A 117,937-nucleotide genomic window follows, 5' to 3' on the forward strand; every position below is an offset into this window, starting at 1 on the left:
TTCGACATCCCAATGATCGCTCCCTCCGCCGCCGTGAACCGCGTCGTAAGTCTCTGACGTTCAGCGGTGCACCGAGAGGCCTTCGGGAGATATTGAGCGGAGGCCGAATCGGCGAGGCCGAAGCGAAGCGAAGACTCCTCCTGGGCAATGGTGGGAATCACCACCATGCAAGACCTGCCATCGGGACTGCATCGCCTGGCCTGTGGGCCTGTCGCATGGAAGACCTGGTCCGACTGGTCGGTCTACAGAGAGAGACTCTCAATGTGCTGGAGAAGAAGCTGGAGGCCTATGAGGCTGAGCTCCAGGCCTGGGCTGAAGGGCGAGGGGAGCGAGGTGGAGGGTTTATTGGTGACCCAGGTGGAGGAGGAGGGCTGATAGAGGAGATCCTGAGGTTGGAGAAGCATCTGAGGAAGAATGACGTGGAGATGGAGGAGGAGGAGTTTTGGGCCACTGAGCTGCAGATTGAGCTAGAGAGTGAGAGACAGCTGGAGGAAAGACTGCAGGAGCTAAGAGGACGCATGCAGGGCTGTGAAATGGAGATTGAAGAAAAGCTGTCAATGGTACAGGTGTGCTATGTGTGGGAGATATTGAACAAAACATCCTGTATTTTAGTAGCAACTTGTGGGGAATGATCAAATTATAGCTACGAATCAAAGAATAAGAATTTGGTTCTATTTCAACAGTCCTTCTAGTGATGTTTATACATTATAGTTAGTGTCTTGCCTCTTTTTCCATATCTGTGTCACTCTGCCCCATCAGAGTGTGGAGGCCGGCCTGGAAGAGGAGCGGCTGCAGAAGCAGCGGCAGGAGACCCAGTGGGTCAGTGAGGCAGAGGCTCGGTCCCAGGTGCTCAGGGCCAAGACCGAACTGAAAGCCCAGGAGAGGCAGGCTGTCCAGCTGGAGAGCAGCTGCAGAGCAGTGGACAGGTCACTTGGACAAGGCACCAAGAAACTGCAGGTAAGACATATGCACTCATTCAGGTACTTGTTTTTCAAATAAACTAAATAGTGCTGCAGTGTGATGGAGACCATCCATCAGTAACAATGCATTTAATCCTCTGTCCACCTGAATCGTCCCTCGCAGTGATGCTGAATCCCTGCCAGTATTTTTTACACTTCAAAGTCTGTTTACCGGTCTTGGGGAGTACTGTGATAAAAGTTATATAAAGCCATCTATGGCTACAGAGAGAGCTGTCTGAAATATTATAAATTCTCTCGAGCAATGTCACTTTGATGTCAATTTAACTGAGGTTGACAAAGTTTGTTCTTATGGTAACGTTTTATTGTTTCATCTATTATACTGTTTTATCAGGGTTTACATTTTACTTTAGCTTGTCTTGCTTTGTTGGGCCTCACTGTTGATCTTTTTGTTGCTTTATTGCCTTGCTTTGTCTCTCAAAGCACTTTGTAAGCTGAGTTTTTAAAGGTGCTATATAAATAAAGTTATATTATTATTAATATTATTATTATAAAGGACTTGGAGATTTAAAGTAATATTGCTAGCGTCTGGACATCCATATACTATAACGCACGCTCATACGTCTAATCTGTACCAGTAGATGTCAGTTGGAAGCAATTGGTAACGCTCACGCGTTTCCCTCTTCTCATGCTGTTTCTCTGAAGGATATGCAGCATGAGCTGGAACAGCTGACCAAGGAGCTGAGGCAGGTTAACCTGCAGCAGTTCATTAAGCAGACCGGCACCAAGGTCACAGTGCTGCCTGCCGAACCCAGTGAGGATGAAAGTACTCACAGCAGTCATGTTATAGGTAATGTCTCTTTCTTATAAACCTTGAATGGTTGTATTTTTGTTCTCTTGAGGAATATTGGAGTTAAAGATTTAACTCATGCCACAGGACATGCTTTAAATATAGTACAGTACATATCGTGTAATGTATTCCTAGGCATCTCTTGCTGTTGACTTAAATGGAGTAGGAAACTGACCTTGTAGTGTGTAGTCGGTGACATTGGGGTCAGATAAGCCTATGGTCAAATTCATACTTTGTTTGTCCATGTTTATGCGAGGGTCCACTCGGGGCCGCGGGACGTAAAATGTGTCATCAGAGGGTGTAGGTCTGTGCGGACATCCGCATACCGGTACTGTACTGTCACCACGCGGAGCTGTTCAGCCAGTGACGTCCGCAGTAGCCTGTGTACGCGTCTGTTAGGGTGTATAACCGAGGCTTAACTGATCTGAACTAGTCTGAACCAAGACGAGTATTACAACTTATTTGAATGGTAAAGTGCATGCTGTCTGAGGATAAATGCTGCCTTTTGGTTGCCTTTCAGACAGGCAAGACATGACTTATTTTTTGTTAAAGTGCACTTATTATTGTTCTACCCCGTGTCTTGACAGCCTGCTGAGAGAAAATGACTAAGCTTTAGTGTCCAAGTGTGAGTGTGTGAATGTGGGAGAGATTGTGAAAGAGAAAATCGGGAGGGGGTAGCGGAGAGAACAGTTTTAGCTTTTACCTACTCCAGTGGCAATTATAGTCTCCATGCCAACAGCTGCCTGGATACAGGCAGACCTGGCATCATTCATTCACCCTACTTTCTCTGTCTAACCCTCAATCCTTCTGTCCCGCTGTCACTCTGTCACATGCTCAGCAGTGTCCGTGATGGGCTCTTTGGACCAAAGCTCTGTCAACCTACATAAACTAAGAGCACTGAATAATGGGAGAGCACTCACATTAAAATAGAGATGATCCACATCAGCTGTCGGCCAGCTGGTTATTGAAAACTTCACAGTAATATAGTACCAATAACATAATTAGTGAGTAATAGTAATTAAGATTGACTTCCAGGAGCAAGTTAGAGGTCAGGCTAGAGCAGTGCATTATGTGTTGTTACCGGGGACACAACCATCAGCCTGGAATATTAGGCTTGAAACAAAAAGAGCTGCACATCCAACTTGCAAAACAAAGTTTATCTACAGACACTAAAATGTACAAACTTAAAAAATAAGACTACAACCTCCCACCATCCCTATGAATAATGTTGTATTCCACATGCCCAATGCCTTAAAATCTCATGTACATTTTTTTTACAGTTTTTTTTTACAGTTTACACCCACTTGATTTGATTTTGTTTCAAACACAATCTTAACTTGAATATGTCACCTCAACAAAGAGCCCATTTTTATTTTATTTTTCTGATTGCATGACATATACTTCATCATTGCATCATTTAGAGCAGTGGGTCTCGTTATTAAAGTTAGCAGTGATGGATTTCAATTGTGAAACATAATGAATTGAGTATTCATGTCCTTCCAGTAACCTTCCAATTCATGTGTGTGAAATCAGCCAGAGCCTTTTGTACCTAGCCATTAAATTCACTGCATCTGATGATTCTCTGCATGGCTCGGCACTGCCCCCTGGTGGCACCACAGCAGAGCTATCGCGTAGCATCCACAGGGCTTTGTTGTTGTTGTTTTTTAATCTGACTATATACTTTCTGCACCAAACCTTTGAAATAGACTTAAATAAGTTAAATTTTGAATTTTCTCTCTTTCATATGATTTCTTATTTCTCAGATTTAGTTCCCCTTACTGGCTCCCTGAAGCGTCCGGTGTCGTCGCACCATATGTCCAGTCACCTCCGGATCCTCCACAGCCCTCTCACTTCCGGCCTGAATCCAGAGGGGATCTACGTGTGAGACAGCTCTGCTACGAGGGAACACGTCATGTCTCCTTTCCAGAGGTCCTTTCACCTCGGAACACATTTGTAAGTGGATATCTTTGTACAGGATACCTCAGTAGCACACTACTACACACTGTTGTCTCAATTACCTGAAGGCAACCTCGGGTGTGAAGACTCAAAAAGTGACAGAACAATGTTGAACTTGAACTGGAAGTCGTGGAGCAGTTGGGTGGGAATGAAAGATGGTTGGAAGGAACGACGGAAAAAAACACACAGCAGCAGCACCAAGTCCAGTCCCTGGAGATATTAGGACGTTCTCAACATCAGGCTGTTGTGGACTTCCTTTATAAACATATCCACTTAATGTACTTTAGTAACTGCTGAATGATTTGTATTCTTTTCTCACTAGCATCATGATTCAAAACGATTGCCTTTTGAATATTATTCTTGAGAATCTTGGTATGTGAATTTAATAAATATATCTCTAAAATCATATGTAATTTCTGTAGTGAGTATGTTTTACCCAGCATAATGTCTGGTTCTTATATAAGTAATGAAGGATCCACTATAGTAAACCTGTCTAGATTCTATTCTTTTGCATATCAGAATGTATTCCTGTTGCTCTGACTCTGTTCATGTTACAACTATGCACAAAAGGTTAATAGTTTTGTTACTGACGAATGTTACTGTGTGTATGTACCAAAATGATTGCTTACTGTAAATGTTTTCTTACTTTTCAGCTTTATTTAGTGAATTACTATATTTTATTACAAAGCGGTGCATTCACAGTTACAAAAATGCAGTGCCCTCATTGGTGCAGTGATACCTGCATAATGAAACGGTGTAAATGACCCTCTTAAGCTTTTTGTTGTTAAGATTACTACACAGTATATTTTTGCCAAATGTATTATGCTTGTTTTTTTCTGTAAGGACTGATGGCCAAAGATTAGCAGGTCTTGTTGCATGATTGTGTTGTTAATATAGCCATATCTGGATGTGCAAAGCACCCACAGAACAGTAAATCACATAGTTGAATCTGGTGGCATGTAATAATACAATGGATAGCTACAGCTACAGTGTGTTTGAGCGTGAGAGTGAGTCTGTGATTAAAGAGATGTGTGTGTGTGCAGGGTCAGAATAGCCACGGTATCAAGCCCCTCTTAGGTCGTAGCTCAGCTGCTAATCACATCAAAGTGCCTTATATTCATTCCACAGTTCTTGTATTCAAATAATGTACAGTAAAGCTTTAGTAGACATATTGAAGCAATGATCCTAGTCAGTTTCGGTCAGCTGTTGCTAGATGTATTAGTGGCACATTGCTGCACAGAGAGAAATGGCACAGCATCAAAGAGGAAACAACGTTGTGTTTTATCTGTCAGTATTTTGTAGAAATGTCAATGGAAAGAACAATATTGAGAGTGCTTTCCACTCTGCTACTGTATTATTGTCACCATAATACTATATGCTGTAAAAGGCATTCACATTTAATCTGATTTATTCCATCATGCAACACACACTGTATACTTTATTCACCGGTTTATATCAGCACCGTCACCCAGGAATGAAAGCGTTGATGTGATACAGAAGAGAAGTCCACCCTGCAACATTCAGCATCTACAAAAACACAACACAATACATCATCACTACAGTTTGTCTCTCTCTTTGTCAGTTAACGGAGGTAACATTCTTAGTCTATGATAGTCTATATATTGGAGCGGATTTTCCCTTTAAGAAACCACTTGTGTGCTTTTTCCACCCGGGGATGAGACGTAGCTGTGGTCACTGTTTACAACCATGTCTGTTCTAGAAAACTCTTAAGATGTCGACTGTACATAACCTGTTTTTATTTGTCCCTGCCTTAATATACTGCAAAGCGTTGACAGATGTATGGCTGTAACTGGCTGCTGATATGACATGAATTGCATGATTCAATAAACCCTCTGACAAAATTAAATGTGTCACGACTGCCGCTCGTGGTAACTGTTTGCCAGTGGATGCAAATGAGGAGGAACTTGCACTGCTCTACATGTTTTTCAAGCTTTTCGCCAGTAGATGGAGACGTTTACTCAGTATTGTTAGAGACATGAGCACAACATGGCTGGCAGAGAATTAGGAGAGGAGCCTGAAATGATAAAGAAATGTTGTCAGCGTATAAAATGTATATTAATACAATTAAACAATGCTACTTGGTTTCACGGGAGGTTTAGTAGAGGATGGTGTATGGTTAAAAAAAGGCATAGATGCTTTTGCCTAAACCTTCAAAGTTGCACTCACTGGTTAGTGAAGATACTGACAGAACCTTAATATAATTCGTAAACAGAAAGAAAAAGTAAACCATAAAAGGAAATGGGGGGGGGGGGGGGGGGGGGCTTGTGGCATCATGCTTGTCTTTCTAAACCTTGAAATGCATTAGTTGGCAGTAATTGGACTTCATTGTTGCCAGGATCACTAGAAGGCATAGAGTCAGACACTTAAGTTTTAAAGCTGTTCAAATTATGCATAAAGATTAAAATAATATTGCTGTAAATTGGTTAATGGGAACAAAAAAGACTGGACCTGATCCTGCTTAAGGCCTCTTGACAAGTTGGGAGGAGGCCCCTTGTTTTTCTTCAGCCTGTACAGACTGAGTGTAATCTCACTTCATCATCACATGACATGTTTTTAAAGCCTTGGCTTACTGTACACTGTACATTCCTCGGCTGTGACCTGTCAGCTGATTAGAGGCTTAGTAACAATACATTTCATGTACTGAACTTTCAGTATTGTTAATTCACAAAAGTGTGAAATTTTTGTCTTGTGCATACATTACTTGGTGTCTTACAGTATGTATTGTTTCCCACGACCCAAATATTACATATAGGTATTAATTAAACAGTGTCAAACATACTCACTGAACTTCTCCTGCGTGTGCTAACCTGTGGGACTATGGGCACAAACATAATAATTGATAAACAAGAAGAAGCCTGCAGAGTTTAGTTTTGATATTTATTTTACAACTCATCAGCAATAATTTATAACAGCATATGTGTAAAGCATTAACGAAATGTGCAACAGTTGCTCAGGTAAATCTTTTAAAAAATCCATAGACTTCTACAACATTGACATAGACATGTATACTTTATGGTATATTCACAAAAGAATATTTACAGACACACATGCCACTTTATATAACAGTTGATAACAGATTTGAGGCAAAACCAGCTGAAGTAAACGACAAAAGCAATGTCATGTATGCAAAATACAATGAAAATCGTCTGTTTATTCGGTGACATGTGAAACTTAAAAAAGCTGAATATCACTATACTTTCAGGAATTAATCTCATAGAAAACAGGCCAAGATAAAGTTAAAAGTTCCTAAAACTTCAATGATCATAAGTGATGGTCACATGACCACAGCTTCTTTCCCACCTTTGTAAAATATTTGAAAAGCAAGATTTTAAATAATGATAGTGTATAACATAGAATCTTGGATAGTCCTGTGTGTCATGGGGTGCAGGGTTTTTCAAATCTGATTATGATTTGAATCATTTTGCTTTGAAAGAGACAGCAATGTTTTGTCAAATCTGGCAAATGACTTAATGACCACTTTACTGCATGAAATCATCACAAAGCATGTTGTAACGCTCTTTTTTTTCTTTTTAAATGAAATCTTTTTTTTATTATTTCAAGACAACTCAACACAATAAAAAGGTTCTAAGAGAACTACAGTGATTGACTCTCAAAGTTATGAGGTGACTGTTTGGGAGAGTAAGAGCAGAAAAAGTGCACTTTACATCTCAAAGAGTAAAGGTCATCCTACATACAAACTTTAACAGCTGGGAAAATACAGGTACATTCAATATCAAAGATCTATAAGGTGCTATCCTACAATGTTTCTTGGAGGTACAGGAGGTCACCGCATCTCGGTGCTGAAATGCCTCATTCAGGGGGCGTACAATATCAGGTCAAGCAGCCCCTTGTAAATGAAGGGTTTCTTCTTTCAATTATTCTGAATGATTTCTGGGATTGCTGTTTTTTTTTTTTCTTACCTCACAACAATAAACAAGTAAATGAAACCAGAGTAAACTCTGTAAATGTGTAAAATGAGTTGAGGGCAACCAGGGATAATACCTTTCATAATTCACCATTTATCATCTTAATTATGTTAAAGTAGCTGTTCTTTGTATGTATTGTTAATGATGGAAATACCAATCTTTTTTATCTTTAGGAGGGAGAGTCATATGCCTCCCAATCAGCCTACCCCATGCAAAGTTGGGAATGAGGTAGGCCTACTGTGGGCGTTCCACTTCCGGGGGCACTTATTTTATAGTCCATTTACATGTTAATGAATCAGTCTTCCAGGTAATAATATTTACAGTCAGAGTCAGCAAAGCTCTTAAATAACCTTGGCAGAGGGTCAGTTGCAACTTCATACATCCAAAGAGACATGCTGATTGGGATATTGCGCACTGTTGTAGTACTCAAAGTGTTGGCACCAATGCTGCCACTTCAAAATATTTTATCAAAGAGGATAAAAAACTAACTCCAGCACAACACAGCCGTGTATTAATTTCAATCATTGTCGATAATATTTTAGTTTGACTAATCTAGCATAAGTGCAAAAGGCACACTCAGTCACAACTGTCCCCTGTTTCGCCAATATATTGTACAAGAGAACCTCTTCTGTGAAACCTCGTTTTATAACTAGCCTAACTTTTAAAAAAGGAAATACATTAACTCCTCAGCAGAATGCACGGAAAGGTAACACAGACAACGAAATTAGCCCGTTTGACAAGCAGAAAACTGATCATGAGGACTGTCCTTGCTCTCTTGGGACGTTTCGGCTACGTCATCCTCCCCGTAGTCACTCGCGGGACTATCCTCGCGCTCCTCCGGCGAACCTAACTCAGCCTCGTGTGACTCGTCGCTGTCTGGACTATGGAAGTCCTTGGACTGATAAGAGGCTCCAACTTGCACAGACAAGCCGGGGAAAGCGGCAGCAGCAGCCGCGGCCGCCGCTGCTGACGCGTGTGCAGGGTACAGCCAGGGGAACGGGGATGCCAGGGCGGCCGCCGCTGGGTACATGTACTTTTCAATGTTGCTTTTGTCGAAAAAAGGCATATAACTCGCCGCGGCCGAGGGGTTGATGAAGTAGAAAGGCATGCAAATGGGTGTCTGCTGTCCCACACCGCTTATTCCCATCAGAGAGTTCATAAACGCCAGATCGGGCCTAGTGGGGTCTGTGCCCCCTAACCCGTTCCCAGGCCAGTTCATCTTTGGTTTTTTGGCAGCGCGATCATCTCCAAACTCTTGCTTGATCTTCACTGCCTTGGGTCCCTGCGCCTTATTGCGCTCACATTCTTTATCTTTGCCATCGCTCTTTTCAGCTTCGCCCCCGTATCCGCTGTCCGTGTCTGTGTCATTCTCGTTGAGCTCCCCGCCTTGGGTCCTCTGGATGACCGGGACACAATTAGCTTGGCTGTCGGCTTTGTGCCCATCCTGTGCGTCCCCGGCGGGTAGCTGGTGCTGGAGCGGCAGCGCGCCGGACTGGAACTGCGCCAGCACCTTGTGAAGGTGGTTGATGAGCTGCGCGCACCTCTGCTCTCGTGCCGTCCAGTTCTCAAACTGACTCAGGTACTGCAGGACCTCTTTGGCACAGGCCTGGAACCCGGAGTGGAACGCATCCAGATCTGCATGTATGGAAGATTTCATAGACCGGTCCCCTGCGAAACATGCAGTTTAAAGATCATTATATTGTAAATTGTAGCACATCACAAGCCAATGACCAGATAAAATGGGCGCGTGTCGATGGCACGTTTTAAAATACTGTTGTGGTATTCTCAAAATGCGCATTATCCTCTACGCCTTTGTTCCATGCACGTCCATGTTCTGCTACTGTAAAAACAGACTTTCTCTATTAAGGACTACAAAAAGTTTCGTGTAAACGTTTCTATAACTTCGGGTTTGTTCAGCTTACCATTCTGCAAAGCAATGATCTTCTCGTGTTGCTGCTCAGTGACAGCAGTCAGTGCGTTTAAATGTTTCAACGTTAACTCCAGGACAACCGCTTTCTCCAAATGCCCGAGCGTCTGTGGATAAAAACAAAGGTTCAGTTGGTTTACGACTTGTCATATCTTGTAAAACCAGGTTCGGTAAGCGCGTAACACGTTTTGTAGTGCCATGAACTCACCGACAGCTTCAGATGTTCGGGTAACAAATCCTTTAGCTGGCCAATACATTCGTTGATTCTGTCTCTCCTCTTCTTCTCTATTAACCGGTGTGGTAACTTGTATGCGTCCTGCTAGCAAAAACAAGTATTTGCATATTCTTATGAGTTTCATGCATACACAAATGTTGGTTAATTGTTGCCTTAGTATAATAAATCACACGCACCTTCCCACCATCCTCTCGTTTTATTCCTCTTTTGGATTTGCACATGTAGAGAGAGGGGTAATCCACCCTAAAGTAAAGAGAAAAGTGTCCGGTTATTCACCAGGTTGTCATAACAGTTTATCGGACAGAGTTTGACAGAGTTTGCCAAAAGCGACACTCACCCCAAGAATTCTGCGTGCTCCATAAACTGTCTGTCCTGTAAATGCGGTATTCTTTCATCCATCACTTCTCTGCTGCTCCTGAGCTTCTTTGGGGAATGGTTATTTCCACGACCCACACACGGACGGCTGAGGGAGATGATGCACAGTGCGTGTCTTCCAGTGGAGCTGCACGTTAGACTGATGTCTATAGTTCCCTGAGCTGCCACTTTGCAAAGCCGTCGGTGCTGTGGTTAGAGCGCACGCGCGCCTCCGGTAGGGAACAGCTTCCGACTCACGTGTAGCCTGCACCAGCACAAAGTCCGGTAATTAGACCCCCTCTGTGTTATAGCAGCTATCGCTGCTTTTCGTTTAGCGATGTAGTCTTAATACTTTTGGCCTGGGTGCTAAAACGTGATTCATGTGCAAAATGTAGAAGGGGAAATAGCGCACAGGCGCGAGGAGGGACAAAGAAAGCCATATAATCATCAGTTCACTAACGGTAGTGTTGATATATATATATATAATTTGGGTCTTAAACCTCGCACCTCGAGCTTGTCTTACTGAGAGTACAGGCGTTTAAGTGACTGAATAGGCTGTAAAGTCCAATGTGATCGACAATTAGACAGAAATCCTAAAACTATTTAGCACACATTCACACTTTAGAGGTCCCAAATGCTTCTCCGTCATTTAAAAACAAAAAAACATTGTATTTTTCTCCTGTTGTTAATTCTAAAAACAACACTTCAACAGGGGAATTCCTGATCTCACCATAACAGAATACAATGCATGCTAATACACTCAAAACATAGAGGTTCATTTGAAGTAAATACAGTCAGAGCGTAAACAAATACTCGAAATGTGCGCGTGCGCACCCCGTGCGCGTCCGTCACTCCATGTCGTTGCCCGGAGCAGGGCAAGGTAACCTATTCATACATCTCCAGCCGTTCAAAGCTGCGTTGCCAGTAACCATGGCACCGACCCAACTGTGTGCTCAAACACGTGCGTCGAGGTTCTTTATTAATCTCAGCATGGGTGCTGCTCTCCCACCTTCATCTGAGTGTCTTTGTATGATAATAAAATATTAATAATAATTTGACAAAGATCAGGGTGATCATTTCTAAATGAGGTTTTGTGACTTTGACTTTTTGATTTGTCTGATCTACATTTTCAAAGAATCCTCAAATATCTCAAATATAATTCAAAGTCACTCAATTTGTGTTGTTATTGCTATATTCACTAGTGATAAAAGTAAGCAAGGTTCAGAACCTTCCATCACAAATGCCTTTTTACAAATTATAAAAGTTGAATAAATGACTCCAGGAAGGTAATCTGATTGTCACTGACACCTGTTCCTCTCTTGAGAACATTTAAGTGCTCAAAAACACTCAAATCTGAGCCCCCCTAATGCCCTCACATGCCTTTTGATTACATTACTTCTTCCTGTAAGTCACGTGACTCTTTCTGGCTGGCAGCATATGGCTCTCTTGTGTAACACTGCTGACAAAGAATGATCCAATCACTTCGGCTCTCAAATGAAGTGTGACCTCCTCTGCGCTGGCTTTTCATTAACTCATACCTGCTGATTTGCTTCTGTATTCTCCCTTTCTTGCCTTTAATGTAAGTACAAGTGAAATCCTCTCACAGTCGTATGTTGGAATCCCCCTTTGTGACTTCCCGCCCCCCTTCCCTCCTCTTCCTTTCCTCCACAGTATGCTGCCTGCTCTATATGTGGCACTGAAATCCAGCCCAAATGTTTTCCATATTAGTTCAGAGCCTTCTCTGTTTCCAAATAGCAGCTAGGCTGGGCTATGGTGAGAGGAGGCCTTGGCAGGGAGGGGAAGGGTAGGAGAGAGAGAGAGACAGCAGGCAGGCTCATCCACCCCAAAACACTGCAACAGCAAAAGTCGAGAGTACAGAAAGGGAAAAGAGTGTAAAGTAAAGTGGAGAAATGGGGCAGGGGCAGAAAGGTTCCTCAGACAAGAAGGAGGGCAAGAAGAAGAGCGATGAAAGCCCAGCGCCAGAGGACGGACACAAATGCAGAGTCTGTCGCTTCCCTCTGCTCATCGCCCTGCTCCAGCTGCTGTTGGGGGTGGCCGTCACGGTTGTGGCCTTCCTTATGTTGGCCATCAGCCCCTCACTCCTGACCAGGGAGACGCCACACTGGGCTGGAATCATTGTAAGCTCCATCCTTATGCTCTAACATCAGCCACTACATTCACATGTTTGCATGGACCCTGATACTTCTGCATGACCCTCCATATTCCTCAATGTGTTGTCCAATCTCCACCACACTGCATGTCAACACTGGCCCTTACCACTTGCAGCCAGACAGTCATTGTAGGCATGGGAAATCACTGGTATTGTCATGTTCTAATAAGTTTCCATCTGTCACATTCACCTGGATGGATACACCTCAATCTACAATCCGTCTCAGTCACAATTGCCTGCTTGCACCTTCTGTTGTTTTTCTTTTATGTCCAACAAATGCTGAACATCTGGCCTGATGAGACAAACCAGTAAATCCCTGCATGTGAAATGTGATGTTCATTCTGTACTTTCTCACACCTCATCACCTCAAAATGTAAACTCTTTGCATGTGAATATTGTATGGAAGTTGCAGTTTAAGTTGATACATTTAAAGTAATGATTTAAAAGATTCTAATTTAACTCCTTCGACATATCGAAGAACAATATTAGACACAAATCGTCAGTCTACAGTAAAATGTTTGATGTCGCTGGAAATTGGAAATTCCGAGCCTAAACGCATCTTGACGCTATTAACGAGGGAAATGAAGTCTTTAGACTTTGTTGTCCCCATGGGTGCATTTCTATCCACAGCAATGTGCACATCAGACGAGATATACAATAGTGCAGCTGTACCAACATACAATGACAGACACCAGTACAGGTCTGGTTGTGCATGTGAGTTTGGCCCAGTTAGTAAGAGATGTCAAACTTCACATTGTACAGTCACACTGACATAATTGTATGTTCTTGCCAACATATCTCACCAAGGCATATGTTATTTTCGCCAAAAACAGCAGATTTCAGTTACTTCCAGTTCAACAGTACAGCCTGGTCTGCCAGGAAGTCGCAGTCAACCTCAGCCTTAGGGTGGAGTCAGCAGCCATTTTAGTCAAGTTTGACCGACTTGCACTGGTAGTAGTTACGTTTGTGGACACGTGTAACCAGTAAACATGGCCAAAACACGGAGACAGCCTCAGTATATCTACATAAATTATATTGTAACGGTTGTATTTACAGTCACAGTTGTAGCACTAAGTAGGAGAAGCCATTCAGATCATTCAGAGCATCATTATCCTCGGGATTTTGGTTTTAATGATGATAGGCCTTTGCCTTTGGAATTTTATTAAAGCCTATACTAGGCGAGGATAAAAAATGTTACTTTTTCCTTTATTGCATCTCTTTTTGCTCTGGAATGGTAATATAAATAAGTTTACTTACAATGGATTATATATATATATTCCTGAGCTTAATACCTTAAAAAGGAGACCAGCCATATGCAGCCTTATGGTTAAAGAGGTATTCCTGATTCATGTTATTTTTATTCATTTTTCTGAGGACTAGGGCATAAGAGGTTAAATAGCTGTCTGTTAAGTCATTATCTATCACTGAATGAGGTTACACAATGGTGATTAAACCTACGGCCCACTGACAGCCCTTGCATTTGTAGTATTACTTTGATTGATAAATAGAACTACAGGTAAGAGGAAAAATATGAATTTTTGATTTTGGGTTGAAGTCCCATTAAATTAATTATTGAGGAGTACGGGTGAAATCAGCTGAACTGTCAGCTGAAGTGTTAGAGAAGAGGTAAGCTCAAAGTAACTGAAATGTTAGTGGACATGTAAGCACTGAAAGCAGTTGAAGCGAAAAATAAGAAATGAGGACAGAAGAAGTTTCATTTTCATTTGGAGAGATGAATGTTTGGATGCCTGTAACCTATAAACGATGAAAGTAATTGAAATGTAGATGGAAATGCTAGAAAGATGAAGTGTGTTGGTAGATGACATGCAACATGCTAAAAGCAACTAGTGTCAGTTCAAGTAAGTTAATGATAGTGTTAAATGGTTCTTTGCTGTTTTAATTGTTTTTATATATTTTTAAGTGAACAATGATTAACTGTCTCTGTGAAATGTTTAATATAAAACAAGAAGAGCGTACATTTTACCTATCATCATAATTTGGAAGACCATCTAAGGTCACATTTTGGTTATAGAACAAAACGTGTTGGTCCTGTTTGGATCCTGTCCTAGCTTATCACAGACGCTATCTGCTCTCGAAAACATCCCTGGACACCAACATCCCGAGATAGATCCTCACGAGATTCAGCCAAGTGGAAAACACTGAGGTCATCAAGAACTTTCCAGAGAACCCTGAGAAAAACATCTAAATAAGATGCTGCACGCCAGTCACAAGACTCCAATTTCACTGAAGAGATAGAGCGTGAGCGTGTCTGTGTGAGAGAGAGGGAGAGAGAGAGAGAGAGATAGTAATCGGATGACTGCTTAGTGCTGAATCATGCAATATTAAGAGACACCCCTGAAAACCAGGCCAGAAAATACTTTCTAGAACAAGATGCTTGTTTCTATACTGTGTCTACCATAAATACTGTGCAACATACAGTAGATATATATAATAGCAACGAGGGGCAAGTGCTTGGGGTAATTGCCTTTTTGTTGATGTTGAAACAAGTATTATGTTGATAATTTCATTGTCCTGATATGAGTGAGTGAATCGAATCAAACTGTTTTCCGATGTGTTGTTGCAGCTGTGTTTGGTTTCCATCCTGGGCTTCATCCTGTACTGTATCACCTACGTCCCTGACGAGAGAACGTCTGGGCAATTCATTGGCAAGGTGGGTCCCACGCACCTTATTTTACACATTGTTTGCAGAAGTGAAAGTGTACAAATCAGTTTGTGAATGACAATCCGTCATGTCATGTGTGGAGTCAAATCAGGTTCCCCTATTAGTGCACAATATGTCTCTTTGAATTGAACAAATGGTATATAAAATCTTAGTTACAGTGAAGATATGATGAGATGGGTCAGTGTATTGTTGAGACCTTTGCAGAGGTGTAATGTTTTACTCACCAAGCTACTGCAATTGTTAGAGGACTGTTCTTAAGGAGCTGCAACTGCAAATGGCATCAAGAGAAAGGCATTTAACTGCATTCTTGTTAAGAGTTCTGTGGGGATTCCTACGAGTGAATGAATGCATTCATCAATCATACTTGATTGTATAGCTTAATTAGTAGCACGACAGATCACATGCAGTTGGAATTTCTCCATTGTTCGTTTCTTTCTGTATGGCTCGCGTGTGCATACCAGGTTCCATGCATACGCTGTGAAGATGGAGTTTCAAAACACTTCAATTGTATTTTGCCTTGAAGTGCAGCTAATTTGCAAAACGGTCTTTGCAGAAATGCATGACAGAAATAAAATTCCAACTGTGTGTGTGTTCTGTAGTTTTAAATATTACCAGACTGTCTCACTCACCAAAATAACAGGGATTTTCTTAATGTATTACTTAATATACAAAGCATATTTCTTTCTGGTTGAAACATGACAGTCAATCTGTTGCACTGCACTTTTCCTTACTTTCTAATCCATACGTACTGTTCTATCAAAAGATAAAGCCGAATAAAATACTTCTTTAGAAATATGTATGCTAGAGCAGCTTCAATTTGTCTGCAGTGTCTCTTTCTCTGGTCCTAAAAACAAATGCGCTTTAATTTATTAATGCCATTAATTCAAAAAGCTCAGTGATCAAATGGGTTTACTATATACGTATGTTTGCTGTTGCCTTTAATTTAACCAGATTTAAGGATATTATTTAATCAATTTCCTGCATTTCTGCATTTTACTAGTGTATTCTATATTTGTTAAACTACACTGCAACTTTTATTCTATTTTTTTTTAGCTTTTTTGTGTTTTAATGAATGTTCTTAATGTTTCAATCAATGTTCTTAATTGTTTTTAAATCTCCTTTTCTTTTGCCTTATGTTTTGATGTTTTTAATGGTTTTATGTGAAGCACTTTGAATTGCCTTGTTGTTGAAATGTGCTATACAAATACACTTGCCTTGCTTTGCCTTACATACATTTCCCTGCAACCAACCATACTCCAGATTTCACAGATGTTTCAAAATGAACATAAATGCCATTTGCCAAATGCCATCGAGCACCGCTCATCAGTTGCATAATGCCATAAGCAGCATGTTGCTAAGAGCAAAATACACCAGCGAATGATAGCTCCTGTTATATAAGCGAAGGATTAAGATAAAGGTTTAGTGTTATTGAGATTGGGCCATTGCATAAACAACATAAAGCCTCTGACACATTTTACAAGAGTATTTTTAGAGGTTCTCTGTTGTTCAACATACTCGCAGGTCGTGCACTAAAGGTGGGAAGCAGCTTTAGCTGTAGGGCATGTCTTGCATGTGTCTCCGTGTCTCCTCTGTGCTAAGAGCTGGGCTGCAACTCTAAGGGTCAGGCCTTGCCTTGTAGCATTGTGGGTAATCTCTTTGAATTCAACTTGCCATAGGCACTGAGCCAGCATGTCTGTCTCTAAGCTACAGTTTTGGCACTGGGTTAATCATGAGACAACGGACTAAAGCAGGAGCCAGACTTGTAGTATAAGAAACACAAGTTGAAGACAAGAAAAATGTTTTCTGATCAAAGCTTTCAAGGTAAAAGTGCTTGACATCTGACTTGTCCTCTGCCCTCTACAGATCCTGTACTTTGTCATGTGTACAATCGGCCTGGTCATATCAGTTCTGGCTATGTCGTTTGCTGGACACCACTATTCACAGACCAGTGGCTTCAGCTGTGAGCAGGTGGGAGTGGACTGTGTGTGCAAACTGGATCAAAATGACCCAATAGCCCGCACCTTCACCTACGAGGGCGCCAGCGACTGTGAGTGGATCACTGGGACGCTCCCACTCTACTTCCTGCTCCAGATCGTGCTGAACCTGGCCCAAGCACTGGTGTGTGCCGTCGGTGCCTTTATCATGTGGAAGCACCGTTACCAGGTCTTTTTCGCCGGCCTTCAGATTGTCTCTCCCTCTTCCCAGCAGTGGCAGAAGGTTTAACACGATGATGAAAGAGTTGATGGGATGAGTCTGATCACTCAGATCAGGTTGGAGGGTAATGCCAACAGTGTGATTACACTCCGGGGACATTTGCCTTCGTGGTGTGTGCCAAAGTGTCTTTTCTTTGATGTCAGTTTATATTAACCTTTTGTGGTAGTTGTTCTATAATGGCTTTTTGCACAAATTTTGTATACCATATATATACTTCCATTTTCAGACGTTATAAAATATAACTTGAATAGATGAATAAGAGCAAAATAACTGTTTTTTTGAAGAAAAAAATATTTGTGCAGCACGATAAGGAATTTTTCACAATGTTTCTAGTTGCAAATGGTGAAGGACACTGCCTCAAGCTTTGTTTTCATTTTTCACATAATAAAACATTTCAAAAATTGTCTAAATGCAGTAGCACATATTACTTTACAATTTAAACATTACATTGAAGTTTTTCTCTGTAATTTGCAGCTGCCTGCTAAACCTATTTTCAGTGTTTGACACACTAAAACCAACTAGGTAGATAAATTCCACGAGTTTGGTTTATTTTGCTATAATACAAAGTAATGCAGCTCTGTAAATATTGCATAACATCCTTGATGAAAAACAACAGTTAAGTATTTTTCAGGTGATAAAAGTAACCCCTGTAATACTCCAAACAGTCCAAAAATATACACTAAAAACAGCTCCTGACAGCAGTAACACAAGACGAGCAGGGTACACTTCATGAGACTGGATCCAGACTGAACTGGGCTGTGGCTTGTGAAGGTGGATGCCAGGCCAGTAGCCAGCATGACTCAAACAGCCTGTTAGGAGTCACAAAGGGAGGGGGGAAGGGGTCAGGGTGAGAAAAGGGGGACTCAGACAGGCAGCTGGATGGAGGTAACTAAATCATCTCACTGTGTTGCACACATTTCAGTTGTTTTCATTCAGATAGGAATGAGCAAAAGAGGTCAAATGAGTATTTTCAAAATGCTTTGCCCTGTGCACAGATCCAGCTTTATTTTATTCCTACTCTCATCTCAGCTGCTGACAGCAGTCTAGAGGCCTACATGCTGAGCAGCCAAAGGTAAACGTGAGGCAGTTTCTGCAGCAAATGAGATGAACCATGCACCCAGAGGGGAGGCTGTAATTAGTGTGCAATCTATTTTGTGAATGATGGGAAAAGGTTGATTGACCGGGGATGATGTAGAAATATTGTTTATTCTTTACAGAATGTGGCGTTTGGGAAAGGAACATTTCATTTGGATGAAAAACAGATGCCTGTCCTTCAAGTCGTACTGTTTTTGGTTACAAATACAAATCTTTGTGTCAGTTTCCTTTTTATTGTTGCGTCACCACACATATGCAGTAAATATATATCAACCAATTCAGACCAAAAGGTCAATCGCTACCAAATAAATTGATTTGCTTTTGTGTTTAACAACATTATGAGTGAAAACCGAGAATCAGTGAACATCTCTATCTATGCATCCTCCAAGTCATAACCATTTTGAATCTAAAGGTAAGGCCTGCATAACCAATGAATCTGCCATCCATATTAACAACTATATAGTTCTTAAAGTTATAGCAGAGTCCAAATGTATGACTAATCTGTAACATCACCAAGAGACAAGAGACGTCTGTCTGAGCCTGGCTGTGGCTTAGTGTGATCGTATCATATGAGTTAACTGTTAACTGCTCAAAGTGACTGACTGACGGTCCTCAAGGATCGCTCTCTCATGAAAACTCTTCTTTTTTTTTTAACTTGAGAAATATTATCACCATTTTTTTTTTCCCAGTGAGGATGGAGCTCAGTTGTATAACAATCAGCAGAGAATCACCAGGATATGTAAATACGTTATGTGTTATTGTGTGAATTATGTATTAATTCTATTTAATGCTGCATTTATCACACTGTAGAAGCTCACACTGTACATGTAGTTTGAGCTTCTACAGTGTGATAAACACTATGCATATACTGCATACATGTGATGTTGTTGATACATCATGTGACTACAAAAGGCTCAATCTTGCAGCCAGACACAGGAAGTCACATGCCAGTCATCACGGGGGCATGTTTATTTATAAAAAAATGACAGTGAGAAGGGACCTTCCACCCTCCTCCTGAGTAACTACTTTCTGTGTGGTCAATTGATCTTTCAAGGCAAAAACAAAACAAAACCCAGAACGATATCTGATTGTGGTGGCCACTGACGCTGCTGTGAGTTGTTAGAAATGACTGCAGAAGATAGAAGATCAATATGTGTATTAACGGAAAATACAACAACTTTCACAGCAACTTGAAAACAGAAAACTAAACTAAATAAAATACTGTATGTGAGATACAGTATTTTAATTATGCAGCAAACAACTTTAATTGTACATATTTTTGTTAAATATATAGTTTAGTTTAAATGTACATGAATTGTCCTGCTAGATGTCCTTTTGGTCTAGTCCTCTCAGTGCATCACAGTCAGATCGCCTGACTCACTCAGGGTAAAGCACTGCCTTCTGCCACAGAGGTGTTTAGGACATTGCCTTGTATTTATTGACCTTCTCCGGGTGCTTTCTCACTCTCACTTCTGAATACACACGGTGACGCACGTGACTCACGACTGTGGAATGCAAAGAGATAAAAAAAAAAAAAAAAGACCAAAATGTGTCAAAGGTTGCCCCCCCCCTCCCCCCCACCAGAGAACAAAGTTTAACATTTTGTCTCCATGATCAAAAGCATCAAAATATATCTCAGCTGATGAAATGGTCCGTTTAGGAAGCGATGCAGACCGAAGCAGTGCATGTTTGTTTAGTATCACATGATGGCAATAAGACTTTTGCCAGACAGTAATGATGGTCCTGGTATTACCCTCTCTTCCTTCTCCGAGTCCAATACATTGCAGTAATGCCCTTTACCCTCCTTGTCTACGCAGTGACAGCTGCTCACCATTATGGCACTGCGTGAGCTAATTTTAATGGCTGTCACAGGCAGCAGGAGAAAATACAGGCCTGCCAGCGTAAACAGTGAACTGAAGCCAGGAAGGATGGGCTTCTCTGTAGAGGGTAAATTACTGGACGGGATAAAAGACCGGTTGAGTCCTTTCTGTGATTCGTTTATCATCTCAAATATGTTCCACTAGCACAAACATACAATCAACCAGCCACAGCTTTGATTTATCCATTTCCACACAAGTACTGAAAGCTAAGTTACATACACTGTGTACGGATGTGCGGACGACAGGCCTTAATATAACCAATGTTCAACAACTAAAAAGGCAATTTCATTTCTTTAAGAGGTTACACACTGCATTGCAAAGGGAAGCCTTTTGGATAGACAGAAGCACTCAATGGCAGTAACTGCTAACATTTGCACATCTTCTAGAACAATTAAACAAGGTCCATTTAGTCAAATTTGCATTTGTACAACTACCACTTGTAGGGCAGAAGCTGGATGTTTCATTGAACTACCAATTATATTTAGCTGTCTATATAAAATCTAAATTCCATTCTGGTTTAGAATCTGTTAATTAGCTGGAATGAAATGTAAAGATGAGCATAAAAAAAAAAAATGAACAAAAGCAGCACAGTGACAGCAACTTTGAATTTAACATTAGATGACTACCCCTGCTGCATGAGTTGAAGTATGATCCTGTCTCCAGAGGACAGGTATTTTCCTTTGTCCTGCACTCCCTTCATGGAAGAGTACAAGTGAGTAAACTGAGTGTGGGTGGGTGCAGAGAGGGTCAGTTTGAGTGCTCATTCATCCCCAACAACAACAACAACAACAACAACAACAGGGACTGAGGCTCAACTCTGTTAGAAAGAGTCTTGTTACAAATTTATTACAACATCTGACCACATAAAACACAATGTATTATACACTTTGTTTAAACAGAAAGTGTCACAGGACAGTTAACATTGAGTGCATGCGCTTACAATCTGCCATTAGTTTGTGCAAGTTTAAAACACAAGGTCAGACTTAACAGTCAATTGCAGTCCAAGAGAGACTATGATTTACATATAAAATGAAAATTTAAGAAACAGTGGAAGATGAAGATGATATGAGCAGATACAGTAAATATTACAGTATTGGCATCTCTATAGTCATGATGTTCATATTGTAACAAATAACTGTAATCTTACCATCTTCTGTCTACTACATTATGTACCAATATACGATTTAGATTTAAAAGAAATTTCAAGTAAGTTCTGCACAGGTAATCATTATTTGTAATTCACATTTCTGTTATAGATATACTCTGTAGAAATATATTTTTTTAAAAACTGAAATGGTGCAGCGAATGCATTTTTAAACACAAAAATAATACCCCAACTAACCAATGTTTCCAGTTACAGGCTTACATTTTTGCACTTAAAAAAAAAGTGCACTTTCAGCAGTTGCAATGTACTGTTTAAAAAAGTTAATGAGTAAGGCAGCATGACACCAAAATACTACTCCAGCTAAGATTCGCACATTTTGTCATAAATACGATTAGAAATCTAAAAAGGTAAAAGGGGAGAATCTCCCCCCTGGAGGCCAAAAGCCCCCCCAACTTCTCAAACACAGCCAATCACAACCTCTGTGTCCGCTCTCCGACACATCAGTCAAGGAACGAGACGCGACCGTCCGCAGACTTGACAGCACTTGAACATTAACTTTACCTTAACATTTCCCCCGACCTCTGTCTGGCACACTAACACTACGCTGGCAGATGTGTGTCGTGCCTGGCCAATCATTCACAGGGCCGAGCTCCTCTGTAGGAGGGTGTGTTCAGGTGGTGAGTAAAGCATACTCCTAGTGGCCGAGAGAGCTCATAAGGCACAGTTTGAATCCCATAACGCAGTGATCGTGTCATAGAAAACGCACTATGTCAAACAAATTGTGTCAACCCTTGCTTTCCTCTTGCATTTTGACATCAGGAATTGAAAATATGCCCATGTATTGTTCTTAAGGCTGTAGTTTGTGTGTGTCTGCATTTGTAGCTTGTTTCTACTGCAGGCTGCAGCCGAGTTGCCCGTCACCGTGTCACGTTTGAGCCTTGAGCCCCTCAGTGGGCCGAGGTGAGATGGTTGGGCTGAGGAGGACCCAGGAACCCAAGCCTCTGCTTGTTCTTCCTCTGTTCTGTCATCTGTGGAGGACACAGAGAGGGAAAAAAAACATGAGACTGAGATCTTATAAAAGAGATATTTCCTCCCCACGGCTGTATGCACATCGCTTTGTTCAACCGCTGCTATGACTGTCCCATGGAAACTTCCTTAGAGGACCCTGTCATGTTTTGTGCAGAACGGTTACCTGCAGGTTGAATGTTGTAAAAGTGTGGTGGAGAAGTTTTATGAATCAGATTAGATGGTGAGACGGTTTCTCCACACCATTACATTTGCGGTGTTTTTAGTGTCATAAAGACGTCAGAAATGAAGGCCACGGGTTTTGTAAACCCATAAAATGTAAATGCAGGTTAAAGGAAATCAAGTATGCTGTGCAAAACTCTAAAAACCCCCACACACAAATAGCAGCACACACGAACACACTCTGAGCTGTGATAGTGTAAAGCGCCGAGGTCAGCAGAGGTGGTAATGAGGAAGGCGCTGCAGGAGCACTTTCCACCCAGTCAGAAACAGTTGAGTTGCGCTGGCGTGAGACCTGCAGGCCTCCCCTTGTGACTGCAGAGCTGTGGTTAGGCCTGCATAAACTCCCTCGCATCTCAAAGTTTCTGTTTATCATAAAGGTGGAGTGAAATCCTCGCTAACCCCATGACTCCATATTAGTCAGTGTAGACTACTAAAGCTATATTGTAGTTTTGGTCAACTGCAAGCCATGAATTATTTCAGATTCAGAGATAAGATGTCGGTGTCTTGTTCTTGGGCACTTCAACAGCACACAAACACAGCAGAGAGATGTTACAGACTGAACCGCTTAGTGCAGTCGAGAGAGGTGCTTTTTTTGTTTATTTCCCAGTAGGAGTTGTTTTCACACATCTGGCAGAAGAGGAACAAGGACAGGCCTGTGACTGGAATCACATGCAGGGGAGGCAGGTGATGAGAGTGATCAGTCACACTGCAGCAGCATAGCTAGTCATCCAAACAGCCAGAGGCACACTGGCGGCAATCAGTCGCGGTGATCGCTGATGCGATAGTCACCTAGCGTTCAGGAGCATCAAGGATCTAATAGAATTCATCTAGGTCACTGAACTGAAGTAAAGACACGGATAGAAAAATGAGACTCTTCCTTGTGACCACTTGGCCCTGTATATGTTTTGAGGTGAAAAGAGTCTCAAGGTCAGGTAGCACGTGAAGCTCACAGCCCATGTGATATAGTTGGCTGAACAGCATGCATTTAAACACGATGCTACTCAACTTTCTTTTTTTTTTTTTTTTTTCCTTCGCTTAGTCATCAGGCATTGAGTTCAGACTACCACAGTGCTCAGACCAGAGCTTTCCCCACCACAGCATGAAAAACGGCCTGAAGTGGCACTGTACCTGATCCTTGAGCTCAGCCAGCTGGCCAGACAGCTGAGACACCAGAGTGACAGTGCCGTCCAGTTTGTCCTGCAAAGAGCGCATCTCATTCTGCTCGTTGTCTCCCTCGCTGCTCACCAGCGACATGGCTCTCATGCGGGGGAACCACTCCAAGTTCTTCTCCTGGGAGGAGAGATGGGATGTGAGAGAAGCAGTGAGAAAGGTGAAAGGCACAAAAGGCTCAAATAAAGCTGACTCAGTAGGGCAGAGAGACGGCCGCAGCACTATGTTGGCACAAACAATGGCAAGGCGGATTTGCATAGACGTGCATGGAGCATTACAGAGCTAAAGCCAGACTGCAGGAGGAGAGTAAACAGAGACGGTATTGGTAATTGGAGAGAGGCGTGGAGGTTTAATATTAAACATTCAATCAGAATGGAAGCTGCTCTCTGTTTTGCACTTGACAGTGTAAAATGTTTTAAGCAGCACTGCTGTCTCTTGGATACTGTGGATAGCAATTATACACTAAATGAACAGTTACTGGCATTTCAATTCTCACCCACTCCATATAGGCACACTGTTGATGTGGGAATGAGTCACTGTCGTCTATCAAGAACACAACTGGGAGTATAGTGTTATTAATGTGTGTGTGTGTGTGTGTTTGTGTGCATGCTCTCATGCAAACTGAGACATTTAGTGTATCATGTGTTTTTCCAACAGCGCGGTGGACAGAGCAAACCATCTGCAATGAAGCCACGAGAGCACAGTGAGCAAGAGGAACCTATGGCATTATATAATGGACTTAAGTGCGTCTGTGTTTGTATACGCGTGGGTGTGTGTACTGTTGCCGTGCATCTGCATGGATATGTACATAGCAGACTGAGAGCAAGAGGGTGTGTGTTTTACAACACGCGTGCTCTTGAAAGGGAGGTAGGTTTCACAGAGACAGACTGCCATCAGCTGATCTTATGTAATATTCATTTGCCCGTTCTTCTGATGAAAGAAACGACTTAAAAAAGGTGGCGAGAGTGGGTTTTGACTGGCACCACATTAATTCCAGTGGGAGAAGTGAGGTATACTCCCACCTACTCTTATATAAGAATAGACTATAGGGAGTGTGTGAAATGCTGAGGACATGGGGTGGAGAGTGGAGAGGACAGCGGGGTGTGTGGCTTATTTGTTTTTGTTGCCTTAATTAACAAGTTTATCACACTTTGCTAAGTGCCACACCAATAGCCCTGGAATATCATGCAACTGATGCTACGAACCTAAACTCACCGTCTGTGAAATTCATGAACAGAACCAGGAAACTGAGCTAAAAATAAGTGTCTGCCACTTCTAACAATGTTACTGAATTGAAGAAAGTTTGTCAGTGGGGTCTATATACGTCGAAAGCTTATAGTCAGGATGCCATATTGGCCCTTTTATAGTGATCAAATGTAACCAAGTAAATGTACACGTGTATATTTGACTTTTATGTCTTAACTGCATTTGTATTTGGGTTGTTTTCAACACTTTGACTGCTTTTTACTTTTGATTAGAATACTTTTTCCATCCCTGACTACAGGGGAAGCAGTTAGACTGATTTAGTATGACTGCTGAGCTGCACAGTATGAATCGAGTCCTTCTATAAGAGCTTGCGTGAGAATCCTCGGGCTAATTTGGGCCTCGGGCATCAAGGGGCCAAAACATTCAAAAATAAAAAGAGTAGTTTCCTTTCTCACAGCATCAAAAACACAGCGAAGGCTCTGTGATTTCAAAGACAAAGCTTCAGCGTCACTGAAACTGAGGACTATCTGAAGCTTGTTTTATCAAGTCATCCAATAACTGATGGATTAAGTAACCGAAAATATTCAATAAAGAGACCTAAGAGACGTTATTAGGGGTGAACGCAATATCCTGTTTGAACGTACAGTCTCTCACGTTGGTTGAAGCTTCATCTATAGATCACCGATATAAAGTTAAGCAGTGACTGTACAGAATCTGAACTACCGCATTCACGTGTCGTTGCTGGTCATTAGACTGTACAGTAGTCCACTGTGTGCTGTGCTGCGCTGTCTGGATGAGTCAAGGCTTTAGTGTTGCTTCACTGATCCATTTAAACACCTCAGTGAGCATGAATCTACAGACATTCACATGCTTCTCACTCCACCGCTGTCGCCATACCGCTGGTGTGTTTCACCACGTACATGCACAGCCTGTGCACCGTCAACCACAGCAGTTAGGTTTGTGTTGTAAACACACTGTGGGGAATAAAACCTTAGATGTCACCAATGTCAAAAACTTGAGTCAAACTCCAGCAAGCCTGAAAAATGTGTGCTCCTGTTGTTATTTTCTGGAAAACGGTGAATTTAATGAATCCCATTTGATGGTCGCAATTTCTGAAATGTGAGGATTCGGTTTGTATTTAAATTTTCATATACATTTCCAAATTCAACACCTTTGGGTTTTTCACCGCGTCATAAAAAACAAGACATTTGAAGAGATTACAACGGGCTGCGAAAACATCACACTTTAAAAATGTTGGAGAAAGAATAAATAAATAAATTCATTATAAATTACCTGTAGCTATAGTGGCATCAATGTTATAGTTATGATATTCTCACCATACCTAACAAATTGTACAATGTTTATTGGGATTTTAATTAAACATCACTGTAGCTCTTTGCATTTTGGGCTGTGTCCAGAGTAATATACATTATTTACCTTACATGAAGTAATGCGCACTTTGGTCAGGAATTTAAGCTAAAAGTCGCGTGTCAAGAGATACAATGACACAGCACACAGTGAGTGCACCAGACGAGTCTGCAGATAGTATCACTTACACAGTCATCAGACACACACACAAGTTCTTCAGCTGAGCAGTTATTAAAGAGCAGCTTCTACTGCTATTAGTACCTTTTCCACTTAGATACTTTTGTTGCTGCTTTAGTTACAGACAACGTGTTATATGTGTGTTGTAAATTAGATGAAGGATTGAAGATGGCGACTCTGTGTCTGTGTTCGAGAGAGAGAAAGGGACAGGGGAGCACGTGCCAGGCAGGGCTGAGCTATTAGCAGGCCACTTGAGATGGGTTATGCAACAGCGTTGTGGCTGCTGCAATACCTGCTAAGCCTGCAGTCGCTGTCATGATTTTACACACAAACACCCGCACACTAATTCCCATCCACACGCACAACACACCAACAGAACAGACACTCAGTGTAACGCGATCCTACTCTTTCACCACATCACTCTATCCTACCCAACCAGATGCACTCATTATGACGGCCAGTGTGTGTGTGTGTGTGTGGTCATTACACATCAAGTCAAACTCTGGGCTACAGCGTTGAGAGGGCAGATGGAGCAGTCTCCTGCAGAGCCCAACATGATCACAGGCTCCTATACTGTCTAATTCATCTGTTTTTTCATTACAGCTTCTGTCAATGCACCACTGCTCTGTCTCTCATCCAGAGATGTACTGTGTGTGAGCAGATTATTCTCGACTTTATCCATAGAGTATTACACTTCCATAAAGTTGCTGAAATATTTTCTTCCTTTTGTCACTTTTCTTTTGCTGACAATAGAGTTAATACCATTGTCAAGACTGTTTTCCCTTTTTCATGAACCATGCAAGTTGTGCCAGAAACCCTCACTCTAACATCTGTCCTGCAACAGGACAGCCTCTTTCATTTTTTTATTTTAAAAGACTCTGGAAATAAATGTTCTCAAACAGCTGCTTCTTATAAGTTACAGGGCCGTAGATGATTAAAAAGCAAGTCTGCCTTTAATTGTTCCTTATTTGGACATGAATATTCAAAACTATTGAGAAAGACTCAAACTTTTCTGGGATTTTCAAAATGATTCCCTCATTTTATGAGAATCATAAAAGAATATTATAAAACACACGAGGGCTGCAGTGTGTTTTTCTGCTCTGCAGCATGTTAGGAGGCGTTAATATGAATTCCTGACTCATCATTACCTCATCACAGAGCAATACCATGGCCTCGCATCAGAGAGTCGACCTGTTGGAAGACCCGCTGATGCATATTAATTCAATGTCTGTCACCTGTTTATAATGCAAATTGTTCATTATAATGGCACCATTCTTATGCCCATCATGGCCAAATGTTAATCACAAAATGTGCCATTGCGCGCCGAGGCTTCATTTGAATCCATTAACCTAACGGCAACACCTTTAGTTGCCCTTACATCCTTCAACTTCTTGTCTGTGTGTCAGTGCAGCAAGTTGGTGCATTGATGATAATAGAGCTGGACTGGGTTTAATTACTGTTTAACCACACTGTGTCCCAGCAGGTTAGGAGCTCAGAATAGTGAAGACTACCTTGAGAACAGAGACCCATCTCTCTCCAGCAGCGAGGGGGAAGGAGAATAAATTGTAATGCCTGGCACAGGCCTAGAGGCTCAGTCTCATTTTTCGATCGCTCGTCTGCTGCAGAGTCTCACGCTTCTCTGGCACACTGTGCAAGTCTGCAAAGTAAGGAAGGCTACAAAACTTTAAGACTCCAACACTGAGACATCTGTATGCTGTCTGGTACGGCTCGCCAGCAAAATATGAATTAGGGGGTGAAATGAATGTGTTTGTTTGTCCACATGTTCATGGAAAAATAAACAAAATCTCTGTGGCTTTGGTTTGTCATCTCAAAATAAAGTGCATTGCCTTCCTTGATATACCTTTCAAACACAAAATGAAAGCGCTTCACTGTAACTGAAGCGACAGTATTTTTGATGATAGAGCAGCTTGTGTGATGCACTTTTTAGGTGCATAAAACTGCATTGCAAAAGGTACTGAGGGATTATTTCCTGTGTGTGTACAGTATGAATGTTTGGTCTACTGACCGCAATCATCTGGGCCACGTAGCTCTCAGGGCCGGTGTATTCGGTCGGATCCTTCACCCTCACCAGAACCAGGAAGAAGAGGTAATGCCACATGCTGTGCTCGTATTTGATGTGTTCCTCAAAGGACACTGTCTTGTTGTCAAATTTGTCCCTCTCCAACCCTGCAAGAGATTACCTTTAGTTAACATTAGCTCTTCTAAATATACTGATCTTTCATTTCGCTGTCATTTGCATACAGTATTAGGTGAACCACATAGCCATACACACCACAGATGAAACAGGTGGTTTTCAGGATCTCCTCCTTCCTTTGTTTCTCACTTCTCAAGTCAGCGAAGGTGTCGATGATAACACCAAAGATGAGGTTAAGAACGATGATGATAACGATGAAGAAGAACAGAAGGTCGTAAACCACTCGAGCCGCAAACAGAGGCTCCTGGATGGTCCAGTTACAGGGAAAATATGGAGAAAATGCATCATTTAACGTTAACCATTGTTAATTGTGAAACAGAAGTTAAAGCAGCACAAATTTAATATATTTATACTTTAAGTCATTACAAACAGACATTAAGTAAAACGAAACGCAGTAATAAGTGAATATAGCACAGTCTGACCTCTTTGGAGGGTCTCCTGAGAATGTCTCCCACACCTCCTCCATTACGTAGTCCCTGGTTCAAAACCGTGATTATACACATGAGCAGAGTGTCACACACCCGCTCCGTCCCATCATCTATAACCAGACACACATAGATCAAATGGGAAATGCATAAAACATAAGACAACAAGGTCAAATGCGCAGTATTGGCTTCTATCCAGTATCTACATTTGTGTTACAAAACATACAACACTTTTCATCACTCTTCTCATTTGAAGACTAAAGGATCGACTCAATTTATATAAAACTCACAACCCATACATCTAAATTGAACTGAACTGAATTAAAATAAATTGAGCTATGAGTGTGTGAAAGGTTTCAGGAACACCCAAGTTCAGAAAAAAACAATCCGACTTTCATAACTGGCTGAACATAAAACTCCTTTTCATGGGAACAGCCAATTATGGTGTGACTAAAGATCAAATGGATACCCTAAATTTGTCTCCTCAAATGTGAGAATAAAACAGAAAAAAATGTTATTCATGTCTGATCTGCAATGTACATATACTGTAAATAGATAGAGGAGGAAGAGGAGGTGAAGGATGTGGATGAGCTCACGTGTGTGCCCCTATAGTGCAGGTGATCGAAGGAGATGCACGGACACAAAGAGGAGTGTGAGTCACCCCCTCTGCCTCATCAAGCTTCTTTGTATGCACGCACGCACGCCTGTGTGTGTGTGTGTGTGTGTGTCAGTGTGTGTTTGTGTGTGCGTAACCTTTCAGAGACTGACTACTGCTGGAGAGGTAAACTATACACCTCGGTAGAACCACAGAATCTTAAAACATGTCCACCCAGCAGTTCATAATAGAAAATAAAATGTATTTATTTTGATCAAAACTTACCAGGAACATTTTTAGGTGTTGAAACAGGACAGCTATCTTTCATACACGAGTCAGCAACTCCATTGTTACTCAATAAATCCCCTTTTCCTTTTAAAGAAGAAGAAGAAAAAAAGAAAGAGTAAAAAGGGGAAATTATGTGAGATTGATTAATGATAACAGCACGATAATTTGCAAATGAAAGAAGATGATTAAATTGTGCTCCGACATTAAAACTCCTTCCCGCTAATTCTCATCAGCACCGGTAAAATCAGCAAGAAAAATGTAGTCAGACGTTATGTAAACTGAGGCAGCAGCTGCTGGGTGGGCGGTGAAGGGCTGCTGAAAGAACCTGAACAAATCATTTGCACATCGGTAAAGCCCTGAGCGGAAGAGGAGCTGCGCTTGAGTGTGATAGGCTCAGGCAGACAGGCAGAAGAAGAACTGTTCACCTGGGCCAGAGTGCCTCCAAAAGGGCCTCCGTCCCTGACAGGCTGGAGGACAGAGGGCAGGGCTGGGAGACAGGAGGCAGAGGAAGAAGAAGAAGAAGAGTGAAGGGGACAGGGGACAGGGGGGCTGAGGCGGGGCACAGGGGCCACAGCCCCGAGGCGGGGCACAGGGGCCACAGCCCCGAGGCAGCACAAGTGTGGTCAGAGTGCTCCTCAGCTCTGATGGAGTCCCGGTTGTGCCTCAGCAAACAGACAGACGGGCGTGAACCCAGCTGGTTACATAACCCACCACTGCTCTGCTGTGTCTGCCGAGCTCTATTCAGCAAAACACAGAATGGCACGGCCACCAGGTTATGCAACAGGTGCAGCAGGTTGTCTTCCTGACTGTCGGAGCTCATTAACACACCTACACTGTCCAGTGGTTCAAAACATGTGCCTGTATGTATATACAGTATATATCATACAAATGTTATGTGGAGATTGTGTATATACAAATATTGATTCTACATTTTTATCGAGAAAAAGTAGACTTTTTTCCTAACGTATCTTAGGCACAATTAATGCAGTATAGACCTGACAGGAAACAAGGGGGGAAAGATGGGAGATGACATGCAACAGAGGTTCATACCAGGACTCAAACCAGGGACATTGCAATTATACGTGCAGCGTCTTAGAGTGCTGAGACGCCTTGTGAACAATCAACAGGAGTCTACTTGTGTCCACTTTACGTTGTAGAAAGTGTTCCATATGCAGGGTCTCATCCCTTCACTTTGCATGGCGCAATGAAACAATGCAAGTGTTTTGACAGCTTTAGAAGTTCTGACCTGCTAAAGGAAGGCGGTCCACCTCCATTCGGAAGTCGTCCTTGAGGAAGAGGAAGCCAATGATGGAGAAGAAGTAAACAAGGAAGATGGCCAGAACAGCAGTCAGAATAATAGAGCGGCCATTTCTGGTCACGCTCTTTATCACGTTGAGCAACGTCTCCTCTCGGATCACCAGGTCAAACAGCTGTGGAGGGAGACCAACATCAGTGAGTCATCAGCAAATTGAACAACTGTTCGCACAATCAGGATGTTTATCTCTAAAGTGGTACGTTGATCAACTAGTCGCACTGTAATGGACCTGAAGTGTGCGAGAGATTTCTTACCAAAAAGCTGTAGAAGAACTCGTGCACAAAGAGGCCCAGGACGCAGATGATGGCATAGCCCAAATGGTAGATGAAGAGCATGTCCATAACAACTGCTTTGTAGCCTCGGGTGAACGTCCCCTGGTTGCCCATGAAACTTACAAGAAAGACTAACTTGTTGAAAAGCTGAAAGAGAAGGAAACAAGGTTCAGGGATAAAAAAAAAAAAGAAGTCAACAGCTCTGATGTGTGAAGAGGCAAGAGGGGACATGTGCCCCAATAACACTGGCTCAAATCTTCCATTACTTACATTGACAGCACCCAGCAACAACAGAGCAGGACCGAGGCCCATAGTGTAGATAGCACGTAGAATGAGGGAGACCAGGAAGAACAAGATGCCCAACGGCTTGGGCAAGACAGGAAGCAGTGCGGTGAACACTGCCAACGCCACCCACAGCGAGATATTCCAGAAGGGGGACAAGGTGCCTGGACAGAAGAATAAAGCTTAAATCAAGGTACCGCACGTCAGTGCTCTGAAACGTTGTGGCATTTCTCGAATGAATTATTCACATGAGCTAAAAGCGTCACTTAGCACAATCAGAGGCAAAATGACAAACATTAGTCCGTTGGGACCCTCAACTTCATCACTCAAACCAGCGTCTTCAGCTTGCACTGTAAACCCCACAACTGAAGCTCGCCATTCTTTAGGAAACTTCAGTGTCCTGATGATTTATTGATTAAAGAGGCTTTCAGTATAACAGTTTGAGTGTGTCACGAGTAAAGCAAAAAACAACAACATTTGATGACACTATGAAGAACAACAAAACTCATATAATATCACTGCTCCATCTCGGGCACAATAGATCTTATTATAATTACACGAGTGTGGAAGTCTGGGGTCATTCTTTTATGTGTAAGGAAACATCAGGCTTGACTTAAACATTGCTTTCCTAACAAAATGCAACACATAAATACATAGATATAAATGTATTGAATTGTTAGTTATTAAAATAATGGTATCCGATACCAGATCTTTCCATTATCACAGATACTCTATCCAGCTACTTGAGTCAGTATCAGACCAATATCTGATATCAGTATCAGTGCATCTCTAGCGTGATCAGGCAAATAAGTGAAAACATCTGTGTGGTGTGGACTACCTTTAAATAAACACAGCCTCAGGTGACATAGGAGGGCCATTTTTAAATGCGAACAGTGAAATAAAGTCTTGATAAACAATACGTCTTCTCACAGTGGATACTTGACTGGAGTTACTAATATCATTAACAATGTCTGTCCCAGTAAGACAGTGAGCTACCGACACCCTAAACCTGAAGCAGCTTTTTGAACTCTTAAAAAAAAAGAATAAATAAGGAATTCTCACCTTCATCTCCATCATCACCAAAGGGGTAGAATACAGCCACAGCGATGTTGAGCAGACAGGCCAAGTAGAAGGAGATGCTCCCCCAAACAGAGATGTGTCGTGAGAACCAGAACAGAGCCTTATTTCCTGCACAAACAAACCAGGAAGCATAAGCACGGGGACACAAACTCAGCACACAAGCACATAAAGATGCTACAGGCCTTTCAATTTATTCTGGAAACAACAATAACCAGACACTCTGGATGATCATCATGATTTACCATCCTGCAGCCCGCTTCTGCTGCCACCATCATTATTTCGCAAGCGCTGTATTCAGAGTGTAAAGACTTACTGCGGATCTTCTTCTGCCACCTCATCTCGTTGTAGAGGTTGTCAAACTGCTGGAAGAAGTCGTTAACCTTGCTGCCCTGGTCGTCTCTCTCCGTGGTGGTGAACACACGCACCTTGGACTCTTCCGTGAGGTACTCGCAGATGTTAGGGACCGGAAACACTATCTGCTCCATGGTGCGGTCGTGACGCACAATCTGGCAAATAGATGTCCAGTAAATCCTCATTACGGGTTTATAGTTATACATTTTTTTGTGGAGAGATAGGAAAAATGTGATGTGCTTGGTATTTAAAGTTTTAGAGATTCAGGATGAATGGATGAGGTTTACCTCTATCTGAGCTGTGTGATTGGCATAGTAATGGAGTGCGTCATCCTTCTCATTGTCGGGGTCCACCCCAGACCCCAAGCTCAACCCCAACCCTGGCCTCAGGCTCTGCTGCAGGACCTTATTGTGTCGGGCCAGCTATCCAAAAACAAAATGACTCAGTCATTGAATGTTTTACGTATATGGCATTGTCAAGACAAGATCTGTGTCAATAACAATAATAACACGATTGTGACACAATGCTTTAAATATGTACAAACTAGAAAACTTAATGGAGTAAAAACAAGAGGTTGCAACTTGGCATGGCAATTAAAAGACAGAAAATCAAAAAGCCAAATAATGGATTAATATACTCCCGAACAGGATAAACTAACAGTGTACATTTGCAGATATCGGGTCAAGGTAGAGGGAGTACATTACACTATAAAGACAATTTACATGAAGACAATTATGTTACTTATACATATCGCCATTCCTCCCAGTTCTACGTATATACTGCGGTGATATTGGTTGCTTAAACCTGCAATAACTGATTTTAAGGCCACTTGGGAGCAGCAGAAAAAAAGTGCGACACTGGCATACCACCAGTTTACTGTCTGCATTTCCTCAAAGTAACTGTTTATCATTCACTCTTTTTTTATTTACTTACTCACCTATATCACACACGGATTACAATGAATGGCAGCTGCCCCGAGGAGCAAATTCCAGATAATATCTTCAAAAAGATGTTTGATAAGATAATGTCTAAGTGTGTGTGGATCTCTGTGTGTGTGTTTTCACTTTCTGAGATAAAAAATAAATAAATAAAAAAAAGATAAGAAATATCAATAGTTGAACAGTCAAAAAAACCTTCCTTGTGATGATAAAACTAGTCTGCTGTTTGGACAAAAACAGCGTGTTTGACACTTTGCTCTACAGAGGCTGAAGTGAAAACCAGCTAGACTTGGTCTGCCCTCGCCAACTGACATAAACTGTAGAGAAAGGCAGACACAAGATCAAAGTACTTTCTCAGGGGCACAACACACCCGTCTCATTTCTTTACCGCTGGTACCCTCGACGAGCAAAAAGCACATTTGTTTAGTGATACAGTGACTACCGCCTGCTTCAGTGAACACAGTCTACCTGTCTGCACAAGCAGTGTCGCATCCTTTAAGCTAATTTTAGAAACTGGCAGAGGGTTTCATTCATAGACGAGCAGTCCTCCATCATTTAGTGCAGAGGACACACTCAAATAGGAGCATGCATTGTGGACACACACACACACACACACCCACCCACACACTCCAAGTGTGTGCACGGTTCTGAGGGAGACAGACAAAGAGAGAGGAAATGCAGTAATGCCACTGGCAGTTTTCCTTACCTGGTGGGCCAGGATGTAGATGTTGTGTCCGACGTCTCTGGGCTTTATCTGGTCTCCAACACTGTCCTCGCCCTCCTCGCTCTCCAGACCCTGGGCGTAGGCTTCCTTCATTACATCCACCTGATGCACAAAAGTTATGAACAGTTACTGCTACTTACAGATACTTGCAAACCAGTTTTACATGGGACCTAGTTATGTAGGCGTGTGGGTTTACATGCTGCCACACACACACACACACACTCACCAGTTCGGTGGGTCTCATCTTGTAGAGAATCTTCTCTGCGTTCTCGCTGTCGTGGCGACTCTCCATGATAGCCAATAGGAGTTTGGAGGCATTGTTCTATAACACAAAGCTCCACCAATGAGCTTTTACATTTTGATCAACTACAACCTAAAGAGGCAAGTAATACAGGAAGTTATGACTTGATGGATGCAATTTTTAGCAGAACCAAACCATTTGAATGTTGTCATTTTATTGTTGACTTGTAAGATTGCAAAGTTCAGCAGCCTAACAGCTAGATATAATGTGTAGCCAACAAACATAAGCCATCACACGGGAACTCTCTCTAAAGAATAAAATGGCTCCATTTATTCTCTAAAACATGTGCTTTTTGCCATATTGCTCTTTTAAACACCGGGGATTTGGTCAAACTACCTCCGGTCATGTTGCTCCCATTCTCTTGCACTATAAGGCAATTACTACTATAAAAGCAAACTATAAACGTTGCTACAGTAATGGCTTTCAATGCCTGTGTGTCATAGCGAGCAGCCTCTCAGAGCTCTTGGAGTCACCTGCTGCTTACCTTGAGCACCAGCACGAGGTCCAGCCGATGCTTCCCCAGGGGGTTGATGGAGTTGACAATCAGTGCTATAATTATGTCAATGCCATTAGACTCATGCTTGGCTATACAGCTCTGGAAAAATAAGAGGGGTATAGTTAAGAGTGAATGCACGTCAGATAAAAACTAAATACATCAGAAGAAGATGGGCTTGTGTTTAACAAACACACAGAGAGAGAAAAGAATAGTGTTCAATCAATGGTAAACCCAAACTGATAACGATATTGTATGTGGGAATACCAGCCAACATATTTGTGTTCAAAGATTTAAATCGTCAACTACAAACTAAACTATCCTCCACCCACCTGGTTTTCATGGCAGGGTCCTTGGGAGTACTCTGTGATGGTTTCCAGGGTTTGGCGAACCAAGTCCACATTACTCTCGTTAATGTAAAGGCCCAGTAGCCCGAGGCCTCCAGTGGTGCTTCCACAAATACAGTCCAAGAACTGGAGAGTCTCACACACCAGATTGTAGTTTGTCTTGTTGGACTGGTTGCGCAGAAAGTTCTGGATTCAGAGCAGAAAAACAGTCGATCAGCAGTCAATTTAAGAGCACTTGTACCTCAAGGTTCTTTCTCAAAAAAAGGGGGCCAGTACCTGCAGCTCTGTGTTGTGGTTCTCACAGAGCAGCTGAAGGTAACGTAGGATTGGTTTCATGATGGTGATGGCTTGGCTCATCTGAGTTTCTTCTAAAACCTCTTCTGTCCCAACTATCTCACTGTTCTGGCCGAGGCCTTCGAGGTCAGTATCCAGCTCCTTTCTGAAGGCGCAGAAGGCCTTCGAGGTGACTGAGGAGGCCTCCTTCAGCTGCCCTCGCATGTCCTGCCTCATATGAAGCCCCGAGTCGTTCCCTAGAGCACAGCATATAGGCATAAAAAGATATTTAAAAAAAACTTGACTAAGTGTTTAATTATTGGACAGGATAGTAACATTAAACAAGATATGTCTTTGGAAACAGATGGGCGAAAACAAGCAACATGCAAAAAGGTTACCATTTCAGAAAATGATCAATGGCAGCCTTCTCTATGATATTCTAGACATACTAGAAAGAGAAGTTGGCAACAATTGACTGTGTTTCTGTAGCATGAAAGTACCCGATGTTGATACAATGGCCTTTTGATAGGCTTGTGATGTGGGCCGTCACATGGCCCCTGACATGTGACTGCAGGAACTGGCAACAACAGTCAGTCAGCAGAGCAACAAAGATCATTCTGTATTTATACACCACTATTGTTGAAACTCAAGCTTGAGCTAAACTTGAGGACCACACATACTGTAAAAGCATTAAGGTTTTAAAATGTGTATTTGAGCCTATATTTTGGCTTTTCACCCAGTCACTTTTAAATGCGTATTTCTAGGTACATCTAGCATTATTATCCAGGTGGCGACCTTTATATGAACCGCACTGTCAGTTTCATTTTGACACATTGGTTTGTTGCATGTTCCAGACAGCAGAAGTGACAAATATGTGTTGGCCACACCTGAGAGTGAAGCCAAGGAGCCGTGGTGTGTTGGTTATAATTCAAAGGTTAAATCATTACTTGACTCTACCTTTCTTCAACCTGATGCTGCTGACGTCAGTGTCATCGTCCCTTTTTCTACAGCTGAGCTCAAACATGTTGACGGACACGGTGGCTCGGATCTCTTGCTGGGCCAAACGCATGCGGTCGTAGAAAACTTTGAAGAACCTCTCGGACTTCTTCTGCTTGTACAGTTGGTTGTAGAAGGAGTTCTGTGTGGGAAGCAGATAAGTAATCAACGTGAATTCTAAATCAGAATTTGTGAGTTTTTAAATGTGTTCTGGGTTTTAGCTGATTAATGTGGACGGAAATTAAATGATTTGAGTGTCTGCGTTACTCGCCTGTATCTGTGTGTTTCCGCCCTGGAGAAGGGCGATGCCCAACAGAATGCTCTCCTCAAACACCCGGTCATTCTTGGTGTTGACGATGAGATCAATCACCAGCTCTGATGCCCCAACGCTGTCCAAGAGACACTGGATCTCCACCACACTACTGCCTGGCTTGTCAGAGTCCAGCACGGGAGAACCTCCTGCAGAGATTAAATACCAACATTTAACAAATCTGTGCTCCCAACAGATATTATTGCACACATTGATAATTTTTTTTATTGTAATCGAACCTAATATTAATCTATATTCCACAGCTATTTAGACATATGTTATTCTATTATTTATCTCGCTATATATCTATCTCTCTCTCTCTCGATATATATATAGATTTGTCTTTTTATCTTTACATGGTTCTTTAGGAATTGCTTTAGCCAGATTCAAAGTCTGCCAGCATTTGTCAAGCAGCACTTCTCCTAAGAAGCTGTCAAGTTAGCTGCTGTTGTTTCCTCCGCAGTGAGCGGTTACGCAGTGTCTACTGGGTATATTTGGAGTTTCAGTACCTCCGGATGACGGCTTGACAAAGCCGCCAGATGAGCAGTTTCCACTCCCAAGCTCCGACTTGGAGAGAAGCTTTTGATTTCCAAAGTAGCGTGTGAGGAGGATCTTTCTTAACTCGTTTCCCTGTGGAGAGAGAAATCATGATGTTAAATCCATATCACAGTCTGAGAAGGTACCACCCTCAAACTAGGAAATTCACATTTTAGTCACATTTTGAAAAAGTAGCATTTCCGTTATCGAAATGAAGGACAAGGTTAGCGAATGTCTCATCCAAGAGAACATTTATGGTCTGGTGTATTCGCTGGCATGAAATCCACTCAATCATCCAAACAAGAGGGCTGAGCAGATTTCATCTTTCATCTAATAGGAATGATCACCGTCAGCCAATGATGCATTTCTTTCTTGATGGGAGCGATGGCTTCCAGGATGAAGAAATTGAAGCCTGACAACAATAGTGTTGTCCAATAACTCGATTCTAACTAAGCGTGTATGAAATATACTGGCAGTCAAGACAGGATGTGTGGTAACACTCTTTAGCCTACGGTTTGTTACAATTTGTGATAGTCTTTTCTGAAATCTTATATCAATGTTTTCTTTATCCTGAAGATTTGACATCAACATCTTTGTTTTGGAAATTGCACTCAGTGATTGGACAAAGAACAGATGGAAATATAAACTGACAAAATGAATACCAATTGAAAAAATACACAACATCACACACGCTTGTGGCTTGTGTGTGTGATGATGTTTCATCTGCATTATGCACATAAAACCATAACCAGCTTCCTTCTAGCTACATGTTTATTTAAGGGCTGTGTTTCTTTCTCTCACACACATCTTTGTGCATCTCTCGTGACATTTGACGCAGATAAGCAGAAATGAGATTAAAGGATTCATGGAGATAATCTCCCCGTGATGGTGGTTGTGTAATCGAAGAAGAGTGATTGACAGGTGGATGATATGCATTGTGCACGTCACCACCTATTTTTGTTGTGCAGGAAGCGATGGATGGATGGATGGATGGATGGCACATAAAGTAATGTATGGACACTAAGGGAGGTCAACAGTTTCTATGGGAACCTAACAACTCAAATGGCCTTGTTGTGATGACACCTCACCACCATCATCATCATCATTGATCAACAGACAGGAAGGATGGATGAATAGTTGGACAAAGGGATCGATTGATGGGTTGAGCAAAACGATGATTGGAGCCACCTGTGGTTTCCATGGAAACATGTTAGTCGGACAATCAACCCTGAGATACAGGCGGTGGACAAAATAACAGAAACACGTGAAATTATTAGAGCTTTGCAGTAAATACAGTTTTGATGGAAGGTCACACTCTGGTGGTACTGATGTGTTGATGCAAGTGATTAATCGTTTAATCGATTAGTTGTTTATCAAGTAAAAATGCAAAACACGTCGCCCACTCTCTCTCCATCTTCAGCTGTACTATAATAAAAAGCAAAAGAGCCTCCAAGAAATTATCTTTAAAAAAAACTAAGACAAAAAAAAAGAAAAACAGGCTCCAGCTAAAATAATTTGACTTTTTTTTCAAATATCTTCAGAAATCTGTCATCTTGAGAAACGGTTTTCTGACATTTTACACACTAAATGATTTATTGATTAATCAGAAAAATGGCTGGTCATTAAGTTTAAAACCCTTGTTCTTAATTGCATTACATCATTTTGCAGTGTTAGCGACGGACACACCAAACATCCAGGCACATCTGGCCTCTTTGTCCCTCTGCAAGTTCCCTTATTGTGATTGTCACACCTCTATTAAAGCTGACACATACTGCTAATTGGTATTCAGCCTAATATGACTCAATTTGTTAGCATTGTTTACAGTAGTTGCATGTGGATTGCAAACAGTGCGGAACTTTAATGTGGCACGGGGGGGGGGGGGGGGGGGGGAGTCTCTGCTTAACACTGAAACTGAATTATCACAAATAAATATTGGTCACTATTGATAGTATATTTTAAACAACACAACAAACTGCATGATGAGACAGTTGAGGCACCGCCATGCTTTTGCCACAAGCATGGCTTACAGTCCAGCTGAAGAGCCTCAAACTAAGTGCACTGAGGAGTGAAGGATTGTGGAGGAGCACGTGCGGCTGATGCTCCCTGTGTCAGTAAACACTCCATCTCATCTGCAGTCAGCAGAGACACTTGTCTGCCTGCACTGTCTGGCTGAGCTGTCTCATAAACACACACACAGACACTCGCACGCTTCTCGAGCTGAAGGTGAGGTTTCATTGAGCTAGCCTCTTTAATTTCCACACAGTAATGCACGGACACAATCTCAGTGCAACTACAAACTCTAGCACTACGCTCTGCAGGGCAGCGCATCCAAATGCACGCTCTTTGACTGATTGCAGATTGAATCATGTTTGACTTAACATTCCCCCTTTTCTGACAAAGGACGTGATGGTTTTGTGCCACACTCAAACACCAGTGAAAGAAACACTCCGTGGGGGAAGTTGAAACTAGAGTTCGGGTGACAGGATTTTGCTCTTGTTCGCCTCCCTTCTGGGCAATGCAGTCTGCTGGCTGGGGCTGCAGAGAGAGAGAGAGAGGAGAGGGGAGGGGAGGCAGGATGGTGGAAGAGGAGAGTCAGCCCAGCCTGACTCATCTGCTTGCTGCTGCATTGACGAGAAAAAACTCCAGTCAGGTGATGTAAGAGCCACGAGAGCGAAAGAAAGAGAGATAGAAATAGAGGTAGAAGAACTGACAGAAGTAAGAGGAGGAGGGAGGGGGGAGTGGGGGGTGAGGGAGAGGAGGAGAGGAACAAACAAAAACCCAGCAAGGAGCAGACAGTCGTGGTGTTTTAAAATGTGCACAGGCACGCCACACTGCGGCTCTGGTGTCCAAGCTGGAATGAGCTGCCGATCCCCACCTCGGGCATCCTCAAACACCCCTCTTCTCCCCTCCCTCCCCCAGCCAGCTCGCAGCTTTGCTGTCTGCAGATCTGTCTGACTCCGGAGAGATGCAATGAGAAAAAGACAAAGACAAAGCCTGCCCTATGCTTCTTTAGGGGATCTAATAACTATCACAGGCAGCGGAGGGCAGCACCAGCTGTGAACCAAGACAGGCACGGTCAGGAACGGGCGGGGGAGGCTTGAGCTGCTCAGGTCAGACAAGGTTGATTATAGCAGAGACTCAGGACACAGAGGAGGACAATGTTACCCAAACAATCGGGGTGGGGGGGGGCAATAGTTTTCTTTTCTCTGTTACTTTTTCTCACAACAGAAACCTGAGAGGACTCTGGGTGTGTGTCTTTTGTAAACAGTGGGGAGCACTGATCAAGTACACTGTCACACAGTGCAAGAACAGTTTCGCCGAAGGCCATGCGAGGACCGAGCAACATCCAACAACTTTACCATCAGGAAGCAACATTTGGGTCCCCCAGAATGTGCAGTGAACACACTTTGTTCAGTTTGGAGTTTCAAACTGAAACGCTATCGTCTATTGCTGTTGTAATTAGCACATGATACTTAAAATCAGACTGAAACGCTATCTGATTAAGCACAGTATTAAAGCATGTGTTGCACGTTATCTAACAAAGACTTCATCTGTCTCTAAGGAGTGAGCTCCTCCACAGCTTGGAACTGGAGAGAAAATGAAACGCTTAAAGTGGGAGCAGTCTGTAATATAATACATATCCATATCAATGTGGCTTTGCAAGGCTTTCTCACCAAGGGAGTTATTTCATGAATAGGACAAAAATCAGGAAATCAAGACACATACACATCCTGCTGTTTTAGCACAGGCACTTTGGGAACATGAAGAGAGAGAGGGTGAGGACACAGGCAGAGCTGTAGCTGCCATTGATGATAGTTAGGTCATGTCATCTGTATTTTTCTTGGAATTTTGAATTTTTTTTTGCAGAGTTGCTGGAGATGTTTCTGCAAAAATTTTTTTTTTTTATTTTGACTCATTTGATATTTTTCCACCAGAATTTCACACCTGACCTGATTATGGCCATGGTGAGTTATATGCTGCTACTGTTAATCACAAAGTGAATTATTCTTAATGCACTTTAATGCTGGTTGGTGCTAAGCTATGTTAAGCGATGCCGCTCAACTAAGTTCGAGTTAGGCAAACAGAATCATTTCACGTCTCTGCTCTTCCTCTATCCAATGATGTCCCTTTCTGCAGGATATGAAACGTTTCCTGGCCCACAGTCACTACAGGTAGCTCTGCAGCAAAAGGCTCTCGCATAAAACTCTGTCGGAGACACTCGTGCACGGAGACATGCATCATGTGCCTGCATAATTTCAAGCTGCAATTCCACAGCACAAACAAGCACATCAGGAAAAACAAATTAAGCCCACATGTGAGAGCAATTGGTGAGACTGGTTCAGGGAAATACAAGAACAGCAGCGTAAACAGCGATCATTGGACTGTTAGCTGGCGGGCTCACTATGGGAGTGTCACATGTGACTCACTAACATTGTTAAGTGCTGATCGTGTTGCTTGTTAAGAAGACTGTGATGCTGATAGATAGATTTCGTATGCTTCACTGGTACTCAAGCATGTATGCAAGGTGGACAAAATAAGAGAAACACCTTACAATAAAATAGCGCTGCTGTGTTAGCTGGCTTGGATTTTATCCACGCTGATGGCAATATTGTCCGTCTGTCAAGAGAGACAATACTTTGGTCCAGACTGAAATATAAGAACCAAAAAATGGATTGCCACAAAATGTTGTACAGACATTAATGTTCCCCAAAGTATGAAGGCTTTTCTTTCTCAATTTTTTTTACATTACATCACGTTAGTGATGCAACGTCAATTCAGTCAATCCCAAATAAATAAGTGAGTGAACAGATGATACAGATTTAAAGCTTTAATAGTGATGTCACTATTTTCATAAATGCGTTACCACGGCAACATAAAGGACCTTACAGAGGGACGCAAAGGCCAGATAATTGCTAGCTGACATGCCGGTGCATCAGTTACAAACATTTCTAAATCTTGTAATGTGGCAAAGGGAAAAGTCTCAAACTGATGATGATGTACATCAAATGTCAAAAGCAGGAGAACTGGCAAAGAGGAACAATAGTCACACGATGACACTGATGAATATTGACTGAAAGACATAATAATATAAAATGACACATTAAATTGGTATTTACTGCAGAGCTATATTCTGTTATTTTGTGCTTTAACAAAAGCCAGAAGCAATCCGTCCAAACAACAAGTTGCACATCACGTCATTCATCCTCTCCCTGTCCTCTCGTCATGTGCCTCCATGAGCACAAATGACCTAACTCACTTGCAATCATATTCAAATAACACACTATGAACTGTGTCAAAACACTGTTGACAATGACAACTAATCTCATTCATCGTGGCCCGCAGATGCACGAGGGCCGGAAGTCTCATGAGAGATAGTCAAGGACTATCACAATGTTACGGGTGTTTTTTTTTACAGGGCGTCTCTTTTCTCCGCGGCTTGTGTAGCTAAAAGGTTTAGGCAGGCAACGTGCTGCTGGTCTGAGGGCATTTCTACACTGGGTATACAGACTCCCCGTGCGCAGAAAACGGCCAGACCAGACAGACAAACAACATGTGCTAATCCCTCGTTGTCATGGAAACCAAAACATATTACTCAACTAACAGACACCTGACCGATGGACCGAAGGAAGCGAGGGCCAGAGGAAGGAAGGAAGGTGGAAAGGACCAGGCAGTAAAACATTCATGGCAAATAGATTGCCAATTTTCAAAATAGATATAATTATTATTATTATTGGCATTAGATAAATATTCATGAAAATGTAAGGCATGCAGGGTCCAGATCTAGATTACTTAACTCCAACTTTCTGACTTGACTCATGCTGTGTCAGCCTGAATCCAGTCAAAGGTCAAACCATAAGAGTATCCGTGAGCTTATCCAGCCCTCTGCCTGCCTGACCCGCTCCATGTGGATGAACCTAAGCCATGTTCCACTACTCCCACCAGTACACAGACAACACGGGAAAACCCTGCAGGATGAGCTCACGCAGGGACAGCCAGCGTGGCACTGCATGCCTGGGAGTGTGTGTGTGTGTGTGTGTGTGTCTGAGCGAGGCTTTCCATTTACATGCATCTGTGTGATGTGCTTAGTATCAAGAGGGTGGTAATCTGTAAATCTGCTTTGCCTTGGGCAGGTGGTGTGAAACTTGGCAAGCAAGACAGAAAGAGAGGGACGGGAAAGAGAAAGGACAGACAGACAGCGTGTAAATGACAGGGATGAGTGTGAAAGAGAGGGAGGAGAGTGTGAGAGTGATTTATATTACATAACTAGCTTTTTAAAATCATCTGTGAACAAGAAGACACTTGAATGCAGATACACACATGACAGCAAACCATGCATGCATGTGTTCTAAAATCTAAAATAAGAAAAAATAAACTTGTGCCATTGTATTAAAGGATAAGTCTACTGGTATTCTATATTTTCTCATTGTCAACAATAAGTACTATTACAAGTACTGTTAGTGTATCCAAACCCTCCTATAACTTATTCCTCTGTGCTATGGGCCGTCAATGTTGTCCGCATCAAACATGTATTAATCCACAGAGGAAAATCGGCCCCAATAAATGCATAATTCAGTCATGTTTGACTAACATTTGTGAAATACTACAGTGCCTATGCGATTTAAGAAAACACTTTTTTTTAGTACTATTACACTATTCTGTACATAGTACTAATGTACTGTGTATTTGTGACCCACTTTTAAAGATTTATGTCTTCAGTGGCAACAAATGTGCTTGCAGCCGAGTAGCACAGACAGGGTAGGGAAGTCAGAAAGTATTGAGACTAATAGTTGCATTATTGTTTTCTCATGAGATTTGACAATCAGACATCTATAGAGTAACACCAGCGTTATTCTTTAAGTGACAAATTGCATTGGATGAGATAATATTTAAAATGCAAGTCTACAATGGTACTTTATGCAGATTTTCTCCCATGTAAATAGTTATGGTACAGTATCATTCTTCAAGTCTTTTAGCCTGAAAAAACCTGTCACCAAAGACATCTGGAGGGCAAGTGGGAGCAAAAACATTTATGGAGCTGCCGTTATCTGACAGCCAATAAAGTGCAGTGCAGCAGTAAGAGCCAACACATCTCTATACTGTGACCGCTGTGGCTCTTCCCTCCGCTGCCCGACCAGCTCTCCTGGCATGACCCAGGCAAACAAAGAGCAGAGCCTGGGTGGGACTAGAGGGAAGAGAGATAGAAAATAACTCAGGCGGGCAGACAGAATGCGATGGACTGAGACAAAGCATGGAGGGGGCAAAAGCAGAGAGGCAGCAAGCGGACAGAAGAGGGAGAGTAAGGAGGGAGGGAGGTAGAACGTGATGGTCCACGTGACGCTGGCTCAGGCACTGCAGGCTGTTACGTAAGTGCACCCCCTGCCCTGTCTCCTCATGGACTGAGCAGACTCCGCTTCTCTCCAATCCCTCACCCTGCAGCCGCTGCCCACTTTTTTTTCCCTTCCACTCACATGGCTCCTCACATGGCTGCCTCCCTCCCTCCCTCCCTCCCTCCCTCATTCACGCTCCCTCCCTCCATCTCTTTCTCTCACTCTCCTCCACCCACTCACTGCACCCCAGGGGAGCCACCAACCTCTGCTGCCTATGCTGTCACTCTGTCTCTCTCTCTCTCCCTCTGTTTTTGTCTGTCTGCCTCTCCCTCTCTCATTATTTCCATCAATCGTTTTCTCCCACTCTCTCTCTCGCGCTCCCTCTCTCTCTCTCTCTCTCCTGTGCAGTGAGGCTGCAGCTCCACGCTCAGGGCTACAGGGATATGACAAAGAGAGGCCACAAATACATGCTTGAGCACACTCACACACACACCTACACAAACTGACATTTCACATATCGTTACCGCACTGTCTGGCTGCTCGAATGCGCTGAGCTGCTTTTAAAAAAAGTGATGTTTTTTCTACTTTAAATTCGTTTGTCTCATTCCACAAAACGGTTGAATCATTTGCCTTTTCGAAGAAAAAAAAAAAAAAAAAAACACCAGCTTGGCTGACTGACACAAGATGCAAACACAAAAAGGGAAAACAAAACTCTGACTCCTGTAAGTGACACTGGCTGCCATGCACTATATTGAGGAAGGTAGTCTTGACAGTATTGACAATGCAATTACAATGAAAGAGAAGGTAAAGGAACATACATGCATTATGTTCCAACAAGTGATGTTGTGGTGCAACAGTAACAGCCTTTAAGACAGCATTGTCAGCCAAATAATAATCATGTTGCATCAAATCCCACATGGTCAGAGGACAGCAACACACGCTTTCTCCCAGTTCACTTCAGGACAACGTTTAGTTCAATAAACTGAGTTGTGAGAAATTCTGAACAACAGTGTTTTTTTTGGGTTGTTGTCTTCTCACTTTAAAGTCCGGACTTGATCAGCTCATTTTGTGCCGTGTGAGTTGCACACTGTCACCTGCTGGAACAAACTTTTCTAAACCATCCAAAGGTGATTACATACCGGACTCTTTTGGCCCTCGCCCTCCACCCCCTTGGTGCACACAAGCAGACACACACAGCCACCTCCTTCAGTCTCCTCTATCAACTCTTGTCATTCATGTTCCATGCCTCTGGCTGAGTGGGGGTGCAGCAGCAGGATATGCTGCCCCCCCCCCCCCCCACCCCCATACTCGCTGCAGTATTGATTTGTTTGTTCCGTGCTTGCCCCCCCTCCTCTTACTCCTCCCCCTCCTCATTCCCTTACTTCCTCCCACCTATTCTCCTGCACAGTGTGAGTGTGTCCTCAAGTGCCTCCCTGTGTTATGTAACATAGAAAGACCCACAGCATACTGATGAAGGGGAGTCTGGGCTCGGGGCCGACAGACCTGGGAGAAAACAAAGACTACACCGCACTGCTGATGGGAGTACAGCATTGCTGGCACTTGAAGATAGGGCGTAATCCACAGAAAATGTTACATTTTTTATGTAACAGTGAGATTGTGAGAAACTAATACAATTTTCTTGGGAATTCTGAAGTTTTACTTTCTAAAAGTGAAGAATAACAATTAAAACCATGTTTCATGTGAAATTCTCCTCATTCAGAGTCAAGTACTCACAGCCTCTTGAAAGCATTCCTTCTTGTCCATCATCTCTCTGAGTGTTTGCAGGATCTTGATACACAGCTTTTCCTCTTTGTCCATAAGCTTCTTGGTGTGTTTGATCAGTCTGACAGAGAGAAAAGATAGATGCTGTATCACTTAGAATTGTGTCCTACTAGTCGAGTCAAATCAAAGAGATATTTTACTGATCACCACAGGGGAAATCTCCCTTTCTGCTCTCCGGGGAGGTCAGGCAGCAGCAGCAGAGTAACAGAACTCCTGGAGGTTTGATGTATCAAACTATATATTCTTTACATATCCAACATGTTAGTTTGAGTAATCCACTGACCACAGTTTGTTCTTTACATATTTACTATTGTTTACTTTAAAGCTACATCTTGGTCTTTGTAATGTTCCATTTATAATTTCAAATATATTTTTTGTGTAAATATTCTTGACTTTCAACTCTTTCCCAAAGCCCCCACAACTACTGAATACATACAGTATAATCGTTCCTAATTAGTGTAGGTTTTAGTCAATGCTACTTTTTGACCTGCCAACCTTTAACTTAGCAACAAAGTAAATATTAGCAATAATTAACAGCTATCGGCAACTTCTGTCAAAAATCCTAACCTAAACCTAAATGTCACCCATGCTGTCGCTCTTCTCTGTAGCTACACTAACACTTTTAAAAGAGTCCTCCATGCTTTGAAAAATTAGGAATTTGTTCTTTGTTCCTTACACAGGTTGTGTGACTTACTTGGACATGAAAGCTCCGCTCTCACAGCGCAACCGAGCAGCCTCTGGAAACAGCAGCTCTGGGCTGTGAAGAACATCCACTAGCACAGAAAACTCTGCCTGAACCTTCGGACTGAACTGCTCCTCCAGAAGGGACACGACCCCCTGTACATCAAAGACCGACACACATAAAGGCTCAATCAAATGCTCTCCTGTAGAGAATGATTTTGCTAAAAGCCTTTTAGAAAAGCCCACATAAACTTCTAAATTTAGACTCTGTATTTTATTCATTTAGCCACACTAGCAGCACGGCTCTAGGGATGGTAGTCCACCACTTTGGTCAACACTGAAATATCTCAACAAATGTTTGCTGGATTGCCATGAAATGTTGTGCACATAGCCTCGGTATCCAGAGGATGTGACCTAATAACTTGACTTTTTCCTCTATTGCCAGTATGAGGTTGACAATTTTGGTTGTTAAGTGAAATGTTATTTTTGGATGTATTGCCATAGAATTTGGTCATGACATCCATGCCCTCCTCAAGATGATTGTAATAACCTAATGATCCTGAACTTTACATCTAGCACCACCATGAGGTCAAAACTGAATTTGCCCAACACTTTAGCATTAAGCTCAAAGCTCTGCCATGCCTTCGTGCAGTGTGGCTGTAGACTATTAGTCCTGTTTGAAAGAAAAGTGCACCTGAAGCTTCTCAATGATGTTCTTGTAGTCAGGGCCACCCAGGTTCTCCTTGCGGGGTCGTGTGCGGGCAGATATCCTCCAGTCCTTGGCCGCTCGCTGCACCATGTAGCTATGGACCTTCAGAGACAAAGTGTTGACCTGACTGTCCAGGTCCACTGGGATGGCTATGGCCCGTGCCTTAGCTGGGGAAGAACACGAAGGGTTGGATGTCGGTGTGATTTTGTGTGCAAAATCAACACAATACATACATTTACGATTACATTTATTAGTGAGTTGCATTTTAATCAATATTTCAATGCCTCTATCTCTATCATTGGTCAAAGACTGGACAGTAGAGTAGCAACACTCACCAACGTCAGCCAGCGTTTTGATACAGCTCTCAATATTAGCCTTCTGAGCCGAGTTGATCCAGTTGCAGTTGTAGATCCTGAAAGAAGACTGAAGCAGCTTGATGAAGACAGACTGGTTTGCCTGTTTAATGGTGAGAGGGAGAGAGAGAGAGAGAGAGAGAGAGCGAGAGAGAGAAAAAGAGAGAGAGAGCAGGGAATATTGTTTTTTGAAAATGGCATAAGTGTAGAGAAAAACAGAGATAATCCTGACGGGAACACTTCAATATTGTGTCTGATGGCAGACATTAGTACAGACTTCTGCGTAAAACACCTCAAGCATCTGCTCGACGTATATAAATGTCTGCAATGAAACAACAAGGTCCCAGGTGATGGTGCAGTAAAAGCGGCAGTCTGCTATCAAATCATCTTACTGTACAGTAGCTAAAAGTTGGCAAAGGATTTGGACATGCCACGAGTGAGCCTCTCTCTGCGGGAACATTTCCCCTGCTTGTCAGAGGTGAAAAACAATACCTGCAGGTTGGAGTGGTTGACAGAGAAAGGTGAGCTGAAGAAACCCTTGACAATGGCCATCACTGTCTCTGTCACATACTTCTCCAGGGCCAAATCAGCATGGTTACGGTCTGTGGTAGTGTTGCACACCTTAAATGCAAAAACGAAAATGGAGTAAAACTTCTGAACAAGCTCCTCCCAACACCACACCGCAGTGAGTGAATGGATTTAGAAAATGAGTAAGCCTCAATGTATCTAGACACATCATTAGAAAAGTATCAGTCTGACAGAGTCTTACACTGGACATGTCCACCAGGAAGTTGTCAAAGAGCTTCCAGATATGATTGGAGGTGTAGATCTCCTTCATTTCAACCTCTGTGTCCACGTAGCAGTGATTCACAAAGTTCACATAAGCAGTTTTGACCTGGGGGATAAAGAAAAAGGATGCCTGGTTACTTTAAGATAAAAGACAGATGAAATTACACTAAATAATGTACCCAAGGATGCAAAAAAACTTGACAAAATGTGTATTTTTATCTATACCATAAACTTGTCCAGCCTTACCTCTGGTATACAGTGGACATCAGTGACAACTTTGACAATGTCGTCCAGCGGTAGCAGAGAGTTGCATTTCAGCTCAGTGTAGACGTTCTTGCCCTCGGTGCAGGCAGCCAGTAGCTCCACAAGCATGTTGTGGTAGGCCAGAGCTCCATCTTCATCTGTCCGCTCTCGCTCGGAGCCCATCATCTGCAGCAACACTGAGAACGAGGAGCGGTCGTTGTAGAACACCAGCACGTCTTCGCCTCCGTTCACCAGCTGGACAAAACAAACAAACAGAGACCCGAAGAAAGGTTTACAGTTATACTCGCTGATTAATAAACGTACAAACGTCTTCATTTGAAAACATTGGATCTCACCTCTGTCATGACTTTGTCCTGACATTTCTTCACATACTTCCCATCTGCTTTCACAATGGTTTGCAGGAACTTGAGGTACTGAACGTGTCGTCCGTGTGTTTCAATGCAGTGGACAAAATGATGGACCACACGGTCGCTGATCTCATTGCACAGCTGGTAGTTCATAAAGATGTGCCGCATTGTCTCAGCTTCAAGCAACTGGTGAAATATAGGAGATTTGATTTAGTCTTTTAGAGGAAGATCATCTTAATAACAGTGTGTTGAATTTGTATAACAGGAAAAGAAACAAAGACAACTTTTCTTGCTAATACAAAATTAGTACATATCACTTTCCTGCTGTCAGGCTGTTGTTGTATTTCTTTTTCATGATAGATAAATCCTGAGGATGCTACTGCATGCTCTACCAGAAAGGAAGACCTCGCTAAAAAGTAAGGCATGACAACAAATGAAATGTACAGCAAGGTGAATGTACCCCTGGAGTGAGGAAGAGGTTCAGGTGTTTATGTAGCAGAACTTGGTTCTGATGGTTCCCTCTGCAGAAATTCTGCAGAAACGCATGTGCCAGGGTCATGATTTCATTCATCTTCTCATCACTCTGTGCAAAGGCAGAACCAAGCAAATAAAAGGAAAGATTATAGGACAGAATTTAAGAAAGCGTGACATCAAGAAACAATGATGTGCAAAGATTTCATAGACAACATCAAGTACAACGAGTCATTCATTTTGGCTGTTACTCACATTCTCATAGGGGATCTGCAGCAGGTCCAGCACCACTGTATGGGCCCCCATGTTCTTCAGCAGCCTCTGCTCCTGCACACGACTCTTCTTACCAGGATAACATAGCTTACTGAGTCTCAGTAGGATCTAAATATCAGACACACACACACACACACACGTATTACAGACGCACTGCAGAACAAAAAGAGATGAGTAACCTGGAAATAAAGGCATGGAGCGCACCTCTTTGACGATGTTGTAGTTGTTTTCTTTGTTGCCGTCAATTTGAGGTTTATTATCTCCATCCTGTACTGGGCTCAGGACAACCTCCTGACAAGACACATACATGAAGAGAAGCTTTCAGTAAATACATTCAAGTAATAGTTAAGTAAAGCTCCACAATTCTTTTGTGTTTACTTCAAAAGGTTTATCTTTGGCTGCAACAACCATCACATCCTGTCTCTAATCACCAGTGGTGGGAAAAGTCCCTGCACAGATCATTATCATTGCCATCGCTGCAATATTATGACAATGTATGACGTAAACACACACACACTACATGTTACAGGCCTGACTAATAAAAAGTGATTTACAGCAGATTCCTTATTCCTTAGTACTGAGCCAACAAAACAGCTTTCCATCAGCTTTGAAGCCATTTACAGTGCAGCTGAATGACTGATGGGCTGTTTACGATAAATATAGGAACTTCCCGTGGAAAAATAAATGTCACACTAAAATCTGAAATGTGATTTTTTTTGCTTTTAGATGTGAGATAGCATTAATGGATGGTACAGCACCTCCATGTTCTGTTCTTTGACCTGCCTGACCCCCAGGTCTTCACTGCTGTAGACTCCACTTTTCTCCACCCACAGCTCTGACTTCTCAACTGTCAGACGCAGCTGGTCCAGGTCTTTCTTGATCTGCTTGTAGTTATCTACATCCTGCTCTGACACTAATAGCTGGACCTGGAAAACACACGGACACACACACACAAACACACTTGATGAGAAATTAACCAGACAAAGATATTAAAAGAACAACTGTGTGTGAGAGCATATTTCTGCCAAGAAGTCTCAGTGCGCCACTTTGGAAAGTCTGCGTATTGTTAAAATGCGAGCTAGATTCCAGCTGAGGAAGCTCTTAGTGAGACAGTTTAACTGCTGTGTCCCTACCTGTTTGAAGGCCTGCAGGACCTCTGCTCTCTGGCTGAAGTGTTTGAAGATGAGCTGCAGCGAGCCAGACACCAGTGGTGGGTAATCTTGCATGATGAGATGGATCAGAACCCTCAAAAACGTCCTGCCCCCCTCATCGTCCAGCTCCACTGCACTTAATTCGGAGCTGAAATCACAACAAAGCTTAGATAGGAGTTTTTAAGCAGATGCATCATTGCCAAAGAGACTAAGGAACAAGGTCTTTCAAAAACAATCAACTTATATATTTAATTAATTTCTCTGTGTGAATCGTCGGTTGTATTTAAGCACAGCTTCACCTACCTCCCTGCAAACATGCTCTCTGCATTGGTTGCAATCTCATCTATGTCCGGTTCAGAAGCTGGAGACAAAAGAAATTGAACAACAGGACAGTAAACACCTCATTTAGAACGTAAAAAGAAGATTTTAGCACTTGGATAAGGAGAGAAAATAAAGTCGTACGTGTCATTGGGATCAATTCAGTCACAGAGGAAGAGCTGTCAATCACGGCCTTGTCCCCAAACTCTTTCTTGTAGATGGACAACAAGTATGTGATCCTATAATCCAACCTCACACTCAGGATGAACTAATGGGAAAAGGAAAAATAGAATTAAACACTGAAATACTTTTTTTTATAATGCCAAATTTCAACAACAATAACTTAAAGTACATGCAGTGGGTGGCGCTTACTTGCAGGATCTCGATGATCTTCAGCTTGGTGTCCATCACCATGACATCCTCATTGTCTGGCAGGAAGTGTCCTCTCCCGTAGCGCAGGGATGGCGAGGTGTCAGGGAGGCTGTGCGGCACACCTCGACTCATCATAATCTGAGTCATCATTTCCCCAACTCCGTGGATCGTACGCAGGACATTGTTGCCTAAAGGAAACATTCATCTTCACACATTTTGCATTGTGTGTGTGTGTGTGTGTGTGTGTGTGTGTGTAAAGCCTATCGTTTACAGCTATTTACATAGTTGACATATTTCAGCTCAAGCCTGTGAAACTTTGACTGTGTTTATCATAAAGCTAAAACAAGTGCCCCGAGGACGTCGAATTGATGGCCCAGAACAAAATCAAATCTGCAGTTATTGTTTCCAGTCCATTAACCCTTACCACTCTCTTTATTTACCACTCTGTCCGCTTATATTTTTCACTTCGATTAGCAGATTTCTTCCTACTTTTTCTGATCTGCAGAAGTCGTAGACCTCAAATCTATAGGTCTCTATTTCTGTAACTTCATATTTCTGTTTCATATATATGTTTTATTTTACCCAAATTATGGAACTGCCTCCTCCCCCTTCAATTATCTTAGTCCCTTAACTAAATTCAGTTTTACTCATTATCTTTAAACTTTCTATCTATTGTTGAAAGTGCAACGTAGAAAAGTAAACTTTAGTTGACCAACTCTATGAAACAATACCCTTATGCTGCGTAACTGCACTGACCAGTCTCTGGGCTCCTGTCGAGCTTGTTCATGAAGGTCAGTGGGTGCTGGACAATATCCAGGATGGCCAGCAGAGTGCGTGTGAGACGCAGCAGCTCACTAAAGCTATAGAAACCAAAGTAAACCAGGTTGCGAGCCAGATTCACCACCTGGAAGACAGAAGTCAATCATCATAAGGATAAAAAATAAATAAACCCTTACAGTGGCACACAAAAACACATGCATGAAGTACAATTTCAGAGTGAAATAGCCTACTGTATGTGTTTATTTTACCTCTAGCGTGAGTTCATTCTTTTCTTTTTCTCCAAATGGAAAAGGCTGGCTGACCACATCCTTAAGATATTCTTCGACAAAATCCATGGTGTGAGCAAACTTTTTCTTCATCTCTTCTCTTGACGTGTCAGTGGAATCATACTCAAACCTGTGGGAAAGCACATTCACAATCTGCATGTGGTGACTTGCAAAATACACCCGTACATAACACAGATAATCTCGCAGATGGACACTCACTCATGGATGGTGATCTTGGAGGGGATCTCGGTCCAGAGGCGGGCATACCGTACGGGCACCACGGCCTCCTGTGGGTCACGGTCCACATGCATATGCAGCATGAGACGGCAGAAGGAGGCTCTGAGGTTGTAGGGCAGGCAGTCGTCAAACATGCAGCGCAGGATCAGATCCACAGGAAGCTGACAGGTGATCTGGTTGATGGCTAGGTACTGGCGGTCCAGACACATCTTAGCAAAGAGGTTCAACTGGTACCTACAGAGGAGGCAAGGGACATGTTTTTGTTTCTGCAGATTTGACATGGGAAGATGAAGGGGGCTTGTTTCAGATATTTTTGTGTTACTGAAATAAGGTGCAGCACATGGGGGAACTAAAACCAACAATGCCATCGTCACCTGTAATAGGTGATAATGTCTACATCCATCTTGTGGTTGCCCTTGGCATCCTGGGCCAGGTGGCGAATGGATTTGCCGTGAGGCTCCTTGTGGCTGTCGATCCAGTAGAGCCAAACCTCAGCCTCCTCCTCCACCTCCTCCTGCAGCAAGGAGGACTCCAGGGTGATCTCTGTGTTAGGGATTAGTCTGGGGGGGGGCGAGAGAGGGAGTGTGACAAATAGTAGTTACTGGAAAAATTGCCCACATTAAATTCTGACGTAGAACTGCGGCTGCTGAAAATATCGATTTCACAAGGAGGAAGCAGCACGTTCTTTAGAGCGTACTGAATGTGCGTGTTTGTACATGTTTAAAAATGAAGGAGTGAAATATGACAGGATCAACTTGGATGTTTTAAATATAGATACCACAGGGTGTGACTCACTTGGTCTGGATGAGGATATCTGCGTTGGTGGGGTTCAGCATAAATTTACAGATAAGCTCCTGTGTGACGGGGATTGCAGTCTTGTTGGACACGCAGAGATCAGACAGATAATCCAGGAACCTAGAAGAGTAGAGCAGACATGAATCACCACGTTTAACAAATGTTTTACACACAACGCTTCAGCAAAGGAACACATGAACTGAAGTTTGTGTGTGTTCCTGGCTGTACATAACATATTTTTCTTCCCCCTTTTTCCATGTAAAAATTTGCTTTATACGACAGATAATACTCTTACGGTACATACTCTGTTGTATTTTAACGTATAAAGCAGAGGGACACAATAACGGTAACACCTTTTAATATACCAATTAGCCACTCACCACAAAATATGGCGTCAAAGTGACCATATGGTAAAGGTTAGAAATTAATTTCTGATAAAAATGGAATTGAGAATTTCAGAAAAGTAGGGTTACGTAAGTAAGATTCACATATTGTATTTGATTGCATTATTCTGCATTATACTGTGTCAAAGTTCAGTCCCTGTGTTACAAAATTAACCATTTGCAACAAAAGTCTTAAGTAGGACTACAAATTCCCATGCACATGTCAGATTTGTCCTATATTCAATGTTATGAAATCGTTCCCCTGGGTCATCTAGTCTTCTGGAGGTGTACGTGTCTGACCTGGGCTCTCTGTTGCGCCTCAGCAGGCTGACGAAGGTCTCAATCTCTCTGGCTGTGATGTGTTTTTCCAGCAGCTTGCGGTTGTTGTGCAGCAGGGCAGTGATTGTGTCCTCAGCCAGGATCTCATAGCCAATCTGAGACTGCATGATTGTGAACTTTTTGGCTATATATTCCTATTTGGCACAAAATACATATGGTCATAACCACAAACCGTTAAGACACTGAGCAGCACAAAATTAATTCAATTTGTATGAAATCAAATCGGAAAAAAAGTGAGAAAATCTTTATAATTTCCAAAGGTGCAACTAGAAAATATTTGGCAATTTTACGAGATAATATTTCTTGAACACTTTTGCTCACTAAGGCCACAAGTGGTGGTCATGGCATAACAGCAAATTAAATGCCCCCGTTCATGGATTTTCTTCAGTTAGATGAATACATTTTTTTCAGCAGACAATTTGACTTGTTACAGTAGAAAAGCACAGGTGCCTCTAATATCATTTATGATGGCTGTTTGTTTTACTCTTGTAATAAAACTACATAAATGTGTATCTGTGACATGCTAAAATGCTGGACAGTAGACAAGAAGAGTCCTAAATCAGTTAAGTATTCAGTAGAATCAGTTATGCAGGAGTATCTAGCTAACTAACGTAGCTTGATTTGATAGCATCAGCCGCTGGTCAAAATCCATGAGTGTACTGAGCTGAGAGTGTGTGTGTTTTATTCCTTATAAATATTTGTCTTTCATAATTAGGGCCCGAGCACTGACGTAGTCGGAGCGGAGGACCTATTGTTATTTTATTTGTTATTTGAAATAATAAATGAGACCACACCACATGTTATGATTTTTTTCTGTCAATCCACAGAGCACTACTACTTTCTTGATGAAGGGCATCATTACAGCAGCTGTGGTCTGACAGTCTGGCAGAATCTAATTAACATGTTAATGAGCCTGAAACTCAATGAGTACTCAATATTAGACTGTAAAAGACGGAAACATGCCTGGTTCTTGCGATAGTCCTGTTGGGAGTGGCGTAGCACCCTGTAGCAGAGTCTCAACATGTACTTGAAGTGAGCATAGCGCTGGTCTCCCAAATCCTCCAACTTTAGCAACGGACCATCACCCTGATCTGTGAATGGAGCCTTCAGGATGCCAAAGATCTGGAGCAACAGAAACCCACATACAATGATGAAGAACCAACCGAGCATCTACGAACTATAGCAGGGAGATACTTTGATGAATACGCTTCTTGAGGCCAATCTGTGGTTACTGTAAAATATCACACCAATGGAAATACGACCCAATTTAAGATTTGCACTGGGCATCCTTGTCAGTCCTGGAGCCTTGTGTTAAAGTTCTGATCAGTCTGCATTCTACAAGGACAGAAGTGTGTGTTTGTGTGTGTGTGTGTGTGTACTCGTGCTGACCTGCGCAAGGATGTTCTGTTCCCTCATGAGTTTCTGCCTCTCTCGGTTGGGTGTGGAGGTGACCACAGACAAAACATCCTGGCCATTGTTTGGTACCACACATACAAAGAAAACAAGGTCCTCCAGGAGCTTAGTCACAAACCTGAAAAAAAATAATATATGAAGGCAAAAAATAACATAAAATCATAAAACATGCACACCACCTTGTGTCACCTATGTTGTCATGCTCAAGCATCTGTACCTCCTCTCATTCTGAGCGATGTTTCCGTACTGAAGCTTCCTCACAGTGGACTCCAGGACCTTGCTGGCATCATTGGCAAAGTCCAAGTCTCTGACCTCCGACAGGGGAACAGATACGATGGCGAAAGCTTCTTTGTCCTCTTTAGTCGGACAGGTGCCAATCTATTATGACAGCCAACATAAACGTCTAAATAATGCATCCATGTTTGTTTTACTCGTGTGTGTGTGTGCGTGTGTCTGTGTGTGTGTAGACCTTGAGCATCACCGGACGCTCCTCCTCTGCATCGATGGGGACGTTGGTGCTTTTCACCCAGGTGTTGGTGCACAGGTGCCTAAGTCTCACATAGGAGTTTCTAAGGAAGAATGGGACAAGGCATTTACATCTCATATGATCTTTAGTTGATTGTACGCTTGCTGCTGCTGTTGAACTAAATAGCATCCATCTTGGTGAATCAATTAGCTGTTAGCATAGCTAAAGTGATGGCAATTCGGCCTGTTGTGTAATTGTTAAATAGCAAGTATTACCAATGACACATTTTTGAAGAAAATTCATAAAAGTAGATAGTTTGGAGTCAAAATATATATTATATAGATATTATCTTAAACTGTTCTGCGCTGTGAACTCTAGTGAAAGAAGCCCACTGTGGATGCAACTAAAGCGGATGTAACTTGTTGTTGTTGCTCCCATGTGAGTGACTGACCTGGGCACGAGACAGTCGGCACGCTGGAGAGTGGTGGCATCCAGCTCAAACAGAGAGGCTATGTCATTCCCGTGGGAAACAGAAACCAGGGTGAAAGCAATCTTCTCTGCTGCTTGATGCTTCCTCTTGGAGAACAAAATATCCGTCTCATTCTGCAGCACACACACACACACACACACACACACACACACACAACCACGAGGATACACACAACCATGCACACAGAGGAAGTATAAATTAACGTCCGCAGTCTAAAAGCTCATATGGCACATAGTTAAGTTGTTTATCAATATTAACACATGGATTGTCTACTGTAGACAACAACAGTCCATATTCAAGTCTATAAAACAAAGATGCATGCAGAGGCGGTTCACAGGAGCGTGTTAACACTGTTGCAAGTGGATGAATGTTACTTTAAGCAGGTACGGGCTGCAACTAATCATTAGCAACTTTGATTATTGATCATTATTATTGATATTATCAATGACCATATTTGGATTTTGAATTGTTGGTTGGATGAAAGAAGCAATGATGTCACATTGGGCATGGGGAAATGTTGACCATTTTATAGACAAAATGATAGATCAGAGAAATAATCTGCAGAATAATAGATAATGATAGTAATTCAGAATAAATCAGTTTTTTAATAATAATAATAATAATATACTAATAATATAAAAAGGCAAATTCTCACATTGTTATAGCTGCTACCAGAAAAACATATTTGGTATATTACTTTAAATTATGACATCACACATGATGATAACTTCAATATCAATTATTTTTCTGTCCACTAATTAATTAATTGATTAATTGTTTATTGCTAAAGGCAGCGCACACAGCAGGACTTCCTCTTACCTTCATGTCCAAACTGCATGTATACAATGTATATTTATATATTAAAAAATTCTGCCTCATTTCACTGAACTTGTTTGGTGAGTATAACTATGGCTATGAGAAGCCGAGCATATACATGTTTTGTATCAAGTTGCCACGTAAGTACTGATAAAGTACTGATAAATGAGCCCAACAGTTGATAAGATCTATAATTGAGGATGGACGGATGTGAGCCAAACTATACTGTCACAGCTTCTTGCACTAATGAGGTATCAAATTACACAGAGATGTAGCCAGAGAGCCATGACTTCTCCGTGTGGTGTGTTAGACACTGCGGTACGTAGGCTGGTAGAGTATGCGCGGTGCAGATGCAGCACATAAAAAGGCGAGGGTTAATTTCTCCCACCGTTCACTGCATGTCAATGGGAAGCTCCCCAGAGCTGCCTCCACGCCTCAGCTTCTCAATCCTCCCACTCCTCCCCCCCTCCCTCTTCTGGTGACTCACCCCACCAGCTTAGCACAGGCGAGTGGAGCAGAGCAGACAGCACGTCTGCCTCCCCTCCATCCCCTCTCGCAGGGCACCCCCACACCCAGACGTTATGTAAGGAGCCCCCTGTGTGTCTGAAACTCAGCATGTGCATGAGAAAGTGTGAGGCTGAGAGAGTTGGTGTGCGTGCTCCTCGCACTACCAGAATACAAATGCGTAAGGTAGCTAAGAGCTGAAAGAAATGTCTAGATATAGATTCAGAGTTTGAATGCGACCGTTAGAGAACTGCCGGTATTGAATAACCAAAGGATGAGGAGACGGAAACGTGTCTGAAGACAATGTTTAGCTGCTGAGATAATCGTTGTTTCCACTAAAACACTTTTATAATCTTCTTTCTTGTTCACCGGCTCGTTCTCTCTTTCGGTCAATCTGACTCATCTATGGTGCAAAATGATATTTGCATTGCTGCTGTCTTGAATTATAAATATCAACTTAGTAGACACAATAATGTTAAAAATCAGTTGGTGGTGTGTGACTTTGCAGCTAAATGTGCTTGCTTGACTGACTCACCTCTCCTTTGGGCTCCACCGTGTTGTCTTTGAATTCAGGGTTCACCTGCAGAGAAACCGCGGGGTCACTCAGTGACCTCAAACGTAGGAAGCTCTGATGATCATCCTGTCATTATCATCCCCATCACTCCAAATGCAAACTGTTCAACAGCAGATGGGTGATGGATGCCATATCAATGGGAATACTGCCACCTACAGCACAACCACCTAAAAATCCCCTTCAACTGTGCTTATTCAGAAACTGGAAAGTAGATTATCTCAGTTTCCCGCAGCTACAAAATGATATGGATTAAAAAGAGTAAAACTCACCTCTGCTGCGAGGTAATTACCAGTCGCCAGGTGTTTGAAGCGGAAGAGACTGTTCCACTGGCCGGCTCCACCTCGACAGGGGTCATAGTGCACAACCTGGCATGGAAACACAAAATAAGGATACCTAGAAGCATCAGTTTTTGTCCCAGTATGTGTTTTAGTGTCAGTCTGTGCTGGTTTGATACAGTGCAGAGGGACATTTCAAACATTGTTCACAGTTTCTTCGTAACACGGCTCATTTAGTTTCTGGTTTTGTTTCGCAGACAGAACCGTTCCTGATAGGATAGGATTGGTTTAACAGCAGTCAGAGGATGATCTCTTCTATTTAGAGTGGTTATTCAAAGTGGTAATAATTCACAAACCAAATGAGTTCTAGTTCAGCCCATCACTGCGGTGTCAGAATGAGAGTCCATGTGCCAAGTACAACGGGAATTTTTGCGTTAGTCATACTGGTGCAACAACATGTCAACTGATATGGTAAGATAAATACATTCTGGTACACACAGCAGAGGGACAACAGGAACTTCCACTCAGTGCGAGCTGATAAAGAGGAACATACAGAAAGTGGATAACAAAGAACTAAAGGTTCAAATGGCCGACAGTGTGTATTATCAAACAGGGAATTATGGCCTAAATGTGTGAAAACGCTCCGTAATGATGACGAAAGTGTAAATTTAGGAACATAAAAAAAATTCATAATTTGCTGATTTATGTGTATTTAAACTAAGTTGGGCAAAGTTTATGATTCAATTGGCTTTAGAAGGGTCTTCATTTTGTTTATGTGTGGCTGGTTGTTAATCAAGGGACAGAAAACACATTTCAATTTGTCCATCAACTGCACTCAGACAAATGTCACCAGAGCAGTATAAATTAATGAATAAATTAGCATCAATGATGTTCTCAGAATTAAAGCGCGACGTTGTCAATTCCTGTGTGCGCTTTACCTCGATCTCCCAGAGAGCCTTGGAGCTGGTGGCGGAGGTGGCAGACTGCCGCAGTGTGGTCCTGAGAAAGACGTGCTGCTGCTTCTTGTACTCGTCACAGGTCAGGAACTTCTCCTGCTCAGCGTGAAACAGCCTCACCACGTCACCCTGACAGACCACACGAGCAAAACATGACACTGCTGCAAGATAACTGCATGCAGTTTTCTTCTGAAGACGTGCAAACTACATGCAGTTGCGCTAAAAGATGCACGGAGGAAACCCAGAAGCGATAAAACAACATACCCCCTTCAGCACATCTTCCCTGTAGTCGCTAAACTTCATGAACAGGGTGACCTTCCAGCTTGTGTTACAGTTAACAGCATTAACCTGCAGCATGAAGCAGAGAGTAAGGGGCAAACACATCATGAAGTTTAGATGATTATCATACAAAAGTCACATGAGGTCTGTTGAAATCCTTGTAAAACCATCAGTTTTTTTTTTTTAAATGTTTCAACCACAGTTAAAAGGACCAAGACAATAAAGCATTACATTAAAAACTCCGTACAAACCGTAAAACTACAGGTTTTTCTCTCGTTTTTCTTTCTTTATTTGACTAAAACTTTGTTTTTCAGCACAGACAGAAACAATATAGATGAACTAGTCCCACCTCTTTGCAGCCGGGGTTGTCTAGCAGCTCGATGTTACTGGCATGTAGAGGCTGCCCTGCATTCACTGGCATCAGCACCACCTTGTCTCCAACCACCACCTTGAACCCAATTACAGACAGTCATATGCCAACGCAGGTGAAGACGCAGGTTGGAAAACTTCCACAAGTGGTCAAATGGATGAAACAGGAAGTAAGACTGTGTCCATGCAAACATCCCCTTATTTTAAAAAAACAAAGAGGTGCTATGTGCAACAGCAACAAGCTGAGCTTCACATGAGAGAGTGATTGAGTTGGCAAACTAGTTTATTCATACCATGGTGAGCAAAACATGAATGCAGCATACAAATATAGTGACTGAAAGTACACTGCCTGTGGTCGTATCATCGCTTGCATAATACATGCTCTCTAACCCAACAATAGACACACAGTATCTCATGTTAACCAGCCACACACAAGCACACAGTGGTTTCACAAATGTGACGCTCATCACACTTATGGCACTGCTGTATTCAAAAACATTTTGAATATACATGAAACAGCATCAGTGACAAAAAGTAGATAGAAAGTAAGGACCGACTGGATGCTTTTTAAAGCTCAACCTAAAAGCCTAACATGCAATGGGAAGCCCGGTGGATCCATGCTTTTTACATGAGATTCTGTCTGACCTAATAATGCACAAACACCATGCACAATCAAGAGCAATACCTTTAACCATAGGATGCTAAAGCCAAAGGGGGAAGGACAAAATCAGAAATGTTACTGGGACAGGACGAACAATGAGAAAAAAGTCGGGCACCTGCTGTACTTGTAACAGAGAGGAATGTCAAACTGAACTTTATGTCTAAAGAAATGTCTGTGGCGCCAAGCGGAGGGAGACCTACATTATCTCCTTCGCTGCGGAGCTTCCAGAAAGGCTGAATGTAGAACCAGGAGCCTTCGTTCCCGGCCGGGTCCAAAGAAACCCGCATGGCATTCTTCTCAAGCAGAGCGGGGAGACGCTTGTTCACCGTCAGGTACTTATTGCTCTTAATGTGCAGGAGCTAAGAAAGAAGATTCAGAGTGTTTAAATACTGCAAGAGCAGATTCAGATACTTAAGTTTGTTTAAGTAAAAATACTTATACCAAACTCTGAAAATACTCCAATAAGACTAAAGTCCTGCATTGAAAATGTAACTTTAAGTAAAGGAAAATGGAAAAATCTGGAAAAAGTACTCGATGCAGTGAAATGGTCCTTGGGACTGTTACACTATTATATATTACTATTATTTATTAGATTATTATTGCTCATGCAATAATTAGTATTTATATAGGACTGCAATTAATGATTATTTTCCTTTTGGATTCATCTCTTGATTATTTCTTCAATTAATCGATTGCTTCTTTGGTTTGTAAAAATAAAAATCAAAAACATCCCATCACAATTAAGCCAAAAGTGACACCTTCACAATGCATGTTTTGTCCAACCTAAAAAAAGTATTGAAAGTAAATTAAATGAATTGTAGTAGAGTATAAATTATAAAGGGGCATTAAAGGTAAATACCTAAGTTTAGTGTGTCCCGGTAGTATTTAAGCACAGGACTTGAGTTATTGTACCTTGTTATTTCCCACCACTGTACAAGAGTAAGAGAAGATGAACCTTTTAGGAAAAAGCAGAGGTAGGTTTTGCCTCAAGGTAACTTCTTGTTTGATTTAAAAGAGTTGGTTCACTATTTTATTCAATGTGGCCTCATTTGAAGAAGTGTGTGTATTACCCCAAAACACGTTTCCCGATTCCAAAACAAGCGCTAAATTATGTTTTAAGTCAACACTAAGAAACTACTTATTGAAAAAGGCCTGCTTACTGAAGGAACAATGGAGACTTGCTTTGAACGCATTTTGCAGCAGCAGTTAAATATGCTTTTGCATTCCTCCATTCAACCCGTAAAGCAAGGGTTTCGCCATCAGTGAAACCCAAAACTACCATTGTGGACTTGTTCAAAATGGCCTAAGCTATCAGGTGGCAGCAACACAACCTCGGTAAACACAAAAAAACAAAACAAGCCTCTGGATTTAAGACAAACTGACACCGTGGGTGTTTGCTGAAGAGATGGGCTGTACCTGGATGACATTACTGTATTTCACAATTTCTCCAAGGAGCTTCTTGTTCTCCGACTCGTTCTGCTTCTGCTCCAGTTCTGCTGCATGCTGAGTAATGAGACAGAGATTTACTACAGCTTCGGGGCTCAAATGAATATGGAGATCTAGATGTAGACTGTGAAATTAAAAAAGCTCTACCTGTAACTTCTTAAACAGGTCTCCCTGAGTGTTGTTGTGTCCTTGTTTTCCTTGTTTTGCCTTCCAGAATTGTTTCTGGGCCGAGTATCTGTTCATGGGACACACCTTGAAGAGGCAATCTGGAGAGGAGGAGAGGCATTCAGGAACACAACACAAGTCAAGTGCCACTCAAGAGTCTTAATGTGGTGAAACAGCATTTTTGAGGTAAATGGTTATTTACCCACCAGTGGCCTGTGGAGTCACTTAAACACATAAAAGCTTCTCTAAAACCACAATGTTGTGTGAAACAACATTGAGCGGAAAGGGCCCAATCAGCCTTGGCACTGTGTGTGTGTGTGTGTGTGTGTGTGTGTGTGTGTGTGTAACCTCGAACCAGTGTGACTAGTATATTCCTACACACCTCTGAACTTTTTGGGTGGGTTGGCCAGGTTTCCAGCATCAGGCTGGACCACACACCTGTCATCGACAAGCCTGCAGAGGAGAGGACAAAATGATAAGAATTCAATCAGAACTATTTCCTCATATTTTAACCTTTTTTTCAATGAATGATTCGCCATAAGAAGAAGGGGGGGGGGGGGGGGGGGGGGGCGGGTCTGAGGTTGTATCTAGAAATACAAACCAGGCTAAAATGATATCCAGGTCTCTGTGGCTTTTACATACAGAGAGAAAATGGATGGGTAGAGAATTATCTAATTATACGTAACAAAAGATAGATATCCACCGACATCTACATGGAGTTTAAAATGAAGCTTTGCCAACATTGTTTTGGTTACTGAAGAGTGAGCTTCTCTTTTAGGTTTAGCATCAGTTACTAGAGCATGTACAGGCTGCTGCCACCAGAGGAAAACATGTGCTTTCTGTGCAGGGTTGATCAGAGGGCATTCCAGGGCTGTTATACACCTGATAACTGCCATATGTCCCACATATTCACCTTTTATGGGCTAGTTACACAGTGGAGATGTTTCACTGACAGGTGTAGTGATGCACAGCAGGTCAGTACAATTCACACATTAGACTGACGTTCAGTTGAATTGAGGAAGCTGAGATGTGTAAATGCAAGAGCTGACATGTCTGAATGAATGTTGCAAAAGAGCATTTAGTAAAAACCAAACGTGTTCATTCACATAGCCTAATTTACCACATCAAGCATTTGTTCACTTGTCACAACTGTCTGTCATCTTACATCTCATAACATGAAGGCTGTCTTGTCATTGGACTGTTTCCCAGGTCTTTGTCTAGACCAGTTTAACACTGATTTCTGAAAAAACGTTTCAATTTCAGCCACCTATGTTAGTAGTCAACACTGAGAAGACTGAGGGTGAAGGTGCTCATAAAAGCTGGAACGGCAGAGAGCACATTGTTTAGTGGAATTAGAGGAACGAAAGCAGGCAAAACAATGGAGACGGAACAAGAACGGGTTTATGAAGAGAATACCTGAAACACTAAAGTGATCAGTTCTTTACTTTCTGTCACTCAAATGTAGGTCTGGACTGCAGCAGTGAAATCCTCTGTTCTGCATTTGCTATGTACACGTGAGAACATGTAATTAATCCAAATGATTGAACACAGACTGGTTGTTCCTGTCAGTAGATGTGATGCTGTTGTACATTGATCTGAAGTTACACATGCCTTCATTTAGTCCCGGAGTTACTCTAATCCTCTTTCAGGAAATTGGTTTAAGTAAGAATGCAAATGTGAGATAATCTGGTGTAACAGTACACTTTAGTTGAGATCAGGGTTTAATATACGCGTGGAAAACCAGTTGTCTGCAGTCAAGGGTCCCACTGGTCACATTGTTTGAGGAAGGGTCCACGTGTGTTGTTTGGGACATTAAGTGTTTGTTGGTTGTTTGCAGTGGCTACATATCAGAGAAAAGCTCTAACTTCAATCTGCTGGAATATATTCTAGAACACCAGCCGTGAATTTCTATATCAAAGCCTCCATATCATCCCATTCCCTTTATCCCATTTGCACCAAACGCCGAGGTGCACAAGCACATCCATTCATCCTGTCCACTGAGGAGAAACATAATGCAATGCACCATTCCTCCAATTCATACAAAGCTGGCAGCCCTGCTGAAGGGAGCGGAGCCATTTCCTATTTATGCTGCGGCACTTGATCAGTGTCAATCCACAGGCCGTGTACTATTTCCTCCAAGTCTGTATCAGAGTTACATCTAAATGAGACACAATAGAGCCCAACAGGAAGCAGAATGAAGTGCTAAATGGCTAAACAGGAAGGCTCTCCGGAAAAGTCACTCAAGCTCATAAATAAGTAACTTTAAGTCGGCAGAGAGCCGGGCTCCAGTTCAAACAGCCAGCGCAACAGTTTGCTCTGTAACTGAGTTACACATGAACCAATGATAGCACGCTGGACACAGACGAGCTAAATTTAGCGCCATTGCTTGTGTTGAGTGGACTGAGACAACAACATAGGAACAAATACAGCATAATATAATGCAGAGCAGCAGGTCTGGTATGCTTGTTCTGTCAAGTGTTTTCTAATGAGAAAAAAAATAAATAAATAAAAAAAAAAAAAAAAAAAAAAAGAAGAAGTCAACCGAGGTATGACTCATCTGTAAGAAAACTATGAAAGACTCAACAACCAACGCCTGTTTTTGCACGTTTCAATGTGCTGATAAAGTCATGCACTCCCTCTTTAAATACATCCGAGATCATTTCACTTTTTATGGAACATATTAGAAATCAATGGGAAAATAATTATATAGAAAAACACTGAGTAGATAATGGACACAGCATCATTGTATCGTTGTCTTATAATTTATCTCTCATATATACACTACAGGTCCACAATGGAGTGAATTGATTGATTACTATGGAACCAACAAATCTCCAAAATCATCCTTTCTGATAATTAAAAATGTGAGAAAATTCAAGAGGTCAATGTCGCTAAAATGGTGCTGGACCAGTCAAATGACCGTATAAGGCATTTAAAGGTCATTCGGCGTTTGAAGTGTTTGCAATGTAAGGTGTGTGAAGAACTTGCAGATTCAATGTTATCCAAAGCAAACAAGTGCATGAGCAGCCTTGTGTAGCTGAGGTTTCATTGTGCTCACATCAGGAGCTGTGGCTCAGGGAGCTTCCTGCAGGGTCTGCCTCTCTCTCTCTCTCTCTCTCTCTCTCTGGGCCTTGGTGAGCTCTGGCACAGCCCTTCATGAAATACTCCTGTCGAACTACAAGAGTTATTGAAGCCCTGATAAGAGTTTCACTGCTTTGCTTCACCACAACAGGAGCTGTGAACAATCGCCGCTGTGCACTTTTGCCTTATGAAATTCACAGCCTGTGTGTGCTGTTGCTGACATTTGCATTGGCACACGCCTTTACAGTTAAGGGAGCCTTTCACAAAGAGAAAGTAGGTTGGATGTGTGTACACTCCTGCAGATAGCGAGGCAGGGAACATTGTTGCGTACAAACAGGTTGCAAGTCAAGGTGCCAACATGTTTCAGCTGTCATTTGCTGACCTTTGATTTGTTTTAATTCTCCACAGCTCAAAGCATTAAAGAAGAGGCTTTAATGTCAGAGAACGCCGGCTGTCGTGTGAAGTTATTGTTTGCAAGAGGGATTTAAGGGAGAAAAGGGAAAGAGAAAGAGTGAGAAACAGAGGGTGAGAAAAAGGGAGAGGAGGTGGGTGGGGCACACTCATTCCTCAGGGCCAGTCGATCTTTCCACGCTTGTTCCGCAGGCTCAGAGGCCAGAGTGCACCTGGAACCACCGAGGTATTTCACCTTCTGCTGAGGCTTTCAGCTCAGGAGGAACTACAAACCCCCAAAAAACACTGCTGATGGCATTTTCTTTGCACCGCTGTGTGAAGAATGACACCGTGAAAAGCAGTTTCCATCACGCCTACACACAGCCTCGAGTATGGAGTCAAACTGACAACTGCATCTGTATCAGATAAGACAAACTTAAAGAAAAACAAAGCAGTGGTTCCAAAACTATTTAAGGTTGAAATGACGCATGAAGTGTCTACTAGCCTCATGATGAATGGAATATGTTTATGAGCAGTCAGCAATCCCCAAAAAAGAAAACAGTAGTAAAAAGTCTGAAAATGTTAATATAAATGGTATGTTCTTTATTCTTTCCTGTCCCATTACTTATCTTGTGGGCCCCTCACATTTAAGTTATGACCCATTGAGGGAGTCCTGGGCCCCAGGTTGGTCACCAATGCTTTAAATGATGCCCGGGTGACTGAATCTGGCAGGAAACTCCAACTCCAAGTGTGGCTCAGATCTCTTCTAAACTTGGCTGTTGCACTATGCTATATTATGCAAAAAGGATGGACACAAAACACTCTCAACATAGAAATGGTTTACTCCTTTACTCAAGTCAGGTCACTGAACTCACATACAAATATCTGTAAATGTCTCCGGGGTGACGGTGAGGAGGAGTGCGCAGCATTCAAATTCATCAGAACTCCTTATCAGAACTTCCAATGATTGGAAACAAGTTTTTGGAAACATTATACATTATTCTGCCGAGGACCCTCCTGACACATCCTCACGTCGCCCCACGGGTCCCCGGACCCTGCTATGGAGACCACAGCAGTGAGTTCTGCTTGTCCACCTGGGGTAACGCGCTGCTTTGCATTCCGGTTACATTTGCGTAAACGTGAAGAGTTGGCCCTTGGCCTCAGCTCGCACTTTAACGTTGGACTGAAACGGTTTACAGTGAACGTGTGGCGATAGCGAGAGGCATACGTGGTGTCAGCCGCAAAGTGAAAGTATCGAAGCGGATTAATCCATGTGGACTCCCCAGTGAGCAGAGACTACGAGGCACACATGAGGAACTTACCCCAAAGTACTGATGAAGCCATTCACCGAGCCCTCCGCGTAAAGAGACACAATGTCTCCGATGTGAAGAAAACTGGACCTGTGCTCTGACATTTTCACTCAATAGACGTTTTAGAGATGTCCCGGTTTCTCCATTTAAAAAAAAAAAATACTGCTACTTCTTCTCTTCGGGGGAGGGGGGGGGGGGGGAAGTAATCCACACGTTACAGCGTCTCCAGTTCAGGTCTTCAGATTCACCTTCATTGTTCCAGCTCTACATTTCAGCAAGTCGATTGAGGAGGAGGGGGGGCGAAAGTGCAGGAAAAAAAGAAACTGGTGTCGTTTTGTTTTTTTTAAAAGACAGCGCTGTGTTTTGAGACTTATTCAACTTCTTCCTGTATGTCAGGCAGCTACCGGAGGCTCTTCTTCTCATCCACTTCAGGGGGAGGAGACTGCTGCTGTCAGCGCTTTGAGCGAATTCCGTTCAATGACATGTTTTTGTTTTTATCCTGAAAATGCATTCAGAAAATACAGCTGTACTGTGGGTAATGTTTAGGGCGATCAAAAAGTATCATAAAGTCTACCTCGGCCTACTTGTTGTTTCTATTGGAGTATTACTTGATGAGGCTCGTGAATATAAAGATTAGTGACTTCCCTTTTTCAAAAGTGTTCACACAGTCCGCAAAACAGAAGTCAATTTGGACTAAACTGTGGATCACTTTTCATTGCTTTGGCACACAATTTGCAATGTAGTGAACAAATCTTTCACAATTCCTAAACTGTTTTCTCCCTCAAACTCAACCACCAGCAAAGCTCTGTGTGTTGTCTCCATTTTGCACGTTTACATATAAAAAGGGTTACACACAACTGTAAACTGGGCTGCAATTTGCTACATTGTGCTACATCTGAAATAAATAAATACAATTGCATAAATTGCTAATTGGGACATACAACACTGAGAAGCTGTTTGAATTCATTGATGGCATATATATATCCATTTTAGGGGCAAATAATGATGGATGTCTAGACATAGACTGCCAGGGATGGACCAGGCATGCAAAAAGATTATTGCCCAGGTGTATTGCAAGAGAGGACGTAAGGTGTTGAGGACTTGTTGCCAAATGCAGAAGACAGGGTTAACTTGCACTGTTGCATTTCTATATGTATGCATAGTGTTGTCTTGTATCCCTGCAATTATTTTTATTCTGTGCACTCGGAATCAGCCTTCTCTCTGCAAAAATGGCAAACAAATAAAGCTTACTGAGATACGTTGCAGCATTTCTGATTCATTTCCGTGAAATACACTGTAATGTAGAACAATCTAATAAGAAAGTGCCCTTATTGTTGTCATGGAATCATGCTTTTTGTAAAATAAATGTTGCTGATGGGAAGCAATTGTTCCGTTGGGCAGGTGTGATTTGTGTTGAGTCGTTTCTTTGTGACGTGTCGGTGTGTTCTCTTTTTTTATAGTCACAGTAGTTTCTAGGCTGAAATACAAACGTACACACTACATTTACTCAGGTTCTGTTCATAAGTACAACTGTGAGGCACTTGCACTCTACTTGGGTATTTTATGATCATTTATACTTATACTCCTCTAAAGGTTTCAGAATATTGTAGTACATGGTACATTTTTAGGATTTTACATATAAAACTTTAGAGATGAGTGAGAAAAGACTAAACCAGTAGTTTCCAGCCTCTTTTGCATGTGGCCCCTCACAAAGAACAGAGCATTGTTCAATTAAACCAGTTACAAAACAGTAAAATGCTGCTTACATAAATATGTCAGTACTATAATGTCATATACAATGATAGGCCATAGCCTATTAGTCACAGGGGACATTTTTCAGCAGAATGAGTAGTTTTACTTTTGATATTTTATGTACATTTAGTCAAACGCCATGCTTTCTCACCCCTGCTTAAGTAAAAGTATTATCAGCTAATATATTTATATTGTTGTATTGGTACTTAAGCAGAAAGGTTCTGAATATTTTATTCTGTATTATAATGAAGGTGGTGATTAGTTTCTGTGGGAAATGTTATTATTTTTTTTAGCTGCCAAATTTATGATGATAGTCGCACATAGATGTATACATATCTGAAAGAAAGTGCCAAAACGATTCTCATTTTTGCTAATGTTTAAATGACTAGCAGTGTTTTTGTGACCGAGTGTTGGCTCTGGACATTTCCATGTATCCATGTTGACGCACCAGGGGCCGCTAGAGATCAAACCTCACCACGTACATACAGGCAGTCCCCATTAACTGACCTACACCGCCCTCTAGTGTTCACTTCACTAGATCAACAGGTAATTCTGCTGCTCTCCGAACTTTGAGTTTGTGTTAAATACAAACAAACGGACCAGAAAGGGTGATTTCATGTGCCAACGACAGGTCCCTCAGTCATATTCACAGTGACACATTTAAGTATATAAGGCCAAATCCACAGCACAAAAAAGCCCACCAATTATTGATAGATTTCAGAGAGATTATACTCTGTACAAAATAAACAAAAACTGATTCAAATTTACAAAATAGAAATTAAAAAAAATGAATCTTCAAACACTATTGGAATAGATATAGTGGCATAATGGTGGAAGGAAAATGCCCTGAGGGCTCTGAAAGAGTTGGTGATTTATAGCCTGCTCCTCCGTCACAGAATACTGCTGAACATGTATGCTGTAAAATGATTTAATGTTGGCACAAAAACTGGTATACTACTGCCTGGAAGTAGCATTAAATCATCGATGAGCGGAGTCATTTTCCACAATTCCTCTAACCAATAAATATTACTGTGTTGTACAGTCTCAATTTATTATTTCATATAGTGAGAGGAAAAAAAGGGCAATTAAAATGAGCTTTATTGGCATGACTGTAACGTGTTGTGGTAATGTACTGTAGACTGTAAACTGTTCAGAATTAAAGAAACAAATACAATGCATCTTCACATTACTCCACTATATTCACCTTGACACTTAAAGTATATTTTTTTGCTAATATTTTTATTTTCACACAAACATAAATTAAACAATAGAAAGCTATCAGTTGTCAGTCCTGAAGTGCATGGGTGTGCGCGCGCGCGCGCGTGTGTGTGTGTGTGTCAGTGTATGGCAATAACAGAAATATCAACCCAAAATCAGCACCTGCAACAGACAACCAAAAGACACAGGGACATCTAGTGCATGGGAGGAGGAGGGTCGCCTACAGAGAGGGGGGGGGGGGGGGAGAGAGGGAGAGGGAGAGGGAGAGGGAGAGAGAGAGAGAGAGAGAGAGAGAGAGAGAGAGAATTGATGTTCCCATGCAGCCAGTGTAGTCGCACCTTTCCACCAGCTCCGGACAATGAACCGCTCCCCTCCCTCCGCCGCTCCGCACTGCACAGACCTGTTTCCTCACTCTTGTGTTTTGTGAGAAAACTGAACACCGTCGGAGACTTTCTCCTTCTGAAATCTGCGATTTCGTCAGTTCCCTCCGACGTCTCTCTCTCTCTCTCTCCCCCCCCCCCCCCCCCCCCCCTCTCTCTCTCTCTCTCTCTCTCTCTCTCTCTGCCGGTCACACTTCACTTCACCGCCATTCGTTCAAGTCGTCGCGAGGCGCCGGTGGATGTAAGTAAACCTGACTTCTTAAATGTTAACGAGCTTCTTTCACACCGACGATATATTCAGCGCAGTTTAATACCGCTGTATACTTTATTCATACATTGTTTCTTTAAAAAAAATATATATCTTTGTTGCCTCGTGGATGTGCCGAGTTAACAGCTCGCGCGGCTTTGAATAAACAATGTCATTAGCCCAATATGGTGGGGGGGGGGGGGAAGTTAATAACACAGACAGTGTGGTATCTTCAGCTACTAAAAGAGTCCATAGTCTGAAATAAGGGGCATGGCTGCTTTCAGTTCTTTGTGTCTCACATCACATCATTAAGACTTAAATTGACACACTATGCTGAAACATGTGTTACATTGTTCCCCCATCGACGCTACCTGGTTCCACACGCTGTCAGACACACTCACATATAGATGTGTTAATGTTTACCGAACTATGTACTTTAACTTTTGAAGGATACTTTGCTGCCAACTGACCATTTTCAACCCAGTTCAAATCCCCTTACAGGAGATTAGGGGGCAAATTGGGCCCAGTCTGCCTCGTTTTGCTTGTGAGTATTGACACATGTTCTACTTCCCCCCCCCCCCCCCCCCAGAAGCTTGAGAGGTGAACGGTGCTGGAATGCAAGAGGATTATCATCTGACCTTAACTCAGACCACTAGATCACACGTTCTCTGCTGCACTACAATGCCTGTGAGGTTATAATGTCTTCGCTGCAGCACGTTATCCTACAGGAGAAGGACCAGGACGTTGAGAATAAACTGGGCTGGAGTTACATCCAGTGGGTTGAAAATGAAGTCGTCGCCACAGGTGTGGCCAATGCACAGACCCAAACGGACTGGGGGCCTTTTCAGCACAAGGAGTGTCAGACCAGCAGCCCGATCGTAATGCACATAGACCTCACACGGACAAACTCCAAGCTGAGACATTCGCCCCTGGGGCACACTTTCATCCAGTTTGACCGGCAGGCCCCAGCCCGCATCTCCACGTCTCCCACGTTGAGGAGAATGAGGAGCACCAGACGCCCTCTGATGGATCCTGTCATGATGGAGAGCACTCAGGAGGAGCCGTCCCCCATGAACCCCCTGTCCCCGGTACACAGAGTCAAGTCTCCTCTGGCAGCAAGCCCCCTCTCCGATGGAGAGATCTGTCACGACCACCAGCTCATTTCATCCTCCGGCCGACAGAGAACCAGATCAAACAGATCAAAGACTTTCGAAAACGGTATCGCTTCCACAAGACAAGAATGCCACAGTGCTCATCCTACGCTTATTAAAGATTTTGGATTCCCTGATAGCGGAGTACAGGTGAGCTTTTACCAGTTTTCTGTGTGATTTTTAATTGAAGCATTTGTAGTAATTTAATTCCCTAATCGTCACAAAAACCTCTCCCCACATTCACCTCGGGTCATGTGCTTTAGTCTGGCTGAAATGGTTACACATTCCTTCCTTGTGGAAATCTTCTCTCCCCTCGTTCTTCCTCGCCTCCTGCGGTGGTCACTCACAATGCGAGCTTTTGACAGCAAATGAATCAGCAGTTACATGCACTGACAGCTCTGACCAAGCCCACTGCCTGGAGAACCCTGGGAAGTGCTCTCCTTGGGCCCCTATTCGCCGCAGTCAGCAGTCACCCAATAATGGAGGGGTCAGTGAGCGATGGAAAAAGATAATGGGGACATCTATTCATCAGCTCGTGGTATTCAACCGAGCACATTCTCAATAGAGTCCCGGCATTCTCCTCCAGATATCAGAGGCCTTTGAATCCAAGCGACCACTTAAAACGCCGATTCAAATTTGAGCATCTTCGAAAGTGATCTAGCGGCGTCGTTAGCGGTGGGAGGTCGTCGCACCCTCTATTTGATGCCGAGTGCACGGTGCTCATGTGGCTTGTTAATAGCATAATGATTACAGCTTTGGAAACTTCAGAGCATGAAGATATGAAAATGTAAATGAGTGTGTAAAATGATCTGATCGGAGTGGTTTTGATAACACGCCGGAACTTCAAGAGCCGGTTAATTCTCAAGAAGTCCGTTCATCATCTCAGCACATTTGACTGTAGTTTATATGTTTTCTGCAAATTTTGATAGAATTGTCACAAATTCGAGTTTTCTGTTCACTGATGCAGTGTTTTCCTCTTTTTGCAGGAGACAGAGCGTTCTCACAATAGGTAGGTGTACCTTGGACTGTCTGTGTGCCCCCCGTCATCATGGCCCACAAACACCAAGACTTCACTCTCAAGTTTGTGAGAACAATCAGGAATGTGGTAAAAACATTTCCTGTAACTGATAAGCCGGACAACAGTTTTTTTTGTTAGACATCTCTAATTTCCATCTTTAACCACAGCGTCTTCTCTCGGGCCAAAACGGTGTCGAATCATTTTCTTGACATGTAAATTTGAGCGATTACATTCAGCGCCGTGAGTGCCATGCTTTCTGTGCTCTCAGGACACTCGTGAGCGAGGATGGTTGGACCTTCGGTTTAAGGAGCCCATTGTTCATTCATTATCACTCATGTCTTTGTTGATGGAGCATAAGCTTTGGTGGGTTCAAGTTTTGAGAGCTCCATGGTTATGTATGGGCCAGACAAACCCTCATTAAGGCTGTTTTCTCTCACTGCCACCCACACCCCTCCTAATGGGCTGCCGGGCTCTTCCCCTCACTGGATAATTAGGCAGCTATTGTCCCTGTAATTGCACCCTGGCACTGTGCCTCTTACAGTGACCCGGGCCCTGCGAGCCATTGGTTGGGACAGTTTTGTTTACGGGCATCATTATTTCTCTTGTTGTGCGGGGAACATGAACATCTATTTTCACAAGTGCTCTCAGTGGCAGAGAGGCTGGACACAGGGAAAGCTTTCTGAGCGGTCACAAAGCAACAAGATGTCATTGTGAGGATGCTGTGGAACCAACTGCAAGGAGGCACTGACCCGGTTCAGAGGAGTAATCGGGCCTTTCTTACTGTCCCATTACCCCCACGCATCCTGTACAGTGCTCAGGTGCTGCTGCTGACTGATTCAGCCCTGCCTGCCTATACATTGATCTGGAGAGGGAGTTGTATCGGTTTACCGGGGAGAGCAAGGAACAGTTGGTGCTTTCACAGTTCAACAAAAGTGTCCTGGAGGGGAAAAAAACGCACCAGTGTGCTCCTGTTTCTGTTGCAGACTAACTTACCCTCATAGTGTACAGGTGGGAGTCATGTGGTCTCGTTTGCTTCTTGTGCCGGCACAGCAGCCCAAATGCAGCTACTGTTTGAGGGGATATTATGAGCAATAAGAGGGAGATGTAAAGGATAACAATTCAGTCTTAACAGAGCAGATTTTACAGATAATAGTAGACAGAGACAAACCAGTACCGGCATTGTTCCCCTTGCTTGTACTTCTGCTCCACCTCATTGTATAAACAGGGTCATTAGCCCTCATCTGTATGCCCGGCGTCCTCCTGGTCCGATCATGTCCTGATAATGTGTTTGGAACCTACCAATGGATTCCATAACTCAGACTTTGTGTCATTATTTCTCCTTTGTCAGATCATTTCAAATCTACTTCTGAACTCTAGACAAAGGCAAGACCCTGAAAACAGTCAGAAGTGAAACGGCAGCATGCTGACGCAGGTCACTGACCAGCTGTCAATCAGTGTCAGTGGGCTGAAAGTGAACAGCTCCAAAAACCAGCTGGTCTGGTTGCCGTGCGTCTTATTTCTGCTGACTGCAGCCACGTCGAATGAGCGGAGACGTCTTGTTTAGCATCGGCACAGTTTGTATTGCGGTTGTCGGGAGTCAAGGCAGTCGGCAATCAAGTTTGACTACGTTTAGAATTGTTCTATTCGTGTAACAAATGTAGTCAAGCCCTTCCAAGGTATTTAGTGGCTACATTTAGGATCAGCCTCACCTTCATAACATATTTCAAATACGCTTTTAGAGTGTTAATTAAGTGTTTTTAATTTCAACACTCGAACGTTTGGTTTCCCTTTCGGTAATCGCTGAAGTTCAACAGCAGCGGATAAGTCGGACCGCTTGAGAACAGAGGCTGCTTGAGCTTTGCCTGAGGCTAAAGGGCAGCTCTGTGTTTTTCCAGACACCGCCATGCCTCAGTTGCTTACTGTGAAAAGGAAACCAAGAGGATTATAACTGGCACACACTTGACAGCTCGCCTCCTTCCACACAACAGCTATCCTCGCCATAAGCCAGACACACAACACTTATCCTTTATCATTTCTTGCTACTCGTGTTAATCGCCTATCTGCTGCACAATGCCGATGGTATTTCCCTGGTATTTCATCCATGTAAAATGACAAAAGGAATTCAGTTATTTCCTGTGGCTTTGCGCTAAGTCCATTCTCTTTGTGCTGTATAGCATTTACAACAGAATAATAGCGGTTCTTGTAGCAGTGAATGTCAAAGGTCCAATGAAGCTGTTTTTGAAAATGTGGAACATTACTCCCAGTTTTACCCTTAGTGTGTTTGTCAGCCAAAGACCAACAGCTGTTTACTGTTCCCTCAGGCTTCAGGAAAGGAGACGCAGCTCCGTGGTGGTCAGCTTGCCCGGCTTGGACGTTTCACCGGGAGACCTTTTTGTGTCCAATGGAGCAGCTGACATATTAAACGGTTCAAACTTCTCTGGTAGAAGTCTTTATTGTATTACATTATATTATATATATATATATGTGTGTGTGTTTCAATGGCATCGTTTCTGGCTTTGTGAATCAAGCGGCTGATTTAACCCCGTCACTTAATTGACGCCCCCTCATGTACCGATCGGTGTATCTTGCCGTCGGTCAGCGTGTAAATGGACCTCGGTCCTGAAGAGCAGAATGAGCTGTGATGCTTGGCAGTGACCCGTCCTTGCATGTTGTCACGGCAATCCAAGCAACATGTGAGCATCAAAGTTTGGCTTAGCTTCTCGTTCTCCATTAATGAAGGAAGTGGAAGTTCACCAAAGAGTTCCCTTTGTTATTTATTGCTTATGGTGCTTTTGTAAACTTCTCACCGTCCAGGTGTCGAGTCAGGAGGATTAGTAACCTGGTTTATAACTCTATAATGAAATTCCATGCTAGACTTCGGAATTTGAATAAATTGCATATTCTGTGTGTGTCGGTGCTTCAAAGGATGCACATTAACCAGTGTGTCTGTTTTTGATGCAAAGCCACATATCATGCACAACACATACAATATGTGTTCTGTGGCTTTGTGAGTAATTCAACCTCTCATTTTGGCAAAAAAAAAAGTCCACCACAGTTGTAACCCCAACACACTGTTTTGTTTGTTTGATTCCAATCCCATCTGTTGCACAGCACACATTCTTACTTGATCTTTTGTTCATAATCCCTTTTTTTTTTTACGTTTCTTTGCACAGATACTAAGAAGTCAAAGTGGCACTTTAGGCGTAGTACGGTAGGTGTTTGTCTGTCAGTTGTTGTTGTCGTGTGTGGCTGGTGCCAACGATGTGCTTGTGGTTTTGTTTTGATGCACTCTGTTTTAGCAGTGGGCAGTTGGTTTGGACATTGTTCTCTGACCCACTTCCCAAAGCAGATTAATGTGGTTCCTTTTATCCCTTCTGCCCCGCACAGCTTTTGTAATTGTTCCACATTTTAAATGCAGAAGCAAACTTGTCCGTTTTCGAACGTCGTTTTTCAACATCGCCATATGCAGAGATAATAGAACGGCTATGCAAACATGTCCTATTCTTTGATCAACACGCATCAATAACTGAAAGACCTTCTATTCAAAATGTGCTCAATATAATAACTGTGTGTCTTCTCCCTTCACCTTTCAGACTAAAGGGAAGTCGCAGACAGGCACAGCATCAGACATTGAAAAATATCTCTCGTCATCACAGATTCAAGACTGGAGAAACGCTGATCTTCAGAAGTACAAGGTGAGAAATGAGCACCGTCAGCAGTAAAGCCCTTAAGCATCCAGACTGTTTGTTATGTAAATCAGCATGTTGACACTGTGCAGTGACTTCTAATGCTGACAAAGCCAGAGTTTGAACAAAGAGATACAGATTTGCTGTCCAAATAGACAAGCGACTTAGAAGCAACAGGATGGCAGTTTGAGGGAAGCTCCTGCACCATTCACGTTGCGCAAGAACCAGAATTTCTAGGCAGCTACCAGTTAGTGTGACCCGGGTATGCGGTTTATTAATAACAAATGTCTCATCTTCCAGTTGAAGTCTTTCTTAATATTTTTTTTTTTAAAGCCAAAGCATGGATTCGTATCTCTGTCTGTGTGCAGGACTTCTCTCTGGCGGAGTTTCTGCAGGACCAGTCTTCTCAGGTCAGCGCTGCCTCCGACCCTCAGGGCTTCAAGAGACAAGAGGCCATCTGGGAACTCTTCACCAGCGAGTGTGTTTACTTCCTGGATCAGCTCATGGTTCTCAAAGAGGTGACCGTCCAAACAAAGCCTCAGAATGCACACTCACACAAACAAACACACACAACTAATCGACCAAACCCAAATGAAACCCAACGCCTGCTGCTTTGTGTGTTTTGTCTTGTCGCCGCATTCCTGTCGGCGAGGTTCATGTCAGAGTCTCTTTACAGAGTGAATTAGAAATTCAATGCCAGCACAACAGATGAGCGTATTCTCTGTCTGACTGCTCTTTTGTTGCTTTCAGGTGTTTTTGGCGACACTCACGAACCTGCAGATGAGGAGCTGCCTGGCTGATATCGACTCCTGGAGGCTGTTTGCGAACCTCACTGAGCTTTGCCTGGTGAGACATGATGCAAATGAACAGCATGTGGCCTGTTATTTTTAGGTGTGTTATGCAAAAAATGACAAACAGCAGCACCCTTCATCGCATTATAATACCTCTTGTTTGTTGTGCAGCATCAAAAGGTGGAATACAGCACCTTGAAAAAAGAAGCTCTAAATAAAAAGATGTATTATTTATGTATGAAAGCTTTATCTAATCAGGAAAGCCTCTTGTTCAAGAGGCACCGAGTGAGAGACAAACAACACAAGACAGAGAACACAAGAGACAGTATGTGATACAATCAGAATCAAACAGAAAAATCATGAATGACATGTTGTACAACAGCCTAAATAAAACAACGGGACAACCTAGCAGCTGTCTTAAACAACGTCTTCATGCGTGACATGCATAGTGTTCTTATTGTTGGCAGATGGAACCGGGGCAGATGATTCATTCACCATGTCAGTTACAGTGTGTCTCAGACACTTAATAGAGTGTTTTAATGGGGAATCAACTCACTTTTGTTTGTTTCCTTTAATTGACAAAACTGAAGCGCTTTGCACCTTGTGCCACAGCATTCTCACGGTTACACTGCAGTTACTGGTGAAGACCTGTGTGTTTCTTTGTGTCAGAGCTGCGTTGTTTTATCTGTAAGAAACAGAAGGCGTGGTACTTGAACGTGACCGAGGTACGACGGCTGTGCGGTGATACGTGACACTGAGTGTTTTTCCGCTGCAGGTGAGCTTTGGTTTCCTGAACAACCTCCTCTGCGTCATCAAGGACACGTTGGAGATTACGCAGGGTGGCGGGCCCACCCTGCTGGAGCTGCTGAGCAAAGCAAGTGTCACTCACAAACATGCTGACTCTGCCTGCAGTCATTCGCTCAGTTGTAAAACTCCACTGATAAGACGATGAAGACAAACTTGTCTAAATGTATGCTGGATACGTGTGCACTATATTCAGGAGTGCAAGAATGTGACGCACCACAATATGTTATATTTAACAAACGCATATAACATATTAATATATTTCAGAATACAATATCAATAATAGGAAATCACATTTGCGGCTTGCCCGGTTCAGTTTCCTTTAAAGAGCTCACACTTCTTCTGACACACAGAGAAAAGAAAAAGATTTACACAACAATCCAGATCAGCAATCCTCGTTTCATATTTTGTTCTTTGTTAATGAATCATTTTGCTCCAAAGATCAAGGAAACAAATAGAAACCTCTTCATCTCACTGTTAAATAATGCATCACGAGAAGCAGCAGGAGAATATATTTCACACACAATGTCATTTTTGTAAATCTTGTACTTCTTTTTATGATCTGTTTATCAGCTTGTTGGCTGATGTGACCAGACAGTCTGCATCCTGGTGTTTTTATAACCCTCCTATCTGTTTGGCAGGCTTTCCAGCAGAGCTTATGTCACTGCCTGCAGAAGTACTGCCTCAACTACTCCACAGCTCTGCTTTATCTGGACAGCCTGAAGCCCAGAGAGGACTTTGGATCTTACGTGAAGGTACCGGGGGCGGCCAAATTGTGTGTGCGTGTGAGAGCGGTGGCGAGGACACCGTGTACTGTTAACAAGGCGGCAGGCAGAGCTGTAAAAACGTGTCAGAGAGGACACACACAGCAACATCACAACCAGTTCAGTGTCACCAAGGCCTGCAAAAGAGGGGAATGTGACCATTTGTCCATTGTGTAACCTTCCCCGTCATCACACTCATGTATTTCTTAGGCTTGTATTTTGATCTTAAATATCACTCTTTTTCACTGCCCCCCCCCCCCCCCCCCCCCCCCTCACCCCTCTATTAACAAACACCGTGACCACTCTTCAACCCCTCTGACCTTCTTCTTTTTCCCACCGACAGCCCTCCTCTCACCCTGTCCTCTCTCTCTCTCTCTCTCCCCCCTAGTGGTGTGAGAGGAACGAACAGTGCCGGAGGCTGCAACTGCGTGACCTGTTGGTGGCGCCGTTACAGAGGCTCACCCGATACCCTCTGCTGTTGCGGAACATCGAGAAGAGATGCCAGAGGGAGGACGAGGCCGGAGGCCTGCAGGCTATAACGGAGCAAGTGGACACATCGATATGTGAGAACCCTGAACTGCTTTTTTTTTTTTTTTTTAAATGCATCACTACAAACTCTTATTTACATAAGACAGTGATGTTTTTGTACCACCTGAGCATTTCAGCACTGCCTTATCAGCAGATTCTCACTGACTGTGTAAGCACAGTGTAGGGTTCTAAGCTCTTTTCACCTGCTGAACATCCCTCTGAGCTTCAAGTGTCACACGTCTCATTTATGTCATTCGGCTGCTCACGACTTGTGTGTTTCATCATTCGGGTGTTTTGACGAGCAAAACAAGGGACAAGCAGCTTGTTAAGCAGATCGTAGTTTATCCGTGTCAGGCGAACTTGCTTTTGAGCAAACAGGCTCCGTGTTTTGGACAGCAGCCAGGAGCCCTGACCGTTTATTCTTCAAAGCATGTCTCTGCCTGCAGACCTGTTGTGGCGGTTTACTCTGTAACTAGATGGACAGGCTGTGGGAAATGTGCTGCAGCACTGCACCTCAATTTGCATTTTTATTGGATTGAACAAATATCCGAACAGAAAACGAACGGTGTTGGCTCACAAATACTTAACTGCATACTTCCATATAACCATTACAAAAGCACGACAGAGCAGCACAGGTTGACACGGAGCATCGTAGCCACGGCTAAGGTGTGTAGGGCAATGTCCTCTGGGTGTGTGTGTTTACTGTAAAGTGGTGTAATCTCTCACGACATGGTTACGCCCGTATTCAGCAGGCAAGCATCACTACACAGGAAAACACAAGATAATAGAGTAGCGCTTAAGAACAGTTTATCTGTCATTTGAAACAGAATCTGTTATTAAGGTGACTTAAATACACGACTATTTTTAGAAATACTACTGAAATTCAGGGGTCAGAGTTGTTTTTCTTCTATTTCTGTCCGTGTTGATTGAAAGGCTGCCTCTCTGCTTCCAGGTGATTTAGAGGGAAAGGTGAAATGGCTGGATAACTACCAGAAGGTGAAACAGCTGAGAGATGCCGTGGTGTGGCTGCCTGTATGGGAGAGAGACAAGCGTGCCGTCGTCCCTGAGGTCTGTCTGGTTATCTGTGTGTATATATTTATATCTGTACGTGTGTGCGTGAGAGCTTTTGTTGGCAGACTACCAACACTTCATCTTCCAATAGCTTTAGTGTGCAGATAGGATGGTCCAATCATTTATCTTGATGTCAGATATCATGAAAAGCAAACTGTACATTTTACACTGCAGTGTGTCATCATTAGCTATGTTAGCAGCTCAGCTCTTTCAGTATCGGTCCACGTGGCAAAAGGCCAAAATGTTTTCCTCTTACCCGACTGACGGCTTCTCTTTCAGAATCTGAAACATCTCTTAAAGGCCGTCACTCTGGAGAATCTCATTTCTCACAGAAGTCTGCTGCATGAAGGGAAGGTGGTGCTCACAGGTGTGCACAGCTAGGAGAGCTCCAACACATTTCACATGCTCAGTGCTCCGATTTGAGTAAAATCTCACCCCATCTTTCTTTGGCTCATCACCAGAGAACACAAAGCTGATCGATGTTTACCTGTTCCTGTTTGACGAATTCCTGCTGATCACAAAGATAAAGAGAAACAAGAAGGTATGTCTCTCTGTCGTCGTGCTCTCAGTGGGACTTGGACCACGACAGACATTCCGTGTAAGGCTGTCCGGGAGCTTCACAACTTCTTCACACTGTGTCCTCGTCTTCCTGTGCAGCGTTCTATTGGTCCAGAACAAAATCCTCTCAGGATGCCACAGAACCAGGAGCTGGATCAGCTCCTGAAGGACGGCTACACCTTCACGGTTGTGGACCAACCCGTCTCTCTGGACCGACTCCAGCTCAAGAACATCGATCAGCTCAATGCTTCAGGTACTACAGCGTTCTTTCTTGTTGATTTCATTGGGTTTCGAGCACACAGCAGAATTGAATGTCATGCTGGGTCTTGAAAAACGTCATTCTGTTGATGTTCACAGATCAGTGTGTAAGTTGATGTGAGAATTTCAATTGTGTGCTTCCTTTGTAGCGTCGGGGCTGCCTCATTCCTTCATAATCATGCACCAGAACCGCTACCAGCAGTGTATCGGTGCATTCATCCTGCAAGCTGCGTCAGAGTCTGCCAAGGTACATCACTTCAATTGTGACAAGACGACTAACTGCTGGATAATGAACTTGACATTTCTCTTTGTGAACACCTTCTCGTGTGTCTTTCTGCAGAGAGCGTGGATGACGAAGATAGAGGGCGCTGTCACGGCGCTGCTGAAGCTGGACTCCCAGCAGCCTCGAGTCAAGAGCTCCTCCCTGTGGCTGGAGTCTTCACAGATATGATGAGAAACAGCACCAGAAGCCATCTGACATGTCTCTACTGTATACGTGCACTTCACTGTCTCCTGACCGTCTTGTAAATAACTACTAGCACTAGGATCATTTTGTAAAATTAATTTTGCCTTTAAAGGCAGCTGCTGCGGTAGTGTACAATAAATATCTAATTTAGTAAAAGTTGTTCTCTAGTGTTTTTTATTTTTAGGAACACACATTATTTCTGATATCAATTTCACTTTTCACAAAACAATTTCACCTTAAGATCCATTAGCCAGTTTTCAGCTTTTGATCATTTCACGTGCTCATCGGTACATGGAGCTTGGTCAGTAGTGTCGTCTTTTTTAATCCAACATGTACCAGAAGCGCTTTGAATTTAAACATTTACAATTCTATGACAAGTGGTTAAACTGCTACCGTCTGAACAAAGGCTCCAGAAGAGCTACAAAATGAACTTTTAGTGAACAAACTAGAAATAAAAAACACATTTAATTTATTGTTATTTATGTGTCTAAATAAAAAAAACAGCACACAAGAAAATAGAAACATACTGTAGGTTTTATTTACGTTTGTCATGACAATGAATTAGAAAATGGTGCATGTGAACATGAATCACGTTGTTTCGCTCGTCCCTTCGGGTAAACTGACTGGTGATACATGGTGCGTGTCACAAGACGTTGGCCTAAAGGCACACCTTCACAACCACCGAACACTCTAAACATGGAGAAGACGTGTGAGCCACAGGCCAGTTCAGTCATCATGCATGATCAACTGGCAGCAACACGAAGCAAGCCACAATTCACTGTGTTCAGATCTGTGGTGCCTTTTTTGTAAAAAAAAAAAAATTCAATTAAATGTAAGACACTGATGAGTCCACACACACATTTTCACTTTTGTCATGTTTCTACATCCACAAGTGTTATATATTTCCATTTTCTCTTTCATTGCAAACATTTACAAAGATAATTATGACAGCCTTATTATTAATGAGCAGTTAAGTACATCGAGGCTAGAAATGCTGAAGCCTGTATATAAAGTCGGTGGTCCTACGCTCGTGGCTGGGTTCTCATACGGACGAGCCCAGAATACAATAAGGTGCGAAGCATCTCTCTAGGTTTTAAGGGGCTGTACAGCTTGATAGATAAATCAGAAATCCTTGATCAAATGCAGGCAATGACATAATATTTGTGATCTCTAAGGTTTAGAAACAGTGCTTTTCCTGTGCCAATCTGAGGTAGACATAACAAAACCAATGCAACACAAAAAAGAGACGGGTGTTCTTGGGAGCTTGCGACTGAAACGGACAACGTTGTTTGAGCAAACGAGCATAAATGGCTAATTAGGTAAGTCGGAAACAAGCTGCTTGTTGCAAGTCGGCTGAAACGGCCTGCATCGTGTTTCCGTCTGCTCCAGTCTTTTGACAATTGCACAAAAGATCTTACCAAAACTCTGTCGACAACTATAAATTATACAAAGCAGGAATGAACTTTTACAGTGTCACCAGCTGCACACAGGTTGGACAGAGAACTGAAAGCAGCACCGACATCCCCGAAACAACACGCCAGAGAGATGGTGAGGGTCTGACAGCCAACAGTGCACTTCTGCGCGCACACACCCACACACACAGCAGGCCTAAAACACACACTCCGTTACAGCAACATCACACACAGCCACAGTTATTGCTTCAAAGCAGATCACTCACACACACAAGCGCACAGCTCCAGCAGTATTGTATTCAGTGCCGCTGAGTGTAGACGAGCAGCAGCAAAATAAAATGTAAAAATAAACATGCAGGCGACTGCAAAGACTGCCTTTATAACAGTCTGCAAAAAAGCACCACAGTTTGAAGAAATTAACACGAAGAGAGAAATGTGGCACAGCAAGAAGTGACTGTACATAAAAGCCTCTCAGATCGTCATCCATGCGGTGAACAAAATCAAAATGTAGGACCCTGTGATTTAAAACTCAAAAGCCTCACGCTTAGAAAAATACTGAAATATGAAACAAGCTCCGGGTTTTCATCTCGTCTGTATTCCTGCTGAAGACATTCTTTGGTCATGAAATAGGCTGAATTTACATCAAATTCAACAAACGCACAAACACGCTGCCGCACAAAGGAAACACGCAGGAACTGATTCAACGTCACGGTGGATCTCAAGTCCCGTGCAGAAGAGTCGCTGGTGCAAAAATGGACTGATGACTTGTTTTCTTAAAGACAGTTTGAACATTTATCAAACAAAAATAATGACATTTGACCCTAAAATCTTGAGTTGTAATTAATTTGCTTTTGCACAACAAAATGTTAACAAAAAAGGATTGAGTGCTAAATTTACAATACGTCATTTAAAATCTCTACTTATTATTTTTATGAAATCCTGTCCACAAAACATCAAACTAAAAGTTGAACTGATAAACTAACGAGCTTTTGCTCGACTTGTTTTGGGGCCAATTGAACTGCTGACCGTATGTAATTCTGTTTAAATGCAAATAATGATTTCCTTAACTTTCTTATTCACATGTTAAATCTGCATAACACACATTCAATGACAAAAATATCCCAAAGATATTTTTTGAACTCACTGATACCTTTTTTTCAATAAAAATCTGAATTTCTATTTTTTTAGTGATCAAATCGATGTAGTCGTAACACAGAAAACATCATACCCAATCGTCAGATTGGGCATTTACAGATATTTATGTTTACAAAATAGTTACCTGCATTTACCTTTGTATGGCAGCAGTGATTTCCAACACCACCATTACAGTATTTACTTCCCCCAGTCACTCCGGCAGTGTCACACTGACCTTTCACCTCCTGGCAGCTGATGCCAAACATCTCACCACGTACACACCGACCACCTTGCACTTGCTAATGAATCCAAACAACGATGGAGATGTGAATATGAACTTAAAGAGATGGATGGTGTTTAGTTCTCACTGTCTCCGCTCTCTGGCAGTCCACAGGAGTAGCTAAGGCACAAAAACAGATACAGACAAATCCCAAATAATCCCACCCAATCCCAACCAATCCCACCCCATTATGTGGCTCCGGTGTCTCTCCATCCAAACCCTTTGGTTATTCCCCTCCACGCCAGAGCCAGAAGTCCCCTGCTGGTGGGAGTCTTTGCACTGGGTCTGTCCTTAATAGTGCACATTAAATATGACAGAGACACGCCTTCTTCTGCCTGCTGAAGTAGGAAGTGGAGGGAAAAGGGGTGAGGGGTTGAGGGGGAGAGGGATGAGAGGGAAATCAGCCTTGGAGCTCCTCAAAGCACGTGTCACAGACCCGTACTGGCTTTTTCGAGGACGGTGTGAGGGCGTTCCTCGGTGAACACTCGGCGCAGAAAATGTTGCCACAGTGTCTGCAATGGTGCTGGATATTCACAGAGGAGAAGGAGAGGGTCACATTACAAAGTGCACACTTTAAAATGCGTGTCCCGTTGCCCTTTGCTCCAAGACAACGTCATTCTTACCCTCCTGACGGTCACGCTAAAGCCTTTCCCACAGCCCATGCAGTTCTGCACTTCGTGATCTTCGGCCCACTTCCTGGTCAAACTCTGGCACTGCTTGATCTAAAAGCAGCAACAGCAGAAGTTACAAGCGGAGCGTTTCACTTTATGTATAAAGCATCCTAACAAAGCCAGCTGACAATGTTTTTCTTTATTGTACAATACAAACAAGACGCCTCGTGTTCCAGGACCGACCTGGAGCGACTGGTTCTCTCTGCCGAGCTCCTGCATGGCCGCCGTCGTGTCGTCCACCTTCCTCCTCAGCTCCACCATCTTGACCTGCAGCTTCTCCATCTCGCCTTCACCCTTCACACACCTGAAACACAAGCACAGAGCAACGGTGATGTGTGTGTGTGTGTGTGTTATTGTTATATTTCAATCCAAGTTTGACTAGTCACATCGTACCCATTCACTATGTACTATATACACTGTAAATACTGCATGTAAAGCATTGTATGGTGTATCGTAGACAGAAGATCACACCAGGTACAAGGAAATTAGGTTCTTTATAAATTGAGAGGATATATTAGTGAATTCAAAGTTGTAGGAGAGACGAGGGCAATGTTCAGCAGCTCACAGTGAATGATTGAATCTTATCCCACTACCTCCACATTAGAAGGTACATGTATAGAAAGAGTCACTTCTTACAAATATCTAGACATATGGCTTGATGAAAAGTTGACTTTGAATGTGCATATTGATAATCTATTGAATAAGCTAAGGCCAAAACTGGGCTTTATTTTAAATAACGCTGCATTACATTTCGCAACAAATACGGGCTCACACACTCACGATTGCATTTTATCTGAATCTTAAGGACGGTCCTCTCTGTACCAGAGTAGAAAAATGCACGTTATATATATATATATATACACACGACTATAAATTACCAACTATATTTTCACTTAACCTTGTAGCAGCTGACTCAAGTCACCACCTCTGAATACAGCCACAAGTGCGGCGAAAGGTATTGAAGCCATTCCTCACTCGCTCCTTTACTTCTACATACTTCAGTGAGCTTTGAGGCCAATCAAGAACATGCATTCAAGTATTTTTATTGGAACAAAGGGTCATTTCTTGGGTGGCACGTTGTTTAAAAGGAAGCAACGTCGACTCACCTTTCCAGAAGAGCCCGTCGCTCGTCCTGGTTGTTCTGGACGGTGGCCTCCAGCACGGCGATCTCTCCTCTCAGCTCATCCGTCTGCTTCTCCAGCTCGCCGACTCTCCGCTGGCTGCCCTGCCACTCTCTCTTCAGCGTGGCCACGTTTTCATTCAGAGCTGTCACCTGCGACCCCATCTTAGCTTCTGCCTCCTCCACGCGCTTCACCTGCTCTCCTCGGGTCCGCTTCTCTGCCGACTTTGAGAGAAAAGCATTGATCGCGTCACAAAAAAAGGGGGATCAGAATGACGTTTAATCCGCTAATTTAAAAGAGTTTTTGGTGGAATTGGACAAGTGAGCCCACCAACTGATCCTGGACATTCTTGGTTTGTGCGAGGAGCTGCTCCTCTCTCTGGCCCCGGCTGTCCCTGGTGGCCTGGTGCTCTTTCTGCTCCTGCTCGAGGGTCTTCTGTGCCGCCTCCATCTGACCCTGCAGCTCCAGCTTCTGCTGGATCAACAGCTGCTTGGCTTCCCGCAAATCCCCCAGCTCCTGAAAAGCAACAAATATATAGCTTAATGAACAATCCTTGGTTTTAAAAAAAGGACCTTATAGTGTCTTTAACAAGATAAGCAGTAACTCATTTCACCCATGGGGTCAAACCTCAAAGGGCTTGAGAAGTTATTGCTTTGACAATAGCTTCGAATCAATCTGAAGACAGCTTTGAAGAACTTAAAAATCCAATGCTGGCATCAAATTGTCGACTCAAGCAAGCACAGTTATGACTTTAAAGAATGTGACTCTGATGACCTGCAGTTTATATCAGACAATAAGGCATGGGAAGCAAGTCATGTCAGCCAGAATGGGACTGAAGTTGGAGGTCATCAGCCCAGGCTCTGACTCTATTATAACATGTTTCTGAGGAATATTGCAGCCTCTCTCTTCCCCTATAAAATCAAAAGAAAGACATTTTTAGTTGTTGCTTTTCATGAAAAGGCGACTGACCTTCTCGCTCTTCTCCGTTAGTGTTTTTAATTCAGAAGTCAGTCTGGTGTTGCTCTTTTCCTGGACAGTCTTGGCTTTGTTCAGCTCCTCAACTTTGCTCTTCTCCTTCTCCAGCTCCTCCTTTACTTGACCCTGAGTGTGTAAGCACAATTCACAACATATGAACTTAAATCACATCAAGTCACACAAGTGTTTATGTCCGTGTTGGTTAATCCATTTGTCTGACCTGTTGCTTCTGTAGTTCCCTCAGGGTTTGTTCTTGCTGTTGGAGCTTCTGGTCCCGTTTTTCCAGATCCTGCTCCAACGAGCCCCGGCCCTTCTGCAGGTCCTGGATCTGAGCCTCTAAACCCGTTTGATGGCTTCGGTTAGCGGCCAGCTCTTCCAGAGCCACGTTCATCCTCTCCTCTGATGCCTACAGTCAGAGAAAGGACAGCAAACATGTTATTCATCAGTCTGCCGGTTCAGAATCATCTACACCTCTCCCTAACCTTAATCCATCTATGATAATTAGTTAAAAATGAATGAAACACTGAACATAACCTCCTTAAAACAAGCCGTGATCAGTCTCTACTCTTGCAGCATAAACCTACCTTCAGGTCTTGGCGCAGGGCAGAGACCTCAGACTCTTTGCCGTAGAAGTCGGACTGAAGCTTAGCGAGGCTTTCCTGGCTTTGCTCCGAGGCCTTCTGCAGCTCCGTCGTCCGGCTGTTCTCAGAGGCCAGCTCCTGGCCGAGCCCAGACACCTGGGCCCTCAGCTTGCTCTCCTCTTCCGTCTGGAGGTAAAAGTCGCATACACACATTCACAAAACACACTTTGGGTAACACACAAATTACTCTCAATCCACTCAAAGAATAATAAGTGTAAAAATGCTAATTGCCTTCTTGACATTAACTTCTTGTAGCTCTGCCACTTGGCCCTTCAGTTTCTTTATCTCCTCCTCAAAGGACCCCTTGGCCGTCTTGAGTTGTGCCCGCAGCTTCTCCAACTCCTTCTCTTTCTCCTTCAGCGCCCCCTGAGTGTTAGAGCGCTGCTGCTCCAGCGTGGTCAGCTGCACTTTCAACTCTTTCTCTGCCTGAAATGTGTTGGCACACAGCAGGTCTTTAGGTTCAAACAAACACTCAAAACAATAACGCACCATCCTCGATTGTATCAGAAGCTCACCTCTCCCATCTGCTGCAACTGCTCTTGCGATTCTTTCATTGACGTGGCGACGGCCTCGTTAACCTTAAGAAGCTCCTGTCTGGCCTTCTCATTGGACTTTTCCTGAGGATTAAGACCGATTGAGCTTGTGAATGTCCTGGTGATGTAACTAGGTGGCTATTTGTCACTCCTTGTTGCGAGACAGATTTCCCTGTGTTGTTGAAATGGTCTAAACAACAGCTTACTGAACCTACCTTCTCCTCCATGGCTGACTTATGGTTCTTCCTCTCTGTGTCCAGTTGACTCCGGCTCTCCTTCAGTGCTTTATTAGCCTTTCCTAGGCTCTCCTGTGTAGAGGCAAGCTCCTTCTTCTGAGCCTCTTTCTCCTGCTGGGCCTTCTGTAGGTCTACCGTCAGGCTCTGAGCTCTCCTGTCCACTTCTGCGTGCTTCGTTTTCCCCTCCTGGATCACCGTGTCCACGTTGACCTTCAGAGCAGCTTTGTCCTGCTCGCTGCGCTCCAGCTGCTGCTGAATGTCACTCAAAGCAGCCGCTTTTTTCATCAACTCCTCTTGTAGTGTTGTAGCCCTTAACAGTGGAAAGACGTTTATATTGTGTTTAGTATGATTCATATGCATATTCAATACAGTGGAGCAAACCAAAATACTAGCATGTGGTTGTGCCATCACTAACATACCGTTACAGAGTTAGTGACAGTTGGATTTCCGTGCATTTATTATTCACTTGCAACTCTTAATCCCATTTCAATAAAGCTGATGCACCAGCACAGTGAACTCACCCTGCTTTCTCCGTTTCCAGCGAGCGCTGCAGCTCCTTTGCTTTCCGTTTGACCTCTGACCCCTCCTTCTGCAGCTTCTGCACTTCCTGCTGCACCTGGTCCCGTGTGGCCTGCAGCTCCCCGACCTGTGACTCCAATTTCTGTTAGATAAAAACACCAGATTAATCAAATAAAAATGATAAAAAACAAGATGTATGTACTCACTAGAGAACATTTTAGGCCTAAATTTGCCTTTTTTACAGTCCAACTAACCTTATTGAGCCCCTCCAGCTGCTCTATACGCTGCTCTGAGGCCATTAGTTTGTCTTTGCATTCCTTCAGACTGGCATCCAGCTGTGTGCACTGCTCCTGTCTCTCCTTGAGCCTTTGGGCCTGCTCCTCAAACTTCTTCTGAGCCTTATTCAGCTCCTTTACAAGATGGTGGGAGAGGGTGCAGGATACAAGAGGAGAAAAAGTGAGTAAAGTGAAGCAGGAGAAGGAAGACAACACATAAATCAGGGACTTACAAATGTTGTCAAAGTAAAGACATACTGCGGCACAACATCAGTGGCATAACAAAGGCGCTAACCTGCTGTTTGTCCTGCAGTGCATGCTGGGCCGTCTCCAGCTTGTTTTCCAGGTTAGCCTTCTGTGCAGCCTTGGCTGCCTCTGCAGATAGCAGCATCTCTGTCTTTGCCTTCAGCTGAAGAAAAACAGACCCACAAAAACTGTTCTTATTAAATATAAATATCATGACGACATACTGTTTTTGATCACTCCTTACAGTCAGATTTTAAAGTCTATGAGTACAAACTGAAATAAATGACCTCACTATATTAAATATATATATATATATATATATATATATATATATATATATATTTTAAATACATACTACACGGACATGCTTGTGGAGAGGCTTACCTGCGCATCTAGCTGGGCTACTTTCTCCTTGCTGTCTGCGAGCTGGGTGGTGAGCTCAGTGACGGAGGTCTCCAGGGTGTGGGCTCGGTCCTGGGCTGAACGCAGCAGGGTCTTCTGCTCCTGGACCTGCTTATGCAAGTTATCCTGGGCTTGCTTGTTGCTCTCCGATTGGTTCTTCAGCTTGTCCGTCAACTGTGTGACCTTTAAGACCCACACACAGTTTTATAAGCTTAAAAATGACGAATGGTTCCCTGTACTTAGTGTTAAATAAAACGGGCCTTCCTAGATGATGCTAATTAATATAATATAACACATTTATTAATTGTATTAATTAATCAATTAATTGTGTCAGGGGTGGCATGTGTCTTCTCAAAGTCATACTACCTTAGTACTACAGAGAATTGACTGCAACATGAAATTGGACCCGTGTGTGTGTGTATGTGCGTGTGTGTGTGTGCGTACCTGTTCTTGTAGTCCATGGTTTTTCTCTTTTAGCTGGTTGAGCACAGCCGTCTCTCCCTCACCGGCCTGGATCTTGGCACACAAGTCGTCTCTCTCGGTTTCCAGCTGGCTCACAATGTCCTTACTCTTCTGCAGCAGAGCCTCCAGATTCTGGATCTTCTGGTCCTTGTCTCCAATCTGACGCAGCACCTGCTCCAGGTCATTCTACAGCACGAGCCAGCATAGCAGAAAGACTACATGAGATATTTTGGCACAAATATGTATTTTATGTTGTGTGAGAGGTATGTGTATATATATCAAGATTTCCACACAGACATAAGTTTTTTATTTGTGAACGGACAAAATGTTAAGCCATCAGAATAATGTAAAATATGCTATAATCTTATAAAGCCACTACACACAGTGGCTTCAAATAATAATCCAGCTACTGAAATTTCTACTATTATCAAAAAATAACATTTTGCAATATGGTGACGTTCAAAATCTGCATTCTGACCTGTACTATTATGGTTAAAAACTTTGTATAATTTAGGACAGCTTCATGAGTGAGCGAGCAAGCTATGAAACTATCATCACAGTATTATCACCTGATTTACTCGTTGCGACACTCTTTTGAGGTCATTTGATGACTTTGTATAAGACCATGTTACCGATTATTGGAAGAAGAAACTCACTGTCCAGCACAGCCTCTCCAATGTGTGCTAACAGAAGGACTTTCTTGTGAACAGTACCTGAGCCTCGCGGAGTTTGCCATTTGTGTTTTGCTGCAGCGCCTGCAGCTCCTGGTGCTGCTGCTTGGCTTTCTCCAGCTGGTGTTGCACATCTGTATTCTTACTGGCACTCTCCTTCAACTGCAGAAGCAAAACACAGTCATGTCGTGCATCGTGAGGTTTCTGTACATCACTCTGCAACAGTTTCATAAATGCGCTTAAATCTTGATTTGTTTATTTTTAGGAGATAATTTAATGTAATCTCTAATCCTCGTGTTTTAATCACTCTGCTTCTCAGTTTTAACCGTAATAAATAAATCTATTCTAAACTACATACAAATACATTGTATCTTAGGATGCATACTTAAACGTCATTATTTATGTACAGATGCTCTGTCTGATCTATCACAATAATTCAGTTTCCTTTCTGCTGATGCCGACCTGTTCTTCTGCACGGGACAGTTTGAGCTGCAGGTCGGCGGCCTGCTGCTCGCGGTCTTTTAGTTTCTCCCCAGAAAGCTGCCTCTGTTCTTTAAGACGACCTTGCACCTCGCCCAGCTGTCTCTCTGCCTCCAGCAGTTTGGCATGCAGCTAGGAAGAGCACATAGAGAGGGGGGGGGGGGGGTGGTTAACACTAATAGCAAGAAATACAGCAGATACTGTCTGGAATCCTCTTTGACTTTGCTTTTTTAACACATTACTGCAGGACATTTGTGCCTCAACTGGATGCCGTCCTGCATGCCCTCTGTGTGTGATCGTTGTCCAACCCACTCACCTGACTGATCTCAGTCTGCTGCTGAGCTCCTTGGTTGTCTTTTTCTTCCCTTTGCAGTTCCAACTGTTTCCTCTCCACCTTCAGCTCCACATGCTTCACCTCCACCTCCGTGATCTCATTCTTCAACTTTGTCACCTCCTCAACCCTCTCTCCGAGCTCCGTCCGGGCCTTCGTCAGGGAGGCTTCGGACCCTGTGGCCCGAGCCTGGAGCTCTTGAACCTCCAGCTCCCTCTCTCTCAGGCTGCCTTGAGCTGCCTTCTTGGCAGCCTTCTCAGCTCCCAGACGCTCCTCCAGTTCCTGGTACTCTTTCTCCTTACGTGCAAGCTTTTCAGACAGGCTCTGTGAGAACAGGAGAGGATAACATTAGGTAGATTGCCCAGAAGTTTGGGAATTATTGGAGTGATAGATGTCCCCGAGTAGGGAGCAAATAAACGAAAGCGAAACTATAAACTCTAGCAAGTTAAATCATTTTTTGAGGGAGTAGGGTCTCAAAAAGAAAAGATAGATATTGACAGTGACTGAAAGGTTAGGCCATTTATTAAGCCACACTGTAACCATTTGTCTCCTCTACATTAAAACAGTTGGTGTGATAGGAGCTGCAGCAAGACACAAACAACTCATGCGATACATACGCGATGGAAAAGAATGGTCAGCTGTCAAGAGTAATGTGAGTTGTGGAATTTCGAGGGAAAGGTTTACGACACAGGACTGGGAATACCGTGGTATGTGAACAGCACTGGCCCTGGTTTAAGCTCTGGCAGTAAACTTGAAAACATGGTGATAAAGAACATAATGTTGTTGATAGCGGAGCGTGCTGCTAACTAGAGAGTGTGACAGGGCACCTGGACGTCACAATAAACCTCTGCAAGCCACCACAGCAGCTGGCCAACATTAACAACCGTCTGCAGACACTTTATCCCCTCATCCCTCTCGTGTCATTGTCATAGCTCCCCTGCTGGGTCTCTCCTCTCTAACCCTGGAGTTACAGACCAATGAAAACCCCCGTTTGTCGTTCGCCTGTCTGTTCTTAGTCCTAATCCTCGGTGTCTCACTGTCTGCTCCGTCACTTTTGCCTCTATTCTCATGAGATAAGTATCGGTATCAGATCTCAGGGTAACCTGTTGTGAGGAGAAGCTTGGGGTGGGGGCAGCACACTGTAATCCTCCTCTTACCCGGAAACCTACTTGGCAGAGACGGCATTGACAGGCCTGATGTGGGAGGATTCAATCTCTGGCAGGATCCCTTTGCCTCCACTGCACCAGTGCAGTTACACACCCCCCCCCCCCCCCCCAAGAGACTGAGCTGGCATGGCAGAGATCCCCCCCTGCTGGTTTAATTATAGAGCTGCATGTGGTTTTTGCATCAACACGTCTGGGTTGCCAAAAAGAGCTGGTGACAGCAGGGCATTGTGACGGGGCCTGATGCCGGGCAACAGAGGAAGGTTTACAGAAACTGAGATGGTGTGCTCTGTACTTGAGGGGCGGCTGGCAAGGCTTATCAACATTACTGAAGTAAAAGTAAATCATACACAATCACATGCTATACAATGTGTGGCAGATACTTCAGCAGATATGCTTGCGCCTGCAGTAATCTGCTTCATGTGACTATAACTGTAGCTGTTGGTGTGTGTGTGGTACCTGGCTTTGCTGCTGCAAATTATTCAGATTGCTCTGCAGCTGGTGGATCTGTTGTGTGTAGACAGCTGCTTCCTGTGGACCCTTCTCCAGCTCTGCTTTAAGTTGGGATATGGTCATCTGCAATACAACAGACACACATGTTACACTCTCTTTGCAAACCATTGAGTGGACATTCAAAGAACTGAAGCACCACTGTGAAGGAATGTCATGAAAGAAGAAAACAAACCCAACATGGATGAGTAACAACAAGGATTAAAACGCACAAAAATGCATCAAAAACCTGAATAGGTGTAACTTGAAACAACATGTTTTACCTCCAGTTTACGAATCTTGAAGAAAGAGTGAGTGTTGTGGAGGGATACAGTGTGTGAGGAGCAAAAGAAGAAGGGGAGGGAAAGAGAGACACGTACAAAGGTGAGGCACAAAACAACAGCAAACGTCCGACCTGCAACTCAGAGCCAGATGCTACTGGGACGGGGGGATAAATAATCAAATCCACAAACATTTACCACACGTAATCGTAACAACATCGTGCTGCGGCAGCATTACGCAGAACATTTTATTCAAAAAAAGGGTTTGTGTTTTCGTATACTGTTGCAGGTGATGCATGAACCTGAATTCAACGTTAACTGTCGTGCTCTGTTGACATGTCGCTGGCCAACCCAGAGACTGACAGCTGATCGCAAAAAACGCCAACATGTTCATGAATTGCAACTACAGTTTCAGACTGTAGCCACTTGTCATTTATTATCTTAGGAGCTATTACATGATTAAAAGCAGAGTTTTCAAATAAATTCAGAATGTGGTTCCTCAATTATAAAAGCATGAAAACTATCTTTTGAGATCATGGCACCTGGACTTCCCTATAAATGTTTCCATCCTTGTGGGAACAAAATGCAGGAGATAAATCTGAATTATTTATCAGGCACAAAGCCACCTGGTATGGAATACTGAAAGTACGTCAGTTATTTCAGAGCTAGTTGTGAATATGAATCTTACAACTACAGTTGGTGGGCCTGAGTAATGACGGTATTCAATTTAAACAACTGTATTTCACATCAACATTACAATCGTATTATGCAAACTGTGGGAATCAGTGTGCATGTTTATGTGCTTGTGACAGGTACAATTTAGGGTGGAAGAGTGGAAAAAGTGAGAATCTGCAGAACTACATTTGAGTACAGCGGGTGATTTGGTTCCCTCACCTCTGAGGTTGTGTAGTTAGCCTGCAGCTGCTCGCAGTGGGATTTGAGGCGCTCAGACTCTTCTTCCCTCTCACGGGTCATACTGTCCATCAGTGTCTGGACCTGCACCAGCTCCTTCTGCAGCACCTCCACATCCTCCACTCCCGGCCGCTGCAGCTAGGGGGCAGAACAGAGACGCTGTGTTAAAGCCGGGAGAACTGAGCGGCAGACAGTGGGAACAACAGGATCTTTGGTATCAAAAAAAAAATCTGTCAAAACTAGATTCTTAGTAATAGCTGAATTGATCAAGATGTCTCCTTGAAGCTCCAGAAGCAAACCTATTTTTGTAGGACGCCCCTAAGCCACTCTGAACAGTAACAAAACAAATAGACAGATAAAATAAAAGTGTGATGATGAGGGTAACAATGATGAAGGGGCCGTCTGAGTCAGATCTGCTTCGATTCTTCCAACACACAGCTTTGAGCCAAAAGGATTTCATTGTGTCGATTCAACGTTATTCCCTCAAACAAAAGCACAGCATTCATGAAAGGTCTCCACAAAGTGTTAAGTATGACTCAAGCCGAGTGAAAAGAGAATAAATACTTAATGGAAACCAAGTGTACGCTGTACCAGTTCTGTTTGGAGTCCCGCGTTCTCCTGCTTCTCCTTCTGGAGCTGTTCGGTCAGTTTGCCCAGCCTCTGGTCAGCAGCCTCCCTGAGGCTCTTCTCCTCATCGTAGCGGGACTTTAAGTCTGTCAAATTCAACGATTCAAAATATTTAATCGTATCCAATTTAAAAAAAAAAAAAAACACCAATACCTCTCTTGTTTACATCAGCCAACTGATTTAAGGAAAACATTACCAGTGTAAAATGTAAAATGCAAAAGCCATGTCGTTAGTCCATAAAACCAAACGTTGAAGGAACAACTTATGCAAAGTGTGTTTAAGACAAAACACAATGGATAGATTGAGCTTAATAGTGGTTTAGCACAAGAGTACTTTAGTGTTGTAAAATGATGCAGACCCACAGACACAGGCCTCCCAGTATCCAGGCGCCACACTGACCTACTATCTCTGTGGCCAGCTGGGCAGCCTTCTGCTCAAACAGGTCTTTCATCTGCTTGATGTTGAACTTTTCCGTCTCTGCTTCGTTCAACTTCTTCTCAAGGGCTGAGAAAAAGAGCACCGTATATTAGAGATTGATGTTTGGCATCCTTTTCCACAGTTCTCTATTAAGTATAAGGTTCCCTACCTGAATCCTCCGAGGTCACCTGTCCATCATTCTGTGGAAAGGAGGGAAAGAGAGAAACATGTACAGTAAGAGTAAGCAATGCCATCATGTTTTATCAAGCAGTTTCATATTCAGAAGATTTCATTTGAAAATATATTAAACATCTTGAAGGAATTACTTGCTTCAGTTGTCCTTGGACTTTGTCTAACTCCTTCTTGAGCTCTTCAGAGAACCACTTTTCCTCCTAATCAGGTGAAAACACAGACTAAAGTATTTGTTTGAACCGACCACTTGTAGACCTCTGTTGGGGTCAGAACCTCCACTTTACCTTGAGAGAAGTATGCAAGTCCTGAACTTCTTGCCGCAGCATTGTAAGGTCTTCCCTAAAAAAGGAGGAAATAGCGCATTCACAAAAATACACAATCAAACAAATTCTGTCACCATAAGGTCAGACTCATTGTCGTAAATGAAGTCTCACCGAGTGGGGGCCATATGAGTGGGCAGGTCTCCGGTGTCATGGAACAGCTCATAGTGCTTAAACAGCTCCTCTGCAGAGTTGTGAGACTTCATACACTGAGGACAGATGAAGCCCTGAACACAGAAACACGCCGTAGGAATCAACCAATCGATAATAACTTCGGATTTGCTTCATGGGGAGAAACAAAATGCTAGAAAAGCCGTGTGTCCGTTCACGTTACCTCAGACGTCTGATCGTGGTTGAGGTCTGTGCTGGGCTGCTCTGAATCTGCATTCTGGGAGCCCCCCTTCCCAGGAGTCTGAAGAGCAGAAAATAGATCAAATGAATCTGAAGGTATGACAGCACTCTAGCATTATAAGCCTTAAATAAATGTAGTAATAAATAGCTCTACCCTGGATTGTTTTCTTTTTGAAAGCATACATATTTCAGACAGTCTTATCAAGATAAACAACACCAGTTCCTCCAGATGCTGTATGATGTCTATAAAAAGTACGATACTGCTGAAGCTTTGTCATGTTGCATGGAGATTGTAAGTGAGCAGCAGTTTTCAAGTCTAGCCACAAACTCCCCATTGGATTGAGGCTGACTCTGATTTAGCCACTCCACGACACTAACATTATTGTTTTGCAACTGCTAGATTTCCGTGTGATTAACTTTTCCCTCTGCGTCACAACCCAGCCTCCAGCAGAGCAGCATCCTGACAGCACGATGCTGCCACCACCACGCTTTATGGTTGGGATGGTGCGGATCTGGTGACGTATGGTACTTGGAACCAATGGTACAATGGTATGATGGCCAAATGCTCCACTAAGATCGCATGAGCATAGAACCTTCTTTTTCATAGCACATAATACAGTAACAATTAATTGTTATAATTTTGTTTGTCTACCATATTTTATTGTACATTTTAATATGTTTCTGTTTTTAAATTATGTCTTGATTATTCTTGGCAATTTAATATATAATGTATGACATAATAAAATGTTACAATGTTGACAGATGTAAACCAGTTCAGTGGTTCACTAACGTTATCATATAGAGGACAGACCATCCGATTGTTTCCTATTTGTCCCTAAACCCGTAATTATGTAGCTTATGTGTTGTCACCTACATTGTTTTAATAATGAACGCACTTCTACTGTTGGTTTATATGAAGAGGAAAGAAACGAAACAGTGATTCTTAACATGAAATGTTATATTTTGTGTTGCTTCCTAAACGTTTGCAATAAATCCCTTGGAGGTCTGACAGTCCACGACCTAAATACATAATGTTGTAAAATGGATTTTCCTGGTTACAAGGCCGGGACTTCAAAGTGTACACAATGATGCAGTTAACGTTAGCAATGCACTGTGGTTACTGTAGTCCTACAGCTAGCTATGTAGCTAACCTCTTACTCCCACATGAAGGCTAACTGTAGTGACAAGCTGGTATCCAAAACAACAGCATTCACATTAGTATAAGCATTCACATTAGTATAAGCTTAATTTACGTTAATTAAAACGAATGTTTTTCATGATGCGGTAAACCAAGTGACACGGGACTTCCCAATAGTCAATTTGTGGCTAACGTCAGCGTTAGCATGTGATGAGTGGACGATGAATTAACCTGCTATGACATAGCTAGCTAACAGGAACCATGAAAATAAAATGATTCAGTGACCAAGAACGTTAGCTAGCTACGTTATGCCTCGATTAGCCCTGGAGTGTAGGACACGTAGGCTAATAGTTCGCTGCTTCGTTACAGAGGTACTAGTTAGCTTGCGACATCCCTGTCAGGAGTAACGTTAGCATTAGAACCAAGTTAGCATTTGATGGCTAGCTGTATCAACCCCACAGAAGGAGCGCTTGATATGCCTATTCCGATCTGACGGTGTGGCGGGGTCTTTTCCCAATCGAGGAACTCCCGTTGAGAAAAAATAAAAACCCCGCCCACCTACTACACACTGTGGTTTAAAACGTGCGTCCCCACCATGAAAACAGACAAGGATAGGCCTGTGTCTCCCAAGGAAAACGACTCGACTTAAACGAAACTAAAGCGACACGGTTGACTTTGTTGAACCAGAAGCTTACCATTTGAAGTATCCGTCTGAGCATGGCCTCGTCTTTGTTTTTCCCGACACAAAATCCAATCAGTTTTCTAAATGCAAAGTTTACGTCGCTGTACAACGAACACCTGACCGAGCTCCGACAGCAGCGGCGAATGGGCGGGTCATGGGAAGGATGGTTAAACCCAAGCAGGACACACAGCCTGGCTATATTCAAGATTATAAAACAAGTGTTGTCATATTTCTACTGCACTGATTAAAACAACATCGCTATGGGGATGATCAATAAACGTTTTTTTTTTTTAATTTAAAGGTTTTATATACAACACCATGGCACACTGCAGAAAATTCCAGTCACAAAAACAAATAGAAAAAAAAGGATTTATCAAGAAGAGCCAATGATATTCAATAAACTGAGTTTATAACATACGTTGCACTGACAAAAGAAGTCTGGCACACTGACTATGACTTCCGGTCATAGTTTCTTGTTCATGATGGGAGGGAGTGTTTCCCTTTGAAACAAATAAATAAAATCAATGCAAACTAAATACTGTACATGAAATTGTAACAATTCCTTCAACATCCAATTGTTGGAATCCAACCACAGCCAAGAAAAATAGGGTCTGCTATCGACATTGTGTGTAAGTGCAGATTGTACTGCTTCCAGTAAGGGCTGCTGGGTGTAAAGTGTCTAGTAGAAACTAAACACAACTAAACACTATTGTTTGTGAAGGCACTTAGAAGACTCAGACTAAAGCACATTGTAATTCTCCGGTAAAACAAAAGGCCTCTCAGCCCAAACATTGACAGGACAATTTGTCAAATGCACTTAATAATCATAGTGTCTTCTGCAGACATGTATTAATTATTGTATGAACTTTGGCACATTTGCTAGTTTTGAATTTGCTGACTGCAGCTCCGTTCCATTATACAGCAGCTGGTATTTATCTACCTACCAATACGCTGTTCTTTGTTCAATTTAACATTCAGCCTGACAACATTAACTATATATACAAACAAAAGTATGCTTGAAGTCTCTATTTTAGTGTGGTGGCTGGTATAAAGCCTAATCTTTATGACAGCGTTACACTGTTACTAGTGATTAGAGATAACACTGTGTGTACTTGTAAACTGGTAATTATAGGAGGAGCAATGTTGTTCACACTTATACAAATACAGAAATACCTCACAAGACTTGAGATGTAGTCAGGTGACATTAGGTTTTGCTTCCCAAAAAGTGTCCAAACAATTCACAAAAAAATGAATTGTAAAAAGTGACTCATTCACATGTAACCGTTCCTCTTCAAAAACATCTTGAAGAGGGGAATTATTTGGCACTGAGTCACTGTGGGGGTATGACTTCCTCTAAGAGCAAATACTTGTGTGCACTGCTGGTAAAATATTCTGCATTAAAGGCTAAACAGGACCTACACTGCAGAAGCAGCTCACTGAGAAAATCCATCTCAAGCTGAATGCTTTTAAAGGAAACATTTCCTCCATTAGCTGTTGAGATTTATTAAAAAATATACATATAAAATCTTAAATATACTTGGAAAACCTGTTGGCACTCCCTAAAAATGGGTTTCAAATCAACTTAAAGGAAGTCCATACTGTACATATTAAGAGGCTGCTTTAGTAATGCAATCAAAGCAGAAGTCTTTCCCAGATGTCCATCGCGTTGTCCTCTCAAAAGAAGTGCTTGCTGCTGGTGGCGATGGTCCTATCTGTTGGCTAGATCTGAGCCCTGTGTGGAGCAAACAACATAGTGAGACGTGTTGTTGTCCGTCACTTGGGAGCTCGGGGTGTTGCCATTAGTCGGGCTACACACAGGACCACAGGGGGGTTTACGGGTGCTTGTGAGCCTGTGTAGGTACTCTGCATGGACAGGCTTGTGGCTCTGCAGCACCCTGATGGCTTCATCAACTTTGAACCACTTCCTCTTCCTTCCTGCGAAAACATTCAAGGGAGGACAGGGACTGATCATCAGATGTTTGGTGTTGCGCTCAATGAACCTTTATCAACAACCATGGATTATACTGAACGTTGTTGGTATTGAACCTGAGACCATGTGGTTTTGAGTCTGTCAGCATTTCGGCTTTGATTGGGAAAAAACAATTGTTGGATGCCTTGGTGTGGCCTTCCCTATTCAGATGTTGGAAAGGTGCGGTAAGATGGGTTTCAGAGGCTGTTCGACGATCGAACAAGCACTCCGTTTCAAGCATATTGACCTTTTTTTAACTACACAATGAATACACAATGGATGATAATATATAGATAATAATAATCTGAACTGCCATCACTCATATTTTTCACTTCAGTGTTCTTAATTAGCTTTAGTGTTTAAGCTTGAGAAAAGATATGCAAGAAACCAGAGGTAAATCCTGTTATATATTTTTATTTCTTACTGACAAATTTACACCTTAGTATGTCTCAAGTTGACTTGTTAGCCATCAATTTGTGGTTGATGCATTCCTGCCTGAAGACTGTTTTGAACTTTTCTTTCATTTGAGCGTGTAATTTCCTGGGTAATTTCTGCCAAATCCTTGTTATTTATGAATGCCTCAGCATGGCACACTTTCTCACCTTTTCTCCTTCTCGATCTGTTACTCCGACTCATTAAGTTTAGCATAAATTGAGCATGATTTGTTGACCGTAAGTAATTCTAATAACGCTGACATTCTTCACTAAAACTCTTAAGCAGCGTTACTGAGCGTCTCACTGAGCGGTGAGTAAGATTGCTCAAACGGCGAAATATTGCGAAACCACAATAGTATACAACACGCTCAAGAATAAACTGTTCAGCACATGTTTCAACACTCAAGTCAGAGTGGAAATGGACATTCCTGACCTACTTCAGTTGGTGTTTATGAAGCCCTCATGTCACAAAACCTTCCTAAGAAAAGCACCTTCCATAAAAACAATGTGTCCCGTAAACCGTCAGCTGGGAGTTATTAATAATGCAAACCCATTATTTCCTCCAATTCTATTCCAAACAGCATTTCGGTACAGGAATTCTATTATTATCTTTATTATTATTATCATGTTGAAGTACACTGGCCTTTCAGTTGAGGATGAGAGTGAATTAGACCAGAGAAGAAAAGGAAGGAGGGGGCTGTGGTGAGTGATGAGAACAACAAACATTCCTCCCCCATGTGACTCAACTCTTTGTTGGTGAAGGGGGTAAATTATAACAACCACTTTTTTTCCCAGACTAGCAATAGTTACATTTTGAGTTACTAGATTCCAATAAAAGCATTCGATTTGAAATACGAAACATATTAAAAACAAATAGTGATCACATGTGTACACATAATCCACATGACGGGCAACTTTATTTTTCAATTTTATGGGGCAAAAGTAAGCAATGAGGGAAAGGATATGAATTCTAGGGCTGATGATCATTTTCATAATCAATTTTATCTGAACTGAAAAATGTCTGAAATACAGAAAAATGCTAAAGTCCAGGGTGGCATCTTTAGATATATTGTTTTATCCAACCAGAAGTCCTAAATCTTGAAGTTCAGTTGACTATCAAATAAAACAAAGAAGAGCACAAACTCCTCAGCACTGAGAAACTAGAACCAGAGAATGTTTTATCTTGGAAAATGACTTAACGATTAATGGATTATCAAAATAGTTGCAGATCAATTTTCTGTCGTTCAACTAATCACTTAGGCTCTTATTAATTATCTCCTATATGACGCCTCCTGACGTTTTAGGAGAACATTGACGATAAAATGGGATAAAATATCAATAATGCTGTGTAGTGGTAGTTCATTTAGGAAGACACATTGGTGCTGTAGGACTGTAACACTGTAGATCGGGTGGTTTGACTTCCTGGATAAGTATGTGTCCCAGTGTCCGACTGGAGACCCTGACAGTCTTTCTCAAACATCATTTAACTGAGTCAGAATAACTTCTGTATGCAATTATGATTATGCACAGAAGTATCATGATCTGTGTAATGACAGTGTTTAATTAGCCTGAAAACCAAAATGTATGGGTTTGATAACCTCAATCAAGGTAATTTAGTTTGCAGAAGTTGTTTTTTTTCCTACGTCGAGACGTACCAATTTTGACAGAGTCCTCCCAGTCTTCCAGTGTTTCCGTCACTATGAGGGTGAAGACGTACGTCCTGTGCTTTCCGTCTTTATTTTGCTGCAAAGGTTTAGACGAAGACACTTCTTCACATCACTGCAATAAACTGTGTAAATGCAATGCAAACAAAGCTTTCATACACAACAAAAGACATGATGTTAACACAGTACTCAGTTTCTTAAAACTTAACACACTGGCACAAAAGCAGGAGGCAAGCCTACATAAGCACCCTAGGCGTGATAGTAGGGTTACCAGCTAAGCTGATACAAGACTTGAATCAGTGTAATATCGTGAGTTGTACGCCATGTGAGAATATATTATAATTCCCCATGAGTTTGACAAGCTTACCTCAAAAATCCCGAGTAGTCTGCCAAGTTTGCCCTTCACACCCGCCTGTACACGCATGAAGAAAAAGAACCAGGAGTCATTCAACACACAGCCGATACTGAACACTACTGTCGATTTCTTTCACAAATTCTTACGAACAAACCTTTCACTGTGCGATATTTTCTTGTGACATGTGACCTGGTATTAGGAACAGCTTGTCTCTGTTGTGATTTGTATGCACATTCTCAGTTGATCAGTTGTCCCATATAGGAGCGGTAACCCTGCGGCGCAGTACCATGGCATCTCCGCAAGCTCGTGAGGCAGCGTATAGCCGAGGTGACCAGCTAGACCTAAACATGGTCTGATGACGAGACAGGTGGACTTAACACAAGAACATTGCAGGAGCTCCTGGCTTTGTTCGGCCTTTGCTGTGTGGCATAACTCAGATCAACTAGGACGTCTGGAACCCACAACAGACAGAGACCATTGCTGCCAATTCCATACTGCATAGCGATTGTGTACAGTATATCTCCTACTTGACTTTATATAATATTGTTTTTGCAGTAAATATACAAGACATTCTCATACATTAAACTGAACAAATGGAACTCGTATATTTTAACTACTTGTTTGCATGTTTTCCAAGATCTTTCTGGAGCAGTTTAACCACAATTTGCCATTTATTTTAATTTTGTGCAGCTACAAGCAGCTCCTTAATTTCCGTTGTTCATAGCTTTGTGGTCAAATGGTCCACATCAGCAACACACTCAAAAATCAAGCTTGTTTTTCAGTATGCATGCTTTTGACTTTTGTCCTTTTTTCAGTGTGAACACATTACATACTCAAAAGAGTTGATAGAGGAGAATTGAGACACAGCTATTGTCTATACTAATGGACAACAAACCAAAAAAGGTTGTATAAGTAGAACATTTTCCAGCACTTCTGTCAAAATGTTATCTTTGCTTTGTTATAGTGATCATATGGAAAAAAATAGCAATTGAATTTGAAAATCTTCCGATAGTATGGACAAATCTCACACGAGTTGAACATGACATTTTGAATTGTTAGCCTGCCTCAGTAGTTGGTTTGCAGCTCATCTATATTCAGGTACATGTCTGGTCTGGGAGGCAGAGGATATGGGTAACTGGAAACCCTTCCCAAATGTCACTGCCATACTTCAAAACTGGCAGCACACTTCTATCCAAGGCAGAGGATCACAGCGCACTGCACTCCAACTACCAGCAGCACCCGCTGAACAAACCACTGAACAATTGACTGGCAATGAATGCATCATTGCCAAATACTTCTATCCCTCAGTATTGGCTATAACTATAACTTTCAAAAATTGTTGCTATACTCGCTTAATGTTTATGATAACGATCATAGGCGTCTATGCTTCTAGCCTCTCAAAATGAATTGAATACAAACAAATAATTTTCAGTGTGCAATACAGACATGTCAATTAAAGGGAAAATTCTTCGATTTTTCAACCTTATCTCTATCTATCCAAGTTAGGGATATAAAAAAAAAATCCTGCTGTTCTCGGTGTCTCATTTGCAAAATCGGTTGTTCTTCCTGCATCCAGTGCTGCTATTTGCGACAGTGACGTAGTCGGTGGCAGGAAGAACTACAAGCTGTTTCAGCTAGGATTTCTCTGAGTAGCTCATGGATGTATGAAGTGAGCCAGGGGGGCGAGCTCTACATGTCGCACAAAAAAGGGAACCTCCTTGTTCTCTTTGCACTACATCTACCACCGACACTGATTGGACATCCACATAAAAGATGGTGAATTTTTCCTTAAAGCATTTTTTCTAGTGTTATGTAAGGTTCCAGAGTCATACCTGTGGTTTTGCTGTATTTTATTGCATTATCAAACATCTTCATATTTGAACCAGCTTTCTGTTTTTTTTATCAACGTTAATATCACACAGTGCCGAAGAACAGTTCCATGATGTTTGTGCCCGTTTTTCCCGTGGATGAGCTTACCTCTTCGTAGACCTCCCTGACGGCGGCCCCACAGGCCTCCTCCTCGGGCTCCATGCCTCCTCCTGGCACGATCCATTGGTCTGGATGGCGACTGCTGCTCACCAGTAGCACCTGCCAAGGAGAAAGGCCCTCGTCAGGTCCCTGCTGCTGAGTTCAGGGTGCCAAAAACACGCCAACGGCATGCCCATGTTAAGAGTCCGTCACCACTATAGGTGTCTGGTGGCGGCTGAGTGTGGTGCTAGTCATTCAGCAGGATGTGTATTAAACATCTCACATGTCATTCACTTCATTTACTTATTGCAAGATGAGCGTGGTGTGGATTGGGCTGCTGAGCATGTCACACTATTTACCGCATAATTAAAATAAGTGAATGAGGGTAACAGACGGTGGATGTTTCCGAATTAGAAGCGCGAACAGATACACAAGAAAAACACATGCAGACACCTTTAGATTGACCTTTGCTGTGTGTGTGTGTGTGTGTGTATCACTTTCCCAACACTAGAACTCACTTTACCTGCCTGAGAGCATGTGGGACCACAGGAGGACACAATAAAAGAAGTAGGAAGGAATACCTCACATTTTAGGTGGATTATGTATATAACACTAAACAATTAAATAGTATGATGATCAACAACCTAAAAATAGAATACAGTAGGACAGTCCTCGACCAAAGACATTCATAGTCGCATTACACTAACATGTTTTGTCAACTAATTGATATTGATTTGTAAAACTGAGTTTGTCCACAGTCGGAATTAAAATAATAAACTCACCAAAACAGTCCCACAAGTAACAATAATAAACAAACGATAAGGCGAGGCGCTATAAAACATGACAAAAAGAGCTGACAAATCTGCAGTCAAATCTGAAATAATCAAACCAAAAGCCACACACTATGTTTAACTGACCTCAAACAAATGCAGTTTGGTCTTTTTTGAGTACGGTGCCCCTCAAGAGATGCAGTCACTTGACCGTAAATCCCTATTCTGGCATCACACTGACCCACATCAAATTCACGTGTGAATAGTTCCAAATCCTTTTGGACACGTGACACGTAAGTAATAGCTCTCTTTGACAGCAAAGATTGATGAAAAACAAGCAGCTTACACACTTCATGTTATTCTATAGGTGAACACGACTGTCCCAGCAGAGCTTTCCCAGCGTTAAGATGCGTCTGCACTCCTTCTGAGACCCGAGAGTGGAAGCATGGCAGATTTGTGAAGAGCACTAATGAGAACACCTTCACTGCTGTTAGAGGTGGACTGTATTGCCCAGAAATGACTGTGATGATGAGTGGAACTTCCTGCTGTGTGACTTGGCTTGGCTGTAACTCAACCCTGTTGCCAGGTCAGGAGGAAGATAAAAGCAAGAAATCTCAGGACTCTTACTGTTCGCTTAGCTTATTCAGTCACCAACCCCGTTATTAATAAGCACACTTTAAAACTACGACTTCAAATGAACAAAGAGCTCCTGTTTTCCTGCTTTGGATCACTGATGTAATTGCTTAAATGCATGTTGGGTGTTTCTGTTCTTGCGTAACCTATTCTTAACACAGGCAACTCTGTCGATATTTATGTATGGACGACAGGCGAAGTTAGAAGGTACGAGTGATTCTGCTGTCATGTGATATCGCAGTCAGGGAACTGAATCTGCAGTTAGATCTTTACCTCACTGGTTCACAACCCTACTCTTTATGAAGCCATTTTAAATAAGCAACACATTACCTTTACGATTAGAAAATGATTATGGGCAATTTTATTAAAAATAGAGGCCAAAAAGGATGCAAAAGAATGATTCATTCCTTGAGGCATTCCTTCCACTTCCTACCTTGATTCCTTACTTTAAAAGTAATGAAGCAGAACTTTACGGAGTGAATTTCTTTCCACAAAGTACCCCCCCCCTGGAAGTTTCATGTTTTGTTGTCTCACAAAATTTAGTCAAAGTAGATTGAAGTTGGCTTTTTTTGACAATAACGTCAAAGTAAAAAATCTGACCGCTACAAAGTGATCTAAACCAATTCAAGAAATATAGGCACTGTGCTCATTTTGTTTAATGTCAAATAGGAGTGTTGCAGCGTATGTGACATTGATGAGGTGTGAAGCGTTTGCTACGTGACGGCTGATGATGAGGTGGTAAACTAATCGCTGTGGAGGTCGAGAGCAGCCTCCCTTGGATCTCTGCCCTGTAAAAAGCCCCACAGATAGCGCAGGGCCCTGGGGGCTTCAGAGACACCGGTAGCTGTCTCACTGACACAAATGTACACAACACACACACACACACACACACACACACACACACACACACACACACACACACACACACACACAGCCAAAAGGCTTTCAAAAACCACCAGATCAGCAGTCGCCTTTCTGTATGAAAACTAGAGAGCTTAGCAGACGAGGTTAATGACCCCAACAGGCAGCACACACCTCAGTGAGAGCTCAGAGGGAGGAGGAGCTTTGACTGTACAGACCCACATCAGCTTTAAGGTGATCAACACCTGATCACAATCCAGCTAAGACACTGATGACAGAGGTTATACTCATGCTACGCTAAATGAATGAGGTGTCAACATTTCAAAAATCAATGTAGTTCTATTTCTGGTGGAGTGACTCAGATGATTGGCCTAATATGAACTTCTGTACAGTAAAATGCAAACCAAAGCAAGCACGTAAAGCGTTGTTGTTAACTGACTTTCAGCGAAAACATACTGTTGTTGGGATCTGACCCTGCTGTCCTGGCTGGCTGAGACCTTCACACTGCTTTTCAAACAAAGGAGCAGCCATGTTCCTTCCTTTCACCAAAACGCCTGACATGGGGTCTACAAGAAACCTCATGCCGGATGACCACACCCCCCAGCTCCAGCAGAAACCTGATGCTGGTCCCTCATTGGCCAAGAAAGGGCCCCCCCACTGGTTGTGCCACCTGGTTTATAAGCCTGAGCACAGCTAGAATTCTTTCTCTTCCGTCCAGACACCGCTGGTGTAAGGAGATCCACAAGGCTCTCTTCACCCCGGACTCGTCCAGGGGACAAGAAGATCCACGAGGAACCGCGGCCTCATCAAATCCTATCAGGTCACATGCAACATTCGCTGGTCGAACAGACTGTGTTTTATTTTGAGTTTTGGATCCTGTAGTGCGAGAACGGATAACTTCTATGCCCCGTTCTCCCACCCTTTTTGTGTACACACCGCCGGCAGAAGGTAACAATCGTTCCTCGCCGAAGATTTCCGGGAAGGACGACCCAAACCTCGTCCCTCAGCCGAAGTTAAAAAGCCCCTCTCTGCAGCGAGGAGGCCGAGTCTGCGCCAGCCAGCCCCGAGGCCGCGCCACCGAGAGCCAGCGGCTACTCGAGGACCGAGTGATCCCCACCACGGGAAACGTACCCCACCGAACAAAGCTTCTACAAGTAAAAGTTACTGGTATCTGGGCCTAGCTTAGCTTAGCATAGCATTAGCTTAATTTAGCCTATTCGTTATATCGTTGTTATTCCTGTATCTTGTTACGTTAAGTTACGGTCGTGTTATAACGTGTTATTGCGCAAGCATCGCGGACCACGGAGTCCCGTTATATTGTGTATTTCCTGCTATAACTGTTTGCATTAGATCCGTCGCTGCTCGTGGATGTGGAGGTTGTGATTTTATCATTTCAAAGACCAAAACCACGGTGGCGGAGCCTCGTCTCGCCGACCCGAGTTTCGGGGTGATAAGAGAGCAATACTCGCATCTCACCGCAGTGATAAAGATGTGTTTGTTTTGGGGATTCTTTTATTTTGTTTTTGGTTTTATTCTCTCTTCTTTAAATCGGCTCTGTGAGGGAGATCTAGAACCGCAACTATCACCGTACAAGCGTGACCGGTCGGTTCAGAATCCGACCGCAGAGTTTACGAGTGATCAGCTGTTCCTCACATTCTCACTGCAGCGCCGAGCACCGCGCTCAGAGCTCCTCTCTTTGTCTCTCTCGCTCGCTCTCTCTCTCTCTCTCTCCCTCTCTTCCTACTAACCCGCACACACATAGTTAGATTCACTGATTTTGGGTGAACCTCTCAGACACGTGGTCGCGTAATCTATTGTCCCAACCCACATTGTGCGCCGTCCCACGTGGTTACACGTAGCCACCTCTCAGCTATCTTGTCGCGGGTCAATAGACTCCGCCATCTTTGCTTGTAGGCTCACACGCCCCTTTTTAGGTTACGTACCATCACTGTTTGAGTAGCCCCCCCCCTTTTGTTTCCACACACACACACACTCACACCTGTACATATATCTATATACATATCCTTACCCCACTTTATTCATTTGACTTTAGGTATTAGACATATAATTGTATGATAGTGTTTGTTGATTTTGATATTACTTGATTTGATCATTTATTATTTTATTTAATAAACTCTGTTATATTTTAAAGAGCAGTCGTCTGTGATTACTTGTGCATATGTGTGTAATAATAACTGGATGTAGTGGCCTGTGCTCGAACTTAAACCTTCACTTTCACTCTGAATGTGTAATAGTACTCAGACTATTGACATTATGAGTGAACGCTAATTATGAGACTTAGTTTTATTGTTTGGTTATTGGTCCCTGTTCGCAGGGTGGTGCCCCGTTATTATTAATAATCATTAATAATTGTTACTGACATTAATAATTCTATTGATGTCAAGAATTTAGTTTCTTAGATGCTGATAACCCAAACACGCTCCTCTACGTTCCCAACACTGATGACATGAACATGCTGGCTGACTGCTGCTTGTTTTTCAAATGAATTATTCTGAGCAGATTGTAAAAATAAAATAGCTACTTGCGTTCTTATTCTACTTTATTGAGGGTGAAGGATTTTGTCTGATGGAACGCATAAAACTGACTCTTTGTATGTGAGTTTAACTAAGTTTGTTAACTAAGTTTGTGACATTTTTGATATTAATAATATACAGATTTTTACCATATTGCCGAGCCAAAATGCCCAAATGTGATTATATGTTTGTAGTAAGAGTGCATTCTACTATAAGAACACTGATTAATTGGAGACATGTTTCTTATTTACGGCATAATTACCAACAATACTTTATATGTCAGTGACAGCAACTATGATGATGTACGGATTACATGATTTTTTTTTCTGAGTTCTGACAATATTGAGTACTCCTGTCTAGTATTTGATCTGCAGACCTGTTCCTGTCCTTCTGGACTCCAGCATGTTGAGGAAGTGACTGTACACCCGGCATGCAGCCTGGATGGATAGTTCGCCACATAAAGTGCAATCAGCAATAATCAAAGTGACTTTCAGCATATATCAGCACTCTGTCCCAGACACGTAGGAGAGAGAGAGAGAGAGGGAGGGGGAAGGGGAAAGGGTGGGAGCACGAGGAGCAGGAAAGCAAATCTGTCAGGGGACACCATGTTTCTATAAATTGTTTCTATAAACCTGCACCTTGTTTCTATAAATTGCAGCTGATAGGTCACTTGGTGGTTAGCACACAGTGTAACACTCAACCCAACCAGCTCCCTACGACCCCACTCCCCCTATCACATGTGGTCCTGACATGGGCCGCCGTCACTGGGCAAACGTGACCAGGCAACCCCCGCCCCCAATGTATAACTTCCTCCATATTGATGGAGTCTTAATTACTACCCCAACTAAAAAATAATAACAATAATTTCAGCAGCATCAAATTAAAAATAATGTATGTTCTAGAAAATGACTGCACTCCTTACATGCTATTTTTTAAGACTTAATGTCAGCTGCAGAATGAGTCTAATGGGAGACACGTTTAAAGCTGGCCATTTGTAATGTCAGCGTATATATATATATATATATATATGTATATATATGTATGTATGTATATGTATGTATATGTATATGTATATATATATATATATATATATGTATATGTATATATGTATATATATATATATGTATGTGTATACGTATATGTATATATATATGTATATGTGTATATGTATATGTATATATATGTATATATATTTAATTTTAGCATACTTGAGTATACTTGAAGCCCTACTAATCATAAGTATACTTAAAGAGTGCTATTTTGGAACAACTTATTTTGTGTGCTAAATTGGAACAACTTAATGTATACTTAGTACAATTTAAGTATATGACTGTGTATGTACTAATATACATGCTGATAGCTAACTTAAATTATACTTTTTGTGTGTTTTAAGTATATTTGAAATATATTATGAGTGTTTTGCAAATACAATATTAATATATTGATATTGTGGTAATAGTATACCAAAAGTTATACTTTTGGCTTATTCCAATTACTAAGAAAGCACTTTCTAAAGCTATATTACTTTGTACACTACATACTATTATACATTACAATATTACAAATGTATTACCAGTATCCTAAATGCTGAATGAACTTCCCAGATAGTAATCAAAAACACTTTATTGAATTTCAAATATATTTTATTAAAATATATATATAATATATTTATAACAATTTAAAACACACTTTGAAACAATTGCAATATAGTGCATTTTTGAGAAATAAAAGAAAATATATTGAACAGAGAGCAAAACAATTTTAAGTTTACATGGTACAAACAAAACAGAATGTTTCAGAATAAAACACAGAACCATCCAAAAATTGCACCGCTTCAGACTCTCGCTCTCTAAATTGAAATTGAAACATGTTCATTTCCTTTTGTTGAACTGCTCATTGTTGCATTTCCTTCTGATGGCTGCTCGCACGTCCGAGGCTCTCGTCTGTGGAAATTCTTCTATAACAGCATCTGTTAAGAGAAGAGACGAGAAATGATGTCACACAGCATATTCATACAACATTTTCTTCTATTTTGACTTCACAGGAAATCCTGTTGAACCAATATTATTTTTTGAACAGTAAATCAGGATTAATATTGAGGAACTATATCAATATGATATGCCAATATTCCTACCAGTGCAGGTCAAACGTATATTTCATCACTGGTGGTGTGTTTACCACGAACATGTGATCCTGCTGCTTTATAAATCGCAGAAGCTTTAAATTGTCTACATACGACTCAAGACAATTACCTGTTATGGCCTGCACTTTGGCAACGTCCAGTTGTCTTTTCGGTGTTCCCTCTTTCCCAGACTTCCCAGTCAGGGCGGAGAGTGCAAGGACATCCTTCGTGAAAACCAGGGCAGCCAGCTCCTGGCAAAAAAGGGTCATGCGGGAACGATTAAGTCGCAGGAAGGCCCTCTTCAAAACCGTGACTGTGCTGCCAGCCAAGGCGTGCTGTATATGAGAGAATCAATGGAACACATTAATATACAGTTGGAAGATCTCTACCTACCTATTAGGAATTAATAGACGTTTTTCACATAATTATACAATGTGCTTCATTATTTAAAACGGTGCTAGTAGTCTGTACATCCCTCTATGGAGCGGTACCACCAGTGGTGTGGAGGTTCCCACTCTCTACTAATTCACATGACTGATGTGTGACACATGTAACCTAGTAAATCCCATCACTTTATTTCTGACACATTTGAACTTGAACAGCAGACGATGCTGGGGAAGACAAAAGGAACGTGGTGTCATTTTTCACAGAGCCTCCATTCAGTAGAGTAACATCAAGTATATATTAAAGACAAGCGTTATTGACCCATTTGGCCACAAGAGGGAGTATACCTTTAAGTGAGTTAGTTTAATAAAAACGAGTAGCCATACTATTACAATTCGTCATTTTTTACTAAACCAATTACAACTACCAACAGTCATACCTTCAAGGACCTTAATGTATTGTCACATATTGTCAAATAACGAAAAATAAAGGCTAAACTGCCGCAGCACTGTTTGGGAGAGGTGCTGCCACAAACAGTGGAAAACTGCCGCGACAAGTGCTTGCAACAGGAAGTGCCTCTACGTGTTGCCGCTGCTACGATTTGAGCCAGCTCCTACTGGATACAAGAGAGCGCCGAAGGTTTAGCTAGCTACCAGAGTATTTGAGCTAGCATATCAGCATGTAGGGTACACATATAAAGTTAAAGCAAAAATATAAATTGAATTATCACGTCACAAAAACGACTCGTACAAATCAATATTCACTCACCCGCACAGCTTTTTTTAGGCTCCAAGATTTCGGTCTCACACATTTTCTTTTCATGCCTGCACTCCTGCTTTCCTCCTCTGCCCATATGTCTTTGCCAAGAATGAATAAATTCTTCTTTGAGACAAGTTCTTTGTACGAATCTGATAAAACGAGAACAGATAAAAAAGTTAAGCATTCATGTTCTTCAGACAAAACAAGACAATTAAGGAGTTAACTAGTAGCTGAAAAAGAAAAATGTGAACTCCAAACTCACCGCCAAATAGCAGGACTTTCGCGGCCACTGTCTTCTCCGGTTCTTTTCTCGTCGGACATTTGATTTCAATCCAGTTATCGTCCTCATCGAGGTCAGGCTGTGACGTCACTTGATACAATTGGTCGGCTTTATTGTAAAGAAGTACTTTCCACTTTCAGTGTTTTATTACATAAGTAATATATGGCGAATTGAAACGGCATCATGTCCTCCTCACCTGAAGAGCTGCATTAACGTGGGTAAGCTAGCTAGGCTGCAACGAACGAGTAACGTCGGTCGCTCTGATTGGCTGGATGTGATCAACAAAAATGCTGCACTTGATTGGTCAGTGACTTGGCGCCAAACTATTCAAAAGATACAACAGACTGTTGTCGGGGATGCCACCACAGTTCAGCAGAACGCTCATATTTTCTAGTGTGCACCTGTATTTTAAATCTATATTCATAAAATGTGCTTTAAATACATTGTTTCAATGGAATTTATAGCATACATTTTGAAATATACCAAAAATATGTTTGAAAACAAAGTTCAAAGAAATCCATTTTAGTAATTGCACAGAACTTTCACTTAAAGTATATTTTTCTTATAAGATATTTCTTGAAAGTATACTACAGTACAATTATTTTAAAGTGTGTTAAAAGTTGATTTTTGAAAATAGGTGAAAGCGTGACTTTTGTATACTTTTTATATATTTGCAGAAAGTACACTTCTTTGATAGTATATTTGCAGTGTACTATTGAAAATGTAAGTATATTTTAAATACAAAAAAGTACATTTTTTTTTCGCCTGGGTAACCATTTGAAATGATCTAAAAGTTCCTCATGAGCCACATTAGTTGGCCGGATGCATTTGATATTAATATTTGAGGCAACATGTCACATTTGATGATGGACTGTAGAATCACCCTTCTTTGGGTTAAAGGTAAACATTTTTGAGCCGGTGTGTGCAAACTGAGCGGATGTAGGCCAAGTCCTGCATATGCTAATTATACTGTATGACACCTAATTTAATACCGGCTACATAAGAATTGATGAGAGAATTGTTGCAGCACTCCATTGCGATCGTACTAAAAAAGAAATGCAGCAGCAGCAGAGTGCGGGAGCTGCGTGGTGCCTCAGCAGAGGATCAGTGATCACAATGACATGTGTTGATACGGAAATGACCCTGTACCACAACCACATCAGCTGATGCCAGTGCAAGTTAGAAAACAAACACCCCCCTATAGTGCACTGATATAGATGCAATATTTGAAAAATAAAGTGGTATTTAAAGGCTGAAGGTGCACATTGAAGAACTAAATAACCAAATACATTGTTGACGGTGCAGCACTGTCAGTGACAGCCCCTCGTGCCAGCACAGTGTGCGCTGCCAGGACACAATGAGGATGCCTTGTCTTTATGAATTATGACTTATCTGGATTTCCTCCTAGACAGGAAATGAAATTGATGGGTCTCCTGCTGAGAGCCGGTTACAAAGAGTGCCAGCTTGTAAGACGCCTCGTTTTTTTCATAGGTCAAATATTTTGGATTTCAGCCAAAGGTATGTTCACCTCTGCCCAGCACTCAATTAAAGGCAAAGACGTGACTCTCGCACACTAATAAAACACTGCGTTATGTGGTCACGTCTGGCTACTTTATGATATAAACAGGCACACTTCAGTGGTAAAATGGAGACTTTGTTAATTATAAAGCCTGGTATGCCCACTGCAAACAGTTTGACCACCAACACCTCTCTTACCTCGTCCTCTTTTTCGTTTTTAAAACACAAACACGCCGCTCTTCTCTTGAACCCCTCGCCATCGTAAGTCCTGGTCTGGTTGGGCTTAAACTTCATCATTTATGTTCCCAATCGTCGAGTCTCCGATTTTGTTTTGGGTGGGGGGGTGTTGGTGGAAGCGCAAATCTGGATTCAACCAGACGCTGAAGAAAGTGGCTGTCCGAGAGAGCAGCGAATCTCCCGAAAATATGCTCCCAACTTTGAAAGCTTCTTCAGATAGTCGCAGTTCTGAAGCGTGCACTCGCTTCATTCATTCCTGGGCAATGTTAAGAGCGCTTCTGGTCGTATTTTGTAGGCTTACCGACCACGGTGGTTTAGTGCCGCTGTCAACACGCATGATTCAACAAACTCGCTCCCATCTGTGGTCGGAGGTGCTACCAGCTGACCTGAGAGCTGCGCAACAAGCTGCCTGCCAGCTCCCACGTTACACCGAGTTTCATGTTCATCATTTTAACAAGACGATAAGCTAAACGTGGATGAAGTGTCTTACAGCTGCCAGTTCCATGCGGCCGGGTTTTTATTTAGCACGTATAAATCATCAAACTGAGATACTTTGAAGATAATTTGAGTGAGAAACTGAAAAAAGATGACCGTTTTAAACCAACAGATTGTGAGTTTTATTTCAGAAAGCATTCTTTAAAACTATCACAACAAACACACTGTAGGCTCCTTATCCTCCCTCTTTTTAATTTCCCCCATTTTTATATCCTGTTGGATAT

At 42.5% G+C, this 117,937-nt stretch overlaps 7 protein-coding genes across 12 annotated transcripts in view; 3 read left to right on the forward strand and 4 right to left on the reverse strand.

The window, feature by feature from the left end:
- rassf8a (Ras association domain family member 8a) overlaps positions 1-4,142 on the forward strand; it is a 6,221-nt gene extending 2,079 nt beyond the window's left edge. The window contains exons 2-7 of the mRNA XM_076089848.1: positions 1-150; positions 223-333; positions 370-566; positions 760-957; positions 1,623-1,755; positions 3,531-4,142. The exon at positions 1-150 is cut by the window's left edge and continues 234 nt beyond it. Coding sequence (XP_075945963.1) covers positions 1-150; positions 223-333; positions 370-566; positions 760-957; positions 1,623-1,755; positions 3,531-3,652 — 911 coding nt within the window. The 3' untranslated portion in view covers positions 3,653-4,142. The remainder of the gene's footprint in view (positions 151-222; positions 334-369; positions 567-759; positions 958-1,622; positions 1,756-3,530) is intronic.
- A 4,252-nt stretch (positions 4,143-8,394) lies between these two features.
- Positions 8,395-10,231, reverse strand: bhlhe41 (basic helix-loop-helix family, member e41). Its single transcript, XM_076089738.1, has 5 exons — positions 10,170-10,231; positions 10,009-10,075; positions 9,806-9,913; positions 9,593-9,704; positions 8,395-9,338 (listed from the first exon to the last, which is right to left on the reverse strand). The coding sequence occupies exons 1-5, from the start codon at positions 10,229-10,231 to the stop codon at positions 8,395-8,397; spliced, it is 1,293 nt and encodes a 430-aa protein (XP_075945853.1).
- Positions 10,232-12,096: 1,865 nt separating this feature from the next.
- On the forward strand, positions 12,097-17,307 carry sspn (sarcospan (Kras oncogene-associated gene)). The gene is made up of 3 exons (XM_076088893.1): positions 12,097-12,324; positions 14,941-15,027; positions 16,903-17,307. Exons 1-3 carry the CDS (start codon positions 12,097-12,099, stop codon positions 17,260-17,262), a joined length of 675 nt encoding a protein of 224 aa, XP_075945008.1. The 3' UTR covers positions 17,263-17,307.
- Positions 17,308-21,033: 3,726 nt separating this feature from the next.
- On the reverse strand, positions 21,034-69,518 carry itpr2 (inositol 1,4,5-trisphosphate receptor, type 2). Of its 4 annotated transcripts, none has more exons than XM_076088890.1 (57): positions 69,090-69,513; positions 64,679-64,749; positions 64,279-64,397; positions 64,102-64,188; positions 62,886-63,044; positions 62,005-62,103; positions 61,641-61,724; positions 61,359-61,505; positions 60,415-60,510; positions 60,107-60,151; positions 58,213-58,364; positions 57,765-57,864; positions 57,513-57,673; positions 57,272-57,413; positions 56,846-57,004; positions 55,844-56,016; positions 55,161-55,280; positions 54,740-54,925; positions 54,348-54,599; positions 54,111-54,258; positions 53,839-53,986; positions 53,083-53,270; positions 52,855-52,978; positions 52,696-52,753; positions 52,375-52,540; positions 52,021-52,167; positions 51,446-51,532; positions 51,224-51,349; positions 50,958-51,080; positions 50,486-50,683; positions 50,133-50,384; positions 49,867-49,992; positions 49,590-49,718; positions 49,080-49,200; positions 48,730-48,911; positions 48,049-48,191; positions 47,307-47,415; positions 38,217-38,337; positions 37,669-37,856; positions 37,359-37,539; positions 36,405-36,658; positions 36,114-36,314; positions 35,773-35,883; positions 35,214-35,309; positions 34,970-35,089; positions 33,613-33,747; positions 33,288-33,480; positions 32,957-33,082; positions 31,883-32,058; positions 31,595-31,759; positions 31,272-31,455; positions 30,023-30,109; positions 29,140-29,255; positions 28,796-28,961; positions 28,529-28,689; positions 23,710-23,871; positions 21,034-22,361 (listed from the first exon to the last, which is right to left on the reverse strand). In XM_076088890.1, exons 1-57 carry the CDS (start codon positions 69,179-69,181, stop codon positions 22,281-22,283), a joined length of 8,043 nt encoding a protein of 2,680 aa, XP_075945005.1. In that variant the 5' UTR covers positions 69,182-69,513; the 3' UTR covers positions 21,034-22,280. The 4 variants fall into 4 exon arrangements, with proteins under 4 accessions (XP_075945005.1, XP_075945004.1, XP_075945006.1 ...); XM_076088889.1 differs by having other exon boundaries at positions 52,000-52,167; XM_076088891.1 differs by lacking the exon at positions 21,034-22,361 and adding an exon at positions 27,651-27,693 and having other exon boundaries at positions 23,758-23,871; positions 52,000-52,167; positions 69,090-69,515.
- Positions 69,519-73,372: 3,854 nt separating this feature from the next.
- plekhg7 (pleckstrin homology domain containing, family G (with RhoGef domain) member 7) lies at positions 73,373-83,814 on the forward strand. The gene is made up of 15 exons (XM_076089850.1): positions 73,373-73,979; positions 77,146-77,283; positions 78,017-78,054; positions 78,437-78,538; positions 78,898-79,047; positions 79,280-79,375; positions 80,096-80,194; positions 80,766-80,879; positions 81,277-81,451; positions 82,369-82,484; positions 82,767-82,854; positions 82,949-83,028; positions 83,145-83,298; positions 83,453-83,550; positions 83,644-83,814. The coding sequence occupies exons 1-15, from the start codon at positions 73,373-73,375 to the stop codon at positions 83,752-83,754; spliced, it is 2,166 nt and encodes a 721-aa protein (XP_075945965.1). The 3' UTR covers positions 83,755-83,814.
- A 471-nt stretch (positions 83,815-84,285) lies between these two features.
- On the reverse strand, positions 84,286-100,903 carry eea1 (early endosome antigen 1). 3 transcript variants are annotated; one of them, XM_076088894.1, is made up of 30 exons: positions 100,744-100,903; positions 98,894-98,971; positions 98,674-98,786; positions 98,524-98,578; positions 98,374-98,439; positions 98,217-98,247; positions 98,030-98,134; positions 97,595-97,716; positions 96,986-97,141; positions 96,095-96,109; positions 95,781-95,897; positions 94,144-94,482; positions 93,810-93,959; positions 93,390-93,509; positions 92,659-92,862; positions 92,197-92,397; positions 91,862-91,975; positions 91,546-91,701; positions 91,294-91,433; positions 90,752-91,082; positions 90,519-90,620; positions 90,235-90,429; positions 89,947-90,129; positions 89,583-89,768; positions 89,357-89,488; positions 88,718-88,903; positions 88,373-88,611; positions 87,450-87,570; positions 87,219-87,317; positions 84,286-87,118 (listed from the first exon to the last, which is right to left on the reverse strand). In XM_076088894.1, the coding sequence occupies exons 1-30, from the start codon at positions 100,765-100,767 to the stop codon at positions 86,996-86,998; spliced, it is 4,203 nt and encodes a 1,400-aa protein (XP_075945009.1). In that variant the 5' UTR covers positions 100,768-100,903; the 3' UTR covers positions 84,286-86,995. The 3 variants fall into 3 exon arrangements, with proteins under 3 accessions (XP_075945009.1, XP_075945010.1, XP_075945011.1); XM_076088895.1 differs by lacking the exon at positions 96,095-96,109; XM_076088896.1 differs by lacking the exons at positions 98,524-98,578; positions 98,674-98,786; positions 98,894-98,971; positions 100,744-100,903 and having other exon boundaries at positions 98,378-98,437.
- Positions 100,904-102,438: 1,535 nt separating this feature from the next.
- Positions 102,439-117,438, reverse strand: nudt4a (nudix (nucleoside diphosphate linked moiety X)-type motif 4a). Its single transcript, XM_076089851.1, has 5 exons — positions 117,180-117,438; positions 107,130-107,240; positions 105,165-105,209; positions 104,789-104,876; positions 102,439-102,665 (listed from the first exon to the last, which is right to left on the reverse strand). Exons 1-5 carry the CDS (start codon positions 117,276-117,278, stop codon positions 102,439-102,441), a joined length of 570 nt encoding a protein of 189 aa, XP_075945966.1. The 5' UTR covers positions 117,279-117,438.
- Between the last annotated feature and the right edge of the window lie 499 nt (positions 117,439-117,937).

The sequence above is a fragment of the Anarhichas minor genome, unplaced genomic scaffold (assembly GCF_050575085.1).
Source record: "Anarhichas minor isolate MPS153535 unplaced genomic scaffold, ASM5057508v1 ptg000011l, whole genome shotgun sequence".
Taxonomy (NCBI): domain Eukaryota; kingdom Metazoa; phylum Chordata; class Actinopteri; order Perciformes; family Anarhichadidae; genus Anarhichas; species Anarhichas minor.

Excerpts from the sequence above, each read along its gene's own strand:
- sspn (XM_076088893.1), top strand. The coding sequence starts at position 12,097 with ATGGGGCAGGGGCAGAAAGGTTCCTCAGACAAGAAGGAGGGCAAGAAG. Across the intron at positions 12,325-14,940 it reads CACACTGGGCTGGAATCATT|CTGTGTTTGGTTTCCATCCT; the intron begins GTAAGCTCCATC and ends GTGTTGTTGCAG. Across the intron at positions 15,028-16,902 it reads CTGGGCAATTCATTGGCAAG|ATCCTGTACTTTGTCATGTG; the intron begins GTGGGTCCCACG and ends TGCCCTCTACAG.
- itpr2 (XM_076088889.1), bottom strand. The coding sequence starts at position 69,181 with ATGTCAGAGCACAGGTCCAGTTTTCTTCACATCGGAGACATTGTGTCT. Across the intron at positions 64,398-64,678 it reads CCCACCCAAAAAGTTCAGAG|ATTGCCTCTTCAAGGTGTGT; the intron begins GTGTGTAGGAAT and ends CCTCCTCTCCAG. Across the intron at positions 64,189-64,278 it reads ACCTGTTTAAGAAGTTACAG|CATGCAGCAGAACTGGAGCA; the intron begins GTAGAGCTTTTT and ends CTCATTACTCAG.
- nudt4a (XM_076089851.1), bottom strand. The coding sequence starts at position 117,278 with ATGATGAAGTTTAAGCCCAACCAGACCAGGACTTACGATGGCGAGGGG. Across the intron at positions 104,877-105,164 it reads GACTACTCGGGATTTTTGAG|CAAAATAAAGACGGAAAGCA; the intron begins GTAAGCTTGTCA and ends AAACCTTTGCAG. Across the intron at positions 102,666-104,788 it reads GGAGGACTCTGTCAAAATTG|GAAGGAAGAGGAAGTGGTTC; the intron begins GTACGTCTCGAC and ends ATGTTTTCGCAG.
- plekhg7 (XM_076089850.1), top strand. The coding sequence starts at position 73,373 with ATGTCTTCGCTGCAGCACGTTATCCTACAGGAGAAGGACCAGGACGTT. Across the intron at positions 73,980-77,145 it reads TGATAGCGGAGTACAGGTGA|CTGTTTACTGTTCCCTCAGG; the intron begins GCTTTTACCAGT and ends AAAGACCAACAG. Across the intron at positions 78,539-78,897 it reads CTGATCTTCAGAAGTACAAG|GACTTCTCTCTGGCGGAGTT; the intron begins GTGAGAAATGAG and ends GTCTGTGTGCAG.
- eea1 (XM_076088894.1), bottom strand. The coding sequence starts at position 100,767 with ATGCTCAGACGGATACTTCAAATG. Across the intron at positions 98,135-98,216 it reads GGTGACCTCGGAGGATTCAG|CCCTTGAGAAGAAGTTGAAC; the intron begins GTAGGGAACCTT and ends TCTTTTTCTCAG. Across the intron at positions 88,904-89,356 it reads TAACGGAGAAGAGCGAGAAG|GAGCTGGGGGATTTGCGGGA; the intron begins GTCAGTCGCCTT and ends GTTGCTTTTCAG.
- bhlhe41 (XM_076089738.1), bottom strand. The coding sequence starts at position 10,231 with ATGGATGAAAGAATACCGCATTTACAGGACAGACAGTTTATGGAGCAC. Across the intron at positions 10,076-10,169 it reads GAGCACGCAGAATTCTTGGG|GGTGGATTACCCCTCTCTCT; the intron begins GTGAGTGTCGCT and ends TCTTTACTTTAG. Across the intron at positions 9,339-9,592 it reads GATCATTGCTTTGCAGAATG|GGGACCGGTCTATGAAATCT; the intron begins GTAAGCTGAACA and ends CATGTTTCGCAG.